The following is a 144,179-nucleotide window of genomic DNA, read 5'->3' on the forward strand; positions in this document are numbered from 1 at the left end:
GCGCTGTCGTGTGTCGTGAAGGCCGCCTTGGAGAACGCTTACCTGAAGATCCAAGGCTGAATGCCCGTGACTGCTGAAGTGCTCCCCCGGGGGAGCTGAATGCAGTATCTTACACTGTGTTATATTTCCCCTTCCCCTCTATAGTTTTGTACACACACAAACATGCACAATGGTTCGCATTGCTGCCTCACAGTGCCAGGGACTCGGGTTTGAATCTGGCCTCGGGTCACTGTCTGTGTGGAGTCTGCACATTCTCACCGTGTCTGCGTGGGTTTCCTCCGGGTGCTCCGGTTTCCTCCCACAGTCCAAAGATGTGTGGGTTAGGTTGATTGGCCATGATAAATTGCCCCTTGGTGTCAGGGGGATTAGGAGGATAAATATATGGGGTTACGGGGATAGGACCTGGGAGGGATTGTTGTCAGTGCAGGCTCAATGGGCCAAATTGCTCAATCTCATGTGGCTGTACGTCACTTGTCCCTCCAAGAAGTTGGACGTGGACCACTCAGAGGTCGTGTAACCAACTGCACTGTAGATTCTATGATTTCAATATCTTTCACTTACTCCCATTTCCAGCTCTGACAGTTCAGATAGCTTCTCTCAAACCTGCACATTCTGGCTGATTGCTGTTGATTTGTGTCAAATCCTGCAGCTCCACCTCCATTAATAACACTCGCTCAAAAACACATTTCAGATGGGGAAACAAACCCATCAATGATTCTCTCTTCCCCTGCTCCACAGCGAGTGAGATGGGGACAAGCAGCAGGATTTTACCCCATACTCTCCAATCACCCACTGCGAGTAGAAAGCAGTGACTGCAGCTTTAATCAGCGGGTTACTGCCCATCCCTAGGACAGAGGATACTCCAGCCCGGGTCAAACCTTCCAATACACCAAGCACAGGCTCAGGAAAATGCAGGTATTTCCCACTAAATAAACCTGCAAGCAGCATTTACACAATATCTGAGTGAGTGAAACTGTATTTGAGCTTTTTCCCTTGTGTTCGACTCCTGTGACTCATGGGACTGAGTAAACTCAGGGACAAGTTTTCTTGTCACTTAGCCTGAGACTTGGACTGAGATCTGGGAGATATTTGTCTCAGTGTAAACTGTAAAATCCGACCCATTACCACCCAGATTTTACCATGCGTCAACAGCTCTATCGTAAGCGTTTTGCAGCTTATTACCATCCCTCTCTTTCTGCCTCTGGATTTGGTCCTGACCTATTGCCCATGTGACATTTTCAACTCTAGCTGGAAACGACAAATCTCATTCCACTGATTCTGACAGAGCTGGTTTCGATCAGGAACGAATTTAGGTTTGTGAACTGGAACTGTGTGACAATGAATGCTGATGGGGAGAAAACAATGAAGGCAAACACCCCTGGTTGATCGTGAAACACCAACTCTCTGGTTAATAGTGGAATGCGCTAATAAATTGCACCACATAGACATGGAGTAAACAGCTCAGGAGATATCCCAGACCAGGGGGTCAGTGAGTTAAAGATTCAGATTGATTCTGGCAGCGGCAATGTTCCAGCGTCTTAAAGAAGGGAAAGGTGCCTTGACTGCTTCTGCTTAGTTGGACAGTTGTCCCTTCATTCTCATCTGATTCTGGTTCCCAAAGATTCACAAAGCTAGAGACTGGGTTTCCTGGTTTGGTTCCTTCTCCATTTTCCCCACCTGCCAATTGACAGTTTCCAAAACCTCCTCTCAATCCTCCGCCTTGCACCATGTGCAGGGATCAGAGAATTCAGTTTTGTGGAGAGATTATTGAGACTGGGATTGTTCTCTTTTGAGCAAAGAAGGTTAACCAGATATTTCATGGAGCTGTTCAATATTATGGGGATATATTGTCAGTGACCTGAAACATTCACTCTGTTCCCTTCTCCATAGGAGCTGTTTGATGTGCTGGGTGTTTTCAACACTTTCTGTGCTGAGGTGGGATTTACAGCCATCTGCAGTGTCTGGTTTTTGGGTCACAGTGGATCACTTTTCTCTGACTTATCATACCCCTTTTTCTCATCTGATTTTCTTTGTTCTTTTAGGGGGTTTTAGTTAAGTTGGGCAGCATGGTCGGTGCAGGCTTGGAGGGCCGAAGGGCCTGTTCCTGTGCTGTAATTTTCTTTGTTCTTTTTAAAGGTGAAGAAGGGGCTTTTAAAGAACAGGACAATAATTGTTCCCTGTTGAACATGAAACTAAACTCTGAGACTAAAGAAATTTTGCAAGCCCACTACAACTCTCACCAACTTTTACAGATGCACCTTAGAAAGCATTTTCTCTGGATGTATCACTGCTTGGTATGGGTCCTGCTCTGTCCAAGACCGCAAAAATTGATAAAGGCCATGAACGAAGCCCAGTCCATCAGGCAAACCAGCCTCCCATCCATTCTCTCTGTCTACACTTTCCACTGCCTCGGAAAAATGGCCAGCATAATGAAGGGCCCCACGCACCCCGGACATTTTCTCTTCCACCTTCTTCCGTTGGGAAAAAGATACAATAGTTTGAGGTCACGTACCAACCGACTCAAGAACAGCTTCTTTCCTGCTGCTGTCAGACTTTTGAATGGACTTACCTTGCATTAATTTGATCTTTCTCTACACCCTAGCTATGACTGTAACACTATATTATGCACTGTCTCATTTCCTTCCCTATGGACGGTATGCTTTGTATGTATAGCTCGCAAGAAACAATACTTTTCACTATACACTAATACAAGTGACAATAATAAATTGAGTCAAATAAATTCTATTAATTCCTCCTCAGTAACAATTTGAAACACAAAGTTTGTAGTGGGGATTGAAGCAGGGACTTTCTCCTGTGAAGTTGCTGTGATGAGTGCCCTAGGGAAATGTGTGTGAATCCCACAGTCCCGGACACAGGGGAACTGACCATCCATCTCTAGCTCTAATTCCCAGACAGAAAATGCTGCCAATAATCAGCAAGTCAGTTTGAGGCTGTGGCCCCGTCCACCAACTGAAACATCACAATGCCCGGCTGATTGACAGCAGACCAATAGGAGGAGAGGAGGCGGGACTGGAGGACCGAGCAGGAGCAGCTGGTCCTCCAACCAATTGGAGTGAATGAGAGGCGGAGCTAGGAGTGGAGCATGCGCAGTCAGTAATTGCAACGGAGATAAAGGCCAGGCTGAGGGGGCAGTGGGGATCCGGTGGGTGGGTGGGCGCAGAGGCTTCTTTTTTTTTTGTTTTATTCCAATTCAATCAAATCAAGTCCAATTCAGAGTCTCAACAAGTTGAGACATTCCTGATCCAAGCTGACAAGACGGGGCTCTTACCTCCTATCTTGGGCTTGATCTACATGAGCCAAGCTGATTGGAGTAGGCATAGTTCCTCTTCCAAGGCTTGATCTCATTTGCATCATAGCCAAAAGGCCGAGATGCCGTTTTTAAAAATAGCTTCACATGAAGCTAAAATGTAACCTAATGACTTCAACCAAAATCAGCATGTTGATACCACACTTGATCTTAGCCAAAAGGCCGAGAAGCGATGTTCATAAACCGCAAACCCCGAAAAAGAATTTCCCGGTTGTCAGTTCTCCCCTTTTCCATCGAGCACGGCCTTACATTTCTCCCAGTTTTAGACCCGAGTTGAGCGCCGCCATCTTTATTGGGGGCAATATGTTGACGAGCGCATGCGTCCTAACCATCTTTGCAGGGGGCAATGTGGGAACAACTTGTCCATTAAACTGCTTCACACTGAGTTAGAATGTCTGATTGACGAGGCAGAACAACCCTCTATGTCCAAGGCAGTGACTATAATCTGTATTCACATTGTGACTTTAACATTGTAAAACTTTCCAAATCATTTAATATAAATGTGACAAAGTTTGATTTGACATTGAGCTACATCAGGAGATATCGGGACAGGTGACCGGAAGTTTGGTCAAAGAGGAGGAAGGAGGAAAGTAGGTGGAGATGTTTAACGAAAAAATCCAGAGGTTGTGGCCCAGGCAAATGAAAGAACGGTCACCAATGGTGGGATGATTAAAATCAGGAATGTTCAAGAGGCTGGAATTAGATGAGATCTCAGAGGGTCTTTAACTGGAGGAATTTACAAAGATAAGGATGGTCACAACCACCGAGGAAAACACGGATAAGAGTTTTAAAGTTTTGATTCTTCTTAACCAGGAATTTTTGTGAGTCAGCGAGCACAGGGGTGATGGGTAAATACGACTTGCTGTGAGTAGGGAGTAACTGACTTTCTTGGATGGATCTCACTGGAGAATCAACTCTGGGTAGTTACTTCTGTGGGCGTTTTGGCATGCTTTTGGCGACCACAGCGACAGTCGTGCCTCCCCGTTGGTAACCTTGGTAGATGGCTACCAAGAGACTAAACTACTTCAAAAAAGCATGTGACAGCCATTGATCTGCGGAGATCAGATACTTGTCGTGAGACAGTATCACCCTCAAAAAAAAAAGTAATGAATTATCCGCCTTTAATGGAGGAGTCCGAATGGGAAGCGTCGCGGAGAAACAACCACCCCGCAGATGAGCCTGTAACAGCGCACTGTGAAAAACGCAAGACTCAATGTTACAATGGTTCTAGTTCTATGGAGCGAGTTACAAGATCGACCTCCATGCAAACTGAAGAGATCTTGGGACCCAAGCTATGCTACCTGCCCTAGTGGGAGGTGAACTCAGGTACCAGGCCGCAAGAGTCTGCCTCCATTGTAGTGGAAGATGAAGAACTTACTGTAGAAGAGCCTGAATGGACGGCCCATCCATCGGAAGATGTACAAATAGCAACGCGTACCTTCTACAATATCGAACTCTGAAAAAGGGAACTATGGCAAACAACGCCGAAATTGAAGAAGATGGCAGTACAGATGCTGCGGTAGCCTTCATTGAAGGAGTGGTTATCGAGCCATCTCAAGACAGACGGATGTGAGGAAGTGACCATCCATTACCCCATTGATGCATTGTTCTACAAGGCCTGCGACACCCTCCTCCCGACGATTGGCTCATTTAATAAGCATCTGACTGCAGTGCATCAATACAATTTGGACCAAATGTTCGCGATGTGGTAAACCGGGAAAACTCCACACCATTGCCTGGCACTACCCAAAGTGTGATGGTGAGAAGCGGCCCTTACCAGTTGGGGAACATCAGTACAGCGCATGCAAATTAAGTTTTATATCGAAGATTGGTCTTGGGTAGCATGAAAGACATCGACATCTTCACCCTCATCCCTCCACTGTTGCTACATTATCAAACTGCTTCTCCCACACCCCAGTACTGGATGAACAGAGATTTTCTCCAATTTAACTAAAACCATTGTCTTCAGTCACCACTACAAATTCCATTCCCTAACTACCGAGTCCATCCCTCTCCTTGGGAACTGTCTGAGGCTGAACCACAATCGCTATAATCCCCAGTCACACAAGCCTCTGAGAAATCTGCAGTGCTCTCAGTCTGGTCTTTTGAACTTTCAGGATTTTAAATCTCCACCATTGGTAGCTCCACAGCTATGTTCCTCAGGGAAGGGACCCAGTCTGAACCTATGGCTTTGCCATCAATGAGAGCAAGAGAAAAAGACAGACATAGAGAGCTAGCAGTGGCAGGAGATGGAAACATATTTCATGTATCTAAAATGCAAGTAGGACTTTAACAATATCTGCAAACCTTCAATCTCCATCACCTTGAAGCACCAGGGCAGCAGATGTATGTGAACATCCTCACATTCAACTTTCTCTCAAAATCACAAACTGTCCTGCCTTGTCAGCCATCCAGTACTGCATCAGCAGAAATTCCATCCATTTAAATAGTGGGAAGACTGAAGCTATTATCATTAGTCCCCGATACAAACTCCACTCCCTGGACTCAACATCATCCCTCTCTCTGACAACTGTCTGAGGCTGAATCAGGCTGTTCAAAACTTTGGTATCACATTAGTCACAAGATGAGCTTCCAATGATATATTCACATCATTACCAAGACTGCCTATTTCCACCTGAGTAACATCACCCGGCCACCCCTATCTCAGTTCATCTGCTGCTGAAATCCTCATCCATTCCTTTTTTACCTCCAGATTTAACTACCCTAACGCACTCCCAGCCAGCATCCCACATTCAACCTCTCTGTAATCTTGAGGTCATCCAAAACCCTGCTGCTGGTGTGCTTATTCACAGCAAGTCTTGTTCCCTTGGGGATGGGGGTGAACACAACACAGGTTGGGCCTGCCTAAGATGTTCATTCGGAGAGTCAGTGCAGACTAGATGGGCTGAATGACCTCCTCCTGCTTGTGGAGATTCTATGGAACTTGTTCCCATTGTGTCAATGCCCCCATTAAAGATGGCGACCACACGTGTGCCGCTCTGCACATTGCCCTTCACAAACCTGGCTACCGCGCCTGCGCCCTACCGCTGGAATCCCAGTGGGTTAACTCGAGTCTGTGACTAGGAAAAAACTGCGGCTCCAGTCAATGTAAACAAGGCACCAGAAAGTTCTTTTTGCAGGAATACGATTTACGAAGCCTCCTCCTCTCCCTCCCCACCCCCCCCCCCCCCCCCCCCCCCCCAACGCCGGATCCATCCCTTCCTCCGAGCCTCCATTCCACGCACTTACCGATTGGACAGCAGGTCACTGTCTGCGTCCTGAGCGCAAGTTATGGATTCTATCTTGGTTTCCAGGATGTGGTGTTTGCACACTATCTGTAACCCCCACTGGGCTGGGCTTGCAAAATCTCACTAACTGTCCTGTCTGGAGACAATCCACATCTCTTTAACCTGTGCTTAACGCTCTCTCCACTCACATTGTCTGTACCTTTAAGACTTGATTACCTGTAAAGACCCGCATTCCAACCATTATTTTGTAAATTGAGTTTGTGTCTTTATATGCCCTGTTTGTGAACAGAACTCCCACTTACCTGATGAAGGAGTCATAGAGGTTTACAGCATGGAAACAGGCCCTTCGGCCCAACTTGTCCATGCCACCCCTTCTTTTTAAAACCCCTAAGCTAATCCCAATTGCCCACATTTGGCCCATATCCCTCTATACCCATCGTACCCATGTAACTATCTAAATGCTTTATAAAAGATAAAATTGTACCCACCTCTACTACTACCTCTGGCAGCTTGTCCCAGACACTCACCACCCTCTGTGTGAAAAAATTGTCCCTCTGGACACTTTTGCATCTCTCCCCTCTCACCTTAAACCTATGCCCTCTAGTTTTAGACTCCCCTACCTTTGGGAAAAGATATTGACTATCTACCTTGTTTGTGCCCCTCATTATTTTATAGACCTCTATAAGATCACCCCTCGGCCTACTACACTCCAGAGAAAAAAGTCCCAGTCTATTCAGCCTCTCCTTATAACTCAATCCTTCAGTTCCGGTAGCATCCTAGTAAATCTTTTCTGCACTCTTTCTAGTTTAATAATATCCTTTCTATAATAGGGTGACCAGAATTGCACTCAGTATTCCAAGTGTGGCCTTACCAATGTCTTGTACAACTTCAACAAGACATCCCAACTCCTGTATTCAATGTTCTGACTGATGAAACCAAGCATGTTGAATGCCTTCTTCACCAGTCTGTCCACCTGTGACGCCACTTTCAAGGGGCTATGAACATGTACCCCGAGATCTCTTTGTTCTGTAACTCTCCCCAACGCCCTACCATTAACAGAGTAAGTCCTGCCCTGGTTCAATCTACCAAAATGCATCACCTCGCATTTGTCTAAATTAAACTCCATCTGCCATTCGTCAGCCCACTGGCCCAATTGAGCAAGATCCCGTTGCAATCGGAGATAACTTTCTTCACTGTCCACTATGCCACCAATCTTGGTGTCATCTGCAAACTTACTAACCATGCCTCCTATATTCTCATCCAAATCATTAATATAAATGAGAAATAACAGTGGGCTCAGCACTGATCCCTGAGGCACACCGCTGGTCACAGGCCTCCAGTTTGAAAAACAACTCTCGACAACCACCCTCTGGCTTCTGTCAAGAAGCTAATTTTGTATCCATTTAGATACCTCACACTGGATCCCGTGAGATTTAACTTTATGCAACAACCTACCAGTGGTACCTTGTCAAAGGCCTTGCTAAAGTCCATGTAGATAACATGAACTGCACTGCCCTCATCTACCTTCTTGGTTACCCCTTCAAAAAACTCAATTAAATTTAAGGAGCAGCGCTCCGAAAGCTAGTGGCTTTTGCTACCAAATAAACCTGTTGGACTTTGACCTGGTGTTGTGAGACTTCTTCTTGCTGATTATTGGCAGCATTTTCTGTCTGGGAATTAGAGCTAGAGATGGATGGTCAGTTCCCCTGTGTCCGGGGCTGGGGGATTCACACTCATTTCCCTAGGGCACTCATCACAGCAACTTCACAGGAGAAAGTCCCTGCTTCAATCCCCACTACAAACTTTGTGTTTAAAAATGATCCAAACTAGAAGAATTTAGAGATTAAATTGCACAGGAATGTACCAGAAAAAATTAAACAGAAAAGCATGAGATGATGCAATTCATCAGCCAAAATAGTTTAAATATAGACAAAATGTTGACAGAGTTGCAGAGGAACAGAAGAGGAAAGAGATGAAAGATTCGAGTTAATATCTTGTCTTATTTATTAGCAGATTCAAGGCTCCAGTCTCAGAAACGTTAGAGCTTTATTAAGAACTATAAACAGAGCAGGGAGGATGGTTACTAGACTCTGCATTGCTGTCAGTATGATGTGGAGATGCCGGCGTTGGACTGGGGTAAACACAGTAAGAAGTTTAACAACACCAGGTTAAAGTCCAACAGGTTTATTTGGTAGCAAAAGTCACACAAGCTTTCGGAGCCTTAAGCCCCTTCCTCAGGTGAGTGGGAATTCTGTTCACAAACAGGGCATATAAAGACACAAACTCAATTTACAGAATAATGGTTGGACTGCGAATACTTACAGCTAATCAAGTCTTTAAGATACAAACAATGTGAGTGGAGAGAGCATCAAGACAGGCTAAAGAGATGTGTATTGTCTCCAGACAGGACAGTCGTGACGGTCACGGGCATTCGGCCTCTGATATTCGGTAAGCGTTCTCCAAGGCGGCCTTCGCGACACACGACGGCGCAGAGTCGCTGAGCAGAAACTGATAGCCAAGTTCCGCACACACGAGGATGGCCTCAACCGGGATATTGGGTTCATGTCACACTATCTGTAATCCCCACAGCTTGCCTGGACCTGCAGAGTCTCACTGGCTGTCCTGTCTGGAGACAATACACATCTCTTTAGCCTGTCTTGATGCTCTCTCCACTCACATTGTTTGTATCTTAAAGACTTGATTAGCTGTAAGTATTCGCATTCCAACCATTATTCTGTAAATTGAGTTTGTGTCTTTATATGCCCTGTTTGTGAACAGAATTCCCACTCACCTGAGGAAGGGGCTTAAGGCTCCGGAAGCTTGTGTGGCTTTTGCTACCAAATAAACCTGTTGGACTTTAACCTGGTGTTGTCAAACTTCTTGCTGTCAGTAAGCAGTGTCATTCAGCCCAACTCATCCTGTCCTTACCCCTTTAAAGGTGGGAAACTGGGACATCCTGTCTCAAAACACATCCCACCCTATTCACACTGAGAATCCCAAGGTGGGGAACTGGGATATCTTGTGTCCAAACACATCTCACCCTGTTCACACTTTAAATAAACTTTAAACTTAAAGGAAAGGAAGGGTCAGAGGGGGAGGGTTTGGACGTATTACTTTTACATTTTATGTGCAGTCTGACTCTTCTCTCATGATCTCTGCGCCTATGTCGAAGCCTCAAAAGAACTTCAGTGAGTTTAAAAAGCCAATCTAAAAGTGCGATGTACCAGCGATGATGGAACATGATTCCAGATTTTCAATCTGCACTGGATTCTGCAATGCCTCTCAGAGAGATAGTTCATATCAGCTGAAACTTATTACAGACATTGCAAATCCACTTTGTTACATATTTAAAGTTTTAAAGTTTATTTATTAGTTACAAGTAAGCTTACATTAACATTGCAATGAAGTTACTGTGAAAATTCCCTAGTCGCCACACTCTGGTGCCTGAGGGAGAATTTAGCATAGCCAGTGCACCTAACCAGCACTTTTTAATGCAATTAACAGAATGTCATGACAAAATTGTAAAAATATAAAATAAATCTCTTTTTCACTTTCTGTGCATTACACATATGTTAAACATCTTTCAAACGTATTTACAAAAAAAAACACCCAGAGAATGCCTGCTGCCTTTACTCACTGCAGCAAGAGCAGAGAAAAAGGATGCAAATGTACAAGTGTAAATATTCACCTATCATTGGGGCAAGTAAGCAAAGTTAGGGCTGTCTCATCACTTTTCTTTTAGGCACTTCAGCACAGCGCTTCAATCCCAACAGCTATACGAAAACCCAACGGGAGGTTTAAACTTGGCATGCTTTCAGAGCAATGTCCGTGCACCGGGACTTCCATATTGTCCCGACACACACACGTGACATGCAATCTCCATATACCTGGATTCTGTATGGAAGGTATGGGCCGTTAAAGTTGGACACGGGTTCCTAGTTATTTTCTTCGCCTTCGAAAGTATGATCAAATGGTTATATCACCACCTAGTGATAAAACAAAGAACATACACAACATCAGCAAGCGAGGGGATTGTTCAGGAAGGTATAGTTCTCCAGTCTGCTCACCCCTAGGGAAAGGTTTGTCGCAGTAATGGCTATCTCACCAGCAGAGCTATTGACCTTTTCCACTTCCAGGTGTCAGCCTTGGCTCAGTTTTCTCTAACTCAGAAGGTTGTTGGTTCAAGCCCCAACCCAGAGATTGAGCAGACAAAACCACACTTGTAGCCACTATCGGAGCTACTGTCTTTTGGACAGGATGTAAATTCTTACCTGAGTCTGACTTACAATGTCTTCTCTTCCCATTCCTGCATCGTTCCCGCTGGTGTTCCCCAAGGATCTATCCTTAGCCCCATCCTATTTCTGATCTACGTGCTGCTATTATCTTCAGGTAAGGCACCAGTTTTCACATGTACGCTGATGACACCCAACTCTACCATCGCCTCTCTCAACTCCTTTGCTTATCTAACATCCAGCACTGGGAGAGCAGAAACCTCCTCCAGTTAAACATGGGGAAGACTGAAGTTATTGTTTTCATCCCTACTCCAAACTCAACCACTGACTCCATCCCTCTCTCTTGCAACAGTCTGACATTCAGCCAGTCTGTTCACAACCTTGTTGTCACATCTGACCCCAAGATGAGCTACTGACCTCTATGTTTGCGCTGTTACAGACGGGAGGGTGTCAGTTCAGACCGCACTAATCTTTCCTCTCCTCACCCATCCGTAGTCAGAATGGTGTTTTGATTAGTTTCCTTTTTTAGTTTATTTCATTTATTTAAAGTTTTATTTATTAGTGTCACATGTAGGCTTACATTAACACTGCAGTGAAGTTACTGTAAAAATCCCCTAGTTGCCACACTCCAGCACCTGTTCGATACACTGAGGGAGAATTTAGCATGGCCAATGCACCTAACCAGCACGTCTTTCAGACTGTGAGAGGAAACCCATACAGACACAGGGGGAACGTGCAGAATCCACACAGACAGTGACCTGAGCCGGGAATCAAACCCGGGTCCCTGATGCTGTGAGGCAGCAGTGCTAACCACTGTGTCTTTAATAACCACTTTAATAAGCGATGGTGCATTTCCCAACCCCTTGGTTTGTGTGTGTTCCAATTCCTATTAATAACCACTAATGTTCATGTAATGTCAAGAAATGGCTGAAGGCACTGGATACTCCGAAGACTATGGGCCCTGTTAATATTCCAGCAATAGTACTAAAGACTTGTGCTCCAGAACTTGCCGTGCCCCTAGCCAAGCTGTTCCAGTAACACTGGCATCTACCCAGCAATGTGGAAAATTGGTCAGGTATATCCTGTACACAAAAAGCAGGAAGAAGTTTAACAACACTAGGTTAAACTCCAACAGGTTTATTTGGTAGCAAAAGCCCCACAAGCTTTCGGAGCCCCAAGCCCCTTCTTCAGGTGAGTGGGAATTCTGTTGTTAAACTTCTTACTGTGTTTACCCCAGTCCAACGCCGGCATCTCCACATCATGACAAAAAGCAGGCCAAATCCGACCTGGCCAATTAGTACCCCATCAGTTTACTTTCAATCATCATCTCTATACCTCACTTTCCTCCTTTGGGACACCCCTTAAAATTTACTTCTGTAAACTAGCTTTTGATCATCGGCCTTTAATATCTCTTTAAGTGACTTGGTGTTTTATTTTGTTTTATAATGCTTCTGTGAAATGCCTTGGAACGTTTATTCAGCGAAAGATGCTATATAAATAGAAATTGTTGTTGTCTGTTCTTTGAGTAGATGTAAAACATAGAAACATAGAAAATAGGAGCAGGAGTAGACCATTCGTCCCTTTGAGACTGCTCCGCCATTCACAATGATCATGGCTGATCATCCAACTCAATAGTCTGATTCCGCCCACCTTCCCTCCATATCCTTTGATTCCCTTTGCCCAAGAGCTCGATCTAACTCCTTCTTGAAAACATACAATGTTTTGGCCGCTGCCTTCTGTGGTAGTGAATTCCAGAGGCTCACCACTCGCTGGGTGAAGACATTTCTCATCTCAGTAAAAGATCTCATGGTATTGCTGGAAGAAGATGGGGCAGGGGGTGGTTCTGGCCCATATATATCAATCAAATCACAATAAGCAGAGTATCTGACCATGGTCACATTGCTGTTTATGCATCCTTGCTGTGTGTAAATGTTACACTGCAACAGTGACTACCCTTCTAAAGTGCTTCATTTGCTTGCAAGTGCTTTGGGATATCTTGTGGTCATGAAAGGCACTATACAAATGCAAACCTTTCTACTTTTTTTCTCTCGCCTTTAGTTTCCACTCTACGAATCTGGGCTGCCGCCATCTCTGATTCCCTCCTCCATCCCCCACCTTTGATTCCTCAGTCTTGGAACTTCTCAAACAAGCTTGCAAAAATATTCAACTACAAAGGTCTCAAAATCACAAGCAATAATATTCAAATACAAGGTTCTCAACTTTTTGTCCTGAGGTAAATGATTCGACAACCTGTCAGGTTGATCAGGTGATCACATGTGGAACAGCGTACCAGGAGAAGCACCAGACTTAACTAAAAATGTGGGGCCAACTTGGTGAAACTAGGACACAGGATTACATACATGCTAAAGGGTGGAAGCAGCATGGACATGAGATTAGGAGGAAATAGGCGCAGGAGTAGACCATATGGCCCATTGAGCCTGCTCTGCCATTCAATACGATCGTGACTGATCTTGGGCCTCAGCTCCATTTTCCCACTCACTCCCCATATCCCTTGATTCCCCAAAATCTGTCTATCTCAGACTTAAATATGGTCAACAATGGAGCATCCACAACCCTCTGTTGTGGAGAATTTCAAAGATTCACGACTCTTTGAGTGAAGTAATTTCACCTCATCTCAATCTGAAATGATTGGCCCCTTACCTGGGACTGTGCCCTCGTGTTTTAGAATCCCTGACCAAGGGCCTGTTCTGTGCTGTACTGTTCTATGTTCTAACAGAAACAATCTCTCAGTGTCTATCGCATCAAGTCCCTTCAGAATCTTATATGATTCAATGCGATTGCTCTCATTCTTCTAGCTCCAGAGAATATAGACCCAATTTACTCAGCCTTGCATCAAAGGACAACTCCTTCATCCTAAGGACTAATTCATTGAACATTTACTGTCCCACTGTCAACTGAAGAATGAAAAATATTGTTTTTTAAAAAAGGGACCAAAACTGCACACAGTTTTCAAGATAGAGTCTCACCAAAGCCCTGTTACAGGGTAAGGCTAAATGATCCCAGAATCAATGAACAAGATCATGGTTCTGACACATCCAGTCATGAATTTTAGATGTGCCTCACCTCAACCCAGTGAAGACAGTTATGTCGATATTCCACCTTAAAAACAATACAGCTGCGATTAGTAGAGGGGTCAATATCCAGGGGGCATTGATTTAAGGTAAGGGCTGGAGATTTACAGGGGATTTGAGGAAAAACCTTTTTTCACCCAGAGGGTGTTGGGTATCTGCCTGAAAGGGTGGTGGAAACAGGAACCCTCACAACATTTAGAATCGCAGAATCCTACAGTGCGGAAGAGGCCCTTTGGCCCATCGAGTCTGCACCGTTGCATGAAAGGTCCTGACCTGCCCACCTAATCCCACTTGCCAGCACTTGGCCCATAGCATTGAATTGGCCAGCACTTGGCCTATAGCATTGAATTGTTCCACAGGAGCAGGCTGAGGGTAAGGGAGCTTGGTTGTGCACTAATTTATTTAATTATTTTTCAGTTAAATTTGTGAAAAAAATCGGAGGTTTTTTTTCTAAACAGGAAATAGGCCCAGCAGCATCCTGGGAAGGTTTTGGAGGGTTTAAAAGTAGGCCGCACCTTTGAGCGGGCAGCGTCGTTAGCGGGCAGTGGAGTGAGCAGGGGACAGAGTGAGAGCTATAAGGGCTTTGGCTCACAGGGCTACGGCGAGGAAGGTTGTTTGTTTGTTTTTCTTCTGTTAGACCCCCTTTTTTGTTTTTGTTTTATCTCCCAAAAACTAAAAAGGACATGGCTGGTATGAGTGGGAGGGCAGTATACTGCATTCGGTGTGGGATGTGGGAGTTCCTGGAGACAACTTGCCTCCCGGAAGTCCATATCTGTGCCAGATGTGTGGAACTGCAACTCCTGAAGGATCGTGTTAGGGAGCTGGAGCTGAGGCTCGATGAACTCAGTTTAGTTAGGGAAAATGAGAGAGTAATAGATAAAAGTTATAGTCAGGTAGTGAAACCAGGGTCTCGGAAGGAGGTCACGGTTAGGAGGGGTAATAGTCAGAAGGGTGATGTGCCAGAAAGTACCCCAGTGGCAGTCTCCCATAAAAGAAAGGGATGGGCAACAGATGGGAGAAGGGAAGGGAGTGAGCAGTCTGTGGAGGGATGCCCTGTGGTTGTCCCCCTCCAAAATAGGTATATTGTATTGGATTCTGTGGAGGGGGATGACCCTCCAGGGGTAAGCCACGAGGACCAGATCGCCTCCACGGAGACAGGCTCAGGGGTCCGGAAGGAAAAGAAGGGGTTTAGGAGAGCGATAGTTGTGGGGGACGCAATGGTTAGAGGCACGGACAGGCGCTTCTGTGGGACTGAACGAGAATCCAGGATGGTAGTCTGCCTCCCTGGTGCCGGGGTACTGGATGTCTCCGAGAGGGTAGGAAGCATATTTAAAAAGGAAGGTAGTCAAACTGATGTGATTGTACACATTGGTGAAAATGATGTAGGTAGGAAGAGCAGGGGGGTCATACGAGAGAAATTCAGGGAGTTGGGTGCTAGGCTAAAAAGTAAGACCTCCAGGGTGGCAATCTCTGGACTGCTCCCGGTGTCTAGTGCAAGTGAGGCTCGGAACAGGGAGATTCTACAGTTGAACGCGTGGCTAAAGGACTGGTGCAAGAGGGAGGGTTTTAAATACACAGATAACTGGGAAATCTTCAAGTCAGGATGGCAACTGTACAGAAAGGATGGGTTACACCTTAACTGGAAGGGAGCAAATATCCTGGCTGGGAGTTTTGCTAGAGTGTTTCGGCAGGATTTAAACTAGTGTGGCAGGGGGGTGGGGAACAAAACAGGAGGTCAGTAAATACTGAGGCTGGGGTTGAGCTGGGGGCCAGGGCAAGGCTAGCTAAGAAGAGGAGCACTCTGGAGGAGGAGGACCTGACTGGGCCTGGAGGTCTGGAGTGCATCTGCTTCAATGCGAGGAGTGTAACGGGTAAAACAGACGAACTTAGGGCCTTAATGCTTATGCGGAATTTGGATGTGGTTGCAGTGACGGAAACTTGGTTAAAAGGACAGGACTGGCAGCTGAATATTCCGGGGTATAAGTGTTTTAGGCGAGACAGAGGAGGGGCTAAAAAAGGTGGGGGAGTAGCGGTATTAGTTAAGGAGCATATTACCGCGGTGCAGAGGGTAGACAACTTAGAGGGGTCATGTACTGAGTCGCTGTGGGTGGAACTCAGAAACAGGAAGGGTGCAGTCACTATGCTGGGGGTGTACTACAGACCACCCAACAGCCCATGGGAAGTGGAGGAAAGGATATGTCAGGAGATTCTGGATAGGTGCAGAAAAAATAGGGTTGTTGTAGTGGGGGACTTTAATTTCCCTGGCACAGACTGGAAAGTGCTGAGAGCTGGGGGTCCGGACGGGGAGGAATTTGTAAAATGCGTACTGGAAGGTTCTTTGGAACAGTATGTAGATAGCCCGACTAGAGAGGGGGCTATACTGGACCTAGTTCTGGGAAATGAGCCCGGTCAGGTCGTCAAAGTTTCGGTAGGGGAACATGTGGCAAATAGTGACCACAACTCTGTTAACTTTAGGATAGTAATGGACAAGGATGAGTGCTGTCCTACGGGCAGGGTGCTAAATTGGGGGAAGGCTGACTATAGCCGGATTAGGCAGGAATTGGTGGATGTTGATTAGGAGAGGATGTTCGAGGGTAAGTCCGCGTCTGGCATGTGGGAGTCTTTTAAGGAACTATTGATAAGGCTGCAGGATAGGCATGTGCCTGTAAAAAGGAAAGATAGGAAAGGTAGGATTCGAGAGCCGTGGATAACCAGGGAAATTGAGGATCTGATTAAAATGAAAAGGGAGGCGTACGTTAAGTCCAGGCAACTGAAAACAGATGGAGCTCTGGAGGAATGCAGAGAGAGAAGGAAAGAACTCAAACGGGGAGTTAGAAGGGCAAAAAGAGGTCATGAGATGTTCTTGGCAGGCAGGATTAAGGAGAATCCTAAGGCATTCTATTCATACGTTAGGAACAAAAGAGTTGTCAGGGAGAAAATCGGACCTCTCAGGGACAAAGGAGGGGAATTATGCTTAGAACCCAAGGGAATAGGGGAGATCCTAAATGAATACTTTGCATCGGTATTCACGAAGGAGAGGGGCGTGTTAACCGGGAGTGTCTCGGAGGGAGGTGTTGACCCGTTAGAGAAAATCTCCATTACAAGAGAGGAAGTGTTAGGTTTTTTAGGGAACATTAAAACTGACAAAGCCCCAGGGCCTGATGGCATCTATCCTCGACTGCTCAGGGAGACGAGAGATGAAATTGCTGGGCCTCTGACGGAAATCTTTGTCGCTTCTTTGGACACGGGCGAGGTCCCTGAGGATTGGAGGATAGCGAATGTGGTCCCGTTGTTTAAGAAGGGTAGCAGGGATAACCCAGGAAATTATAGGCCGGTGAGCTTGACATCCGTGGTAGGGAAGTTGTTGGAGAGGATTCTTAGAGACAGGATGTATGTGCATTTAGAACGGAACAATCTCATTAGTGACAGACAGCATGGTTTTGTAAGAGGGAGATCGTGCCTTACAAATTTGGTGGAGTTTTTTGAGGAAGTGACAAAAACGGTTGATGAAGGAAGGGCCGTGGATGTCGTCTATATGGATTTCAGTAAGGCATTTGACAAAGTCCCACATGGCAGGTTGGTTAAGAAGGTTAAGGCTCATGGGATACAAGGGGAAATGGCTAGATGGGTGGAGAACTGGCTTGGCCATAGGAGACAGAGGGTAGTGGTCGAAGGGTCTTTTTCCGGCTGGAGGTCTGTGACCAGTGGTGTTCCGCAGGGCTCTGTACTGGTATTTGTGATATATATAAATGATTTGGAAGAAGGTGTAATCAGCAAGTTTGCGGATGACACGAAGATGGCTGGAATTGCGGATAGCGAAGAGCATTGTCGGGCAAAACAGCAGGATATAGATAGGCTGGAAAATTGGGCGGAGAGGTGGCAGATGGAGTTTAATCCGGATAAATGCGAAGTGATGCATTTTGGAAGAAATAATGTAGGGAGGAGTTATACAATAAATGGCAGAGTCATCAGGAGTATAGAAACACAGAGGGACCTAGGTGTGCAAGTCCACAAATCCTTGAAGGTGGCAACACAGGTGGAGAAGGTGGTGAAGAAGGCATATGGTATGCTTGCCTTTATAGGACGGGGTATAGAGTATAAAAGCTGGAGTCTGATGATGCAGCTGTATAGAACGCTGGTTAGGCCACATTTGGAGTACTGCGTCCAGTTCTGGTCGCCGCACTACCAGAAGGACGTGGAGGCATTGGAGAGAGTGCAGAGAAGGTTTACCAGGATGTTGCCTGGTATGGAGGGTCTTAGCTATGAGGAGAGATTGGGTAGACTGGGGTTGTTCTCCTTGGAAAGACGGAGAATGAGGGGAGATCTAATAGAGGTATACAAGATTATGAAGGGTATAGATAGGGTGAACAGTGGGAAGCTTTTTCCCAGGTCGGAGGTGACGATCACGAGGGGTCATGGGCTCAAGCTGAGAGGGGCGAAGTATAACTCAGATATTAGAGGGACGTTTTTTACACAGAGGGTGGTGGGGGCCTGGAATGCGCTGCCAAGTAAGGTGGTGGAGGCAGGCACGCTGACATCGTTTAAGACTTGCCTGGATAGTCACATGAGCAGCCTGGGAATGGAGGGATACAAACGATTGGTCTAGTTGGACCAAGGAGCGGCTCAGGCTTGGAGGGCCGAAGGGCCTGTTTCCTGTGCTGTACTCTACTTTGTTCTTTGTTCTTTGTTATGATGTGCCAAATACTCATCAGGTACTTTTTAAAGGATGTGAGGCATCTCCCCTCCACCACCCTCCCAGGCAGTGCATTCCAGACCGTCACCACCCTCTGAATAAAAAAGTTTTTTCCTCAAAACCTCCCACCGCTCACTTTTAACTAGTGTCCCCTCATAACTGACCCTTCAACTAAGGGGAACAGCTGCTTCCTATCCACCCTGTCCATGCCCCTCATAATCTTGCGCACCCCAATCAGGTTTTCCCCCCCCTCAGTCTTCTCTGCTCCAGAGAAAACAACCCAAGCCTATCCAACCAATCTTTAGAAGTTAAACATTCCATCCCAGGCAACATCCTGGTGAATCTCCTCTGCGTTTAGGAGCAAGAAGCTTTTAGATGAGTATTTGAAATGCATTAGCATACAAGCTATGGACTAAGTCCTGGAAAATGTGATTAGAATAAGTGCTTGATGGCCGGTGTAGACATGATGGGGCAAAGGGCTACCTTTTGTGCTGTAAGACTCTAACTCAACTTTTCCTTGGCGGGTAACAGCTTGCACGTGACCCCAACCAAAATTCCTATACATCACCCTAGACAGGACTTTTACCTATTGCCCTCATTGCATTAACACTGGCTAAAAAGTGAAAAGCAGGGTGAATCGGGTCTGGGCTGTCATGAGGGAAGCACAGCCAGAATATATTTTGTACCCAACAGTCGCTCCAGTCCAACACAACAACAGAAAATGCTGGAAAATCTCAGCGGGTCTGACAGCATCTGTAGAGAGAGAACAGAGCTCATGTTTCGAGTCTGGATGATCTTTCATCAGTAGCCCTCGTCCACTCTTGCTACAGAATGCTGCTCTTGGTGGTCCTGCAATCACCACACTAACTCCAGGAGAATGAAGTTTCACATCTCTGTGAGAATCAAAGTTTATCTCCCTCTCCGCCCCATACCTTTTATATTTCATCTTAGACCCACACACCCTCTCATTTCTAGACCTCTTAATCGCTGGTAAAAGCATTGTTTGACCAGCAACAATAGATATTGTACTATTAATATATTTTATGTTTAAGGGGACTGATTTAAGATTCAGTATTTTGTTACAGGGAGCCAGTTTGTCTGGAAGGAATACAGCAGATGCTGGAAAGTAGGATTCATTTTAGCCATGTAAGTGTTTATTTGGCAGGAGGCTTAATAGGCTTTTGTATATCTGAGAAAGGACCCCTGGGTTATTTTTTTGATTAAAGTAATGAGATTTGAGTTAAGTATACAAGGTCATATAATCATGTGATACTAGAGATGGGAGGAGCTAATTTTGTAGCAGAGGAAAACAGCTTGCTGTTCAGTTGGAGCTATTAAAAAGAGGCTTGCTCTCTCTCGGAAAGTTCCAAGGCTATTACCCAAGTCAGAGCAAGTATATCTTTGTTTTGCTAAATGTATTTAAAGTGGAGCTTAAGTCAGTAAGATTATTTTGATTAATTGGAATTAAAATAGTGACAAATTATAAGTTGAGTTGTTTCTTTACATGTTTAAAGATTATTCAATCGTTAAGAGTTAAACTGTTTCATTTTGTTAGAAATTATGCTTTAACTGTGTTATGAATAAAACTTTTTTGATTTAAAAAAAATCCCTAGTTTGTCAGTGGAGTTACTTGTGAGGTGAAGGATCCTTTCCGCACATTTATATCAAAATAGAAAAATTGTTGGTGTCTAGTTTGGCTTCATAATATATCTTGGGATTCTGATCTGGCACCCTGATCTTTTACTGACCCATACAAGGAGGTATAAGTGACTGAAATATTTGCCAAAGAGGAGATAGGTGGGAAGTTTAGGGTAAGAATTCTAGAACATGATTTGCAACAGTGAAGGTATGTGGTTCAGTGAAGGAAAATGGGGAATCTAGAGGGGTAGGGTGGCACAGTGGTTAGCGCTGCTGCCTCACAGCACCAGGGATCCAGATTCAATTCCAGCCTCAGGACACTGTCTGTGCAGTCTGCACGTTCTCCTTGTGCCTGCGTGTATTTCCTCCAGGTGCTCCAGTTTCCTCCCCCACACCAATGATGTGTGGGTTAGGTTAATTGGCCATGTTAAATTGATCGTAATGTCAGGGGATTAGCAAGGTAAATATGTGGGGTTACGGGAATAGGGCCTGGGTGGGATTGTGGTTGATGCAGAACTAATGGGCCCAATGGCCTCCTTCAGCATTGTGGGGATTCTATGACTCAATGAAATAGAGTTCTCTGCCTGTATTGTTTATTTGCAAAATTAATCAGTCTTGACTTTCCAATTAGGTGCAAAGATTGAAAGCTGGGACCATTTAAACATAGAACAGTACAGCACAGAACAGGCCCTTCAGCCCACGATGTTGTGCCGTGCTTTATCTGAAACCAAGATCAAGCTATCCCACTCCCTATCATTCTGGTGTGCTCCATGTGCCTATCCAATAACTGCTTAAATGTTCCTAAAGTGTCTGACTCCACTGTCACTGCAGGCAGTCCATTCCACACCCCAACCACTCTCTGCGTAAAGAACCCACCCCTGATATCCTTCCTATATCTCCCACCATGAACCTTATAGTTATGCCCCCTTGTAATAGCTCCATCCACCCGAGGAAATAGTCTTTGCACGTTCACTCTATCTATCCCCTTCATCATTTTATAAACCTCTAAGTCTCCCCTCAACCTCCTCTACTCCAGAGAGAACAGCCCTAGCTCCCTCAACTTTTCCTCATAAGACCTACCCTCCAAACCAGGCAGCATCCGGGTAAATCTCCTCTGCACTCTTTCCAGCGCTTCCACATCCTTCTTATAGTGAGGTGACCAGAACTGCACACAATATTCCAAATGTGGTCCCACCAAGGTCCTGTACAGTTGCAGCATAACCCCACGGCTCTTAAACTCCAACCCCCTGTTAATAAAAGCTAACACACTATAGGCCTTCTTCACAGCTCTATCCACTTGAGTGGCAACCTTTAGAGATCTGTGGATACGGACCCCAAGATCTCTCTGTTCCTCCACAGTCTTCAGAACCCTACCTTTGACCCTGTAATCCATATTTAAATTTGTCCTACCAAAATGAATCACCTCACATTTATCAGGGTTAAACTCCATCTGCCAGTTTTCAGCCCAGCTTTACATCCTATCTATGTCTCTTTGCTGTCTACAACAGCCCTCCACCTCATCCACTACTCCACCAATCTTGGTGTCATCAGCAAATTTACTGATCCACCCTTCAGCCCCCTCCTCTAAGTCATTAATAAAAATCACAAATAGCAGAGGACCAAGCACTGATCCCTGTGGCACTCCGCGAGCAACCTGCCTCCAGTCCGAAAATTTTCCATCCACCACCACCCTCTGTCTTCGATCAGACAGCCAGTTACCTATCCAATCGGCCAATTTTCCCTCTATCCCACACCTCCTTACTTTCATCATAAGCCGACCATGGGGGACGTTATCAAACGCCTTACTAAAATCCATGTATATGACATCAACTGCCCTACCTTCATCAACACAATTAGTTACCTCCTCAAAAAATTCAATCAAATTTGTGAGGCACGACTTGCCCTTCACGAATCCATGCTGACTATCCCGGATTAATCCGCATCTTTCTAAATGGTCGTAAATCCCATCCCTAAGGACCTTTTCCATCAACTTACCAACCACCGAAGTAAGACTAACCGGCCTATAATTACCAGGGTCATTTCTATTCCCTTTCTTAAACAGAGGAACAACATTCGCCACTCTCCCCATGGACAGTGAGGACCCAAAGATCAAAGCCAAAGGCTCTGCAACCTCATCCCTTGCCTCCCAAAGAATCCTAGGATATATTTCATCAGGCCCAGGGGACTTATCGACCTTCAGTTTATTCAAAACTGCTAGTACATCCTCCCTCCGAACATCTATTTCCTCCAGCCTATTAGCCTGTAACACTTGCTCTTCCTCAAAAACATGGCCCCTCTCCTTGGTGAACACTGACGAAAAGTATTCATTCATCACCTCTCCTATCTCTACTGACTCCATACACAAGTTCCCACTCCTGTCCTTGACCGGCCCTAACCTCACCCTGGTCATTATTTTATTCCTCACATAAGAGTAAAAAGCCTTGGGGTTTTCCTTGATCCGACCCGCCAAGGTCGTGCCCCCTCCTAGTTCACCTAAGCCCCTTTTTCAGCTCATTCCTTGCTAACTTGTAAACCTCAATCGAGCCATCTGAACCTTGTTTCCTCATCCCTACATAAGCTTCCCTCTTCCTTTTTACAAGACATTCCACCTCTTTTGTGAACCATGGTTCCCTCACTTGGCCATTTCCTCCCTGCCTGACAGGGACATACCTATCAAGGACACACAGTATTTGTTCCTTGAAAAAGTTCCACTTTTCATTAGTGCCTTTCCCTGACAGTTTCTGTTCCCATCTTATGCCCCCTAATTCTTGCCTAATCGCATCATAATTACCTCTCCCCCAATTGTAAACCTTGCCCTGCCGTACGGCCCTATCCCTCTCCATTGCAATAACAAAAGACACCAAATTGTGGTCACTATCTCCCATAAGTGCTCTCCCACAACCAAATCTAACACTTGGCCCGGTTTATTTCCCAGAACCAAATCCAATGTGGCCCCACCTCTTGTCGGCCTATCCACATATTGTGTCAGGAAACCCTCCTGCACACACTGCACAAAAACTGTCCCATCCGAACTATTCGACCTACAAATATTTGGAAAGTTAAAGTCCCCCATGACAACTACCTTGTGACCCCCACACCTATCCATAATCTGCTTAGCAATTTCTTCCTCCACATCTGTATTACTATCTGGGGACCTATAGTAAACTCCTAACAACGTGATCGCTCCTTTCCTATTTCTAAGTTCAGCCCATATTACCTCAGTATGCAGGTCCCCTCCGAAGTGCCTTTCTGCAGCCGTTAAACTATCCTTGATTAACAATGCTACTCCTCCACCTCTTTTACCAGCTTCCCTACACGTACTGAAACATCGATACCCCGGAACGTCCAACAACCATTCCTGTCCTTGTTCTACCCATGTCTCCGTAATGGCCACAACATCGTAGTCCCAAGTACCAATCCACATCCCAAGTTCATCTAACTTGTTCCGGATGCTCCTTGCATTGTAGACACACTTCAACCCACCTTCCTGTCAACTGGTACCCACCCTTGACCTTGATACCTTCCCCAATACCTCACTACCCTCAACACTGACTTCCGGACTACAACTCCTTTTCCCACCCCCTGACAAATTAGTTTAAACCCCCCTGAAGAGCCGTAGCAAATTTCCCTCCCAGGATATTGGTGCCCCTCTGGTTCAGGTGCACCCTGTCCTGTTTGTACAGGTCCCACCTTCCCCAGAATGTGTTCCAATTATCCACGTAGCTGAAACCCTCCCTCCTACACCATCCCTGCAACCACATGTTTAACTGCACTCTCTCCCTGTTCCTCAACTCGCTATCACATGGCAACGTACCAGAGATGACCGTTTGATAAGCTCCCCCATGGTCGGCTTATGATGAAAGTGAGGAGGTGTGGGATAGAGGGAAAGTTGGCCGATTGGATAGGTAACTGGCTGTCTGATCGAAGACAGAGGGTGGTGGTCGATGGAAAATTTTCGGATTGGAGGCAGGTTGCTAGCGGAGTGCCGCAGGGATCAGTGCTTGGTCCTCTGCTCTTTGTGATTTTTATTAATGACTTAGAGGAGGGGGCTGAAGGGTGGATCAGTAAATTTGCTGATGACACCAAGATTGGTGGAGTAGTGGATGAGGTGGAAGGCTGTTGTAGGCTGCAAAGAGACATAGATAGGATGCAAAGCTGGGCTGAAAAATGGCAAATGGAGTTTAACCCTGATAAATGTGAGGTGATTCATTTTGGTAGGACTAATTTAAATGTGGATTACAGGGTCAAAGGTAGGGTTCTGAAGACTGTGGAGGAACAGAGAGATCTTGGGGTTCATATCCACAGATCTCTAAAGGTTGCCACTCAAGTGGATAGAGCTGTGAAGAAGGCCTATAGTGTGTTAGCTTTTATTAACAGGGGGTTGGAGTTTAAGAGCCGTGGGGTTATGCTGCAACTGTACAGGACCTTGGTGAGACCACATTTGGAGTATTGTGTGCAGTTCTGGTCACCTCACTATAGGAAGGATGTGGAAGCGCTGGAAAGAGTGCAGAGGAGATTTACCAGGATGCTGCCTGGTTTGGAGGGTAGGTCTTATGAGGAAAGGTTGCGGGAGCAAGGGCTGTTCCCTCTGGAGTGGAGGAGGCTGAGGGGAGACTTAATAGAGGTTTATAAAATGATGAAGGGGATGGATAGAGTGAACGTTCAAAGACTATTTCCTCGGGTGGATGGAGCTATTACAAGGGGGCATAACTATAGGGTTCATGGTGGGAGATACAGGAAGGATATCAGAGGTAGGTTCTTTACGCAGAGAGTGGTTGGGGTGTGGAATGGACTGCCTGCAGTGATAGTGGAGTCAGACACTTTAGGAACATTCAAGCGGTTATTGGATAGGCACATGGAGCACACCAGGATGATAGGGAGTGGGATAACTTGATCTTGGTTTCAGATAAAGCTCGGCACAACATCGTGGGCCAAAGGGCCTGTTCTGTGCTGTACTGTTCTATGTTCTATGTTTGACCACATGTTTTGTCTTGGCTCTCAGCTTCCAGCCCAGCTCCCTAAATTCCTGTTTTAAATCCCTGTCCCTTCTCTTACCTATGTCGTTGGTACCAATGTGTACCATGACTTGTGACTGTTCCCCCTCCCCCTTCAGAATCCGGAAAACACGGTCCGAGATGTCACGGACCCTGACATCCAGTTGGCAACATACCATCTGTGAGTCTCTTTCGCTGCCACAGAACCTCCTATCTATCCCTCTAACGAGTCCCCAATAACTATTGCCCTCCCACTCCCCCCCTTACCCTCCCGAGCCACAGAGACGGATTCAGTGTTGGAGATCTGCCCACTGCGGCTCACCACTGGTATGTCGTCCCCCTCAACTGCATCCAAAGCGGAATACTTGTTGCTAAGGGGAACGACCACAGGGGATCCCTACACTGACTGCTTCTTCCCAGCCCCTCTCACTGTCACCCATCTATTTTCCTTTCCTGAAGTAACTATATCCATGAAGCTTCTGTCTATGGCCACCTCTGCCTCCCTAATGATCCTAAGTTCATCCAACTCCAGCTCCAGTTCCCTAACACGGTTTTGGAGGAGATGCAGATGGGTGCACTTCCCACACGTGTAATCAGCAGGGACACTGACGGCGTCCCTCACCTCAAACATACTGCAAGAGGAACATTGCACTGCCTTCACACCCATCCCCTCTAGATACCTTGCCAATACCACTAGCAGATAGAGTTGCTCCAATGGAACAATGAGCTATTTTCCCCCCTTTTCCTCGGAATCCACACGGACTGAACCTAAGATTTGCAATTGAAGAGACAACAAAACGCATTAAACTTACCCCGCCTCACCCTTTCTGCCTAAGTCCTTAGAGCCAAAGCCCTTACAGCTCTCACTCTGCTCCCTGCTTACTCCGCTGACTGCTACAACGCTGCCCGCTCAAAAGTGCGGCCTGCTTTTAAACCCACCAAAAACCTTCCCAGGCCTCTCCTGGGCCTACTTCCGGTTTCAGAAAAACCTCTGATTTTAAACACTAAAATCACTGAAAATTAAATAAATAAATCAAGTGCAGAAAGAAACTCTCTCTCTTTCCTCATTGCAGAGGTTGCATTTTACTTGGTGCATTCTGTAAGGTGCTGACCCCTATTAGTGTTTGTATTTTCACAATTGTCATGGCACAGGAGGTAATTTGGCCCATTGGGTCTGCACTGGTTCTCCGAATGGCACCTAGTGCCATTCCCATGCCTTTTCTCCATAACGCTGCACATTCTTCCTTTTCAGATAACAGTCTAATTCCCTACTGAATGCTTCAGTTGAACCTGCCTCCACCAAACACTTGGGCAATTCATTCTAAACCCTAATCACTTGTGTTTTTAAAAAAAGTTTCTCCTCATTACTTTTTCTTCTTCCATTTATTATTTCAAATCTGTGCCCTCTCATTTTTAATTCTTTCGCTTGTGAATAGTTTCTCCTTATCTATTGTTCAGACCATTCATGATTTTAAATATCTTGATCAAATCTTATTTTTCTCTAAAGAAAATAGTCTCAATTTCTCCAATCTATCTTCAAAACAGGAATTCCTCACCCCTGGAATGATTCTTATGAATATTTTCTGTCCTCTCCCCAATGCTTTCACATCCTTTCTAAAGTGTGGTGTCCAGAACTGGACGCAATACTCCAGGTTGAACTATTGAATTTATACAAGTTGAATATAACATTTTTGCCTTTGTACTCTGTCCTTGTTAATAAAACCCAGGATACTTTATATACTTTAACTGCTCCCTCAACCTATCCCACCTTCAATTGATTTTGGCACAGGTACACCCAAGTCCCTCTGCTCTTGTATCTGTTCGAATTGTACCCTTTATTTTATTTGTATCTCCATGATCTTCCTACCAAAATCAACCACCTTGTCCTTCTCTGCAATAAACTTTATGTGCAACTTGTCTGACCATTGCACGACCCTGTCTAAGTTGTCCCTTTATGTCAGAGGGATTAGCAGGGTATGTACGTGAAGTTACGGGGCTAGGGCCCAAGTGTGATTGTTATTGGTGTAGGCTTAATGAGCCAAATGGCCTCCTTCTGCATTGTAGGGATTCTATGTCTATCCTCCTCACAGTTCTGAAAGTTTCCAAGTTTCATACTGAAGTGGGGTAATAAGATTAGTGAGATTTTAAAAATCGGTATACATTAAGGCACTGACAGAACTAGCAGCATTCAGTTAAATGACTTTAAAATAAGATAACAAGAAGCAATTTACACATGAGATGCAGTGATTGATTCAAATAAGTGATTATGATTGTAAAACATAAATGCTGATATTTTAAACATATTATTATTGATTTTAAGGAAGATTGTTCACTTTGGTCTAAAGCATTTTACCACAAATCATTGTGGTAAAAATCATTTGGTTCAATATTTGAACCTTGGAAAATATGCAAGTCTTAATAGCTTTTGGATGGGAGAACAGTTAACACTTCATCACATATGATGAATAGGGCTAACTCACAGTCCAGATGAGATGGATTGGTGCCCAGATGTGGTGTCACGAGTTTGCTTAGACAGTGAACTTTAAGGGAACCTGTGAGAACATGAATTTAAACTCTGGGCTGAGCATCTTGGGTTTCTAGGCAACCAGGGTTTGGGGTCAGCCAAGATAGGAGTTAGCTTCTGGATTACATACTGTTACGTTCATAAATACTGTTATGTTGAGGAGTAGAATGCAATTGGCCAGAGTATTTGACTGGTATTATTGTTGATTTATGTATCTTGAAGCTGATTGATTTAGAGTTATAGTAAGGTGGGAATGATTGATAAGAAAAATCTATAATTGATCAGTTTTGATTTGTATTGTTAAATTCATCGGAGAGGTTCTGTTGCTCTATGCCAGAGCTACTTAACCCTTTGAGCTCCTGGCAGCCATTGATTTAATAAAGTTATGTCTTTATACAGAGAAACACTGACTGAGAGTCTTGTCAGGGTTTTCCTGACAGTACTGGCCACCTCAGTTACCCCACATAAAATGTAATTCACAAACTTTGAAATTGTGCCCTGTACATCAGGCAGTATGGAGGTCCCAGCACTGACCTCTGGGGCAACTTGGGCATGTCCACTACAACCCTCCAATATTTACAGATGCACCATAGAAAGCAACCTTTCTGGTTGCATCACAACTTGGTATGGCTCCTGCTCTGTCCAAGACCGCAATAAACTACAAAGGGTTGTGAACGTAGCCCAGTCCATCGCGCAAACCATCCACCTATCCATTGACTCTGTGTAAACTTCCCGCTGCCTCGGAAAAGCAGCCAGCATAATCAAGGACCCCACGCACCTCTGACATTCTCTCCCACCTTCTTCCATCAGGAAAAAGATACAAAAGTCTGAAAACATGTATGAATAGATTCAAGAACAGCTTCTTCCCTGCTTCCACCAGACCTTTGAATGATCCTACCATATATTAAGCATCTTTCTCTTCACCCTATCTGTAACTGCAAAACTGTATTCTGCACCCTATCCTTCTCCTTATGTACTCTGATGTTATGCTTTATCTGCAAAGCATGCAAGAAACATACTTTTTACTGTATCCCAATACATGCGGCAATAATAAATCAATTTACAAACACCTGCCCAGCTGGATAAACATCCATTAACCACTAGTCTCTGTTTCCTGTCACTCAACCAACTTTTGCAAATTTTGAAATTGTTCCTTGTACTCTAAGGTCTAAGTCATTTGAGTGTCCGAGTCCCAACCATCTTCGGCTGCTTCATCAATGACCTTCCTTCCATCATAAGGTCATATGTGAGGATGTTCACTGATGACTGCACAATGTTCAGCATCATTCATGGCTCCACACATAGTAAAGCAGTCCATGTCTAAATGCAGCAAGACCTGTACAATATCCAGACTTAGGCTGACAAGTTGCAAGTAATATTTGTGCCACATGAGTGCCAGGCAATGACCATCTCCAACAAGAGGGAATCTAACAATCACATCTCTGAATCCCCCACTATCAACATCCTGGGGGTTACCATTGACCAGAAGCTGAACTGAACTAGCTATATAAATGCAGCATACAAGAGCACATCAGAAGCTAGGAATCCTGCGTGAGCAACTTACCTCCTGACTCCCCAAAGCCTGTCCACCATCTACAAGGCACAGATCAGGGGTGTACCTGGATGGGTGCAAAGTTTGTTTATTAATCACAAGTAGGCTTACATTCACACTGCAATTAAGTTACTGTGAAAATCCCCTAGTCGCCACACTCTGGCACTTGTTCGGGTACACTGAGGGAGAATTTAGCATAGCCAATGCACCTAACCAGCACATCTTTTAGATTGTGGGAGGAAAACCACGCAGACATGGGGAGAACATGCAAACTCCACACACACTGACCCAAGCCAGGAATTGAACCAGGGTCCCTGGCGCTGTGAGGCAGCAGTGCTTGCCACTGTGCCACCCCAGCTCCAACATCTGTCAAGAAGCTCGACACCATCCAGGACACAGAAGACTGATTGCTACCTTTCCACAAACATTCTCTCCCTCCACCACCAAAGAATAGTGGCAGCAATCTATAGACTGCAAAACGCTCTGCAGGAACACACCAAGGCTTCTTAGACAATACCTTTCACATGTACAACCTCCTAGAAGAAGGGCAGCTGGTACATGGGAAAACCATCATCTAGAGGTTCCCCTCCAAACCGCTAACCATCCTGACTTGGAAATATATCAGCACTCCTTCACTGTCACTGGATCAAAATCTTGGAACTCCATCCCTAACAGCACTGTGGATGTACCCACACCACGTGGACTGCAGCAGTTCAATAAGGCAGCTTAGCACTGGGGCGGCATGGTGGCTAACACTGCTGCCTCACAACCCCAGGTTCAATTCTGGCCTTGAGTCACTGTCAGTGTGGAGTTTGCACATTTGCCCTGTGTCTGTGTGGGTTTCCTCCCACAGTCCAAAGATGTGTGAGTTAGATTGATTGGCTATGCTAAATTGACCCTAGTGTCAGGGGGATTGGTAGGGTAAATGTGTGCATTTGCAGGAATAGGGCCTGGGTGGGATTGTGGTTGGTACAGACTCGATGTGCTGAATGGCCTCTTTCTGTTCTGTAGGGATTCTATGATAATTTCATTCAGCACCACCTTCTCAAGAGCAATTGGAGATGGGCAATAAATGCTTGCCGAGCCAAGGAAGCCCACAAATGAATAAAATAAACGGTCTGGAGGTAAATTTGAGTTTTTTTTATAAATCAGGAAAAACAAAACTCCATTACAAACTTGACTCCCATTGCTCAGCCAATTTTGTACCAATGTTGTTACTACTACTTTTATTCCATGGGCCTATAGATTTTCATGCGAATCTGTTGAGTATATTGAATACTCTGATGAAGCGTCATCCAGACTTGAAACATTGGCTCTATTCTCTCTCCACAGATGCTGCCAGACCTGCTGAGACTTTCCAGTATTTTCAGTTTTGGACCAATGTTGTTCCTACTGCCTTCATTCTATGAGCCTATAGGTTTTCTCACAAATTTGTTGCGGGCCAGTATATTGAGTGCCATTTTGGTAGTCCAGGTACACCACATCCACCGCGTTCCCCTCAGCGACCCTTTCTGCCACCGCTTCCGCAGGGGCGCGCGCTGACGCAATGACGTAACGGGGCCCCGCCCCTGGTCTGTCGCGCAGGCGTGCTGTTAGGCTGCCGTCCTGGATGAGGTGAGGCGGGGCTTCGCGGGATGGCGGTTGCCTGGTGAGCGCTGGGGGAGCCTCTCCGCTCTCCCGGGCAGCGCTTCATTTCATTGTTTCAGGGGCTCGGCGCCGCTCGGGCGGGTGGATTCTAGTGAGTCTTTTTCGGGTTGACGGCGACGCCCGGCTCCAGTCGCCATCGCGCTGTTGGAGCCGCCGCTCAGGATGAAGCTGTTCTCCGAGGCCCACAAGACGGTGTTTGTGGTGGATCACTGCCCCTACATGGCCGAGTCCTGCAGGCAGACGGTGGAGTTCGACATGTTCACCAAGAACCGGGCCCCGGGCATCATCCCGCTCGCCCCCATCTCCAAATCCCTGTGGACCTGCGCCGTGGAGTCGGCCATGGAGTATTGCCGCATCATGTACGACATCTTCCCGGCCAGGAAACTGGTGAGAGAGAGAGGGGGGTCTGCCCCTCAGGGAGAGGGGGGGGAGGGGTCTGCCCCTCAGGGAGAGGGGGGGGAGGGGTCTGCCCCTCAGGGAGAGGGGGGGGAGGGGTCTGCCCCTCAGGGAGAGGGGGGGGAGGGGTCTGCCCCTCAGGGAGAGGGGGGGGAGGGGTCTGCCCCTCAGGGAGAGGGGGGGGAGGGGTCTGCCCCCCGGGGGGGGGGGGGGGGGTGGTGGTCTGCCCCTCGGGGGGGGGGGGGGGGGGAGGGGTGGTCTGCCCCTCGGGGGGGGGTGGTCTGCCCCTCGGGGGGGGGTGGTCTGCCCCTCGCGGGGGGGGGGGGTGGTGGTCTGCCCCTCGCGGGGGGGGGGGTGGTGGTCTGCCCCTCGGGGGGGGGGTGGTCTGCCCCTCGGGGGGGGGGGGGGGGTGGTCTGCCCCTCGGGGGGGGGGGGGGGGTGGTCTGCCCCTCGCGGGGGGGGGGGGTGGTCTGCCCCTCGCGGGGGGGGGGGGTGGTCTGCCCCTCGGGGGGGGGGGGTGGTCTGCCCCTCGGGGGGGGGGGGGGGGGTGGTCTGCCCCTCGGGGGGGGGGGGGGTGGTCTGCCCCTCGGGGGGGGGGGTGGTCTGCCCCTCGGGGGGGGGGGGTGGTCTGCCCCTCGGGGGGGGTGGGTGGTCTGCCCCTCGGGGGGAGGGGGGAGGTGGTCTGCCCCTTGGGGGGAGGGGGGGAGGTAGGGGGGGTCTGCCCCTCTGGGAGAGAAGGGGGTGGTCTGGCTGGGGGTGGGGGGGGGGGGGGATCTGTCCTGGAGACTGGGGGGGGGGGGGTGGATCTGTCCTGGAGACTGGGGGGGGGGGGGGGTCTGTCCCTTCAATGAGTGTGAGGGGGTGGGCTCTGCACCAGAGTGCTGTGTTTGAGGGTCGGGGGATGACGGGAGAGTCATCCCCACAGAGAGAGAGAGAGGATGCTGGTGGAGGGAGGGATGCTTTTACCAGAAAGTGTGGCCAGTGGCTTATGCTGAATTCTCAGTGTCTGTGAAAACTATCTGGCATACCGGATTATCTTGAAATAATCACCCAACTTGTAAATACCTCTCTCAGTAACTTGCTACCAATACTTTATTAAATATTGAAGTTCCTCTTAACGTTAATCTTCCTTAGTTGTGAATGTGATTTTAAAAATGGAAACTGGAAGGTAGATTTAGAGTTCCACAACGATTAACACTGGGAGTGACGGAGCGCAGCACTCAGTACAGAGTAATATTGATTGTTGCATGATCTACAATATGATGTTTTATTTCCTTTTGCTTTTAGTTGCAGTTAGGCCTGTTATTTACCTGCTGAAAAGATGGGTTTTTTTAAGTTTTGTGAATTTTCCAAAAACAGGTTAATCGTTGATGACAATGCTCATGATAAATCGGGGATGTGTGTTATAAAGACAGGGTTATTATACAATGCGAGTCATCCTGGATTGTGCTGCCTGAGTGATGCTTTGTATAAGCTGCAAGGTGTCAGTTGTGTGCCAAACTTGAATTCTCGGCTTAAATTTGAGGGCTCAGAACATTGGCACTGATGGGAGGCTCATCGAAAAGAAGACGCAGGTATTTTGGCTCTGGTTTTTGCTGTCATGCGAAGAGACTGAAGTTAGATTAGATTTCCTTTGAACAGAGAGGGTTTGGGGGTGGCAGCATCTGTAAGGAGAGAAAAGAGCTGACGTTTCGAGTCCAGGTGACTTTGTCAAAGCTCATCTGGACTCGAAACATCAGCTCTTTTCTCTCCATACAGATGCTGCCAGACCTGCTGAGATTTTCCAGCATTTTCTCTTTTGGTTTCAGATTCCAGCATCCACAGTAATTTGCTTTTACTGAGCGTTTGGGGTATTTAATAGAGGTGTCCATTTTAGTTGGGCGCTGATGGAGTAAATGGCGGGGGGGGGAGGGGGGAGGAGGGGGGGGGGAGGAGGGAGGGGGGAGGAGGGAGGAGGGAGGAGAGTGTTCTTTGGGTAGCTGGGCTGGTAACCAGTGGGTGCAGTTTTAAGACAACAGGCAAAAAGGCAAGGTTGCTGTGATGATCTATATTTGCCCGAAAGGGTTTGGAAGCAGATTCAGTAGTAATCTTGAAAAGACAGTTTGATGAATAGGGGAAGGCAAACGTTGCAGAGTGGGGAAAGAGCAATGGAGCGAGACTAATTGGTTAGGTCTTTCCAAGTGCCAGCACCAGCCGAATAATAGTCTGCTCTGCGATTGTATGACACTGAAATATGCATTGTGGTTCCTGGAGAATTGACACTCCATTTTGAAAGTGTATTGTAAACAGTGTGTAAAACATGTTCTATTTAATTTCCCTGTGTACCTTAGCCAGCAACATTAAGCAGCATGACATCAACATCTGGTGACCAAAGGCTGCTAACAGTTGCTCCAAAGCAATTAATGGGTGCTACCAGGGTAAGTAGAATTAAATGTCCTTTCAGAAGCTTTTTGTTTGCTGTGTGCTAGAATTGAAATAGATTAACTAACAATGGAAAAACAGTGCTCCAGTACTAGGAGGCGAGTCTAATTTTTTTTTGTAATTTCAAATCGGGCATTCTCCGAAGGAAGAATTATTCAGGGTGCAGTTGGACATGGGTGAAATTGCGTTAGCTGCCTGTGATGCAATACGTTGAACATTCAGTTCTTGTGAAGTCTGTGGGACTGATTATCGGGGGGGTTGGGGGAGTATAGCTGGAGACTAATGCAATGTTGCCCATGTTGCATCCCCCGCCCATGTCCAATATCACCCCTGATATCTTTTGGCAAATGGCATGCAAATATAATTGCAGAGGAAATGCTGTATGAAGACGGTAGAATTTTCTCTGTGGAATTACATTTTGTTTCATTTGTTTTTTCAGTTTTGTTTTTAGAGGAAGTGACTTTTGAGCTGGAAGTACTGTAGTGCTTTCCAGTGAGCTTAGTGGCCACTGCTTGCATCGGCCTCTGGAATCATAGAATCCCTGCAGAAGGAGGCCTGTACTGACAACAATCCCACCCAGGCCCTATCCCTGTAACTCCGCATATTTACCCTGCTAATCTCTCTAAACTACGCATCCAGGGACGCTAAGTGTCAATTGAACATGGCCAATTAACCTAACCCGCACGTCTTTGGAGTGTGGGAGGAAACCGGAGCACCTGGAGGAAACCCACGTAGACGCGGGGAGAATGTGCAAACTCCACACAGACAGTGACCCAAGCTGGGAAGCGAACCTGGGTCCCTGGCATTGAGAGGCAGCAGTGCTAACCACTGTGTCACCGTGTCGCCCCTCAGGCTGTAGCAAAATGGTTATATTTGTAATCAACAAGTGTGGATGCAATGAAAGTTTCAACAGAGCAACCACTTTCTTCTAATTAATTGGAGAGAGGTGGTTGTCACCAGCAAGGTCGATGTTCATTATCCAATTCTAGTTTCAGCGGGGTGGTTGGCTCAGACACATTGGAGGATTACTGGTTCTGTAGCATAACTACCACACCATTTATAACATCTGTTACAGACACTAAATACAGTTTACAAATGTTTATTCAAAATTTGAACAATCGAGAACCATTAATTGTCCAACAAAGAACAGTACAGCACAGGAAACAGGCCCTTCGGCCCTCCAAGCCAGTTGCCCTCCTTGGTCCAACTAGACCAATCGTTTGTATCCCTCCATTCCCAGGCTGCTCATGTGACTATCCAGGTAAGTCTTAAACGATGTCAGCGTGCCTGCCTCCACCACCCTACTTGGCAGTGCATTCCAGGCCCCCACCACCCTCTGTGTAAAAAACATCCCTCTAATATCTGAGTTATACTTCGCCCCACTAAAACAGTAGCCTGTAGTGGACACACTGGTTATTAATGAGTTTCTGATTGTATGTAAACCGGGTTTGGAGAATGCAGCAGTTATCTTCCACTGTATGCTTTCCACACTTGGTTTCAAACACAGAGTGTTTCTTTTGTAAGTCCATGTTAGTATCAAAGGAAAGCTTTAGGATGCCTCTGATGGTGTATCGACTATTTATGGTTAAATCTTTATTCAGAAGGCATGCTAAACGAGAAATTGTTTTATATTGAGATCTGTAATAGGGTAAAGATATGCATTTGTTGCTTCCTAATCTAATTAACCTGAAAGAACCCAGAACTACCAAATGTTTTAGCTTTCCCTTTGTCATTTTAAAATAATCAGAATTCTGCTCATCCTCTTTCTTGCCCTTCAACTTGCTGACAGAAATCTATATCGTCCCTGTATATGGGTAGGGATATTTATATCTCTCTATATTACCCCCTTCTCTTCATCCTTATTCAGCTGTGAATTGTTTAATCTGTCCTGTTTTAAAACAGACAATCTTCCCTTTCTTTTAGGATTTTTCTTCTGCTCTCCTGCTCATCTTTAATTGCAGCAACATTAATATGATGGTCTGATGGTAGTAAATTGTGCCAAGACACTTCACAGGACCATTGTCAGACAAAATTCGACAGAGTCATGCAAAGTGATGTTTGGGCTGATTACTTTAGGCATGCTTTATGGGAGGAGTGAAAGGTGATATAGGGAGGGAATTCCAGAGCTTGGGGCTTAGGCAATTGAAGGCAAGACCTCTAATAGTTGCATGATTTTAAAATTGGGGGAGCACAAGAGGCCAGAATTGGAGGATTGCAGTTATCTTGGATGGTTGTAGAGCTGGAGGTGGTTCTGGGGGATAGGAGGGCAAGGTCATAGAGGGATTTAAAAACCAGAATTAGTGTTTTTAAATTGGGATGTTGTTCAACAGGGAGCCAGTGTCTGCAAGCACGGGCGAATAGGGTTTTGTGCAGATGAGGATATTGGCAGCAGAGGAGCTCACTCATGTTGATATAAAATGTGAGGCCAACTAGGAATGTGTTGGAATAGTCTCTAGAGGTAACACAAGCACAAATGAGGGTTTTGACAGTGGGTGAGCTGATGCAGGAGGGAAGTTAGTGATGTGGTGGAGGTAGAAGGCGGTGGTTTTGGTGATGGAACAGATAACTGGCTGGAAGCTCCTCGGGGGGGATCGAGGTTATGAACAGTCTGACTCTCCTCACACCCTTGCCGAGAGGAATGGAGTTGGCGACCAGTGAACAGAGTGTGTGCTGGGGAACAGAGACAATGTCTTTGGTCTTCAGAACATTTGAATTCCCTTTAATTGCTTCAATCAGTCTTTCTCTCTCGCTGATCTTCCCAGCCGCATTTACCATTTGGTTGGTTTTCTTTTCTGCTAAGCTAGCATGTATTATTGACACAAGCTGACTAATCTATTCATATTAGGTGTTACTTGCTCATTGTAATTTTAAGGATCATCATTCAAAGAACAACAACAAAGGAACAAAGAACAATACAGCACAGGAACAGGCCCTTCGGCCCTCCAAGCCCGCGCCGCTCCCTGGTCCAAACTAGACCATTCTTTTGTATCCTTCCATTCCCACTCCGTTCATGTGGCTATCTAGATAAGTCTTAAACGTTCCCAGTGTGCCCGCCTCCACCACCTTGCCTGGCAGCGCATTCCAGGCCCCCACCACTCTCTGTGTAAAATATGTCCTTCTGATATCCGTGTTTAAACCCCCCCCCCCCCCCCTCACCTTGAACCTGTGACCCCTCATGAACGTCACCACCGACCTGGGAAAAAGCTTCCCACCGTTCACCCTATCTATGCCTTTCATAATTTTATACACCTCTATTAGGTCTCCCCTCATCCTCCGTCTTTCCAGTGAGAACAACCCCAATTTACCCAATCTCCCCTCATAACTAAGCCCCTCCATACCAGGCAACACCCTGGTAAACCTCCTCTGCACTCTCTCTAAAGCCTCCACGTCTTCTGGTAGTGTGGCGACCAGAACTGTACGCAGTATTCCAAATGCGGCCGAACCAACGTTCTATACAACTGCAACATCAGACCCCAACTTTTATACTCTATGCCCCGTCCTATAAAGGCAAGCATGCCATATGCCTTCTTTACCACCACCTCCATCTGTGACGTCACCTTCAAGGATCTGTGGACTTGCACACCCAGGTCCCTCTGCGTATCTACACCCTTTATGGTTCTGCCATTTATCGTATAGCTCCCCCCTACATTAGTTCTACCAAAATGCATCACATCGCATTTATCTGGATTGAACTCCATCTGCCATTTCTTTGCCCAAATTTCCAGCCTATCTATATCCACCTGTAGCCTCTGACAATGTTCCTCACTATCTGCAAGTCCAGCCAATTTCGTGTCGTCCGCAAACTTACTGATCACCCCAGTTACACCTTCTTCCAGATCGTTTCTATAAATCACAAACAGTAGAGATCCCAATACAGAGCCCTGCGGAACACCACTAGTCACAGGCCTCCAGCCGGAAAAAGATCCTTCCACTACCACCCTCTGTCTTCTGTGACCAAGCCAGTTCTCCACCCATCTAGCCACCTCCCCCTTTATCCCATGAGATCCAACCTTTTGCACCAACCTACCATGAGGTACTTTGTCAAACGCTTTACTAAAGTCCATATAGACGACATCCACGGCCCTTCCCTTGTCATCCATTCTAGTCACTTCTTCAAAAAACTCCTCCAGGTTAGTGAGGCATGACCTCCCTCTCACAAAACCATGCTGACTATCGTTAATGAGTTTATTCCTTTCTAAATGCGCATACGTCCTATCTCTAAGAATCCTCTCCAACAACTTCCCTACCACGGACGTCAAGCTCACCGGCCTATAATTTCCCGGGTTATCCTTCCTACCCTTCTTAAATAATGGGACCAAATTAGCTATCCTCCAATCCTCTGGGACCTCACCTCTGTCCAGTGACGAGACAAAGATTTGTGTCAGAGGCCCAGCGATTTCATCTCTCGTCTCCCTGAGCAGCCTTGGGTAGATTCCATCAGGCCCTGGGGATTTGTCAGTCTTTATAATTCTCTAAAAAACCTAACACTTCCTCCCTTGTAATGGAGATTTTCTCCAACGGTTCAACACTCCCCTCTGAGACACTCCCAGTCAACACATCCCCCTCCTTTGTGAATACCGACCCAAAGTATTCATTTAGGATCTCCCCTACTTCTTTGGGCTCTAAGCATAATTCCCCACTTTTGTCCCTGAGAGGTCCGATTTTTTTTTCCCTGACAACCCTTTTGTTCCTAACGTATGAATAAAATGCCTTGGGATTCTCCTTAATCCTGTCTGCCAAGGACATTTTGTGACCCCTTTTTGCCCTTCTAATTCCTCGTTTGAGTTCTTTCCTACTTTCTTTGTACTCCTCCAGAGCTCCCTCCGTTTTTAGCTGCCTGGACCTACCATACACCTCTCTTTTCTTTTTGACCAGTCCCTCAATTTCCCTGGTTATCCACGGTTCTCGAATCCTACCCTTCCTATCCTCCTTTTTTACAGGCAAATTCTCTTTACACCAAAGTTTGCAACCCATGACCCTAATCCAAGTATTGATAACATTTGTGTTTTTGTAATTGAAACATTTCACTTAGTACAAGCTACCATAGGAATCCTCCATAAATAGACCCCCCGTTACTTAATTTTCTTTGCCTGTACTTTATAGAAGAGTAAGACTGTATCATCGAAGCAGGCCTTTTGCCCCAAAGAACAAAGAACAATACAGCACAGGAACAGGCCCTTCGGCCCCCCAAGCCCGCGCCGCTCCCCGGTCCAGGATTGAATCCTGAATCCAGGATCCCCGCCCAATTTTCCAGCCTATCTACATACCAATATCCTATCCACCGAGCTGTCCCTCACAGCTACGATGCTTTGTTCATTACAACCTATTAACTTACCCCCACCCCCCCATTCCAGACCATGTGATCTCCAGGGAGAGGCGAAAACCCAGAGTGAAAAACCCCAGGGCCAATATGGGGAAAAAAAAATCTGGGAAATTCCTCTCCGACCCCCTGAGGCGATCGAAACGAGTCCAGGAGATCACAATGGCCCCGATCGGAAAATGCTTCCCAACCCTAGCCATTTCCACTTCCACGAACACCATATGAATTCCCTGCCCCCGAGACAGGTTCCCAACTATCCGCAGTCTCACTCTGTACTGGCACCAGCAAGATGATCATAGAATGAAGCCTTGAAACGAGAAACCAGGAACAATTAGCCCGCGCCGCTCCCTGGTCCAAACTAGACCACTCTTTTGTATCCCTCCATTCCCACTCCGTTCATATAGCTGTCTAGATAAGTCTTAAACGTTCCCAGTGTGTCCGCCTCCACCACCTTGCCCGGCAACACATTCCAGGCCCCCACGACCCTCTGTGTGAAATATGTCCTTCTGATATCTGTGTTAAACCTCCCCCCCTTCACCTTGAACCTATGACCCCTCGTGAACGTCACCACCGACCCGGGGAAAAGCTTCCCACCGTTCACCCTATCTATGCCTTTCATAATTTTATACACCTCTATTAAGTCTCCCCTCATCCTCCGTCTTTCCAAGGAGAACAACCCCAGTTTCCCCAATCTCTCCTCATAACCAAGCCCCTCCATACCAGGCAACATCCTGGTAAACCTCCTCTGTACTCTCTCCAAAGCCTCCACGTCCTTCTGGTAGTGTGGTGACCAGAACTGGACGCAGTATTCCAAATGCGGCCGAACCAACGTTCTATACATCTGCAACATCAGACCCCAACTTTTATACTCTATGCCCCGTCCTATAAAGGCAAGCATGCCATATGCCTTCTTCACCACCTTCTCCACCTGTGACGTCACCTTCAAAGATCTGTGGACTTGCACACCCAGGTCCCTCTGCGTCTCTACACCCTTTATGGTTCTTCCATTTATCGTGTAGCTCCTCCCTACATTATTCCCACCAAAATGCATCACTTCGCATTTATCAGGATTGAACTCCATCTGCCATTTCCTTGCCCAAATTTCCAGCCTATCTATATCCTTCTGTAGCCTCTGACAATGTTCCTCACTATCTGCAAGTCCTGCCAGTTTTGTGTCGTCCGCAAACTTACTGATCACCCCAGTTACTCCTTCTTCCAGATCATTTATATAAATCACAAACAGCAGAGGTCCCAATACAGAGCCCTGCGGTACACCACTAGTCACAGGCCTCCAGCCGGAAAAAGACCCTTCCACTACCACCCTCTGTCTTCTATGACCAAGCCAGTTCTCCACCCATCTAGCCACCTCCCCCTTTATCCCATGGGATCCAACCTTTTTCAGTAGCCTACCATGAGGGACTTTGTCAAATGCTTTACTAAAGTCCATATAGACAACATCCACGGCCCTTCCTTCGTCAACCATTTTGGTCACTTCTTCAAAAAACACCACCAGGTTCGTGAGGCATGACCTTCCTCTCACAAAACCATGTTGACTATCGTTAATGAGTTTATTCCTTTCTAAATGCGCATACATCCTATCTTTAAGAATCTTCTCCAACAACTTCCCCACCACGGACGTCAAGCTCACCGGCCTATAATTACCCGGGTTATCCTTCCTACCCTTCTTAAATAACGGGGCCACATTGGCTATCCTCCAATCCTCTGGGACCTCACCTGTGTCCAGTGACGAGACAAAGATTTGCGTCAGAGGCCCAACGATTTCACCTCTCGTCTCCCTGAGCAGCCTTGGATAGATTCCATCAGGCCCTGGGGATTTGTCAGTCTTTATATTCTCTAACAAACCTAACACTTCCTCCTTTGTAATGGAGATTTTCTCCAACGGTTCAACACTCCCCTCTGAGACACTCCCAGTCAACACATCCCTCTCCTTTGTGAATACCGACGCAAAGTATTCATTTAGGATCTCCCCTACCTCTTTGGGCTCCAAGCATAAGTCCCCACTTTTGTCCCTGAGAGGTCCGATTTTTTCCCTAACAACCCTTTTGTTCCTAACGTATGAATAAAATGCCTTGGGATTCTCCTTAATCCTGTCTGCCAAGAACATTTCGTGACCCCTTTTTGCTCTTCTAATTCCCCGTTTGAGTATTTTCCTACTTTCATTATACTCCTCCAGAGCTCCCTCCGTTTTTAGCTGCTTGGACCTAACATACGCCTCTCTTTTCCTTTTGACCAGTCCCTCAATTTCCCTGGTTATCCACGGTTCTCTAATCCTACCCTTCCTATCCTTCTTTTTTACAGGCACATGCTTGTCCTGTAGCCCTAACAACCGTTCCTTAAAAGACTGCCACATACCAGATGTGGATTTACCCTCAAACAGCCTCTCCCAATCAAGAGCTGCCAATTTCTGCCTGATCCCAATAAAGTTAGCCTTCCCCCAATCCAACACCTTACCCTTCGGACACCACTCATCCTTTTCCATCACTATCCTAAAGCTAACAGAATTGTGGTCACTATTTGCCACATGTTCCCCAACCAAAACTTTGAAGACCTGACCGGGCTCATTCCCCAGCACCAGGTCCAGTATAGCCCCCTCTCTAGTTGGGCTGTCCACATATTGTTCCAACGAACCCTCCTGTACACATTTTACAAATGCCTCACCATCCAGAGTCCCTGCCCTCAGCGATTTCCAGTCTATACCAGGGAAATTGAAGTCTCCCACTACAACAACCCTATATTTCCTGCACCTATCCAGTATCTCCTGACATATCCATTCTTCCACTTCCCTTGGGCTGTTGGGGGGCCTGTAGTACACCCCCAACATAGTGACTGCGCCTTTCCTGTTTCTAAGCTCCACCCAGAGTGACTCGCTACACGACTCCTCCGAATTGTCCTCCCTCTGCACCGCTGTAATATGCTCTCCAACCAATACCGCTACTCCCCCACCTCTTTTGGCCCCTCCTCTGTCTCGCCTAAAACACTTGTACCCTGGAATATTCAGCTGCCAGTCCTGTCCCTCTTTCAACCAAGTCTCTGTCACCGCAACCACATCCAAATTCCTCGTGCGCATTAAGGCCCCAAGTTCGTCTGTTTTACCTGCTACGCTCCTTGCATTGAAGTATAAGCACTCCAGACCCCCAGGCTCAGTGAGGTCGTCCTCCCCCAGAGTGCTCTTCTTCTTTGCCAGCCTTGTCCCAGCCCCAAGCTCGTCCCCAGCCACCACACTTATAGACCTAATAGTTTGATCCCCACCCCCCTGCCATACTAGTTTAAACCCCCCCCATTGTGTCTGTGTTGACCCTTGCAACAACAAATCAGAACCTGTTCCCCTTGCATCATCCTGAGCTTCAAATGTTTATCCAGTTTTTTTTAAATTATAGCTGTCGCCAGTCGAGAATTTCTGGTATCCTTTACAAAACAAAAAGAAGCACTTTACCCACAAATGCTTTCAAATCCTGCAAGCTATAAGAGTCAACAGAAACAGTAAATAAAAAATCAGGACTACGTGGTTTGGGATGGGTTGCCATTTCTTTCTCTTGTTTTTCCTAAAAAAAGGGGAGGGGGTCCTGAGAAGAATATTCTGCCGAGGATGGATATGTGTTTAATGGAATATTTACCCTCAAAGAATGGTGAGATGGTCGACAGAATAGTTTATTAGAATGGTTTCTTCACAAAATGTGATTCCAGCTATTTCTTTAATGACGGAGCATGTGCTTCCCATTCATTCTTGGGATATTGTAATCTTCATTGCAATGTAGTGATCAACTCATTCTGCAAAATAATGCAGCTCTTTGTAAATCTGCCCACTTAGTTCAGGTGAAACTTACTGCAGACAGTTCTCACAATTATTTAGTGATTATTTTTTAATAGAATAGATTATAATAATCAGCCATGTTTGATGAAGAACTCCTGTCTGAGTACTGTTGGGGGGGACAGCCCATCTGGGGGAAGCAGCAGTGGCCGTGTCTTCGGGGTGGAGTCCGGCCCTGTAACTCAGAGGGCTAAGGAAAGGAGGAGGAAGGCGGTATTAATCGGGGACTCGACAGTCAGGGGGACGGACAGGCGATTTTGCGGAGGCAGGCGGGAGTCTCGCATGGTGGTCTGCCTCCCTGGGGCTGGGATCCAGGATGTCGCTGGGCGAGTCCCAGAAATCCTGAGGTGGGAGGGAGAGGAGCCGGAGGTAGCGGTACATATTGGTACCGTTGATGTGGGTAAGAAGGGGGAAGGGAACATGAAAAAAGAGTATAGGGAATTAGGGAGACAGCTGAGAAGGAGGAAAGCAAAGGTAGTAATCTCGGGATTGCTGCCTGTGCCACGGGAAGGTGAGGAAAGGAATGGAGTGAGGTGGAGGATGAATGTGTGGCTGAGGGAATGGAGCAGGGGGCAGGGATTCAGGTTCCTGGACCATTGGGACCTCTTTAGGGGCAGGTGTGACCTGTATACTAAAAGCAGGTGGCACTTGAATCCCAGGGGGACCAATATCCTGGCAGGAAGGTTGGCTAAGGCTACTGGGGAGAGTTTAAACTAGATAGGTTGGGGGGAGGGGATCAAAGCGACGTGACTGAGAGTGAGGAAGGTAGCTCGCAAACAGAAGGGTTATAGGCAGTGCAAGAGGGCAGGTGGACTGGGAACAGAGAAGGGGAGAGGTCAGACCATAGGATTGAGAGGTGTCTACTCTAATGCCAGGAGTATAGTGAATAAACAACTAGCTAAAGGAGGAGAGGGCTTGGGAGATGTTAGTAGTGCTTCAACAAACCGCGTCCAGATAAAGGCTGGCGTAAAGACACTTTGCCTGAATGCACGAAGCATTCGAAACAAAGTAAATGAGTTGATGGCACAAATCCATACAAATGAATATGATCTAGTGTCCATCACAGAAACGTGGTTGCAGGGTGACCGGGACTGGGAACTGAATATACAGGGTTATCAGGCATTTAGGAAGGATAGACAGGTAGAAAAAGGAGGTGGGGTAGCTTTGTTAATAAAGGATAATATCAGGACGGTAGTGAGAGACGACATAGGCTCTAAGGAGCAAAACGTGGAATCGTTGTGGGTGGAGATAAGGAATAGTAGGGGGAGAACGACACTGGTAGGCGTGGTCTATAGGCCCCCAAATAATAACTTAGAGGTGGGGAGGGCTATAAACAAGCAAATAATGGATGCGTGCAAAAGTGGAATGGCAATTATCATGGGGGATTTTAACCTACATATTGATTGGTCGACTCAAATTGGACGTGGAGGGCTTGAGGAAGAGTTCTTGGAATGCTGTCGGGATTGTTTCAATGAACAGTATGTTACAGAACCTACGAGAGAGTGAGCTATCTTGGATCTGGTTCTGTGCAATGAGACAGGTAGGATTAAGGATCTTCTTGTGAAGGATCCTCTTGGGATGAGTGATCATAATATGGTGGAATTTCTGATACAGATGGAGGGTGAGAAAGTAGGGTCCCAAACCAGTGTCCTCTGCTTGAACAGAGGGGAGTACGATAGGATGAGGGTGGAATTGGCTAATGTAGACTGGGCGAGCAGACTGGTAGGTAGGACAGCTGAGGAACAGTGGAGGATTTTTAAGGAGATTTTTTAAAGTACTCAGCAAAAATATATTCCGGTGATAAAGAAGGACTGTAAGAAAAAGGATAACTGGACGTGGATAACGAAGGAAATAAAGGAGAATATTAAAATAAAATCAGATGCGTATAGAGTGGCCAAAAATAGTGGAGAATTAGTGGATTGGGAAAGCTTTAAAGAAAAACAAAGAACAACTAAGAAAGCGATTAAGAAAGGAACGATAGATTATGAAACTAAACTAGCTCAAAATATAAAAAATGATAGTAAAAGTTTTTACAAGTGTATATAAAAAGGAATAGAGTGACTAGAGTGAATGTTGGACCCTTGGAAGATGAGAGGGGGGATTTAATAGTGGAAAACGAGGAAATGGCTGAGACTTTAAATAAGTTCTTTGTGTTGGTCTTCACGGTGGGAGACACAAATAGTTTGCCGAATATTAGAGATCGAGAGTTGGTGGGAGGGGAGGTCCTTAATACAATTACTGTTACTAAGGAGGTGGTGTTTGGTAGACTAATAGGACTGAAGGTAGACAAGTCCCCGGGCCCGGATGGAATGCATCCCAGGGTACTGAAAGAAATGGCTGAGGTAATAGCAGATGCGTTAGTAGTAATTTATCAAAATTCGCTGGACTCTGGGGTAGTGCCGGCTGACTGGAAAACAGCTACTGTTACGCCGCTGTTTAAAAAAGGAAGTAGACAAAAGGCGGGTAACTACAGGCCGGTTAGCTTAACGTCCGTAGTTGGGAAGATGCTAGAGTCCCTTATTAAAGAGGAAATAACAGAGCACCTGAATAAGAATGGTTCGATCAAGCAGACGCAGCATGGATTCATGAAGGGAAAGTCGTGTTTGACGAATCTACTGGACTTTTATGAAGATGTCACTAGTGCGGTTGACAGGGGAACCGGTGGATGTGGTGTTTTTAGATTTCCAGAAGGCGTTCGATAAGGTGCCTCACAAAAGGTTGCTGCAGAAGATTGGGGTACACGGAGTTAGGGGTAAGGTGTTGGCGTGGATTGGGGATTGGCTATCTAACAGGAAGCAGAGAGTTGGGATAAATGGGTGCTTTTCTGGTTGGCAGTTGGTGACCAGTGGCGTGCCGCAGGGATCGGTGCTGGGGCCTCAATTGTTTACCATTTACATAGATGATCTGGAGGAGGGGACTGAATCTAGGGTATTCAAGTTTGCTGATGACACGAAGGTGAGTGGGAAAGCGAATTGCGTGGAGGACGCGGAAAGTCTGCAGAGAGATTTGGATAGGCTGAGCGAGTGGGCGAGGATCTGGCAGATGGAATATAACGTTAGCAAATGTGAGGTTATCCACTTTGGAAGAAATAATAGTAAATTGGAATATTATTTAAATGGAGAAAAATTACATCGTGCGACTGTGCAGAGGGACCTGGGGGTCCTTGTGCACGAATCGCAAAAACTCAGTCTGCAGGTGCAGCAGGTGATCAAGAAGGCGAATGGAATGTTGGCCTTTATCGCGAGGGGGATAGAATATAAAAGCAGGGAGGTCTTGCTGCAACTGTACAAGGCACTGGTGAGGCCGCAACTGGAGTACTGTGTGCAGTTTTGGTCCCCTTATTTGCGAAAGGATATATTGGCCTTGGAGGGAGTGCAGAGAAGGTTCACCAGGTTGATACCGGAGATGAGGGGTGTAGCTTATGAGGAGAGATTAAACAGATTGGGTCTGTACTCGTTGGAGTTTAGAAGGATGAGGGGTGATCTTATAGAGACATATAAGATAATGAAGGGGCTGGATAGGGTAGAGGTGGAGAGATTCTTTCCACTTAGAAGGGAAACCAGAACTAGAGGGCACAGCCTCAAAATAAGGGGGGGCCGGTTCAGAACAGAGTTGAGGGGGAACTTCTTCTCTCAGAGGGTAGTGAATCTCTGGAATTCTCTGCCCATTGAAGTGGTGGAGGCTTCCTCGTTGAATATGTTTAAATCACGGGTAGATAGTTTTCTGATCGATAAGGGAATTAGAGGATATGGGGAGCAGGCGGGTAAGTGGAACTGATTCGCTTCAGATCAGCCATGATCTTGTTGAATGGCGGGGCAGGCCTACTCCTGCTCCTATTTCTTATGTTCTTACTGTATTTTGTTTACCCATTTTTATGCACTTTTAAAATTCACTTCTGATATGTCTTTAGCTCTTTCATTTCTAGTTTTGATTTTTTTTTTAGGTGAATTTCATCGTAAGTGATTCAAGAGCACACACCCTAAACTCCTGGGGACAAGAAGATCAGAACCTACAGGAGGTATAGCAAAACCTTTTTGCTTTTTGGAGTGGAGAATAAATTGTTGCGATTCATTGTGTTGGCCTTCATCTCCTGCATTTTTATGGTTGATTTTCCAGCAACCATTCTTTAAAGCACTCTGAAATTTCAAGTACAAATTATTTTTTACCTATTTACTTTGCAGGATCTTTAGTCAGTGGCTCTGCTATTCTGGCCAAAGGAGGTTCTGAAAGTAATAGTTCAATCTAGGACTGAAATAGGGTGAAAGGAAGTTAATAAATACACAAAAGGATAGTCCAAAAACAGGAAAGTGAAGCTGAGGAGATTTACAAGGGATCTTCAGTCTGAAATGGGCTCATTTGAAGCAATTATAGGGTCAAACAGAAAACTTAATTGGATACAAAAACCTGAAAGAATAATTGGATGTGACAAGAAAGCAGGACCAAATGGCAAGAATTCAGAGTTAGGAGCTGAAAGCTTATCACAGGGACAGCGGCACAGGCTGAGTAGCTGGTACATGATTTAAGTTGGTTGAGACCAGGGGAACAGAGTTATCTAAGAAACGGCCATAGTCTCTGTAATTCAGAAGAAGATCAAATTGTTTTGCTGGAAGGATAAGATCAAATAAATAAACTGAGTGATATTCTCCATCTTGTCTGGGAGGCAAAGCGGGACTTCAACTTTCTTTTAAGTTTTCAAACACAATCTAAATGTTGTTTAAATTGGTTTTGATTTACTGTATGTGTTGGTTTCATTAATTTTTTGAAAATGTATTTTTGTGTGTGTGGGTTGAGATGAATGGTATTGGTGCTTCAAATTGGTGCCTTTTCCCACTATGGGTCTCTTATATCTGGAGCCGATACTTTCAGCTTAGGTATAGTATATAGCCATATTGCAAGCACAGCAAACTCGCATTGCTTTGTCCCAAAACTTGGCATCAGCCTCCATTGCACCAGTGAATCTTTCCATGCCAAGGGGCGATAATTAGATCCTCTCTTGTTGGAGATGGTCATTGGCTTGCACTTGTGTGACATAAATGTTACTCATTACTTACCAGCCCAAGCCTGGATAGTGTCCAGGTTTTGCTGCATATGGACATGGACTGCTTCCCATCCATTGACTTTGTACACTTCCTGCTGCATTGGCAAAGCAGCCAGCATAATTAAGGACCCCACGCACCCCCGACATTCTCTCTTCCACCTTCCGTCGGGAAAAAGATACAAAAGTCTGAGGTCACGTACCAACTGACCCAAGAACAGCTGCTTCCCTGCTGCCATCAGACTTTTGAATGGACCTACCTTGTATTAAGTTGATCTTTCTCTGCACCCTAGCTATGACTGTTTCACTACATTCTGCACTATAGAATGCTTTTTGGAGTGGAGAATAAATTGTTGCGACTCATTGTGTTAGCCTTCATCTCCTGCATTTTTATGGTTGATTTTCTAGCAACCATTCTTTAAAGCACTCTGAAATTTCAAGTACAAATTATTTTTTACCTATTTACTTTGCAGGATCTTTAGTCAGTGGCTCTGCTATTCTGGCCAAAGGAGGTTCTGAAAGTAATAGTTCAATCTAGGACTGAAATAGGGTGAAAGGAAGTTAATAAATACACAAAAGGATAGTCCAAAAACAGGAAAGTGAAGCTGAGGAGATTTACAAGGGATCTTGTAAACATCCCTCTTACAAGAGAGAAATCAGGGCAAAAAGGGGACACGAAATTGTTTTGGCAGATAAGGCAAAGGAGAATCCAAAGAGCTTCTACAAATACATAAAGGGCAAAAGAGTAACAAGGGAGAGAATAGGGCCTCAAGGATCAACAAGGTCATCTACGTGTGGATCCACAAGAGATGGGTGAGATCCTAAATGAATATTTCTCATCAGTATTTACTATTGAGAAAAGCATGGATGTTAGGGAACTTGGGGAAATAAATAGTGATGTCTTGAGTGTGCATATTACTGAGAAGGACATGCTGGAAGTCTTAAAGCGCATCAAGGTAGATAAATCCCCGGGACCTGAAGAAGTATATCCCAGGATGTTGTGGGAGGCTAGGGAGGAAATTGCGGGTCCCCTAGCCGAGATATTGGAATAATCGATAGTCACGGGTGAGATGCCTGAAGATTGGAGAATGGCAAATGTTGTGCCTTTGTTTAAAAAGGGCTGCAGGGAAAAGCCTGGGAACTACAGGCCTCGCATATGTGGTGGGTAAATTATTGGAAGGTATTTTGAGAGACAGGATCTACAGGCATTTAGAGATGCAAGGACTGATTAGGGACAGTCAGCACGGCTTTGTGAGTGGAAAATCATATGTCTCAAATATAATTGAGTTTTTTGAAGCGGTAACCAAGAAGGTCGATGAGGGCAGTGCAGTTGATGTTATCTACATGGACTTTAGCAAAGCCTTTGACAAGGTATCACTGGTAGGTTGTTGCATAAAGTTAAATCTCATGGGATCCAGTGTGAGGTATCTAAATGGATACAAAATTGACTTCTTGACAGAAGCCAGAGGGTGGTTGTAGAGAGTTGTTTTTCAAACTGGATGCCTGTGACCAGCGGTGTGCCTCAGGGATCAGTGCTGGGCCCACTGTTATTTGTCATTTATATTAATGATTTGGATGAGAATATAGGGGGCATGGTTAGTAAGTTTGCAGATGACACCAAGATTGGTGGCATGGTGGACAGTGAAGAAAGTTATCTCCAATTGCAACGGGATCTTGCTCAATTGGGCCAGTGAGCTGACGAATGGCAGATGGAGTTTAATTTACACAAATGCGAGGTGATGCATTTTGGTAGATTGAACCTGGGCAGGACTTACTCAGTTAATGGTAGGGCATTGGGGAGAGTTACAGAACAAAAAGATCTAGGGGTACATGTTCATAGCTCCTTGAAAGTGGAGTCACAGGTGGACAGAGTGGTGAAGAAGGCATTCGGCATGCTTGGTTTCATCGGTCAGAACATTGAATACAAGAGTTGGGATGTCTTGTTGAAGTTGTACAAGACATTGGTAAGGCCACACTTGAAATACTGTGTGCAATTCTGGTCACCCTATTATAGAAAGGATATTATTAAACTAGAAAGAGTGCAGAAAAGATTTACTAGGATGCTACCGGAACTGAAGAATTGAGTTATAAGGAGAGGCTGGATAGACTGGGACTTTTTTCTCTGGAGTGTAGGAGGCTGAGGGGTGACCTTATAGAGTCTGTAAAATAATGAGGGGCACAGATCAGCTAGATAGTCAATATCTTTTCCCAAAGGTAGGGGAGTCTAAAACTAGAGGGCATAGGTTTAAAGGGAGGGATGCAAAAGTGTCCAGAGGGACAATTTTTTCACACAGAGGGTGGTGAGTGTCTGGGACAAGCTGCCAGAGGTAGTAGTAGAGGTGGGTACAATTTTATCTTTTTTAAAGCATTTGGATAGTTACATGGGTATAGAGGGATATGGGCCAAATGCGGGCAATTGGGATTAGCTTAGGGGTTTTTTAAAAAAAAAGGGTGGCATGGACAAGTTGGGCCGAAGGGCCTGTTTCCATGCTGTAAACCTCTATGACTCTATCTGTGACTCTATAGGGCACAAAAACAATACTTTTCACTACATGTGACAATAAATCAAAATCAAATCAGTATCTGAGGACTCACGAAAAACGCTGAACATTGTGCAGTCATCAACAAACATTCCCACTTCTGACCTTATGATGGAGAGAAGATAATTGATGAAGCATCTGAAGATGTTTGTGCTGAGGACGTGACTCTGAAGAAAACTGCAATGATGTCCTGGAACTGTGATGATTGAACTCCAGCAGCCACAACCATCTTCCTATGTGCTGGACTCCTCCATCATTGAGAGTGGGGATATTTGTGGAGCCGCCTTGTCCACCACCATTCACAGCTGGATGTGGCAAGTGCACAAAACTGATACAGGTCTGCAGTCGTCCCGTAAAATACTCACCTTCCTATTTGTGGCTAAATACCCACTTTACCCTGATCGGGATATTCTGTCTCTTCCCACAACCATATTTGAACCTGTGGGCCCTCCTGTAGCTTCTTAGTCCAAGCAGCTTTATACAGAAAGTTCTGTTGTCACATCTCCTTCACTGCAGGTTAGTGGATGCCGCCTTCCACTGATGCCTGTCGTGAGGTACCCGTGGTCCATCACGTAGAGTAACTGATCATTAGAAAAGAGTGGTGAGGACATGTTTTTGAAGATTATTGTTTGTTACAGGAAGGAAATTTGTGGAAAATGTTGCTGTTTAGCTTAGTACAGTTCCACTGCTGAAAGGTGTACAGTGCAAAATGTTACTCATTTGTAACTCATGATAAAGGGCGGCACAGTGGTTAGCACTGCTGCCTCTCTGCCAGGGACCCGGATTCAATTCCGGCCTTGGGTGGAGTTTTTAAATTCTCCCCATATCTGTATGGGTTTCCTCCGGGTGCTCCGGTTTCCTCCTGCAGTCCAAAGATGTGCAGGTTAGGTGGATTGGTCGTGGTAAATTGCCCATTAGTGTTACAGGGTTGGGCCTGGGTAAAGTGCTCTGTCAGAGTGTTGGGGCAGACTCAGTGGGCCAAATGGCGGCCTGCATTGTCTGGATTCTATGAAAATGATGGTAAGAAGGAAGACCTGAAATATCAGTCTGATAATTTAACGCTACAATGTTGACAGCAATGTGTTAAATTTAGTTTATTCAGCAATTCCTTTGATGTATTATTTGATATTTTAAGATTTTCCTTCAGTAAGTGTATGCAGGCACTAAGTCGTACTGCCACATCCAGTCGTGAATGGTGTTGGATAATTAAATGGCTAATTGGAAGAGGGGGCTCCATCCTCAGTGATTGGGTAGCCCAGAATTCTAGTGCAAAAGATAAGGTATTGGTAACCATTCTCAGCCAGACATGCAGAATGGATGATCAGGCTCGCCCTCACAGATGCCAGTCTTCAGCCAACTCGATTGACTCTAGATGGTAACAAGAAGCAGCTGGAGTACTGGATAGTGCTGATAATTGCACAGAGTTCAGTACCATTCACAATTCAGTTATCGAAGCAGTCCTTGTCTGCGTGCATCCAATCTGGGCAATATTCAAGCTTGGGCTGCGAAATGAACAATAATAATTGAATCATGCAAGTGCCAGACAATGACCATCTCCAACAAGAGATAATATAACCAACTCCCCTTAACATTCAATGGCATTAACATATGGGTTACCACTGACAAACCTTAACTGGACTAACCATATATATATATATATATATGGCTACAAGAGCAAACCAGAGGCTGGGAATTTTGCAGAGTAACTCACCACCTGACTCCCCAAAGCCTGTCCACCATCTGCAAGGCACAAGTCAAGAGTGTGATGGAATACTCCCCACTTGCCTGGATGAGTGCAGCTCCAACTACACTCGAGAAGCTCAACACCATTCAGGACAAAGCAGCTCGCTTGATTGGCACTCCACCCACTACTTTCAGCATTCATTACCCCCAACTTTGGCACTCTTTGTACCATCTACAAGATGCACTACAGCAACTTGCAAAGCCTCCTTTGGCAGCACCTTTCAAACCTGGGATCTATAGCAAGTAGAAGGACCAGGGCAGCAGACTCATGGAAATACCACCACCTGCAAGTTCCGCTCCAAGCCAGCCACCATCCTGATTTGGAAATATATCACCGATCCTTCACTGTACCTGGGTCAAAAATCTAGGTCTTCCAAACAGCACTTGTGTGTGTACCTGTGCAACGCAGATGCCGTAGTTCAAGAACAGGGAACTAATAATGCCCTTGCCTATGAAGGAATAAAAGAAAATGTTCCGAAGTAAAGCAACATACGTAAATGCTTACAGAAACAGTGGTCTGTGTATATTGAGTAGAACTGAAATAGATCACGGGCAGTTCACATTTAATTAAGTAAACCTTTAAGAAAAATATACAATTTCAACTAAGGTTCCCATCTTTGCAATTCTTTTCCTTACCACCCTCAACCATAAAATAGCTCTGTAGCCAATTACAAAGTTGATACTCGAAGCATATTAAACGTGCCAGATATTTTGGGCAAGAGCAGGTGTTTTTGAATAGTTTGTAATCCGTATGTAATTACCTAGTGCACTTAATCAGCTCTAGTGTTAGAGTATAATGTTAGGATACACTACTCATCATTGACTGTAAGAACAATGTAGAAAAAACCCTACGTCAAGTCCAAAGTACACATTAACTAGCAGATAAACTTTCACCTCTGCTCTGGCATGGTCAGCATTGTATTATAACGGTACTTTGTGTTTCAGCTTTCTTCTTTTAAAAATTGATTCTTGAATTGACCCAGTGATAGTGAAGGAATGGCATTATAATTCCAAGTCAGGATGGTTGCAAGTTTGAGGGGAACAAGAACAAAGAACAATACAGCACAGGAACAGGCCCTTCGGCCCTCCAAGCCCGCGCCGCACCCTGGTCCAAACTAGACCATTCTTTTGTATCCCTCCATTCCCACTCCGTTCATATGGCTGTCTAGATAAGTCTTAAACGTTCCCAGTGTGTCCGCCTCCACCACCTTGCCTGGCAGCGCATTCCAGGCCCTCACCACCCTCTGTAAAATATGTCCGTCTGATATCTGTGTTAAACCTCCCCCCCCCCCTTCACCTTGAACCTATGACCCCTCGTGAACGTCACCACCGACCTGGGGAAAAGCTTCCCACCGTTCACCCTATCTATGCCTTTCATAATTTTATACACCTCTATTAAGTCTCCCCTCATCCTCCGTCTTTCCAGGGAGAACAACCCCAGTTTACCCAATCTCTCCTCATAACTAAGCCCCTCCATACCAGGTAACATCCTGGTAAACCTCCTCTGTACTCTCTCCAAAGCCTCCACGTCCTTCTGGTAGTGTGGCGACCAGAACTGGACGCAGTATTCCAGATGCGGCCGAACCAACGTTCTATACATCTGCAACATCAGACCCCAACTTTTATACTCTATGCCCCGTCCTATAAAGGCAAGCATGCCATATGCCTTCTTCTCCACCTGTGACGTCACTTTCAAGGATCTGTGGACTTGCACACCCAGGTCCCTCTGCGTTACTACATCCTTTATGGTTCTGCCATTTATCATATAGCTCCTCCCGACATTATTTCTACCAAAATGCATCACTTCGCATTTATCAGGATTGAACTCCATCTGCCATTTCTTTGCCCAAATTTCTAGCCTATCTATATCCTTCTGTAGCTTCTGACAATGCTCCTCACTATCTGCAAGTCCTGCCAATTTTGTGTCGTCCGCAAACTTACTGATCACCCCAGTTACACCTTCTTCCAGATCGTTTATATAAATCACAAACAGCAGAGGTCCCAATACAGAGCCCTGCGGAACACCACTAGTCACAGGCCTCCAGCCGGAAAAAGACCCTTCCACTACCACCCTCTGTCTTCTGTGACCAAGCCAGTTCTCCACCCATCTAGCCACCTCCCTCTTTATCCCATGAGATCCAACCTTTTTCACCAGCCTACCATGAGGGACTTTGTCAAACGCTTTACTAAAGTCCATATAGACGACATCCACGGCCCTTCCCTCGTCAACCGTTCTGGTCACTTCTTCAAAAAACTCCACCAGGTTAGTGAGGCATGACCTCCCTCTCACAAAACCATGCTGACTATCGTTAATGAGTTTATTCCTTTCTAAATGCGCATACATCCTATCTCTAAGAATCTTCTCCAACAACTTCCCCACCACGGACGTCAAGCTCACCGGCCTATAATTACCCGGGTTATCCTTCCTACCCTTCTTAAATAACGAGACCACATTAGCTATCCTCCAATCCTCTGGGACCTCTCCTGCGTCCAGTGACGAGACAAAGATTTGTGTCAGAGGCCCAGCGATTTCATCTCTCGTCTCCCTGAGCAGCCTTGGATAGATTCCATCAGGCCCTGGGGATTTGTCAGTCTTTAAATTCTCTAACAAACCTAACACTTCCTCCTTTGTAATGGAGATTTTCTCCAACGGTTCAACACTCCCCTCCGAGACACTCCCAGTCAACACATCCCTCTCCTTTGTGAATACCGACGCAAAGTATTCATTTAGGATCTCCCCTACTTCTTTGGGCTCCAAGCATAATTCCCCACTTTTGTCCCTGAGAGGTCCGATTTTTTCCCTGACAGCCCTTTTGTTCTTAACGTATGAATAAAATGCCTTGGGATTCTCCTTAATCCTGTCTGCCAAGAACATTTCGTGACCCCTTTTTGCTCTTCTAATTCCCCGTTTGAGTTCATTCCTACTTTCTTTGTACTCCTCCAGAGCTCCCTCCGTTTTTAGCTGCCTGGACCTACCATACGCCTCTCTTTTCTTTTTGACCAGTCCCTCAATTTCCCTGGTTATCCACGGAACTCTGGCTATTCCTGTGCTTCTGCTGCCCGTGTCCTTTCCAGGTGGTAGAGCCTGGGCATTTGGTGCTTCTGTCAAAGGAGTTTTGGTGAGTTGCTGCAGTGCATCCAAAGATGGTGCATGCTGCCACCACTGCGTCAGTGGTGGAGGGATTGGATGTTTGAGGTGCTGGCTGGGTACCGGTTAAGCTAATCAAATTCGCAATTAAATTGGAGTTTAACACTGTGTATTTTAACATCATCCAATTACTGCAGCCAGTCAGAAGAAATCTTTTCCTCCTGGTAATTTTGCTTTGTACATCTAACATTCTATTGTGGAAAACTTTTGCACATCTTAGTATTTTCAAAGAACAGTTATTCAGGGACTTGAAAGGTCTTAAAGTGATTCTGTATCATGTGTCATCGTGACATAGTTAGTGCTCTTTCTACCTTGTTTAATAACAGGAGGAAGGTTAGCCATCAGTCAGCTTTGAAAGAGTCAAAAAATTAATTGCTATTTGCAACCAAAATGGTTAATTCGGGAAGGCATGGATTTCTTGAAGGCAAACAGTGTTTTACTAACTCGAGCGAGTTCTTTAATGAAGATGTTTGCTGAGGGTCATGTGGTTGCTGTATATATGAGCTTTAAGGTCTTTGATGAAGTACCACAAAAACGTGTTCGCAGAAATAGGGGGCCAGTGACTGTAGATGTGAAATTGGCTAAGGGGCAAAAAGAAGAGATGAGAACGGTTGTTTCTTCAGACTGGAGGGAAGTATACAGTGGTGATCCCCAGAGATTGCTAGTTGAACCACTGCCTTTTAATGTGGACATGCGTATTATGCCAGGCAAAATTTCAAAGTTTGTGCTGACAAACCCTCATGCAATAAACAATGACAAGGATAGCAACAGATTTCAAGAGGGCATAGGTGAGCTGGTGAAATTGTGAGGCATGCGGTGGGTAAAAAATTAGCACAGAAAAGTGAAGTGATAAGAGTTTGGTTGGAAAATTGGGAGGCGATATGAACCAAGTGAAAGAACAAATTTTAGTGTAGATGCAGGAAATCTGAAATGAAAGCAAAATGTTGGAAAAACGTAGCTCAGATGAAATTTCATTGATCTGAAACATGAAGTGAATGATGCAGTTTTAAGGGAGGTCCAGGAACAGACTCCTGGGGTGCGTGAACACAGTTCTAAGGTGGTGGCAGGAAACGCTAGCAGGCTATTTTTTTGAATAATAACATGCGAGATCCTTGGACTTGTGAAAACGACAAGGGTACAAACACAAGGAGTTGTGCTCAGCCATTAAACTCTGAGTTTGGTCCCATGTGGAGTCCATAATTCTAGGCACCACACTTTAGGAAGGATGTCGCAACCTTGGAAACACTGAAGGGATTGACCGGAGAAGTATCAGGGATGTGGGCCTTCAAATATAAGGAGAGACTGGAAAAAAGGCGATTGTTCTCCTTAAAGCACAGATGGTTAAGATTTGTTTGTGGTTTTCACAACTATAAATGGTTCTGATAGAGTAAGTGAGAAACCACCACCACTGACGGAAGGGCCAAAGGACATGAATTTGATGCGATTGGCAGAAGAACCAAAAATTACTGCAGTATTTTTTTAATGTAGTGTGTTTCAAAAGAGAATTCAATGAATACTGAAAGGGGGACAAATTGCAATGCTATAGGGAAAGGGCAGGGTAGTGAGCCTAATTGGATGACTCTCACAGGCATGATGGACTGAATAGCTTCCCTCTGTACCGTTTCATTCTATGATTTTAATAACTTGGCTTCCGAATGTACCTCACATTTTTATGAAATCAATTTAATGAGCTCAGTGCAATGTGTCAAAATCTTAATCAAAGCAGGCATTGATAGATCCTGTTTCTGTCACAGTTGATGGCGGCCTTAGCGGCTGTTGGGCCTCCCAACCTCCGCATGGATCCAGAGTGCTGCAGCGTGCTACATGGCTTAGTCGAAGCTGTAGAGGTCCTGTGTAAATGTACAGACTATCAGCATGAAGCCCGGACCACGTTAATGGAGAATGCAGACCGTGTCAGCAACAGGGGTCGTATCATCTGTATAACTAACGCCAAAAGGTGCGCTGCTTCATATTCTCAGCATCATTCACAATGATTCAATTGCTTGGGCAAATGCATTCTACTGATCCTATTAAATTGCTACTTTTGCCTGCATTAAAATGATTGCTTTTCACTTATGAGCTTATTGTACTCGAGTGCTTTAATTAAATTGGAGCAAAATGCATTATGAACATACAAAATATCGTGCATCTCTTGCAGATAAAATAGTTGCGTTCGAAGTCTTTGAGTTACATTTGAAAGTGGGGCATGAATCCTATTTTATGATTCTATTTGCTGTCTGTTATGCAGCCATTTTATATTTTTGTAATTTAGCTGTATTTGATGGTCATGGTTGTGCAGTTGTGGGCTAGTTTCATTGGTGGTGATGGCTTATTTTATGGGTTAGAATAATCTTTAGATCATAACTCAATGTTTTAAAAAACTGCTTGAATTATGTGCATGTCAATTTAGATAAAAATATGCCAATATTCAGATAGGTTGTGTTGTGTTCTGGGTGCAAAAGTCAGCATCTTTATCAAAACTGTGTTGAATCCAGATTTATTTTCTCCTGACTCTCCCTTTTTGCACTGGCAGTGTTTTCAATCTACTGCCATCACCACCACCTCAAAGCATCAACTCTTGGCCTCACTGATTTTTATTGTTCTTTCATGGGATGTGGGTGTCATTGGCAAGGCCAGCATTTGTTGCCCCTCCCTAATTCCTCTTGACCTGAGTGGCTTACCACACTATTTCAGAGGACAGTTAATAACCATTCACATTGCTGTGGGTCTGGAGTCACATGTAGGCCAGGCCAGGTAAGGATGGCTGATTTCCATCCCAAATGGGCATTAGTGAACCAAATAGACTCAATGATAGTTTTGTGGTCACCATTAAGAACAAAGAACAGTACAGCACAGGAAACAGGCCCTTCGGCCCTCCAAGCCTGTGCCGCTCCTTGGCCCAACTAGACCAATCGTTTGTATCCCTCCATTCCCAGGCTGCTCATTACTGAGACCAGCTTTCAATTGCAGATTTGTTATGGACTGAATTCAAAGTTCACTAACTGCTGTGGTGGGATTTGAACCCAAACCCTCACAGGAAGAGCCTGGGCTTTTGGATTACTATTTCGGTGATGTTACCATTATGTCTGCATCTCCCTGTCCAAATCTGAACGTGTTGTTGACTCCTTAATCCATGCTGATCTTTTCCAGAAATCCAAGTTTAAATCCTTCCAATCAGGTTTCAATTTATGTCACAAATACCATCCTGTGTGATTGTGACAAAGGTAATCGTTCCCTTTTCCTCTTCCTTAACTTGTCTGCAACCCATACTGTAGATGACTACACATCCTGCTCCAACACATCCCCACTACCAGCCAACTGGCTGTGACTACGCTCACCTGGTTCTATTTTTGTATACTTAATCATAGCCAGGTTATCACTTGCAATGACTTCTCTTTTTGTTCTCGCTTGTTAACCCGTGGTGTCTCTATCTTTGATTTATCCTTGTCCTTCAATTTCTTACCTACAAACCATATCTCAGGGACACCATCTGAAAGCACAGTGTTCGTTTTCACATTGACGCAAGCAACGCCCAGCTCTACATCGCCATCATCTCTCAGTTAATTTATCAGACTGCTTATCTGATGTCCAGAACTGGATGAGCAATAATTTCCTCCAATTAAATATTGGGAAGACTGAAGCCATTGTATTTTGGTCCTAGTTCCAAACTCATTTCCCTAGCTACTGTCTCCATCCCTCTCCCTGGCAATAGTCTTAAAACTAAAACAGTCTGTTTGCAACCTTAGTGTCGAATTTGACCCTAGGGTGAGTTTCTTGACTCGTATTTGTGGGATGTCTAAGATCACCTTCCACACCTCCCTGATATCATCTAACTTTGCACCTGTCGTAACTCGTCTGCTGCTGAAAGCCTCTTTATTCTCTTTAGACCTGACTGTTCCATTGCTCCCCTGGCAGCTTTCCCTCCCTTCATTAGTCTGAGGTCAGTCACAGCTCTGCCGTCATGTCTTAACCAGCAGCAAGCCCTGTTGACCCATTGTCTCTAATTTCCTCCAGCCCCACAACTTGCACGTCGGCCCAGTGGTTAGCACTGCTACCTCACAGCGCCAGGCACCCATGTTCAATTACCAGCTTCGATCACTGTCTATGTGGAGTTTGCACATTCTCCCCGTGTGTGCGTGGGTTTCCTTCGGGTGCTCCAGTTTACTCCCACAGATGTGCTGGTTAGATGCATTAGCCATGCTAAATTCTCCCTCCGTATACCCGAACAGATACTGGAGTGTGGCAACTAGGTGATTTTCACAGTAACTTCAATTAAAAAGCATCAAGGTAGATAAATCCCCAGGGCCAGATGGCATCTATCCCAGATTACTGAGGGAGACAAGAGATGAAATTGCTGGGCCTCTAACAGAAATCTTTGTTTCCTCGTTGGCCACTGGTGAGGTCCAGAGGATTGGAGGATAGCCAATATTGTCCCGTTATTTAAGAAGGGTAGCAAGGATAACCCGGGTAATTGTAGGCCAATGAGCTTGACATCAGTGATAGGGAAACTGTTGGAGCAGATTCTTAGAGATAGGATCTATACACATTTGGAACTGGACGGTCTTGTTAGCGACAGACAGCATGGTTTTGTACAAGGGAGGTCATGTCTCACTAATTTAATTGCGTTTTTTGAGGAGGTGATAAAAATGTTTGATGAAGGAAGGGCTGTGGATGTTGTCTACATGCACTTCAATGCCATTCATCTAGCTAGTATCTCCGTTTGATCTAGCAAAATGTAGCTAATGTGTTCCACAGCCAGCAGGCATCACACAAGCTGGAGTGCAAGCGAGAAAGATAGGGAAGTGTAGGGAAAACATTTCCTTTCAAACCTTACTAAAACTTAACCCTTTGACAAAGCTTGTGGGTGTGTGCTAGAGTGCATCATCAGCCTCCGAGACAACACTTTAATTTGAACAGATAAGTTTCCTTAAAATTTCATCTTTTGCCGCAGTGCCCCATCACTCACCTGATGAAGGAGCAGCACTCTGAAAGCTCGTGCTACCAGATAAACCTGTTGGACTTTAACCTGGTGTTGTGAGACTTCTTACCTAGTTTATTTTGGGCATTTTAAAAGAAAATGGAGTGAAAGTTGGATAATGGGCAGGTAGTTAGGAGATAGAGATCAGTAATGTGGCATCATGTGAATAAACCTACCATAAAATAAAAGATCTGTGTCTTGTTTCATACTTCACCACCTGGCTTGAATACATTTAACACTTAGCCAAGCTTTTAATATCTTTGAAACATAGAAACCCTACAGCGCAGAAAGAGGCCATCTGGCCCATCGAGTCTGCACCGACCACAATTCCACCCAGGCCCTACCCCCATATCCCTACATATTTACCCACTCATCCCTCTAACCTACGCATCTCAGGACACTAAGGGGCAATTTAGCATGGCCAATCAACCTAACCCGCACATCTTTGGACTGTGGGAGGAAACCGGAGCACCCGGAGGAAACCCACGCAGACACGGAGAATGTGCAAACTCCACACACACGGTGACCCAAGCCGGGAATCGAACACCGGTCCCTGGAGCTGTGAAGCAGCAGTGCTAACCACTGTGCTACCGTGCCGCTATGCAGCACCAATTTTTTCTGACTACAGCTCTGAAAAGCTTTAGGACATTTCTCTATGTCAAAGCTATTATACAATTAGTGAGCTGTTTTCATTGTCACTTTTGGAGATGCAGGTGTAGCTGATGCTATTAAGAACACAACTCTATGGATCTAAACCTGAAAACATTTGATCAGTATTACATAATAGAATAATTAAACCGCTTTTCTGTAGTTTTATTTATTGGATTTGGGATGTGTTGCTGATAATGGACCAAATTCTGTTGATTAATAAGATTGCTTTAAGGTTTTAGCTAATGATTTTTACACGAGCAGTCTCTCTCTTTCTATTCTAAACTCTGTGCTACTTTTGACTATTTTGTTCTGATTCCTTTCTATTTTGGTAAATTTGCCTTGCAGTGACAGCCATGTGCGAATGTTAGAAGACTGTGTCCAGGAGACAATCCATGAGCACAACAAGTTAGCAGCTAGTTCGGATAAGTAAGTTTGAGCCCGTTCTTCAATGCAGCGAACGTACTTTGTTTAGCTTTTAGACCTGTCTGTTGTATTTACAAAATGGTTCCTGAGTCTTTTCATTTTTGATGGGTATCATCTGCAAATTGGCCCACCTTCAGTGACATGAGAGTTGTTTCAAAGTGACCATTTTCCTCTTGAAGCTGGTCCAGAGGTCTGTTTGTGGCAGCTTTGAAAGATTTCACCTGCAACACAGAAAACAGAGAGCGATTCTTTTGTATTGCTATGTCTTCTTAAAGATCGACTTAACTGCTTAGCTTGGATTATTTTATTGAAATGAAAATAACTTGTTTTTAAAATATTTAATTCTTATTTATCAAGCAGAAGGATGAATAAGCCAAAAGGTTTCTTATTATTTCAGTGAGAAATGTGATAGACAACCTACCTACTAGTTTACAGTAACTAAATTTGAGAATAGATATGTGTGGTTATTTGCTTTGAACAGGTGGTTTGCTAAATAATTATTCTTTCCATTCCTTTCAGCCTGATGCAAATCCAGCATTGTGAACTGGTCTTAATTCACACCTACACAGCGGGTGAAGACAGCCTAGTTTCTGACCGTCCAAGGAAAGATGTAAGTAATTTTCTCTCAATATTTCGAATATGTGACACCATCACACTTTAGTGCCACTTAAATTCTGGACTATTGGGGTAAAAGTTGTCGCTTCTTTGAATGACTACATATTTTAATGATGTACCAAAGATAATTGGACACTAAAGTGCAGCAATGTGAGACCAGCTTTGGGAAGGTGTTTAAGGCCACTTGAGCTTGTCAATACATGGTCTGTTACACTCTCTGAAACAGGGTGGAGTCTTGCTTCAGTGTTTTGAGAAAGCAAGCATTCCTGTTCTTGAGACAGCACAACAGGGCACGGAGCTCTATTTGTGTGGATGGTAATGTTTGCACAGACCCCTTGGGTATTGTTCAGTCTGTGACAAACTCAGCTTTTCGTAGCTGTGAATGGCACCCGCCTCATGACTGATGGCTGCCTGTCTCAAATCCTGCGGTGTAACTGCAGCTTGAATCTTATAGAATTGAGGGGTGTGAGAGATTTATTAGTGTCACAGTAACGCGAAGCAGAATGCAGCATTCATAACGTGTTCTCGGGGGCTCTGCAGTTTCAGAAGACTTTCCCAGGAGAAAACTGGAAGCTACATTTCCCTCCAAGTTTGGTTTGTTTGAGGGAGTGCTTCAAAAATATTGGGAGCATTTTAAGTTTGGCTAATTGGTATAAGGTGGTTGATAGTGAATTGGCTGTCTATTATACTTGCTGATTTTTCCTTCTGTTGACCTCAATGAAAGGAAATCTTCAAATCCTAGCCCCTAAGCTCTGGAATTTCTTCCCTGAGCTTCTCCATCCTTTTCTCTGCTTTTTAAGGTGCTCCCCTTTGACCAAACTAGTAGCCATCTGTCCTCATATTTCCTCTTTAGTTCAACGTCTGTACAATAACTCTTGTACCATGCACTCTCGGGGCTTTTTATTACATTAAAGCTGATAAATAAATGCAAATGATTTTTAAAATTCTCCCATTGAATATACAGCTTAATTTTGTTAAGAACAAATTTGCTATGATGCATCTTAAATGGTGTATACACTGAATCTGTTTTTGTGACAGCGATATTAATACTGCGCTAGTGTCTAATAAAAAGTCATCGGTCGGTGACCAAATTGTTTCCTACAGGTCTCTTTCGCTCTAACAAGTGAAGTGCACAGTGTCCGGGCAGGAAGGCAGCTGCCTGCAAAACTCACCACCCTTGTCCAGCAACACTTTGACCTGGCCTCCACTACTATTACTAACATACCCATGAAGGTGCGTCTATTCCCTCAAATGAACTATTTTTTTTTAAGTAGAGTGCAGCATCTAATTGTTTTTTATTTCTTATTTTCAGTTTGTGATAATTAACATTTTTCAAAGTAATTTTCAAATTATTTTCTCTCCACATCATACTTCTGTTTGCTAGCCTACATTCAGTGTCAGTGAACAGGTTAGTAAATTTGTATTTAAAATAGAACATTAGATCATGAAAACTGATCGATAGGTTATATTGCATGTAACACGTGGCAGTGTGCAATATAATCATTTTTTTTGGTTGAATAGTTTTCCGTTTCAATTTTGCAGTCACTCTCAAACTGTTTGCTCTTGTAACATTACCTTATGATCCTCTGTATGATAATGTCACGAAAATTGCTCCCTTACATCCGTATTGTTCTTTCCATTATACGTGTTTCTATGTCTCTACCCTGTATTGTATTTGTGTAGCATGCAATGATAATGTACCTGCTGCAATTTGTTCATTGTTGAACGCTTTCTACACACTGGGATTATGGGGGAGGTGGGGGTTCATGTGGGGGAGGTAGTTCTTTATTAAAATGTTTTCAAAATAGACCCAGAGCACGATTTTACCGGCCATTCACGCCACGCTTCCGCTGCAGCAAGGTCGGAGAATTCGGCGCCCAGCCAAATCCCCGTTCACTGCAATGGGATGGGGAAAATCCTGCTGGCCTGAACGGCCGTAACATTCCGGCCCTAATGTTCCTAGATTTTTTTTTTGAAGTAGCATTTTAACAGCGCAGATAGTTATTTATAAAGTTCAAAGTTTCTAGATTGTACTATTCTGAATACAATGAGTGTGTCAGTGTGTTGTGGCAACTTTGCACTGTTAATATGTTGAGGGTTTTACTGGATCAAGTTGTGCCAGTAATCCCAAGTTTGGTTGGAGATGCTATCAAGGCAACTGGTGCAATGCTGCCACAAGGTGGCATGGTTGATCATGCTCTGTAGTTTTAAGTGGGAAAGGGAAATTGACTCACTTACATCACCATTCTGTTGTCCCAGAAGGAAGGGTGCAATCAATGAATAATGCAGATAAATGCATATAAAAAGGAATTTAAGAATCTTAGTAAATGTTTGTAATCTACATGAATTATTAGAATTTAATGATAAGCACAGTAAATGGTGGAAACACTCCAGTTCAGGCTTCACCTGTGGAGGAAGGAAGAGGGAAGGAAACATTTCAGATCAACGATTTTTCATCAGAACATATTATTTTGGATTTCCCGCATCTGCAGTGTTTTGCTTTTGTATTAGCTTTTGTATTAGCGTTTGTATTAGAGTTCCGGGACTTGATGCAGTTTTGTTGGGTTTGCAAATTATGTTTAGTGACCAGCTGAGGAGCTGCAGGAGAATCCACGCATAATTTGTATGTATGCAAAATTATAGCTGATGAATTTCAGTGCAGTTCAATACCGGGAATAACACATTGACACGTGATATGTTACCAAAGCCAAGCTTTGCTGCTAGCTCAGAGTCTTGCTGAGCATATGCAGTGAGCTGCTGGTGAGGACAATCATGAGTACCATGTTCGGCCTTCCCTCACTGATTATCCAAGCTAATAAGGATGGTGTGAGGATGACGTGTAGGCTATGAGGCAAATCATTGACATCAGGTGGAAGACATGGTATTGCTACTAAACTAATCATAGAGGACTCTTAATTCAAACCTCATCATGACAATTTGGGGATTAATTCTGTTCAAAACATCTGGTGTTAAAAGCTGGTGTCAGTAAAAGTGACCATCAAGCTGTCACGTGGTTGTAGAAATCCAAATCAATGTACTTTCGGGAAGGAAATCTGCCTTCATTTCCCAAGCACTCCTGTCTCATGATGTTGTTAACTCCCTCTGAAGGAGCCTGACAAGTCATTCAGTTGTGTCAACTGATAAAAGCACCAATTGTGATGGTTCAAGAAGATGCCTACTGCTATCTTTTTAGGGCAACTAGAAGTGGGCAGTTAATACTGGTCTTCCCAATAACACCCAGGAAAAAAAACTAAATAATAATAAGCAAAAGTTTAATGGGAGCAATATCAAAGTTAGGCCACAAGTGAAGGACAAAGACATGGGTGAATTTAGTGTAGGTGATGCAGGTTCAGTCCACCAGTTAGAGAACCAATGGGAAACCCGTGTCACCTCTTCAAGGGCGGCCTGAAGCTATTTAATTGCAATCAGGCAGTTAAGTGGGCAGCATCAGACCTCCCACAAGATTAAATCCCCAGTAAGGTGAAAGTCCCACCCCTGAGAGCTGGTGGCCGGTGGGAGAGGTGACTACTACTGGTAATTCAGTGAGGCCTTCACCAGGAATCTTTACTGGAGGCAGGTGAGTGTGGGTGTATTGGGGTCGTGGTGAGGGGCAGACACCCCACTTCCCAATGCCGCCTTCCTGAATCGAACACTTGGTGTCTTTGAAGGAGGGAACCCCCTGAAGGCTGCTGGCAAACACAACAGATCTGCGCGAGTTTGGGAGAATCCCTGAGCCACCACGAAATCCCAGTGGGATCATGGATAATGGCTTTTAAAGGGCTCAATAATGAGCCTAATTAGCCAGGAGGCAAGTTCTATCCGTCAGCCCATTCCCGCCTGGAATTAACTGGGGCTCAGTTTTTCTGTTGGTAGCAATGGCCCACTCAGTCAAAACTGATGTCAGGAAAAGTTTCAGGTGAGTGATTAATACCTGGAATAACCTTCTGGGTAAGGTAGAGGAGCAAGAAATTGTGGAGACATTCATAAGACAAATGCTACAATTGGTGATTCCTATGTTTCTGTAGAAGAATGAAAAAGGACCATTTGGTCACCTCTATCAATACTTGTACCAAACCTGCAGTGAAATAGAACCAAGTAATGGTGATTGATTGCTATATTTTAAGAATGAAAACTGGAAATTAGCTTGAAATCCGAATGGCTATGTTATCACTTGCACACAAATCCGGATCAGCTTATTATAAACTAAAATTGTTTTAGCTTCTGTATGTGCCTAAAGTCTTGGATGGGTATGTATTCTAAAATGTCTCCTCAAAATCTACAAATTCATTCAGCTAAGAGAGAGGACAGTTGATTCTAGCAATAATACCACTACGTGATTTCCAGAAACTCAGCTAATGTTCCGGGTACCCGCGGCAGGTGGTGGAATTTGATTCAAAAATACCTGGAATTAAGAATCTACTGATGGCCATGAAACCATTGTTGACTTTTGGAAAACCCATCTGGGTCACTAATGTCCAATAGGAAAGGAAGTCTGCTGTCCTTACCTGGTCTGGCCTACCTGTGACTCCAGAACCACAGCAATGTGGTTGACTCTCAACTGCCCTCGGGCAACTAGACATGGGCAATAAATGCTGGCCAGCCAGCGACGCACAAGTCCCATGAATGAATTAAACAGAATAACTTTTTTGAAAGTTGCAAAGTGCTTTAGCAAATTCAAAACTCTTGCATCCTATAGGCCGATATCATTAGCTATGCACAGTGATATTTACATCAGTACTATTCTTAGAAATCCTCTGAGTTTAATTTGCAGTTTTGCAAGATAGAGGAAAGATCTCATGGAGCGGTTTGAAAACAGGGATGTCAATTTTAAAGTGGAGGCATGCTTGGACTGTGAGCCAATATAGGCCAGAGAGTTCAGATGGTGGGTTAATGGGACTTGGTGTGATCTCAAACATGAGTAGCAGAATTTTGGGTAACCTCATGTTTATAGAGGTTGGAATATTGGAGGCTGGCAAGGAATGTATTAGAATAAACATATCTAGAAGTAACAAAGGCACAAAATGAGTGTTTCAGCATCAGATGAGCTGAAGTGGGCAGAGTTGAGTGATGTGACAGAGGTGGAAATATGTGGTCTTAGTGATGACCTAGATATGTGGCTGTTGGGCTCAAATATGGCATGAAAAGTTTCCCAACAGTCTAGCTCAACGTGTGGAGGGATGGAGGAGGTAGCTGGGGAGCTGAGTTGTTAGTTTGAACTGAAAATGCCTCCAGTCTTCCCAGTATTTAATTGGAGGATGTTGGGCAAGCAGTCTGACAATTTAGTGACTGAGTGTTGACTGGTGATGGTGTTGGTGAGGTAGAGCTGGGTATTGTCAGCGTACAAGTAGAAACACATGTAGCTCTGGGTATTGTCACAGAGGGGCAGAACATAGATAAGAAATAGGAGGGGAGGCGGGGGGGGGGTCAAGGATACATCCTGGGAAACATCTGAGATAACAATACTGGGAAAAGATGTCTAAATATAAAACGGAAATCTTAGTGAACTTTCAGCTAAAGATGAGGAACGTTCTTTTTGCATATTCACCTGCAGAAAAAAGCTAACGTGATGTTGGTGTTCAGGCCTATTTGTGCAATAGGGTTCAAGGGTTAAATAGTGCTAAATGTCATGTGCTCTGACATATTACTGCTGAACCATGAGGTGCCATGTTTTACAAGTAAACTAGACACTGAACATCAAATGGATTTTAAAAACTTTTTTCTGATGATTTTTAAAAAAAAATGCTTTTATTGAAGTCAAAATTGGCCCAAATTAATGGCCCCAAACGATAGGAGCAATTCAAAGAGGGATTTTGCAACTGTGGTTGCTTCACTGCTTAGTTATAATATCTGTTCATTGACTACAGACAAGGGCATATTGCGTTTACATTCTGACTGTCCTTTATTTAAAGGAAGAGCAACACGCAAACACTTCTGCAAACTATGATGTAGAGCTTCTCCATCAGAAAGATGCTCATACTGAATTACTGAGAAATGGTAAGTAGCAGTTTTGACTTAATCTCGTCAATACTTGGCATAAGTGTCATCAAGTTCTATAAAATTGTTAAGTGCTTGGAACAAAAACAAAGCAAATTAACCCTCTTCTTCAATTATTTCAAAAACACTTCTCAGCCAAACTCTTCTTGCGAATTAGGGACTAAATTCCAGTGCTCTCCTGACCGGCCCCAAACCTGTACTCTCCATAAACTTGAGCTTGTATAAAACTCTGCTGCCTGAATCCTAATTCCAGTTCACCTGTCACCCCTGTGCTTGCAAAACAACTATAACCGATGTTGACAGCTGTTCTGGCAGTGTCTCAGTTATTAAAATTTCACCATTCTTTTCAAATTCCTCTCCGGCCTAACCCCTCTATGTCTGCAGTCACCTCCAGCTTTATGTTGTCAAATGCTTCACAAGGCTTCAGAGGAAAACTTGATGTAAAGAAAGGTTTGCTAGTGTGATAGTCCACTCATGAATTGGGGAGGAATAGGGAGATGAAAAAATAAATGTTTTTTCCTTGCAACTCGTTTTGGCTTCTCTGGCTACATGATTTGTAACCTTGTGAGGAAAGGTTGAGCAGGTTAAGCCTATACTTGTTGGAATTTAGAAAATTGAGAGGTGATCTTATTGAAATATGAGGGGACTTGACAGGTAAATGCTAAGAGGATGTTTTCTTTGGGAATTTAGAGTTAAGGGACACAGTTTAAAAGTAAGAGGTCCCCTGCTGAACATTGCAATATAATCATAGAACTCCTACTGTGCAGAAGGAGGCCATTCGGCCCATTGAACCTGCATCGACTCTCCGAAAGAGCATTCCCACCCACCCCCACCCTATTCCCGTAACCCTGCTCATTTATCACGACTCATTGACCTAACCTGCATATCTTTGGAGTGTGGGAGGAAACTGGAGCACCAGGAGGAAACCCACGCAGACACGGGGAGAGCGTGCAAACTCCAGATAGGCAGTCACCCAAGGCTGGAATCGAACCTGGGTCCTAATCACGGTGCCACCGTACTGCCCTAAATGAGAAGGATTTTCTTCTCTGAGGGATATTAGTCTTTAGAATTCTCCACCACAGAGTGCAGCAGTGTCTGGGTTTATTATATTTAAGACCGAGTTCAATAGGTTTTGATTAACAAGGGAGTCATGGATATGGCGAGACAAGAAAATGGCGTCAAGGCCACAATCAGATCAGCCACGATCATATTGGTGGAGCAGGCTTGATGGCCCTTCTCCTGTTCCTATTTCTCATGACCTTGTGATCTGAGATTTCTGGCTAATTAGGAAGTTCTGCACTCCCTTTGTTTTCAAACTGTATAAGCATTTTACATTTATAACCCTGCTAACTAGTCAAGTGTATCATGGCTCTTCACACAAGTGTTATCAATGAAAAGTTGGCATTGAGCCATATAAGATATTAGGACAGGTGATCAAAAGCTTGGTCAAAGAGCTAACTTTTACTTGTGACACTAATAAATAAACTGAATAAAGATCTTAAAGGAGGAAAGACAGTAGAGGGGTTTAGGGAGGGGATTGCAAACCATAGGGTCTAGGCAGCTGACTGCGCATCCACTAAAGCTGGACGAAGGAAATGACGAGGATGCCAAAAGTAGTTTGGGTTGGAGGAACGCAAAGATGAAGGTTTGTCAGGCTGGAAGAGGCTAGAGGGATGGGAAAGGGTGAGGCCGTGAAAGGATTTGAATATAAGAATGCAAATTTAAAATTGAGGTGTTAGATAGGAACAGGAGTAGGCAATTCAGCCCCTCGAGCCTTCTCTGCCATTCAATAAGATCATGGCTTATCTGTGGTCTAACTCCTGCCCCAGGCCCATATCCCTTGATACCCCTGCTCAATATAAATGTCTCTATCTCAGACTTAAACTGAACAATTGAACCGGCATCCACCGCTGTTTGAGGAAGATGGTTCTAAATCTCCATCTCTGCGTGTTTCTAACATCTCTCCCGAACAGCTAGGCCCTAATTTTTAGATTATGGCCCCAGGTTCTAGAACTTTCAACTAGTGGAAACAGTTTATCCTTTTTCACCCTACCCTTCCCTGTAAATGTTTTGTAGACTTCTATCAGATCACTCCTCAACCTTCTGAATTCAAGAAAATAAAGGCCTAATTTGTCTAATCTCTCCTTGTAACTTAACCCCTGAAGTCCAGGTATCATTCTTGTAAACCTGTGTTGAACTTCCTCCAGGGCCAAAACATCTTTCCTAAGGTGTGGTGCCCATACCTGCTCGCAGTACTCTAAGTGGGGTCTAACTAACTAGGGTTTTGTACAACTGCAGCATAACATTTACATCACTATAGATATGAAGGCCAGCATTCTGTTGCCCTCCTGACTCTTTTCTGCACCTGTTTGTGGCATTTTAAGGAGCTGTGCACCTGAACCCCCAATCATGTTGGACATTTAGTGAATTTAACTTTGTGCCTTTTAAAATAAATACCCTGATCTATCCTTTTTTGATCTGAAATGGATAACCTAACACTTGTTTATATTAAATTTCATTTGCCACAGCTTGTCCCTTTCACCCAATCTATCAATATCTTGTTGTAATTTTATACTGACCTTGGCACTATCTGCAATGCTGCCCAATTTTGTCTTCTGCAAATTTGCATTTTTATGCCATTATCCAACTCGTTAATGAATATTGTAAATAATTGAGGCCCCAAGACAGATCCTTGCGGGACACCACTAGTCGCATCCTCCCAATTTGAGTACTCATTATTACAACCCTGTATCAGGAGCCACTATGTCAAGACCATAGACCATGATAGCAACTGAAGTGCAAGTTAGGTTACAGGCAGCAGTTTCTTGGATGGGTTCAAGTTTATGGAGATCGTTCTCCCTTTAATATATGCGGGACTGTGCAGCATGCATATTGGCGGCTGTGTTTCCTACATTACAGCAGTAACTCCTCTTCAGAAGTACTTTATTACTGTAAAGTTTCAAACACCTGAGATTGTGCTCGGTATTATGCCATTGCATGTCCTTGATTCACTTCTACAGACAGTAAAACTCAAACAGTAGCTTCATTGCATGAGTGTATGTATTATCATTTCTTAAACTTCTTCCTGAGAACCCAATTGGGAGAAAATAAGTAAATACCCAGTCCAAAAAAGGAGGTATTTGTGACTTACTGAAGTACAGATTGTATCATCTACAGCATTTATCTTTCTGAAGGCTGACGTTTTTAATTTTTTTCCACAGAAGGCAAGAACATGGCACCAATGACATGTATGTCTAATTTTATTATCATTGTATTAGTATGTGTTAGAATAACTATGTAGATCATTTTTGATATTGTGCCAGATTATCCACCACTGTTAGAGGGTACAATAACAATCAGACTGCTAAAAAGGGCATCTGACAAATTGAAAATCCTTAAACAGAAAATAATATTTCGAATTGAGCTGTGGATTGTCGTTAAAGGCAATCTCGATCAAGTCACTACGGGTGTGTGAGCTTTGTGCCCCAGTAATTGACCAGCCTGTTGAAATCATAGAAATCATAGAAACCCTACAGTGCAGAAGGAGGCCATTCGGCCCATCGAGTCTGCACCGACCACAATCCCACCCAGGCCCTACCCCCACATATTTACCCACTAATCCCACTACTCTAAGGGGCAATTTTTAACCTGGCCAATCAACCTAACCCGCACATCTTTGGACTGTGGGAGGAAACCGGAGCACCCGGAGGAAACCCACGCAGACACGAGGAGAATGTGCAAACTCCACACAGACAGTGACCCGAGCCGGGAATCGAACCCGGGACCCTGGAGCTGTGAAGCAGCAGTGCTAACCACTGTGCTACCGTGCCGCCCTACTGTGCTACCGTGCCGCCCTACTGTGCTACCGTGCCGCCCTAGGTGGGATCCTACTCTGCATTTTAGTTCGCCATCAGACCTCTAATTGAAACTTCCCCCATCACAGAAATCTAATTCAAAATCCCTCTGTTTAAACTCTGGTCTACGGCTGTAGAATACAAGATGCAGAGTTGGCACAGCATTTGTTCTAAATATGACACCTTTGTGATTTAAGTTTAGAGCATCTATCATTCAGATGTTCAAAAAACTTTTATTAAAAGCAGAATGTGATGCGGTTTGTTCTTTTTAACCTCACTGGGCCATAAACCTCTTACTACCAAGAGAACAGACCCTAGGTTTCCACCAATGTGGCCAGTTAGCTGAATGTATTGGGATAGTAATAAGGAACATTGGAGTGTGTGGGGGAGGAATGGGCAGAGAAGGCACTCCTTTTGGCATTTGTCTATTCTTAGGAAAGTTGAATTAAGCAGTGTTGCTGATCATTTTGAAGAAGTTGCGAGTTTTAAATCAATGCAATTTTGAGTTTTCAGTTTGCTGTCTAAAATTTTAAATTAGTCCCTGGTTGTATTTCTAAGTTCCCATTGTGACTACTGCCTAAATTATGGCACATGATTTTAAACACATTGAAGGTATTATTTCCACCTCAAATGTATTCATCTGCAGTTGCATCAGAATCTCATCATTCAGTGGTAACAGTCTCATATCAGCCTGTTTTGTTATGGGTGCTGTCTTTTAGATGAGATGTTTAAATTGATGTCCTGTTCAGCTGGAGAAAAAGATCCCATGGCATTCTTTGAAGAGTAACAGGGGGTTTTCCAAAGGCTAACATTTCGCCCTTAAATGATGCTATCAACACAAGTCACCAGGCCAGTTAGTTCATTTGTTTTTGATGTCTTTCTTCCCCTATAGATAGAACCATAGAATGGTTACAGATCAGGAGGTGGCCATTTGGCCTGTTGTGTTTTAGGCTACTCAGCTTGTCCCACTCTCCTGCCCGCTTCCTTTCTTTCCCTTTATTCCCGTAACAATGAAAGCAATGACCAATCACAGTAGCAAAACGTTCCCTGTGGGAGAACTACTGCACTTAATAACTTTTAGCAATCAAATTGAACAGAAGATTCAAGTGATGCAGGATTAATATATTGTACAAAATATATGTTTTTTCAAAGTCAGTCTCCATGGTTGTAGTAATATCAAAACACACGATCCAGACTTGCCTCTATTGGCATCTGCATAACAGAAAATGGCTCAGTCTCTCCAGATTGTGTGTGGATATTCTTGTTACATTTCTGAGTTGAGTTTAGATTTCCAATGCCTGCACTGAAACAGTTGCAGCAAAAGCTTGGATTTCTGTTGCTTGATTTTTCTCTCCCTATTAGAAAAAAATCTTAATATCACTTCTTCTGATATTTGTAGGTGACCACTTCAAGGGAAAGAAAGGTAATTGGTAGTGTAATTTAGTGTTTCATGTAACAGGTTTAGAATTTCTTCCAAATAATCGCTAGAGACTTCAGAATGGTATCCCTCAAGTAAAGTATTGACAACAGGAGTTGGAAGGTATTTATCCAGATTAGTGAGTCAGTGCTGTGTATGTCTGCAAATGTCTCTTGCAGCAGTGTGTAGAACAGCACGTGAATCAATATCTGCATATTTTTAGAATCAACCTTAAATAATCTATTTAACTTGTTTACTTTTTTTACTCTGGGCATCTTCATTTGGCAGAGGTGCCAAGGCTGGTTAGAGGGTGGAGCAGAGTTTTGTTAAGATAGCCAAAGACGAGACTCTTTAGTTAGAAGGAGAAATGAAAGAAAACCGAACACCTTTCAGTAGAAAAGAGATACTTGAGAAGAGGCTTAATGAGGCACTCGAACTGTCAGCATTCTACATAATAGTCTTTCCTCTGTTTGAAGTGTCAGGAACCAGGGGTCATAAATCCAGCAGTATCTTTAGAAGAACAGAAGTGAGAGTTTAGGAAAGAGTTCTTTACAGGACATTAAATGCTCTGCCAGTAACAGAGTTCATCATGGTATTAAAATGGAAGTGGATAAATATTTGAAAAAGAATAGCTCAAAAGAGGAGAGGGAAAAGGGCGGAGGGAATAGATTTAGGGGAAGGCTCTTTCAAAGAGACAGCACCCCAGGCGTGATGGACCAAATTGCTTCTCCCTGTGATATGCACTCAGTGCCAGCACCACAACCAGAATGGTGATTAATTTTTAAGTATTTTTTGTCTTTAGGTGGATTTTATTTGGAAGTTACGAGTTAAGGTTTATGTTAGCTTGTCAGAACTACAAAACATTTAATGCTCGCTCTCAATGGAAAGGAATGGGTTTGTATTCTTATTCCCAATGACTTGGCTGAGTTTCCTGGCTCACCAGATGGAGTAACAATGGACAGGCACGTCCAGGTCATGTTCACTTGAATCACACTTCCTGTTCACTAATTACAGAACAGAGTTGATGGGAGCCATTGAGAGAGCTGTGGAACACATGCATTGTTCTCCTGGCTGAAGCTATGACTGTTCTGTACCACAACACTTAATTTCAACTGCGACTGAAATTGGCTTTGGCTGCAGTAATTCTCCAAATTATCCTCATCAGTTTGGAATGAACTTCAGTGAAAATGACTATTGCAAGTATTGAACTAATTGTTTCACTTTAGAATCTGCTTTTCCATTTTTTCTTGACACTTTGTCTCTTCTAGAAGATTAAGTTTGTTCTAAAAGTTTTCAATTTTACTTGTTCAAGCCAAACACTATCTTCTGTTTGGTTTTATCTTGCAGTTGATCCACATCTATGCAGTAGCAATAGAGACAGTGCTGTCAAAGATACAGTGACATTGAAGTGGTGTACCCCACGAACCAATAACGTTGGTGAGTATGAAATAAGATTAAACTAGCTGGTGAAATTGTATTGCCTCACAACTGTTGCCATTTAAATCCATTTCCTTTGTACCCAAACCACGGGTTTCATTTTGGTCAATTTATTGAATTAGAATAAAAGTGTTCCCCAAGTGCTATACTTATTGCGGAACAAAGCCTGCAACATGCCTGACGTTAAACCTTCCCATGAAGTGCCCTTGAATCTCGCCTCCATTTTACTGACTAGCTCCCCGAACTCCAGGAAATCTGTGCAGGAGGAGTTCATTTCAAAGCACTGCCAAAACCTCATTTAAATATAATGAAGGACCACCCCTTGAGAGTGGGCTAATCTGATGCCCTGATTGTACCATTGTAAGGAACAGGAAACTGTGAAGGTGCAGGTTCATGCACCTCATCAAGTTCAGTTTCTTTGGATGACTCTTCATTGTGGTTTTTCTGAGAGGTTGTTTGCCCTTGTGGGAGAGTCTAGGACCAGTGGATATAATCAGAGTAAGGGGATCACCCATTTAAGACACAGATGAGGAAGAATTCTTTCTCTGAGGGTAGTGAATCTGTGGAATTCTTTACCGCAGAGGGCTGAAGAGGCTGGATGGTTAAGTATGTTCAAGCCTGAGGTAGACAGATTTTTAATCAGTAAAGGAATTGCGGGTTATGGGGATAAGACTGGAAAGTGGAGTTGAGGGTTACCATATCAGATCAGTCACAATCTCATTGAATGGTGGAGTAGACTTGATGGGCTGAATGCTCTCCTTCTGCTCCTATGGTATTATAATGGTGATCATTTAGAGTCAGAGGTTTACAGCATGGAAACAGGCCCTTCGGCCCAACTTGTCCATGCCGCCCATATCCCTCTATACCCATCGTACCCATGTAACTATCTAAATGCTTTTTAAAAGATAAAATTGTACCCGCCTCTACTACTACCTCTGGCAGCTTGTTCCAGACACTCACCACCCTCTGTGTGAAACAATTGCCCCTCTGGACACTTTTGTATCTCTCCCCTCTCACCTTAAACCTATGCCCTCTAGTTTTAGACTCCCCTACCTTTGGGAAAAGATATTGACTATCTACTTTGTCTATGCCCCTCATTATTTTATAGACCTCTATAAGGTCACCCCTCAGCCTCCTATGCTCGAGAGAGAGAAAAGTCCCAGTCTATTCAGCCTCTCCTTATAACTCAATCCATCAAGTCCCGGTAGCATCCTAGTAAATCTTTTCTGCACTCTTTCTAGTTTAATAATATCCTTTCTATAATAGGGTGACCAGAATTGCACTCAGTATTCCAAGTGTGGCCTTACCAATGTCTTGTACAACTTCAACAAGACGTCCCAACTCCTGTATTCAATTTATTTTCTTCTTGACTGTATTAAGCATGTTTTACCTGAAAAGGCTGAATGCAAAGGCTCAATGAGAGGGTGCATCATGTTACTTCTGAACAAGAGTTCAGAATGATTGCTTTCATTTATTAATCCTGTTTTATATGAGTTAACATTACTGTAATATAAAATATTTATTTTCAGAGTTGCACTATTGCACAGGAGCTTACAGAATATCACCGGTAGATGTAAACAGTAGACCTTCCTCTTGCCTAACAAACTTCTTACTGAATGGTGAGTAAGTTTGCTATATTTGGTAGCTGAAGTGTCTTTGTGGAAGTATCCTGGCAAAGCCACAGTATTATGCAGTATGTTGCATGATAAATAGGATGATTTGGATTTTGCTGTGGCAATGTCAACGTTTGCCATCAAAATTCCTGCAGAATTAAGTGAAAATCAGAAGTTGATGTCAGTGAGTCCATAAGAGCGTGCTGTAGAGGTTCCCACAGATTGCTGTCTCCTTTATAATCATGAATTGATAAGAGCTTTTACTCTAACACTGTTCACCTCACTATGAAAACCCTGGAAAAAGTTGAGTAGTGTTGAATGAGGTGCAAATGGGTTTTAATGGTATACTAACTTGATAACTATGAAGTGCTTCTCTGGCCCTGGAAGGCTGATTTTATCTTTGTGGGATGTCAAAGTTCTCCACAGTAGTTTAAAATTCCACCTAGAAATATGCTTATTTTTACTTTTACTATTTTAGCAGTTATACATTTAATTCTCTACCTGAAAGTGTAAATTAAAAGCACTGAATTTTAAGTAGTTTTAACTTTCCAGTTTGTTCTGTGTAAATATTTCAGTTTGGTTGCCCACCTGTTAGCTGTCATCATTGCTTTTGCCCTTCATTTGCTGTCAGATTTAAACTGCTGCAGGAAAAGGGGAAACTCCTGTCACAGGGTTTGCTCGATCTTTGTGGACAACTCTCTTCATCCTTGCTTTACCACTGACTGCAAAATCCAGGCCATTGTCACATTCTGCTGCTTCACAGTGCCAGGGACCTGGGTTCAATTCCCTGCTTGGGTCACTGTCTCTGTGGAGTTTGCATGTTCTCCCCGTGTCTGTGTGAGTTTCCTCCGGGTGCTCCTGCTTCCTCCTACACTCCAAAGATGTATGGGTTAGGTGGATTGGCCATGCTAAATTGACTCTTAATGTCCAAAGATGTGTAGGTTACAGGAATTAGCAGGGTAAATGCATGGGGTTACAGTGGGGTGCCCTGGGTAAGATGCTCCGCTGGAGAGTCAGTACAGGTTCGATGGGCCAAATGGCCTCTTTCTGCACTGTAGGGATTCTATGAAAGCCCCTTTCATCCTCAGAATTGCCTTGGTGATATTGTGATTTGCCAAGTATAATTTAAAATACTTCTGTGCAAAACGGTTCTTGTGACAAGACCTTAATTGGCTAAAGGGTTGAAGCTTACCATATTTAATGACTAATTAAGTGGGACATTAATGTATGCATTTGTATCTGTAGTTGGCTTAGTACAGCCATTGTTCCCAGAGCAGCGCCCTGCTACTTATATCCTTCTTGCATGTTTGTTGTTCATGAAGCCTACCTTTATTGAGATTTCCCAATTGGAATGCGGATGCAATCCATTTTAAATGAGTGGTTTGCTGTTGATACAATCAGAAAACTTGGTGTTTAAGTTCTAAATGTAATACGGATGCTGCAGGGGAGGTGATATCATGCCAGATTGTGAAACCCACTCCTGGCAATTGGTTCAGTAACTTCTAGACGCTCTCATGAGTGTGATGGTATCTTAACGTCACTGCATTTCTTTGGACAGGAGCCAAGCTATGCGTTCAGGTTAAAAGCAGAATCACTCTCATTTACTTCAGTGTCTGAAAAGAGAGAAAACATCCCCTTCATCAGAACCTGTATCCTGTCTCCCTATTATTTATTATCCAATGAACATTAGTCTTTTGAGCTTTTCTTTGTAAGTTAGAGGTGATCTTATTGGAAGATATAAGATTCTGAGGGGGTTTGACAGGGTTAGTCACTGAAAGGATGTTTTCCCTCATGGGGGAATCGCGAACAAAGGGGAGCAAGGTTTCAGAATAAGGGGTCTCCCATTTAACACCGAGCTGAGGAGGAATTTCTTCCCCGGGAGCTGTTAATCGTTGGAACTCTTTTTCACAGAGAGCATTACAGGCTGGGTCATTGAATAAATTCAAAGCTGAGTTAGACAGACTTTCGATCCACAAGGTAGGAAAGTGGAGTTGAGAACCCATCAGATCAGACATAATCTTTTTGAAAGTGAAAATCCCAACTCCTTTTCCCTCCAATCCTGTTCTTTGTGGTAGAATTCATTAGTTTGCTTGTGGAGATGGGATTTCATTCAAGAGTGAAAAGGAGATAGAACCAATTAATCAAACTTTGCACACACAGTAATGGATAGATTGTCTTTTCTTTCTCCTCCAGGCAAAGCTGCCCAACAGTATAGAGTATTGAGGGATGATCTGCTTCCAATGATAAAGGGGTTTGATGGGAGTGAAACTATTGCCTCTGGTGGGGCTCATAATGTTAAAATTAGACCTGCATCATTCCAGAACTAAATTAGTGAGCAAAGGGGAGCGGACACCCGTAACTCTTTGCCAAAAGGGGTATGGAGTTAGTTGGGCAAATGGGGTTTGAGGTACAGTTTAGCCATGATTTGATTGAATGGCGGAGCAGGTTTGAGTAGCCATACGGCTTAATCCTGGCCTTTACTTATGCTCTTAGTCTGCAGTTCTCTTGAGAAAGAATGACCCAAAGCTCCAAAGTTAGATATCTTTCTGGTTGCACTGCACTCCCTACATAGAGCCTTGACATTCTTCAAGTGTGCTGTCTGGAGCTAAATATTAATACTGCTGATTGTCAGCTTGACCAGGATGGATATATGGGACCTTTGTGTTGGCTGTGGTTCAGTGGGTAGCACTGTTGCTCTGAGTCAGAAGGTTGTGGGTTAACATTCTCTTCCACAGACATGAACATAAAATCCAAGCTGACACTCCACTACAGTACTGTGGTGTGCTACACTGACAGACTTTTCACTGAGAGGTCTGCCCTTTTAGATGACCATAAGAGGGCGGTACGGTGGCACAGTTGTTAGCACTGCTGCGCCTCAGCGTCAGGGACCCAGGTTCGATTCCGGCCTCGGGTCACTGTCTGTGTAGAGTTTGCACGTTCTCCCTGTGTCTGCGTGGGTTTCCTCCAGATGCTCCGGTTTCCTCCCACACTCCAAAAATGTGCAGTTTACGTGGATTGATCATGCTAAATTGCCGTTTAGTGTCCAAAGATGTGTAGGTTAGGGGGATTAGTGGAGTAAATATGTGGGATTATGGGGCTAGGGCAGTGGGCGGGCCTGGATAAGATGTTCTGTCAGAGTCGGTGCAGACTCGATGGGCTGAGTTGCCTCATTATGCTCAGTAGGGATTCTATGATATGATCCTGTGGTACTATTTTGACGATGATTAGGGGAGTTCTCCCCAGAAACACCACTTAAAGATAAATGAGCTGTTTGTGCTACTGTTGTGTGTCAGAGTTTGCTGTGTGCAAATTGGCTGCCATGTTTCCTACATTACAACTGGCGGCACTTCAAAAGTACTTCATTGACCATAAAGCACTTTGGGACATCTTGGGGTTGTAAATGATGCTATGAAAATGTAAGTCCGTCCGTTTTCAATTAGTTCTTGATGGTCTGGCCAGTACAGCATAAAATAATTTTGTCCTGATAGGCACCTTACACTTCTTTAATGAATGGTCACTGTTAACCTCAGGTCTCAGTCCATTAACAGGTACTCTGCATGGTATAATCATACCTCGCAGTTTGATTTGGTCTCTGTTAAAAGCTGTCATTTGGTATTCCTTCCGCTTCCTGCTTTGTTTGCTAACAGATCTAATCTAATCTTGCATGTGTCTGTACATACACAGGTGCATCCTGTGCCAACTTTGCCCTTTGTTGTAACACATGCATATTGGTGATATGCATAAAACATTTGCCTATATCTGACTGGAGTTCTTTAACACTTGAACCTTGGTTTAACAATTGCTCAACTAAAAAACCACCTAAAGTGAGAAGCCGGGATTCTCCCAAAAAAATTCTAAGTTTCCAATGTGCGGGAGAATGGGAGTAAATCCCACTTTTTAAAATGATTTCCAGAATAAATCTCCAACACTCTGTGCATCACAGAGTGCCCCAGTGGGATTCAATCTGGAAATCTGGAGGCAGGGCCTATTCCCACCCGAGAGGTTGGCAGCATAGTGCTGAGTGGGCCACTGCGCGTGTGCTGATCTGTCAGAGTGGAGATCGACGCATGCTCAGTGGCCCCGCATTGCTAGCCTTCCGATCGCTGGCCTCCCGGACCAGCCCTGATGTCTCCCTTCCTGCCACCCCGCCACCTGGATCGCCCTCTTCCCTCCCTCCTGCCAGCGATCCCAATGCAGAGCGACAGCCCCCCCCCCCCCCCCCCCCCCCCGATCACCCCTGTGGGCAGTGCCAATGTGCCCCTTGGACACTGTTACCTCTGACCTTCCTCCATGGCCTCTCTCCCCTCCGGCAGGGTATGGCCGCCTGTTCCCTGTTGGTGGGGAGTAGAAGTAAATCCCGCTGGAGTGAACCACTCCCGGCAGAGTGTGGGTGGTTGCGGGTGAGATGCTAATGGGCCCGGAGACTTCAGTCTCAGGCCCACTAATCAAATGCAATTGCCAATTTCCATATTGTAATCAGCTTCGCGCCGATTACACTGGAAATCTTCGTGCTGGAGACTTGCGGAGGCCTTGACGTTCAGCGGGAAGCCATGAAACAGCCTCCGCTGATGTGTCTCTCAGCCTGTTGTGCTGCTCGAGCAGCGCAGCACGTCTGGGAGAATCGCCCCCAGAATGTTCCAAAGCCCACTCTCCCTTTGAAAAGCAGAATAGTGCGGGCGCTGAAATAAAAACAGAAAATGCTACCAATACTCAGGTTGTGGCAGCATCTGTGGAGCGAAACGGAGTTAATGCTCCAGGCCTGTGACCTTTCACCAGAACCTGTCAAGAGAAATGATAATTGTGTTTCGTTTCACAGATACTGTCTAAACCACCCTCCCTCTTTCTTGGCTGTTAAATCACAATCTCATTTAATTTCACAAACTAAGGTCCTGTTGCTCATCCGTTCCAATGTCTGAATAATAAACATGACACATTGCAGTAATCCAACTTAGGAATACTTGTCACCTCAATGATGAATGAGCAAATCTTTACTATTTGACACAAACAAGGTTATTTTGCTCCTTTCATTTTATTTATTTGTCATAAGTAGGCTTACATTAACACTGCAATGAAGTTGCTGTGAAAATCTCCTAGTCGCCACACTTCAGCGCCTCGGGTACACTGAGGGAGAATTTAGCATGGCCAATGCACCTAACCAGCACGTCTTTTCTGACTTTTAAATAAAGTTGGCTTTCTTTCGGTCATTCCTGATCATACCCAAATATTGTAGCTCATGCGTCATCTCTAAACTTGTAACTTTGACAACCTTGGCCTACTGGTTTTGGCTATTCTTTGGACCCGGGTGTTTGTTCCAAGAATCTGAATCTGTGTGTGCCTCAGTCATTTTGAAATGTTCCAGAGTTGAACAGGGAGTTAGAAGCAACATTTGTGAGATCAATTTCACAACGTTGTGTGACTATTGCACGATTCTCAATTATTTTTAATTGAAAGGGACACTTAGTAGTGTTATCCAAGTTAAACTTGACTAAGCTTTCCAGGTGAATAAAACTAGCATTGCTTGGCTTATCCCGAATGAGTGATGGCCTCCCATGTCCAGAACGTTGAGAAGGAGCATTAATGCTGGCTCTGGAAAGTCTGGGAACAAAAGCTATTGCATTGCCTTGTCAGTGGTGTCAAGAAGGAGAAAATTTAAACAAAGGATCTTAGTGATTGCCTACGTTAATATACCACTTTTCAAACTCGGATCTTTACTTTTACCCTAAAGATAAGAAAAAATAGAGACATCTGTCAAAGCTTTTTGCCTTGCACTCATCAGGACAAATTCACAAGAATACCAATTCTAAAGGGAACAGCAATTTATACTGCATAAGGGAGTGGTGATTGGTTGGTAAGTGGACTCTGATTTGTCGAGGCTTTGCCATAGAGAATGCATCAGGGAACAGTTAGCTGCCAAGCTTTTGTTTAAATTCAAAGCAGGCAGTTGACTCTGGCCAAGGCATTGCTATGGGGAATGAACCAGGCAATGGCTGCTCCCCAACTTTTGTTTAGTTGAAGAAGGCACAAAGCTTCTAGCATGCTTAAGTAATCTTGGCAGCTAACATTTCCCTGGTGCATTCTCCATGGCAACACTGCTACGAATCAGCACTTGGAGAAAAAAGTCAGAAAATTTCACCTTTTATCTCCTCCATGTCCCAGTCCCGGTACAAGTATCCTGCGAAAAGGGTAAAAAAAGCCCCATCATACTAGTTTAGTTCTTCCCAAACATTTTCCAGTGTGATCCTATTTTAACACCCCAGGCATTGTGATTCGCGAGTGAATATTTGATGGGTGCAGTAGGGTATGAGTTGTTGAGCAGATGGTTGGGGCGGGGAATGTATGGGACTTCAGCTGTTGAATGAGTGACAAGGAGTTTAGTTCTCAAATGTAATTAATGTACTTGGATCCTGGTTATTAGAACTCTTGACTAATATAACAGGATCCATATTATTGATGCAACAGGTCATTGATTAATAAAAAGGTTGCAGATTATTAATGTGTTTGGACTTGGCCTCCTGATAATGCATTATGATCTTGATGCAAGGTGATCTGGTTAATTGAGGAAATAGGCTTTCTACTAAAATATTGAATGCCTACCCTTTTACAGGCCATTTTTCTTTGCAACAGCAACAATCGGGCCTCAATCGAAATGAGTCCCACCTCCATGGCAGCCGTTACTGCTTCAGAAATCTCAATCCCAAAATCTCATTCTGCGACCCCATAGTTTGGGGTCTTCTAGCTGCACAATTACTTTCTCGATCTCTCTGCCAATTAGCATATTTCCCAAGTAGTAATCTGGAGATTCCCGGCTTGGGTCACTGTCTGTGTGGCTTCTGCACGTTCCCCCGTGTCTGCGTGTATTTCCTCCGGGTGCTCTGGTTTCCTCCCACAGTCCGAAAGTTGTGCAGGTTAGGTGAATTAGCCATGCTAAATCGCCCCTGTGCCCAAACAGGCACCAGAGTGTGGCGACTAGAGGTTTTTCACAGTAACTTCATTGCAGTGTTAATGTAAGCCTACTTGTGACAATATCGCCGTTGCTTTGCAGTTGTTGGGTCAAAATCCTTGAATTCCCTCCCTAACGGCATTGTGGGTCAACCCATTAGCACATGGACTGCAGCGATTCAAGAAGGCAGCTCACCACCACCTTCTCAAGGGCAACTAGGGATGGGCAATAAATGCTGGCCAGCCAGCGATGCCCATGTCCCACGAATGAATAAAATAAAAAAAAACTAAATTCCATCCTAACCAGCCTCCTATGTGATATTTTGACCAATGCCTTTCATGAGCAGCAACATCTGCCGTTGCTTGATTAACCTTCTCTTTTATTTATTATTTAAAAGCCCATCTGATTCACTACTGCTCTTTAGGGCATGAAAACTGTCATTCCTACTTAGTCTGGCCTGACCTGCAAGTGACTTCAGAACCACAGCTGTTTTAAATAAATATTTAGGATGTACCATTGGAACTTCAGTTACTCTGTGATCTTGCCACACCATGTGGTTGATTCTTAATTGCCCCCCTGAAATGTCCTAGCAAACTGCTCTGTTAAAGGGCAACTAGGGATGTACAATAAATGCTGGCCTTGCCGTCAATGCCCACATCCCACGAAAGAAAAGAAAATTGGTGATTGCAAATCCCCAAAGCTAAGCGATAGCCTCCTTGAAGGTGACTAGTCTGCCACTTAGTCTGTAGAGGGGACACTGCTTGGTAATGTGCAGCATTGTTCGTCTTTCTACAAGTGCATAATGTGTTCCTTTTCTGATGCCTATTAAAGTTTCAGTCACTTTAACGAGTTGTGATTTGCCTTTAACAAATCCATGCTGGTTCTCCCTTACTTTTCAAAGGAAGTTTATTTTGTACCTGATAAATAGTTTCCAATTGCCATGCTTATGCTGACTGGCCAGCAGTTTCCTGGTTGATTCCATCCACTCTTTTGAATAATAGCAATTAGTAGCAATCCTCCAGTCCTCTGGCACTATTCCTGTATCCAATAACTGAAAGATTGTATCATAGAATTATAGTATCCTTACAGTGCGGAAGGAGGCCATTTGGCCCATCGAGTGTGCACCGACCACAATCCCACCCAGTCCCTATCCCTGTCACCCCACAGATTTACTCTACTAATCCCCCTGACACTAAGGGGCAATTGTAGCATAGCCTAACCTGCACATCTTTGGACCGAGGGAGGAAACCGGAGTATCCGGAGGAAACCCACGCAGACACGGGAGAATGTACAAACTCCACACACAAAGTGGGTGGTAGTGGAAGGGTCTTTTTCCGGCTGGAGGCCTGTGACTAGTGGTGTTCCGCAGGGCTCTGTATTGGGACCTCTGCTATTTGTGATTTATATAAATGATCTGGAAGAAGGTGTAACTGGGGTGATCAGTAAGTTTGCGGACGACACAAAATTGGCAGGACTTGCAGATAGTGAGGAGCATTGTCAGAAGGTACAGAAGGATATAGATAGGCTGGAAATTTGGGCAAAGAAATGGCAGATGGAGTTCAATCCCGATAAATGCGAAGTGATGCATTTTGGTAGAAATAATGTAGGGAAAAGCTATACGATAAATGGCAGAACCATAAAGGGTGTAGAGACACAGAGGGACCTGGGTGTGCAAATCCACAGATCCTTGAAGGTGACGTCACAGGTGGAGAAGGTGGTGAAGAAGGCATATGGCATGCTTGCCTTTATAGGACGGGGCATAGAGTATAAAAGTTGGGGTCTGATGTTGCAGATGTATAGAACGTTGGTTCGGCCGCATTTGGAATACTGCGTCCAGTTCTGGTCGCCACACTTACCAGAAGGACGTGGAGGCTTTGGAGAGAGTACAGAGGAGGTAGGATGTTGCCTGGTATGGAGGGTCTTAGTTATGAGGAGAGATTGGGTAAACTGGGGTTGTTCTCCCTGGAAAGACGGAGGATGAGGGGAGACTTAATAGAGGTGTATAAAATTATGAAAGGCATAGATAGGGTGAACGGTGGGAATCTTTTCCCCAGGTCGGTGGTGACGTTCACGAGGGGTCATAGGTTCAAGGTGAAGGGGGGGAGGTTTAACACAGATATCAGAAGGACATATTTTACACAGAGGGTGGTGGGGGCCTGGAATGCGCTGCCAGGCAAGGTGGTGGAGGCGGACACACTGGGAACGTTTAAGACTTATCTAGACAGCCACATGAACGGAGTGGGAATGGAGGGATACAAAAGAATGGTCTAGTTTGGACCAGGGAGCGGCACGGGCTTGGAGGGCCGAAGGGCCTGTTCCTGTGCTGTATTGTTCTTTGTTCTTTTTTCTTTGTAAAGTGACCCAGGCCGGGAATCAAACCCGGGTCCTTGGTGCTGTGGGGCAGCAGTGCTAACCATTGTGCCACCTAACTCTTTTGCTGCTTCTACTTTTGCTTCTTTCAGTGAGTTAGGTCCATTCTTTCAGGGCTAGATAACTTTCAGCAATGCTAACCTTTTTAGTCAGTCTTCTCTCTGCTTTATGGTCCTGTCCATACTTGTCTGTCCTCTGTCAGTATCAAATTCACATCATTTACTTCCTCTGGCAAGACAGATGCACAGTATCTTATTTAACACTGCACCATGTGCTCTGCCCCCACATGAAGGTTTCCCTTTTGGTCCCTAATAGGCCCAACCTTTTCCCTAGCTAACCACTTGTACTCTTTAAGCTTGTAAAATGTTTTGGCATTCAGTTTAATGTTGTCTGTTTATCTTCTGCATTTAGTTTTTCAATCTCTGATGTCAGCTGATGCTGTCTCTGATGCCATCGCAGGGAGATGATGGCCTAGTGGTATTATCGCTAGACTATTAATCCAGAGACTCAGCTAATGTCCTAGGGACCCGGGTTCGAATCCCGTCACTGCAGATGGTGGAATTTGAATTCAGTAAAAAAAAAAATCTGGAATTAAGAATCTACTGATGACCATGAAACCATTGTCAATTGTTGGAAAATCCCATCTGGGTCACTAATGTCCTTTAGGGAAGGAAATCTCCTGTCCTTACCTGGTCTGGCCTACATGCAACTCCAGAGATGGTTGTCTCTCAAATGCCCTCCAAGGGACCATGAGGGGGTGGGTAATAAATGCTGGCCACCCATCAATGCCCATGTCCCACGAATGAATAATAAAAAAAGAGAACCATCTATAATTCTAATTGAATTATGACTTCAATTGTTTGGTTATTGTATTTGGCTGCTCATAAATGTGTTTATTTAATATTGCCTCATTTATTTTTGAAGTTCCTTCGGTCCTTTATCTCCTGTTTAATTAAAATAATCAGATACTTTGCTTTTATTTCTAGTATCCAGTGTTGGTTGTGATTTTTCTTTCCAATTCCTCCCTCAATCTGCAGTGGACTTATTGTTTGCATCTGTGCATTGAAGAGGAGGAAATAATGAATTGCACATTCTTCAGAACAGATACATTAACGTTGCAATAAGACTGGCCTTAAAAGCCACAGGTGCAAGCGATTGTTTTTTTTCCATAATTTATTGGTAAACCCCTGTTTCTGCCGATAACAAAGCAGTGTGTTTCTTGTGTGTTCTTGTTTTGTTTCTGAGGTACCTCAGTTCAAGTTGAGGCCAGCTCCGGGATTCAAGTCAATTCTTATCTGTATGATTAACATTAATCACTAGATAAGTCAAGCTGATGTCAATTCTTATCTGAAACTGTAGGTTCTTCTGCATTGCACATATAGCACCACTTGTGCAACGTGTGACACAAGTTTATTGCAACATCAGCTGCCTGCGCAATCTCCTCAGCCTATAGTCTGCTTCTTTGTGAACCAACTTCAGCCTGGCCTACTTGCACTCTTGCGGAAAAGAAACAGCTGCATTTCTATTGCACCTTTTAAAAGCTCAGTGTGTTCCAAAGTGCAAGACAGCCAGTGAAGTACTTTTAAAATGGGGTCAGAGTTGTGATGTAGCAATGTAGGAAACTAACGTTCAATTTGCAACAAAAAAAAATGATGTTTATGTCCTTTTGTATACATCAGGTCGATCAGTTTTGTTGGAACAGCCTCGTAAGTCAGGTTCCAAAGTGATTAGTCACATGCTTTGCAGCCACGGTGGTGAGATTTTCCTGCATGTTTTAAGCAGTGTTCGCTCCATTCTGGAGGACCCCCCATCGATTAGTGAAGGGTGTGGAGGAAGGGTTACTGATTACAGGATTACGGTTAGTCACTTTGCAAAAATATATATATTTATAATTGATTTGCTTTCATGTCCTGATGTCAAATGTTAGTGACAGTGTGGACTGCCTGCTTAAAATCTAAATTAGCAATGTACAACTAGAAAGCCAATGTTTAAATAAATGCATACTAATTCACAAAAATAGCATTTAGTGCTACTAATAAAAAACCTCAACTTTCCAGCTTTGAAGCTGACTACCTGTATCTTGTAAACAAATTCTAGTCCAGCATTGATTGATTGATTTGATGGTTTTTGTCAGAGCTTTGAATCCTATAAGGAATTCTCTCATGGCACATTGAGAAATACTGCAATTGAAGACGATACTTTGTGCTGTAGTTACGTTAGCTGTTTGGAAAATTGATGCCGAATCATTTGATTCTGTATTTTTGAGTGTGACTGCACAGTGACAACCTGAGGTTCCATTCAAACCAGAGTCATGTTTTTAATTGGACAGCTTTACACAGGTGCCTGCAGACCTACCAAAATGATGCACGGTAAAATGTCCTACAGGTTCATCTAGGTGGCACAGTGGTTAATACTGCTGCCTCACAGCGCCAGGGACCCAGGTTCAATTCCGGCCTCGGATTATTGTCTGTGTGGAGTTTGCACATTCTTCCCGTGTCTGCGTGGATTTCCTCCGGTTTCCTCCCACACTCCAAAGATGTGCAGATTAGCTTGATTGGCTATGCTAAATTGACCCTTAGGGGTTTAGCAGGGTTACAGAGATACGGCCTGGGTGGAATTATTGTTGGTGCAGGCTCAATGGGCCAAAAGGCCTCTTTCTGCACAGTTGCGATGCTTTATGCATTAAACTGTGTAATTATGTAGGTGATGGACTAGAAAATGCATCTCTGATCCTCTTTGGAAATTAAAAGATCAGATTAGCCCTGATGTTTTTTATTTCTTATTTCATGGGATGTGGATGTCACTGGACAGCAATTGTTGTCCATCCCTAATTGCCCCTGAACAGAGTGGCTTGCTGGGCCACTTCAGAGAGCAGTTATACAAGTCAACCACATTACTGTGGATCTGGAGTCACATGTAGGCCATACCGGGTAAGGACAGCAGATTTCCTTCCCTAAAGGACTTTAGTGAATCAGATGGGTTTTTACAACAATCAAATGATAGTTTCATGGTCACCATTACTGAATTTAAATTCCACCAGCTGCCTTAGTGAAATTTGAACCTGTATCTTCTGATCTTAGCCTGGGGCTCTGGATTACTAGTCCAGTGACATTGCCACCTTCTTCCTCTAAAGCATATCCTATGTTGTATTAAAGTACTTTTGCTAACTTCTGAAAGGAGGAATGGTCATGTTTGCTCTTCCTGTACTGAAGCGCAGACTCTGGTGGGGGTATAGCTACGTGGGCACTTTTTGGTGCCTTGGCCAAAAGCCATTCTTATGTGAGCTCAGACATTATGCTTCAGTAGGATATTTGATTCCGTTCCCACTCATTCCTCTCTTTACCTAATCACTAGACCTTTTCAGTGAGAATTGTCAAGGAATTGGAACCCTGACTGATTTTTTTCTCCCTTTAGCTTGGGGACCGTGTGGCCAATTGTTAAGCCCCTTTGTTACTCAGCTGACTTGACACAAAACTAGAATTGGACTTGGAACTCCTGACTTGGCTCTGTTACACCTTAATGTTAACAATTGATCCATTCATTCGGCACTCATTCTTTGTCAGATTTTGGATTTTGAGCAAGATAATTCTGAAAAAAAAAAATATTGGCAAAGCTTTTCATCTTGCACTCATCAGGTCAATTGCAAGAATACTAATGATGGGGAAAGACCAGTTTATACTGCATGAGATGAGAGGGCTTGGCAGTTGATTGTCAGTCACTGGGGCATTCTCCATGACAATGCCTCTACCAGTCAGAGTCCACTTGGCAACCAGTCAGAGCTCTGTTCTCATACAGTATAAAGTTTTTGCTTCCACTGACATTGGTATTCTTGTGTTCGTGCTAATGTGTGCAAGTTAAAAATGTCTTTTTTCAGCAACACTCCAGTTCTGTACTACCAAACAACTACTTTGTCTAAGAAATGTGCAGTATAATATGCACAAGGAGAAAACGGATAGATCAGTTTATTATTGCTATTTCACATCCTCAATTGGCAAATTAAATGCTCTCACTAGGCTTTTAATATTACTGTTTCGAATTATTTAAGCAGAAGCAATTGTCAGTCTCGGTAAAATTTGATACCTGCCTATCCTCCCCTCTTGCGTTAAGAATCAGGTGCCATAATTACTTCACTTAAAATTAGAATTTATCAGTTCAAGGAGGTGTACCACAAAACGTAGTTTGGGCCTGTATCACAACCAGTGTTCAAGATTCATAGTTCTGTTCCTTTTTGTTTTGTTAGGACTTTGGTGAGTTTATGAGAGAGAACCGTTTGACGCCAGTAGCAGAAAGGGGATACATGATGGATGCAAGTATGGAACTACCATTGGAGAGAGCGAAGTCCCAGCTTGAGAGACATACACGTTACTGGCCAATGATTATATCTCAAACTACAATCTTCAACATGCAGGCCGTAAGAAAACTTAATTATTGATTCATATGTAACTTTCTCAAGTTGAGCCTGTAGATGGGAGTTCATCCTCGGGTGATGGGATTAATGTCCACCATGTTTACCGTACACCTTTCAAGGCATGGAGGGACAGTGCTATTTAACATTTTTGGTTGTGGTCTAATATTTACAATTTCAGCACGTGATCTTTAAGTAAATACAGCCCATAACTTCAGAAAGAAAATTAGTCTTTTGCCATCCTTCATTGTGAACAGTATGTCATAAAACTACCTTCCACCTATTAGAAGCTAAGGTAGTCAAACGTTCACCAGGCTAAGAGCATTTCCTTGCAATATAGAGTCATTTCTCCACTCTGATTTGAGCAGTATTTTGTGTTAAATGTCACAGAGACAATAAGGGCGTGAATGGCCCTTTAAAGTTCATTATAATGTTGTTTGCATGTGGGCATTGATGATCACCTGACTACACAAATGGCAGGAATGATATTTTGAGAGAGTCAGGGCAGGAATAGGAGAATGGGGGGGGGGGGACCTCCTTATTTCACAGAAGAGATTATCCTGCTCAAATATACCCAATGAAGAGAGTTTTGACATTTTAACTAAGGTAAGATTTGTTTCAACAGCAAGTTATTTAGGGAGAATTCCATTTTATTTCAAGAGGTACGATCCATTGTTGAGTCAGTAGTTTGAGTGTCTTGGCCTGGGGTAACTATACTTTCTTAAACAGGGAATGAGGAGAATGATGAGACATTTGAATCTCTGTTCATAGACCTGCATATCCCCTACCATTGCTTCACTTGGCAAATTAAATGTCTGTGAACAAAGAACAGTACAGCACAGGAAACAGGCCCTTCGGCCCTCCAAACCTGTGCCGCTCCTTGGTCCAACTAGACCAATCGTTTGTATCCCTCCATTCCCAGGCCGCTCATGTGACTATCCAGGTAAGTCTTAAACGATGTCAGCGTGTCTGCCTCCACCACCCTACTTGGCAGCGCATTCCAGGCCCCCACCACCCTCTGTGTAAAAAACATCCCTCTAATATCTGAGTTATACTTTGCCCCTCTCACCTTGAGCCCGTGACCCCTCGTGAACGTCACTTCTGATCTGGGAAAAAGCTTCCCACTGTTCACCCTATCTATACCCTTCATAATCTTGTACACCTCTATTAGATCTCCCCTCATTCTCCGTCTTTCCAGGGAGAACAACCCCAGTTTACCCAATCTCTCCTCATAGCTAAGACCCTCCATACCAGGCAACATCCTGGTAAACCTTCTCTGCACTCTCTCTCACGCCTCCACGTCCTTCTGGTAGTGCGGCGACCAGAACTGGACGCAGTACTCCAAATGTGGCCCAACCAGCGTTCTATACAGCTGCATCATCAGACTGCAGCTTTTATACTCTATACCCCATCCTATAAAGGCAAGCATACCATATGCCTTCTTCACCACTTTCTCCACCTGTGTTGCCACCTTCAAGGATTTGTGGACTTGCACACCTAGGTCCCTCTGTGTTTCTATACTCCTGATGACTCTGCCATTTATTGTATAACTCCTCCCTACATTATTTCTTCCAAAATGCATCACTTCGCATTTATCCGGATTAAACTCCATCTGCCACCTCTCCGCCCAATTTTCCAGCCTATCTATATCCTGCTGTATTGCCCGACAATGCTCTTCGCTATCGGCAAGTCCAGCCATCTTCGTGTCATCCGCAAACTTGCTGATTACACCAGTTACACCTTCTTCCAAATCATTTATATATATCACAAATAGCAGAGGTCCTAGTACAGAGCCCTGCGGAACACCACTGGTCACAGACCTCCAGCCGGAAAAAGACCCTTCGACCACTACCCTCTGTCGCCTATGGCCAAGCCAGTTCTCCACCCATCTAGCCACTTCTCCTTGTATCCCATGAGCCTTAACCTTCTTAACCAGTCTGTCATGTGGGACTTTGTCAAATGCCTTACTGAAATCCATATAGACGACATCCACAGCCCTTCCTTCATCAACCGTTTTTGTCACTTCCTCAAAAAACTCCACCAAATTTGTAAGGCACGACCTCCCTCTTACAAAACCATGCTGTCTGTCACGAATGAGATTGTTCCTTTCTAAATGCACATACATCCTGTCTCTAAGAATCCTCTCCAACAACTTCCCTACCACGGACGTCAAGCTCACCAGCCTATAATTTCCTGGGTTATCCCTGCTACCCTTCTTAAACAACGGGACCACATTCGCTATCCTCCAATCCTCAGGGACCTCACCCGTGTCCAAAGAAGCGACAAAGATTTCCGTCAGAGGCCCAGCAATTTCATCTCTCGTCTCCCTGAGCAGTCGAGGATAGAAGAAGAACAAATGTTCTCTGTGAAAGTCCCTACAGGTGTTAGTAAGATTATTTTGGGTGGCAGAAATATCATTTGGCCTTAATTTAAATTCATACTCTAAATTGTTCAATATAAAGAATGATTGTATTTTCTAGGTTATTTCAGCAGTGAATACACAGTACTGTGCATGTATGGTGCAGCATTTCAATGTTTATGTTGTTTTTTCCGGGTGAACCTTGTCCGAAAGACTTGACTCCAGCTTTAACTGATTCCTACGGGAACCTGTGATTCACTTAGTCATTTCACTTAAAGTTGTGATTTTAGAGAACATAATTAGGATGTTAATTGAGGAATTGCTGTATTCTGTGACTGATTTGAGCAGTTTTGTTAGTAAATATGTTGTGGGGTAATTTCTGTTGTGGCCATGGTTGTTGTTCATGACTGTAAATATCCCGTGATGTGGAGATGCCGGCGTTGGACTGGGGTAAACACAGTAAGAAGTTTAACAACACCAGGTTCAAGTCCAACAGGTTTATTTGGTAGCAAAAGCCACACAAGCTTTCGGAGCTGCAAGCCCCGGGGCTTGCAGCTCCGAAAGCTTGTGTGGCTTTTGCTACCAAATAAACCTGTTGGACTTGAACCTGGTGTTGTTAAACTTCTTACTGTAAATATCTCTACAGAACTGGTGCAGTTTTATATTTAAATGAAAGACATAGGAGCACATTAGACCTCCGGCAATTCTACTTTTCATAAGCTGAAAATGATGTGGCAGGTGTCTCTTAACCTCTCTGCAGTGGGGGTGTGGGGAAAAAGTAGTGTGTTTATTTATGTTTGAATACAAGATGTATTACTGTTCAAGAAGGTAGGTGGGCTTGTAGTTACATGGTGTTCTGTTAAATTTCTCAAAACGATAGTGATGAGATGCATGAGCAGTTGGTGTTTCTGAGGTGGTTGGAGGAATGCTGGGAGAATTCCCTCCTCTTTAAGTAATCCAATTGAATTCTAACATGAGTCCAATCCACCGGAAGAGGCTGAACAAGGCCTTGGTTAAGATCAGTACCATTGACAATGCAATGCACTCTTAGTCCTTCAATAGAAAGTCTGCTTAAATTTTGTACTAAGGCCCTGGAGAAAGGGCTGGAATTAGGAATGGTTAACTTGCGTGCCGTTGGCAGCATCCATTTCACTATTATTGCACAAGAAATCAGCTGTTGAAATGTATTAAAGACAGCCTGGACCAACATGGACTTGTTTCAATTTCTAACCCATTCAGTGCTTTTCTGTTTTGTTAAACGGTCCCACCTTTTGTACAGCAGCATGATCCACCGTGGATTCCAGGCTAAAGTAAGTTGAAAAGTTGTGGGGGGTAAAGGAAACTATGCTTGCAGCTTTTACCTCTCCGGTATGTCCAGAGCTGTCAGATGCCTAGTTGTTCAGTTTACTCACTCCCTCTCCCTGTTTTATTTGACACCCAGGTTGTTCCTTTAGCTAGTCTCATTGTGAAGGAGAGCCTAACTGATGACGACGTCCTAAGCTGTCAAAAAACGATCTACAACCTAGTAGATATGGAGAGAAAAAATGATCACTTGCCCATTTCAACAGTTGGCACCAGAGGCAAAGGATCCAAAAGGTAAAAAAGTTTTCTTTAAGAACCCTTTTAATTACTCAATACAGAATTCCTGCAATCTGTCGGAGTTTTGATGTACATGTGTCCAGCAGTGAATCTGGCACTTGTCCCATTGCTCGGAAGGAACTTGTGTTCAGCTGCCTGGGCAACTCTGGGGTTCCCTCCCTAAACCTTCACATCTCTCTGCTGACTTCCTTTAAGATGCTTCTTAAAACCCACCTCTTTGACAAAGCTTTTGATTGTTGCCTTAATTCTGCCTTTAGTAACTGTAATATTTTTTAAGATGCTCCTGTGAAGTGCCTTGGAATGTCATATTACATTATTGGCATTAAATCATTACAAGTTGTTAATATTTTCAATCACACAGCTGATACCTGTATCATCCATACTTTGTGCATGCCACCTGTCCTGAGAAAGCTCTGTTCCTCCTATACCAACATTTGTACATCTTGTCCCAGGCATTTGCAGTTATGTTCTCTTTATTTTACTTTGTTGCTACTGATGGGAGGCACAGTGGTTAGCACTGCTACCTCACAGTGCCAGGGACCCGGGTTCAATTCTCGGCTTGGGGTCACTGCCTGTATGGAGTCTGTACATTCTCTCCGTATCTGCGAGGGTTTCCTCCGGGTGCTCCGGTTTCCTTCCACAGTCCGAATGACGTGTTGATTTGGTGCATTGGGTATGGTAAATTCTCCCTCAGTGTACCCGAACAGGTGCCGGAGTGTGGCGACTAGAGAGGATTTTCACAGTATCTTCATTGCAGTGTGTAATGTAAGCCTACTTGTGACACTGATCAGTAAAAACATAAACTTATTCTGTTGTGGAATTTTCTTTTGGCTTTTGTCTGCTATCTTTTTTTAAGAATGTGAATAATCTACAATTCACTCCAGCTTGGTTGATTCTGATTTTATCGGCTCAGTTATCTTTGGGAATTTTGAGCATGTCCATCTCGATGGACCTCCATACCAGAGCTCAGTGCTCCAATGACTTTAAGCTTTCATGCTACTACTATTTGAATCTCTAAAATTCTCTTATTTATTGATTGTTGTGTTTTAAAACAAATACAGATATATACTTTAATTATCTTTGAGGTATCAGTTAGTACAGTATTGGCAGTAGTTGAGGCCAGTGAGTTGGAGGTGGGGCAGGACTTGCCGCAAACAGTGTCTATTTTACAGCAGAGTTTCTGCGCTCTAAAGCAATCTCCCGATTAAAAGCAGAATTATTTCTCTAGCAAAATTCAGTGAATGGCAGTTAGTTACATAATACAAACTAATCAACAACCCAGTTTCTGGGTGCAATTGGTGGGGCAGTTAGCCCATCAACCCCAGTCGTTCTGATTGTGATTTGCACTGTCATTATACGATCCCTGAAGTGTTATACAAGTATGTAGTGCTTGGATAAGTTATAAATGTGCTATACCTTTGGACATGGATTACACATTCAGCAGCATCTCTCAACATCAGAGCTGGTAAAAGGCGGTGTATGTACGGTCTGCGCAGGGTTACATATGTTCAACCAGAAGGTAAAAATGCACTGATAATGGGTCACACCACTCTGCCAAGATTAAATGGCAGCAGTTGTTTTTTTTAAAACTTTTGGCCAGTAACAATGGTGTGTGCTTCTAATTCTTTCCTTTGTAGAGATGAACAGTACCGAATAATGTGGAATGAGCTGGAAACCTTGGTCAGGGCCCACCTAAACAATTCCGAGAAGCACCAACGTGTGCTGGAATGTCTGCTGGCTTGCCGGAGCAAACCGCCTGAAGAAGAGGAGCGCAAAAAGAGCCGGAGGAAGAGAGAAGATAAAGAAGATAAATCTGAAAAAGTAGTGAAAGATTACGAGCCAGAGAAATCCTGGCAAGATTCTGAGCGGTGAGTACACTATTGTTAAAATGGAGAGGTCATTGATAATTAACTGTTCCCTTGCCAAGCGGAGGAGGAAAGGATGGGAGGGGCACTGAAGGAAATTAATCTTTAACAGACGCCCTTTTGGTTTTGTTTAAAAAAAGCTTCCATTTTATGCCTGCCAAATCAGTCTCCAGGTAGGATGTCCTTCCTTGCTTCAACCAACTGCATCAATTAAAGGGAGCAAATTGGCAATTGAGCACCTCCCTGGAGCCAGTAAGCAGTGTTACAGGCTGGGAATGGAGACTTCACATGCACAGGACAAAGTGGGGACATAGTAGGGCTGCCCATAGTTCAGCACTGACTGACAAAGCCACTCCCATGAGGGCTCAAGCTGGCTGCTCCTTGGAGAAGAATGGGTTATGATACTTTAGGGACACTACAAGCTGGAACTAAGATGTCCTGCTGACAGTGTCAAAATATCTCATCTGTTAGCTGATGGAGAGATCTCTTGTGGAGTGATGCTGATTGGAAGAGCTTAATCCTGTTTTTGAGTGCTGAAGACAAAGACTGTTTCCTCTGCCTTGCCTCGATTTTAAAATTCACATCTATTGGTGCCCATGCCCTCAGCTGCCAAGGCCTCAGGCTCTGGAAATCCCTCCTAAACCTCACTGTCTCAACCTCATTTTCCTCCTTTAAAACCTAAATCATAGAAACCCTACAGTACAGAAAGAGGCCATTCGGCCCATCAAATCTGCACCGACCACAATCCCACCCAGGCCCTACCCCTATATTCCTACATATTTTACTCACTAATCCCTCTAACCTACGCATCTCAGGACACTAAGGGGCAAATTTAGCATGGCCAATCAACCTAACCCGCACATCTTTGGACTGTGGGAGGAAACCGGAGCACCCGGAGGAAACCCACGCAGACACGAGGAGAATGTGCAAACTCCACACAGACAGTGACCCAAGCCGGGAATCGAACCCAGGTCCCTGGAGGTGTGAAGCAGCAGTGCTAACCACTGTGCTACCGTACCGCCCAACCACTGTGCCATCTGACCTAATATCTCCTTATTTGGCCCTGTGTCAAATTTTATTTTGTCATTGTTATTGTCAGCTGTCCCTCGATTCACAGATAACTTCAGTACCTGCCATGGGTCTTCATGTGACAGTACAGGCTGATTCTCAACCCACAGATGTTCAGAGAGAGTGCAGAGAAGGTTTACCAGGATGTTGCCTGGTATGGAGGGTCTTAGCTATGAGGAGAGATTGGGTAAACTTGGGTAAATTGGCAGGACATCCCATGGCAGGAGTGCAGGATTTGCTTCCTTTCCTTTCTCCTCTGTCACTTCACTGCCTTATCATTAAATCGCTGTGACTCAAATCCAGATGCAGCTTGACGGACAGGTTGTCACCATCTTGAACCATCTGCAGCAAGCTGCTCCCAGTCATTGATGTCAATGCTCCTGTGCTTCAGAGAGAGCTTCAGTGTATTTGAAGCGTTTTCTTTGCCCTCCCCCAGAATGCTGGCCACTGGAGGGTTGAGAAAGCAGGATGTGGCAGGCGGCCAGTTTTCAGCCATACAGCCACGGTGCCCAGTCCATCAAAGCAGATCCTGCAGGAGTTTTACCGGAATGCTTGTAGAGCTGGCTTCAAGAAGGACAATGGAATCTGTATGTTGGTCTTGCCATCCTCAGGATGACTTGGGAGCATTGCTGATGGAATTTCTTTCACACTCTGTAACTGATACACAGCCCAGGTCTCACTACAGTACTGGAGTGTGGTGAAGACACTGTTCTGCACACTTGGATCTTTGGAAGCATTTATTTGTCAAACATTTTCTGTTGTAGTTTACAGATGGCTGAGCTAGTGCAGATATTGGGTTTCTTCGCTTTTTGAGAGGGATAGCTGCTGGGGTTTGGGAAGTGCCCAACATATTCCAAGCATCATCTTCAGCATCTGGGCAGGGTGGAATATTTGACTAACCAGGTTTGGGTTGATATGAACTTTGTTTTAGTAACGTTCGCGGGCAGGCTGAGTTTCTTGTATAGAGAATTGAAGAGATTGAGGGAGGCTTGCAAATCTGATGCAGCGTGGGTGTTGACACTACAGTCACTCCCATAGGATCATATAATCCCTACAGTGCAGAAGGAAGCCATTGAGCCCGCACCAAATCTCTGACAGAGCATCCTGCATAATCATAGAATCATAGAACCCTACAGTGCAGAAAGAGGCCCTTCGGCCCATCGAGTCTGCACCGACCACAATCCCACCCAGGCCCTACCCCCATATCCGTACATATTTTACCCGCTAATCCCTCTAACCTATGCATCTCAGGACACTAAGGGGCAATTTTAGCATGGCCAATCAACCTAACCCGCACATCTTTCGGACTGTGGGAGGAAACTGGAGCACCCGGAGGAAACCCATGCAGACACGAGGAGAATGTGCAAACTCCACACAGACAGTGACCCGAGCCGGGAATCGAACCCAGGTCCTTGGAGCTGTGAAGCAGCAGTGCTAACCACTGTGCTACCGTGCCGCCCCATCTAAATCATCATCTAAATCATTTATATCTTTGGAGACCAGTTTAGTTTTGGCACAGAGGTGACCGAGGTTAAAGAGTATTTCACCTTGGCATAATTTAAGTCTGACAATGTCGGGTAGTTTATCTTTGTGGTGCATGATCACTGGCGGGTAGGTTGTAAATACTATAGGGAGCTATCTCACAGCCTTGCTAGACCCCAATCCGGAGTTTGGTGGAGACTGTTTCAGATCTCCCACTCAGGACGGTTACAGCCATATCATCGTGAAGCAATTACAGGATTGCGATGCAGTTTCTCGGATATCCACAGTGCCTTACAATTCACTGAGCCAAATGCTTTGGTTGGGTTGATGACTCCATTCCCACCGATGTTCTCGACATTTTTCTTGTTTTATAAGTCCCCTGAGATGTGCCTTGGAAGGTTTTACTGCATTAAGTAAATGCAAGTTGCTGTCAACAACATCTGCTTACAGATAGAAACACAGCAGGAGATGTACCTGGACAGTTACTTACATTTGTGCTGTGCAGTATCAGCTTTTTCCTTTCCACTGCTTTTAGTCAGTCAGGGAGGACCTGTAGGATGTGTTTGTCAATGCAAACCCTGCTATGTAAATGACCCAGGTTTAAATCAGGCGCTGTATAAAATTCACAATGTAAATTTATTTACTACACAGTTGCTGCCAATTACAGAGCTGTTGCTTAGAATGTGTTAGCGTGCTGAGTATTTTAGGTAGGATCGGGCGTTGAGCATGTGGCTTGTTCTTGCAGTTACCCATTAGACTTCTTGCTATAGAGCCACACAGGAAATTCAGGGGAAAGCTGACTGATCTCTGTGGATAGCCTTGGTATGGAAACACAACATCCTGAATTTGACCATTCTGCAAAATACAACTACTATGTAAAATACTCCTCAAAAAAAGTTTGAGTAATATAGATTGCTGAGTTCCAGCAACACGTCCCTCATACCTGATTAGTACAGAATAGTTGATATGTGGTCAGTGATGTGGAGATCAGCAGCGTACCTCTAAGTACACACTGTTCAACGTGTGTAATGGACAAAAGTGCTAACACTCCCACAGTAGGCTGTGGTGTTTTGGGAAAATAAATGTTATGTTGCAAAATCGAAAAGTCCTAAAACAAAGTGATCATGCTGCATTGGTTTACTTTTCCCCATGACTTCTCACTCCCACTGGTCTCCACAACTTATCAACAGCAGGGGATAACCTCCATCAGGATATCCTCCCATACGTTTGTGAGCTCCTTGACAAGAGACATGCCGAGGGTGTCATAGCCCAGTGGTTATGCTACTGGTCTGAAAATCCAAAAGCTGTTGGTATAAATCTTGGCATAGGAAATGCAAAATTGAATTCAATTAGTCTGGTCATTTGTGGGCAAGCATCAGTGGGGAAAATAGCCAAAAGCGTTGCTGCTTAGTTGTTAAAAACCTCGCTGGTTCACTGATCTCCTTCCCAGAAGAGAATCTGCCACTCCCATCGAGTCAGAACAGCACACCATTCCTGCCCCATGCAATGTGAGTGACTCTTAGTAACTTCACGATACCTGAGAATTGGGAATAAGTGCTGGCGCGTTGGTGCCACCCATGTCCTAAAAACAAATACATCAACTTGGAATGGCGCGCTCTCGAGGGAAGGTGGTCACAGCGTTCTGACAAACACTGGGGTTTGATGTAGCACCAATTCTTATGGTGTAGCTTGATGTTTCTCCAAATGCTGCATCCCTTTGTTTGAAGCTTGATGCCATGCCAGCATGAGTTATCTTGTGAAATGTTAACATGATTTGAAGCTACCTATGCAGTCACAAATGGATATTTGGAACCTTTTTTGTATAGGTTAAAAGGAACTCTGGAACGGGAAAAGGAGGAATTGATTGAAACTGAGATCATCAAGGACTCTCCGGACTCCCCTGAGCCCCTGAACAAAAAACCTAGGGTCAGCATCGGAGAAATACAACCTCTCGAAAAGGCTAAAGGTGAGATTTCTTGTTACTAGGAGATATCTGTACATATGACTGTGTTCTATTCAGTGCGCACACAAACAAATCAACATGTTTTGAAATGCCATCTGAACTTGTGACATCCTACATTCTGTTGGAATGTTGCACACACTGGGGAAGGGATTTGGAGTGCATTGTGTCTTAAGTGGTGTAAGGAAATTTACGGATTTCCATAGAATCTCTACAATGCAGAAGGAGGCCATTGAGCCCATTGAATCTGCACTGACTCTCAGAGCGTCTTACTCATGCCCAACCCCCACCCTATCCACGTACCCCACACATTTTCCATGGCTAATCCCCCTAACCTACACACATGGGACACTTAGGGGCAACTTATCATTGTCGATCCACCTAACCTGCATATCTTTGGACTGTGGGAGGAAACCGGAGCACCCGGAGGAAACCCTCGCATACATGGGGAGAACGTTCAAACTCCACACAGACAGTGACCCGAGGTTGGAATCGAACCCAGGACCCTGGCACTGAGGCAGCAGTGCTAACCACAGTGCCATCCCTGAAGGGCGCGAGACCAGGGTGTGTGGGCATAGCTCACTCCCTGCATGGAGGTCGTACAGTTTCTCATACTTGAGTTCAGGGTAGGGAAGTCCAAAACTTGAGGGCATAGGTTTAAGATGAGAGGGAAAAAGAAGGGACCTGAGGGGTAACTTTTTCACACAGAGGGTGGTGCGTATATGGAATAAGTTGCCAGAGGAGGTGATAAGGGCAGGAAAATTACAACATTTAAAATGCATTTGGACAGGTACATGGATGGGAAAGGTTTAGAGGGAAATCGGGACAAACACAGGCAAATGGGACTAGTTCAGTTTAGGCAATCTGATCAGCATGGAGGAGTTGCGCCGAAGGGCCTGTTTCCATGCTGCATATCTCCATGACTCAATAATATGAAATAGCAAAACCTGCAGCAATTTGGAAAATCCACTGTTTGGATTATAGGAGCTTCGCGACACCGCAGGTATGGGAGCTGGGAGATACACAGTTGCCAGGATGTAGCGCCACTACTGGTGGGAGGATATAAATGTCATGACGAGTTCAGATTTCCGTTAATGTGGAGAGTAATAAATAATAGGAGTCAGTTGACACAAGTGTGACAAGAACATGATAACAGGAAGTAGGCTGGAAACACAGAGATCTGTGGATCATAGAACAGTACAGCTCCAAAGGCCCATCAAGTCTATACTCAGTCTTCTGAAGAGCAATGTTGCCAGTCTCAGCTTCTTCCCCTGATACCCTGATACTCGATTCTCTTTCAGGTATTTACCCAATTCCCTTTCTGAAAGATATTGAATCCACAACCACCCCAACTAGGAAGTGCATTCCAAATCCTAACAATCATTGCTTCTTAAAAAGAGAATCCTCGTGTTATCTCTGGTCCTTTAGTCTTTAATGTGTTATAATGAACAGAAGTTGTACTCAGCTGACGGTGTCCAAATGACATGAGGAAAATGTCCGTCTCTATCTGTCCCGCTCACTCTGTCCCACCCCATCTATCGTGGGAAAATTCTACAGCTGCTGAGATTAAAATTCATTTGAACAATTTTCAGAATACAAGGGGCTTGTCTATTAGATGTTTATAGATGTGGGTAGAGAGTTGTAATATATTTGTATTGTTTAATAATGGCCCTGACTTTCACCCCTGTCTTGATTATCTCCAGGCCCTGTTTCCTTGCTCGCAATGTGGACTAATAGAATCAATACAGCAAATTCAAGAAAGCATCAAGAATTTGCTGGTCGCTTGAGTTCTGTTAACAATAAAGCTGAATTGTACCAGCATCTTAAGGAAGAAAATGGGTCAGTAGTCTGTTTTTGTACATGGGTAAATTTCCTTAAGTCTTGAATTTTCATTGTACTTTATTGGAATAGAAAAACGTTGATAAATTCCAATTATTTTCTTTGCAGACAGTTTTGAAAAATTACTCCTTTTTTGATTCGTGTAACTATAGTTCTATGTAATATCTGTATGACGTTTGTATTTGTATCGTGGGTATCATCATCAGTGCCTCTGCATTGACAGATTGTCTTTTTATGTGTTGTAGAATGGATACACATGAAAACGGTAAAGGCAGCAGGCAATGAAGAAAAGCTTTTCGACGCAAGATTTTACAGAAGCATCATGTCAGCAGTTTTGCTGCTTGTAAATTAATAATTTCCGCAAACGAAAATCTGACATTTCAAGGAATTCGACCTCGGTTCTGCTGTTGAAATGACTTGCGACAAATTGTACAAAGTTTACACATTTTGCTGTGCAATGATTCAGAAGAATTTTACTCTTTGTTAAAGTTGGCATTTTCTACTGCAGACAGCAACAATTTTAGACAGTATTTACACAAAACTTGCATTGTTGTCCAAAAATAAAAGTTATGACTTTACACAAATTTCAGTGCTCTACTCATTAAAAATATTATTCCTGATTGCTCTGCACACATCTTGGTATGGAACATTGTTTCCTGTTCTAACGTACCACTTGCTGTATGAAGTTAGTCAGTTCGGCCTGTGTTTGTTCTTGGGATGTTTAGTGTGTTTATTGCCCATCTTTGTTGCACTGAGAAAGTAGCTTGCAGCCTGCTGTAGCTTGCTAGGCCTCTGCAATCGGCATTAAGAAGTAGCCACCTTGGTTTAGGGCTGATGTCATGTGAGGAACATTCATTTGGACAGTCTGGCCACTGTCATAGAATGACCACATTCTGTCTCAGTGGAGATTTGAGCTTGCAATCTCCAGATGGCTGGTTCAGTCCAATAACCGCACTGTCATACCTTGCGCTTGGCTGTTACGCACCGATGAGATGTTTCTGTGCCCCTCTGCAGTCTTTAAAGAAAACCAGCACTTTAGCTGTGTGCCAGACGTTACTACAGTCATTTTGGACTGATTAAAAATGGCAAACAAATTTGTTCTTGAGTAATTTAATACAAGAATTCTTTGTCTCCGCTAAAGGGAAATGGTTCAGCCAATCGAGTTTTTTTGGTTTGTGGAACTAGTTTGTTTTATGTGGAAACCCGAGCATTGTTCTAGCAAGCGCACATTTAAGTTTAATTTTTAAACTTTTCTGGCCTTGCTGGTAACAGGTTATGCAGTTTCAAAAGAAGTTAAAGCTTCCATAAGACAAATTAGATTTTATTGTCTTTTGGACTGTAACTCATAAGGAGGAGGCAGTTGATACTTTGGTGGTTCAGATTGTAAATTGGGAACCCTGAAGTGAGATGGTGCATTGTGTTGTGTGTTACTAGATATTAACTGCACTTGGTGCAGTTGATATTGTGGAGGTGGAGGAAGTTTTGCCCACAGTTGTGATGGCGGGGTCGCCTTGGGAATGAATGTAGCTGGCTTTCGCGGTCTTAACGTTTCCATCTCAAAGTGGTGTGCGCGTGCAGTTGATGGGTTTTCCTGGAAGCGTAGTTCCTCGGACGGGAGAATCTTTTCTGAGCATCTACAGAAGCAATAGATTGTAACAAATAAGGCAGTCAGGAGAATGAGAAGCAGCACTGTAAGAACGATAGGCCAGATAGTTGTCAGCAAATAAGAGCTGCGAGGTTGTGTAATTATAGCATTGAGATGCGCTGTGGGCATCATAGACAGGCAGGCTCCACCATAAGTGACATTCTCAACTGTTTGAATTCTGTATTCTGGTAACATTGTCTCAACAAAAGATGGATGTGCATGGCCATCGGACAAGCGGATTACTTGGATCAACCTTTGAATGGTATTTATTGAGCATGCCTCTATATTGCCTTTGCGAGCTGAACACAAGGAATTGTTGTACCATGATACTATTGTGGAACCTGGTCTTACAGAGAAGAGGACAATGTCCTCACTGCTGGAATCATTTAGATACTTGGCAAGTTTTTCCAGGAAGTGAACCACTCTTGCTCTATCTCGAAGAAAAGAGTTGTAACTGTTTTTCGTTCTGACTGTGTACAAGTGGCAGGGTGTGTAATGTGGCAGCCTCAGTTCAATTACAAAACCGTCTTGAACAGTAAGCCCACCCGAGTCAGTGGCAGTTAAGACAAACTCTTGTGGTGAAAACTGATAGTCCATCTCCAGTGGATACCCAACCAGAGTATTCTGCGATTGATTGAATCGTACCCAAGACTGTCTTCCTGAAGGGGATCCATCGACTGAAGCTACTGTCAGAGTTAAGTTTCTGGCATTTCCATCTTCTTGATCAAAAATGGTGTCTGCAGCTATTGAATAATGAAATCTTTGTCCTACTGTTGCCAAGATGAATTTAATTGGGTTGATGATAGTTGGAGACTTGTTGTCGTGACCTAAAGACATTGCAAAAAAAAACTATTGTACACGCTGTTCTGTAATATAGTGTTCTTGCTGATTGTACAAAGTATTATGTGACTAGCAAGTGCCAGAAATTCATTGTTACCACTCCAGATTTTTTGGAAGAGATTAAGGTGAAGTTCCATGCCCTTCAAAACTAACAGGAACATAAAATCAGAGATTTGGAACTCCTATTTCTACACTGGTATCAATGCCAAGTAGTGTCCGATTTATGTTGACTCAAAAGTGGAAGTAAATCTGGTAAAACAATCTGATTCCTGTGTGTGTCCAAGCCCAAAGGTGCAAGGCCATATTTAGCAGATAATCTGCTCCCAGCTGGGCTTTACACCAGGTATAGTATCGCTCCAGCTGCATACAAACATTAAAGTTCAGAAGTGCCCAAATACCTTTGAAGGGCTGCTGCTCTCATGAGCTTTCTGAATGAGGACAGCATTGGCAGTACACAATGTCAATGGACAAGGAATGGTAAAGCAAGCTTAGTCACCAGTTCGGAATCTTCTCAAAAGCATTAAGGCAAAGCTTGGGAGTATGCTGCTCTCTGCTGATTGGCTGAAGGGGGGGGGGGGGGGGGGGGAGAGAGAGTGGTGTGTATGGTAATTGCTGGGGGGGGGGGGGGTATGGTGTGGGGTGGGGGGGGAAGCAGTATGGTGTGAGCTCAGGAAAAGGCAAGTCAGAGTGGACAATGGCAATGGAAAGCAGCAGAGCAGAATATGGTTTAGTTCTATCCAGTGACTGCATGTTGTGGTGCCTCAGTGTAAACGATCACCAATACTGACACTTTCTCCCCACATTCCAATGGCAGAATTTTCCATGGAGATAGCTACTTGCCTTAGGGAAGAAACCATTGGCATTCCTTTAGTGCCTTTAATACACCTCAAGGAAATTCCCAGGAAGTTTGACACACAGCCACATGAGACATTGGGACAGACAGCACAAGCTTGGTTAAAGAGGCAGGTTTTGAGGGGAGTGAAAGGAGAGGTGCAGAGGCTCAGGGAGGGAATTTGAGCTTGATGCCTAAGCAGCCAAAAGCCGAGGATTGGATGAATGAATAAAGGGGTGGCGAGGTGTCTGGTTCTACACATTGGTTAAAGATATTATACAACAGGATTGTCCAACATACAAACTGAGGGCCACAAGCGGCCCGCCCTCCCCCTCTCCCCGGCCCGCCCTGCCCCTCTATCCAGCTCATGGATTCTATTCAAGGATCAAATGGAAGCGACAGATCTACAAGTAGCAGGTCCTCCAATCACAGGCCATTTCTCTTCCACATTTGCTGTTGATAGGGTCACCGGTGGCCAATATTATTCGTGACTTTTCTAAACAATCCATTTATTGTTTTGCCATTATTTTTTATGTTTACTCTTGTGCCAAACCCTAATTTTCTGAAATTTGCTCGATAACCCCTTGAGGGAGAAAAAAACTGAAATGTGGACCCTTGTGTGAAATGGTTGGACAACCCTACTTTACAACAACATGGCACCAACTCGCATAGACACGCAAGACATCTAATGATAGAGATAGAGTTCATTATTTAATACCTGAGACAGCCAGTTCAATTTAGATATATGATAAGCCTTCCAAAATGCAAAAGGGCTTAGAATTCAAGGCTTGTTATCCCAGAATTAATTATTTGATGTAGAGTTAGTACAGAACAGAATAATGGTGCACAAAAGATTGAGAGGCAAGAGCCAGCTGTAAAAGATCAGATGGAGTAAAAAATGAATCAGACTCATTGTGATGTCATGAATTGCAAGTAGAACGAACTAAAACGCATGCATGAAAAGACAGTTTTACCTTACCGTTGTACTCTGAGGCAGATATTTCGGGGGTGGTTGAAATCTTCTTGGACGTGTCTTTGGGATTCAGACTTTCAATTGGAGTTGTTTGAGAAGAAATCGGAATCTCTGTAAACATATCCCAAGGAGTCCAACTTTTGGTGACATGTGATTCATGTATTAACACAGAGTCGACAGGCTCTGCAAATGTTTGACTTGGCCAGCACGTGAATACTGGACTCTTGTCAAAACTAGAAGTAGGGATGTTGAGGCTTGACTGGCTGGGCATTAAGTTGCTTGACATACCAGATATATGAAGCTGTTGTGTGTTGTAAATGTCTTGCCAAACGTGAGAGGTGTTGACAGACATTACGTTCAGTGAATGCTGACTGATTTGATATGCATCAGTAGAGGATGTTGTGGAATAGAATAAGTCAGAGGGAAATGAGTGAAATAAAATGGGGGGTAATGGTTTGGACTGTAACAGAGATGAACTGAAGTACGGTGACTCTGTAGATGCAGTATCATGGCTTGAAAATAACTGTAAGGTGGGATATATTAAGTCTACCTCAGATGAGAATGATGGCAGGAGAGATGGTGGATTGCCATCCATCATTGAGGTAGTAATGAGCATTATTAGATTGTTACTATATGCCTTAAATACACCAAAAGATGATGTCAGCTTCTTAAAGAAAACTGCATGAGTCTCTCTTAAATCAATTGATGGTATACGATCTATAAATGAAGGGGTAAAACTGATGAAACCATCCTTGCTGAAATGTTCTATAATCTGTCTCAATGTCTCTAAACCTGCAAGAGAATCTTGAACTATGGATTGGAGAAAGAGTTCAGTTATTGGTGAAGTAGGAGACAAGGTGAAGGTGGATAGCACAAGGTCCTTTCCGACTGATGTAACAGACACTGGCGAAGAGAGGATGAGGTTGGTGACTGAGGGAGAATATGGTTTGCCATCTACTAATGAGAGAGGAGTGTGCTGGAATGGTCTAAAGCCATTGCTGGATGGGTTTAAAGGAGCAATAGGCTCCCAGCTGGATTGACCTCCCTGGGGTGAGAGTGAATATGTGGGAATAATTGAATGGGTGGGCACCATTGGAATTTCATGAAAAGAAACAGAAGTAACATCCAATTGTTTGTTCGTCGATCGCTTTGCTACTTCTCCAGCTGACAGAGAAGATATAGTTTCAAAAGGGTAGAAAAACATGGAGGTGAGGGTGAGCTGATTAGTATTAGCTTTTTGTGTGTGGAGGGAGGACAAAAGAACTTCATTACAATGAGAAAAAGATTGCAACGCAGGAGAATTAGTGTCTGATTTGACAGAAGGCAAGGTGGAGGCTGAAAGCTTTGTGTCTGAACTTAGTGAAATATTTGTAGCTATGAATTCAGGTTTGTTTGTATGTGTTGCTGTAGATTCTGATCCCAGTAAGTGTGCTGGTGTACTTGGGGTGCTAGGTGAGGTGGTAAAAATGTTGGATGTCAACAGATAGCTTGCAATTTCTTCATCGCTGCCATTAGAAAACAAAGTTGTTTGAAAATCAGTTACATTGGTGAATGCAACAGGTAGGCTTGGTGACATATCGACTTTCTGTGCTGTATAAAGTGAGCTTTCCACATCTGGTGAAGCTAGCTCCCTTGACCAAGGCGTACTGTCTATTGGGTCGAAAGACAGGTCTTCACTGGTTATCTTGATGCTTGATGAGGTGCCAGTGAGGGGTATTTCTGCAGCCAGAGATTCCCCCATGTTGATATAGGTTGGCTGCTGGGGAATAGACATAAGGCTACTTGGTAAAAGAGAAATATTGGAATGTGGTCGGGTCTGTTCTGAAAAAGATTGCAAAGTACTGGTCAGATTGAGACTTGTTCCAATCTCGGTATTTGATTCTGATATGTATCTATTGCCATCCATAGTGGAGTTGATGAAACCCAAGCTGTCTTCAGTTGCTGTATACATGTCTGCTTTAAAGTGAAAAAGGAATAAAAAGAACAAGTCTTTACTTACTAAATTTCATCTTGATCCTTTTGAATATAAATTTCAAATTATTTTCAATAATGAAAAATGTGAGCTGGTGCATTTTAAAGTTTATTTATTAGTCACAAGTAGGCTTACATTAACACTGCGATGAAGTCATGGAAAGTCCCGTAGTCACCACATTCTGGCACCTGTTCAGGTACACTGAGGAAGAATTTAGCATAGCCGATCCACTTAACCAGCACATCTTTTGGACTGTGGGAGGAAACCGGAGCACCCGGAGAAAACCCATGCAGACACAGGGAAAACGTGCAAACTCCACACAGACAGTGACCCAAGCTGGGAATCAAATGCAGGTCCCTGGTGCTGTGAGGCAGTAGTGCCACCGTGCCACTTTTGTAGAAGGATTGAGGAGGACACCGATTTCTTGGATAAGACTCTCAAATAGAGAAGAGCAAAGAGACTCGAGTGTTCAGATTCACAATTTATTAGCAGCATCATGGCTCAAAAGAAATCATTAAAAAAAAATGTCCTGGGATGCATTTCCAAAGGAATACAATTTAGGTCATGTTAAGCCTGCGTAGAATCTTGCAGTGCTGTGCACAGCTCTGGTCTCCATGTTACATGGAGTGTGGAAATGATGGAGACAGTGCAACAGGAATTGCGGCAGGATTGGGAGAGTACAAACGGAGCTGAAAAGACAAGGGGCTGTTTCCTCTGGGGAAGGGAAGAGACAGGCAAAACCAAAGTACAAATGCTGGAGTTGCTGAAAATCTAAACAGAAAATGCTGGAAATACTCAACAGGTCAGGCAGCATCTGCACAGAGAGAAAAATATTAATGTTTCAGGTTGACGACCTTTCCTCAGACTCCTGAAAGGTGATGAATATCCTTTAGAGGTTTGATGGGTAGTGGTAGATGAAAGGTTTCCATGTTGCACGCTGCAAAACTGGAGCTTATAAATTTAAAACAGTCACTAATAATTGGGGAATTCAGGAGGAACTTCTTTACTCAGGGAAGTGGTTGAGGTGAATGACATTACAGAATCCTACAGTGCAGAAGAGGCCCATCGAGTCTGCATCGATGCATGAAATGCCCTGACCTGCCTACCTAATCCCACTTGCCAGCACTTGGCCCATAACCTTGAATGTTATGGCGTGCCGAGTACTCATCCAGGTACTTTTCAAAGGATGAGACATAGATGCGATCATCTAGCTTTCCCTTAAGTGCTCGAGGAAGAAAGAATTGGAAGGAGATAATGGGAGGGGAATAATGTGGGACATAACCAACACAATAGACCTGTTAGACTGTCTGGTCTATTTCTGTCGTATTAAATTCTGTGCTTTGTGTAAATGGCTTCAGTGTTTGGTCTTGATCCTCTGCAACAAGAATAAGGGAGCGGTCCAGATCAGATAGAACATTCATTTGCAATCAGCTGCTTGCTCTTGCACAATGCCACATGCCACTGTGCTGCATGTGAGGCTTGAGCTGATGATAATTATAAATGATGTGGAGATGCTGGCCTTGGACTCCACACACCTGAGAAAGGAGCAGTGTTCTGAAAGCTCGTGATTCCAAATAAACCTGTTAGAATTTAACCTGGTGTTGTGAGGATAAATGTAAAGGAGACCATTTGTACTTAAAGACTCCTGCAGAAAGGTCCATGAATCAAACGGTGCTTTTTGTGACCATTGGCAGCAGCTGAGGAACTGGATGCTTGTTTGAGTTTCTTATCCAATGTTTTGCCTTAACAGACTCTGAAGGCTTGTGTGTGGATTCAACCAAACACTGTCATAGTAATGCAGAAATGTGATCTCTTCATCAGCAAACTGCTGGATTCTCCACATATGCTTGGTCTTTTCTCCCTCAGGGTGGCATAGTGGTTAGCACTGCTGCCTCACAGCGCCAGGGACCCAGGTTCGATTCCCGGCTTGGGTCACAGTCTGTGTAGAGTTTGCATGTTCTCCCCCGTGTCTGCGTGGGTTTCCTCCGGGTGCTCTGGTTTCCTCCCACAGTCCAAAAGACGTGCTGGTTAGGTGCATTGGCCATGCTAAATTCTCCCTCAGTGTACCCGGAGCGTGACGACTGGGGGATTTTCACAGTAACTTCATTACAGTGTTAATGTAGGTCTACTTGTGACAAAAATAACCAAACTCAAAAGATAACAATTCCAGGACAAAACTGGAAAATCACATAACTCGTACGCAAGAAGGGACAATGGTTCTGGTTACGGGGCAGGAATTGACACCCCAGTTCCAGTTCCAGTCTATCACTGATGTTCCCTCAGAGGAAAGCCGTCTGTCATTTGGAGGTGGGTAAACCATTTAACTCTCTGTCAGCAAGGAATGTTAAAGGGGAGTGAGAGGAAGAGGCTGTCCAAATGGGGACTGCCCTCACTGGAGGCTGAATGAGGAACACCATCTATTGTACTTGTGGACACGGATCTGACTGAATTGGCAGATGTGGCAGTCACTAGTGTGGCCAATGAGTGACCATTTGTAAAAAGCAAAAAATAGTCTATTGAAAAAAAAATCCAGTATTACAAAAGTGATTTTTCAATCACTGGCTAAAAGATTAAATTGAATGGCTTACCCGATGTGTTCAGGTGGATTGTTGAATGAGAGGTCAAGGCGTTGGTAATATCATCCTGGAATTTGGTGAATTTTGGAATTGATCCATTGGAACTTGGTAGAAACAGCAAGGATTGGGGTGCAAGATATTCAGGCATCACTGGATTTACAGTTGTGATTTCTACAGATCTTGAGGAATGAATGGGAGGAATGTGTAACAGAGAAATTAGTTTCTGACTTGTGATTAGTGACTGACTGTAGAGAGCCAGAGAAGGAAGCAAGTACTTAGTGCTCCCCATCTTATAACCATGGCGAGTTCTAACCAATGAAGTCTCTGCCTTGTGGTCTTGGTTAGTGGTCCAGGATGTTGGTGCTATTTCACCCAGAGCGGGTGTACTGAACATGCTCAGTGCACTCAGTAGGGTTGCTTTGTGGACTAGTGATGAAACTGATGAAGGTAGTGTGCTGGGGCTGGAAGTAACAGTAAATAGTTTGCTCTGCTCGGGTAGGATGTCTGTAGAGGAGGTCAGGGTTGTGGGAAGGAGGGCAGTTGGAATAACGTGTTGAATCCCCTTTGTTACAAACATTGTAAGCACTGTTGGAGTGGGTGAATGTTGTGCAATTCGGAGAGATAAAGCACGAAGAAGAACACTTGAAGGTTCAAGCACCGGAAAACTTGGGGACATTGGTTTAGTTAAGAGGGTGTGTGGAGTTTGTGTATCTAATGATGGAAGAGGTTTTAATGGCAGTGTTGATATGTGGAAGTGTTCAGTTGTCAGTGAAGCATATTTTGTTGGCGGGGAGACTGAGAACACAAAAGCAGAGAGGCGACTCCAGTAAATGTGTGAGAAATGAGTGGATGTTTGGAGTTGGATACAAGTGAAGGGGCTACTTTGCTGCCTTTCTGGCGCCCTGATGCTCGTTGAACAATCTGGCACCCTGTTTTGTACATCCCCACTGTCCCGTTCAGTTTCAGAACCAAGATCTGTATGGTCCACATTAGATACAAAAGTCTTAGTAAAGATCTGGGTGAGGAAAGCAGATTGGGTTAAGGATGCTGGTTTTGGCGGTATCATTGCAGGTGTGGGTGTAAACATTACATCTTTCACCTGAAGATGTGTAACTGTCTCTTTTCCAAATATCCTCCAGCCAGACACATTCTGCCCTAAATATTGTGACAAGTGACCAGAGAAAACATTGTGATTCAAAACCTGGATGAGTTCCTGCAACATGTCAAACCTCCCACAGCTGATGGGCCAATAGATTTCTGCAGCTTCACGACCTGTCAAGCTCCCGTGGCCAATTTCAGAAGCCAGAATGTAGAGCCCCTTCGGTTTAAAATTGGCTGTACCCCTGAGTGGGCAGAGCGTTAGCAAAAAGGGTTGTGTGCGTAGGTACTTTGCCATGGATGTGATCAAAGATATGCGACTGCTCGCTCCTAAGGAATGAACTTCAGCCTGAAGGAGAACACTTGTGTAAACTGTGGGACCATCTTCTGTACATCCTTGTAAATGAAAGCTAAAGATAGGGGGGAAAAAAATTCCTTTAGAAACTTAATGCATTTTAGTTGTGTTTCATAAAACATAACTATGGTGAGTAGATAAATATCCTAGTTTACTTTCTAGTTCGGCACAGATTAGTATAAAGAAATTGTTCATTAATGGTGCAGTGAATTTCACTAAAGATAAACACTGATTTTTTAAGATCTTAGTTTAGTTTAAAGTTTATTTATTAGTGCCACAAGTAGGTTTACATTCACAGTAACTTCATTGCAGTGTTAAATTCCCCGAGTCGCCACATTCCGGCACCTGTTTGGGTACACCGAGGGAGAATTTAGCATGGCCAATGCACCTAACCAACATGTCTTTTGGACTGTGGTATGAAACCGGAGCACCCGGAGGAATCCCACGCAGACACTGGGAGAACGTGCAGACCCCACACAGACAGTGACCCAAGCCGGGAATCGAACCCGGGTCCCTGGCACTGTGAGGCAGCAGTGCTAACCACTGTGCCAGGAACTAGAAACAGATTACAAGGAAAATAGCAAGAGAAAAAAAAATCAGACTGAGGTGTTAAAGATCGGGGTGCGATACTCCCAGCAGTGCAGCGGGCTGGGACTCTCAAGCAGAGGCTGTTTTGTGGGATCCCTGCTGGGCACCACAGAGAGTCCCTGGCAGCCAGATTTCCCACGCCATCAGCTCCGTGCCAGAAATCGATGCAGAGCTGAATAAGTTATTTAAATGTGAATTTAAATCTCATTAGTGGGTCTGAGACTGAAGTCTCCAGGCCCGCTAGATCCATTCCCCGCCGCCCCCCCCCCCCCCCCCCCCCACTCCCACCACCCCATCCACCCACCAGGAGTGTTTCAGTCCAGCGGGGTTTACCATAGCTCTCCACCTGTGGAGCCTGCTGGAGTCAGATGCCTCCCAGGAGGTCAGGGATGAGGGGAGTGCCCCCCTTGGTCATTGCCAGCTTGGACCCCTGGCACTGCCCAAGGGGCAAAGTGGCAATGCCGGGGCCACTCTACAGTTGGCGGTGTCAGAGGGAGGGAGGCCAACAATCGGGGCTGGACATCGGGATGTGGTTGGCGGGGCGGGAGGAGGGGTGATTGGGATTGCCAGGGGGATGGGCTTGAACATGCCCTGAACATGTCCGGGGTCTCACAACACCAGGTTAAAGTCCAACAGGTTTATTTGGTAGCACAAGCCACTAGCTTTCGGAGCGCTGCCCCTTCATCAGGTGAGGAGCAGCGCTCCGAAAGCTAGTGGCTTGTGCTACCAAATAAACCTGTTGGACTTTAACCTGGTGTTGTGAGACTTCTTACTGTGTTTACCCCAGTCCAACGCCGGCACCTCCACATCATGTCCAGGGTGGCCAGCGATCAGGGTGTGGGGACTTTGCACGGCCTGCCATGTGGGCTTGTGGGGCTGGCCAATGATCGGGAGGCCAGCAGTGCGGGGTAACCGCGCACGTGCTGATCTCAGTGCTGACAGATTGCGCATGCGCAGTAGCTCGCTAAGCGCTATGCTGCCGGCCTCTCCAGCAGGAATAGGCCCCGCCCCTGATTTTTTGCCTGATTCACGCTGAGGCGCTCTGCAGTGGCACAGAGTGTGGGAGATTCATTTTGTAAATCCCGCTGAAAAAACCAGCAGGATTTACTTCAGTTTTCATGAAAATTCAACATTTAGAATTTTTTGGGAAAATCCCAATCCAGTTATTTATACATAGTTAGCTGGATTGCTTCAAGAACAGTTTGTACATTCTGATTTGATATATTTTCTCACTTATGTAGAAAGTAATTATCCAAATCGTACTTGTCTGATGTTGGAAAGAGTTGGTCCTTTTTGCTGATCCATTTGTTGAAGTTTTGATCTTCATTTAAAACCCACAGTTTAAATGTTGTAGACCCCTGGCTTGAGTTGTGATGAACGTCCCTCAGGGCTTTCACTTCTATCTCATACCCTCCAGCATCAGTGCTCATTGGAAGGCCTTGAATAGTCCTTGTTTTTGGGTCGTATTCCAGCCATGCGGGCAGAATGGCCACACCAACTAACGAGACCTGGTTTGAAATAAAGCAAGTGATAGGAGTAGTTCTCAATATAAATTATCTAGCTCTCCAAGAACAACTTGGAGTTAAAGAGCGCCTTTACTGTGGTAAAATGTCCCAAAGTGCTTTGCAGGAGCGTAATTAGACACGTTTATAAAAAAAAAGAGATCAGAACAGACATCAAAAAGTTTGTTTAATGAGTTCGGTCTAAAAGAGGAAAATTCACTTTGATCAAGAGTACTGAAACTTCAACAGAAAATGCTGGAAAATCCCAGCAGGTCTGACAGCATCTGTGGGGAGAGAATAGAGCCAACGTTTCAAGTCTGGATCATCCAGACTTGAAACCTTTGCTCTGTTCACTCTCCCCAGACGCTGTCAGACCTGCTGAGATTTTCCAGCATTTTCTGTTTTTGTTTCAGATTCCAGCATCCGCAGTATTTTGGTTTTTAACTTACTGAAACTTCAGACTGAGGCTTGTACAGACTTGATGAGGATTTAACCCTTGAAGTTTATGCGGAGTTGAGGATTATCACATCAGATCAGTCATGATCCCATTGAATGGGCGGTGCAGACTTGACGGGCCGAATGGCCTACATCTGCTCCTATGTCATATTTGCCATGTTGCCTCATTGATAGGCAAATTGGTAAATCAGAACACACATGTTTGTACCCATCAGTAACTTAGGGCATCTGCAACTTATGGGCTGCATAGATTTAAAGTTTTTAGATGGCTCTGTAACCTTTATGACCTTCTGAGCAAAAAAAGCTCGAGCATCCGTGACTGAGATCGATCAAGTTGAAGCGTTCATTTGTCCTGGTCTATGTTACTCCAGTCTTATTTAGTTTGGTCAAGGCATTGCAACAAATCGATCCAATCATTATCTAAACTGTCAACTCTATGGGAAGAATATTCCGTTTTTCTCTCTCCAGTCTGTTTTGATTGGTCAGGGAATGCTTCTTTCTATTGGTGGGTACATTACAGGCAGTGCTTGATACAAGCAGAGGACTGGAGTGTGACCTGCATGGTTGGCCATGCCTCACAGCTGTGGCAAGGATTTGGCAGAGAACGCAAACAGCAGAAGGGGGAGCCCAACAACAGTTACCCCGGCCGAAAGAGTATTTCCATGAAGGATGTAAAGAGAGAAATGGGGATGGGATGGGAATGGTAAGGGAAGAATAGAATGGCATGAAGATGCTTACAAGTTGCAAAATAGTAGGGCTAATTATTTGATACAAAGTTATTATTTGAAAGCTATTCTTCAAGCTAAGAAATGGAGATTCACTAAATTTGAATGAAAATGTTTTAGAAAAACTGTTAGATGAAAGGATACATCAGTCTCGCAGTAGACACAGAGGAATTCATCAGGCGAATGAGGCTGCGGGAGTTCTTCCACAAACCCCAAGAGGCCAACAGCGGACACGATGAGACAGCCAATGAACCGGAACAGCCGACAGAGAGATCCGCGGTGCAGCAACTGAAGAGGAAAGAGTCGAATTGGACCCCTCCGGAAGGCCGCTGCCCTCGACTCAACATGTATGCCCAAACCATCAGGAAGTGCGTCAATACCAGATTCATCAGCCGCACTCACAAGACAGCACCGAACGTCACCCAAGCACAACGCAAGCCATCCGCGCTCTCAAGACCGCAACATTGTCATCAAACCAGCAGACAAAGGAGGGGTCATCATCGTACTGAACAGAATGGATTACTGCAAAGAAGTGTACCGACAACTGAACGAGGAATACTACAGACAATTACCCACAGATCCGACCAAAGAACACGCCAACTCAGCCGTTTGGTCAAGACCTTTGATCCGGACCTTCAGAGCACACTCTGTGCTCTCATCCCATGTATTCCCTGCGTTGGAGATCTCTACTGCCTCCCGAAGATACGCAAGGCCAACACACCTGGCCGTCCTATCGTATCAGGCAATGGGACCCTGTGCGAGAACTTCTCTGGCTATGTCAAGGCTATGAAACCCATCGTACAAGGAACCCCAGTTTCTGTCGCAACACTATGGATATCTTATAGAAACTCAGCACTCATTGAGCAGTTGAACCAGGAACACTCCTCATCACAGTGGCCATCTCAGCACTCTACACCAGCATCCCCCATGACGCCGGCACTGCTGCAACTGCCTCAGTACTCAACACTGACAACTACCAATCTACAGAGTCATCCACTTCATCTTGGACCACAAAGTCTTCACCTTCAACAACCAGCTCTTCATCCAGACACATGGAATAGCCATGGGAACCAAATTTGCATTTCAATATGCCAACATCTTCATGCACAAGTTCAAACAAGACTCTTCACCGCACAGGACCTTCAACCCATGCTGTACACTAGATACATCGATGACATTTTCTTCCTTTGGACTCACGGCGAAAAGCTTGATGAAGGAGCAGCACTCCGAAAGCTTGTGATACCAGATAAACCTGTTGGATTTTACCTGGTGTTGTGAGACTCCTTACTGTAAAGAATACATCAGCATTGATTCTATCAACACAGTACAGTGTATACCCACCAGAGCATAAACTCAAGGAGGGAGTATGTTGCTATGAAACTTGAATCCCAACCAAAGACTTTCTCAGGAGGCTATTTTCTTCAAATGATACATGCTGCAATTATTTCAAGGGAAGATTTCAAGGGAATAATGTTTATTCCTCAAATAATATTGAACCAATCAGATGTAAAACTGCTTTTTCCTCAGGTAAACAATCCCCAATTAGACTTTTATATATTCGACAACGACAAACAAGTCACAAGGTCCGTCTCTTGACCAAATCAGTGTTTTTATTTCTCGGACTGTTTTTACACATGGGAGAGTTTTATGTGGCATGTTCTAGAGTGAGAACTTTGGTTGTGTTCAGCTTTGGTGAAAGAATAATTAGAAATTCTGTATTTAAAGAGGTACTGTCAAAGCAAAGATACTGATCTGACTGCAAATGTTTAGAGGATCTCTGCAAGTAGAGATTTAATTAGTCTGGATGAAGCAGTGGTTTTGCTGTCAGAGGTTAATGATCAGGGATAAGATTAGGGGGCCCTAACTGTGGTTGCACATCTTTGAGTCATTGCTGCCAGCTGTAAAGGAAATGGGTTCACTTCAATAATTCACAGTAAATAGCTCGCTGAGGAATTTTGTCCTGCACACTTCCGCTGTGGATGTAAAATGATCCTGTCAATGATCATTTCCCTGGGTTTATTGCAGTGTGTGTTACAGAACCCCTACAGTCATTGCCAATATCCAGCAGGCCATTGAATAGTGCCTTGTCCAATGTGAGAGGGAGATCGCTGCTTTATATAGGAAGCGTGTTGGCCACATGCTTCTGTGTCTCGGCCTTGGCTCAGTGGTAGAACTCTCGACTCGGAGGTAAAATGTTGTGAGGTATATTGTCTGAGCTGTACTCAACAGATAGTGCACTGTCAGAGGTGCAATCCTTTGGCTAAGGTGTCAGACTGAAGCTGCCTCTGAGGTGGCTATGAAAGAACCAATGCCAGTATTTTGCAGAACATTTATGAGATGTGGGCGTCGCTGGCTCAGCCAGCATTTATTACCCATGCCTAATTAGCCTCGAGAAGCTGGTGGTGAGCTGCCTTCTTGAACCGTAGGTAAACCCACATTGCTGTTAGTGAGGGAGTTCCAGGATTTTGGTGTCACAGTTTCTATTTCTTTCTCAACCAACACCTAAAGCACATTACCTGCTCACATTCCATTGCTGTTTGAGAGAGATTGACAATGTCGCCAACATTACAAGAGTGACTTCAGTTAATGACAGAATTTTTAAATGGAACAAATTTTGGGATATCCTAAAGTGGTGGACGGCATTATACTTTAGCACGGCCAGGAAAAATGAAAAATTATCATCTTGTCACATCTGGAGTAGGAAAATTCAATCAAAACAAACATTGTTTCTCTTACCTCTACCAAATGCTGCCACTTGCTGCACTTAACAACCCCATGACCCCTGTTTTTGGGAAACAACCCCATGACCTGAATCAGAGCATCTCCGATTAATGTGTTTAGTCAAATAACCTTGAGTTTGTCTCAGTTATCTACATATCTCCAAAGGTTGGTGCTTGCCCCCTCGATCATCAGTAACTGCTATAGGGTAACCCAACTCTATATGGGCTGGGAACTTCATTCTCTCCATCATTTTGGTTGAGCAAGCAAGGCCTTGTTCATGGGGCATGGGCATCAATGGCAAAGTCAGCATTTATTGCCCATCTCTAGTTGCCCTTGAACTGAGTGGCTTGCTAAGCCATTTAAGAGTCAGCCGAGATGGGTTTTTACGACAATCGACAATGGTTTCATAGTCACCATCGGACTTCCAATTCCAGATTTTTATTGAACTCAAATTTCACCATCTGCCGCAGTGGTGGGATTTGAACCCGGGTCCCCAGAGCATTGTCTTGGGTCTCTGGATCATTCATCCAGCAACAATATCACTAAGCCATTGCCTGCTCTCGTTGGGGTGGCTTCTATAATGAGGCAGTTGGGGGGGAAAGGGTGGGAGGGTGATGGGTTCCGCTCTGCTAGATTAGAGCCCATGTGACGAGGATGAGAGGCTGAGCCAAGATCTTTCATCAGCTCCAAGTTTGGCATGTGCTTTCCATGTGTGACGACTAAGGTCTGACTAACTTCTTCAATGCAAATCCTTTCATTTCCATAAATATCAAATTGCTGCCTTCCTTCTGTAAACTGCAAGGCATGTTATCCTCCCAAACCTCTATGGCTGTATTTCACGAATCTATCGCATTTCCCAAGATACTCTCCATCAATACCTTGCTCTGTCTGTTATTTCGTCTGCATGTTATTGTTGTCTTCAGGAGTGTACAGTCAATCCACTTTCAAAGATCGTCCAAAAATGTGTAGATTAGGTTGACTGCCATGCTAAATTGCCCCTTAGTGTCAGGGGGATTAGTAGGGTAAATACATGGGGTTATGGGGATAGGACCTGGGTGGGATTGTTGTCAGTGCAGGCTCGATGGGCCCAATGGCCTCCTTCTTCACTATAGGGGTTCTATGATTCTATCCCTCTTTCTTCCAGAGCAAGAAATCGATTTTTGATATTAGAAGCCATTTGCAACCACTGCCACTCTCAATTATCCAGTGGTATTTTCAGTGGATTATGAATTTATTTTGTAGTTTGGGAATGTTTAGCATTGCCCCAGCGACATCTAATATAAAAACAAAATGCTGGAAAAACTCAGCAGGCCTGGCAGCATCTGTGGACAGAGAAACAGTTAACATTTCGAGTCCAATATTACTTGTTTGGAGCTGAAGTTGCACATCAGCATCATCCCCAAGATCATATGTTTCCATTCATCCCTTTTGCACCTCATTGTGACAGTCTGTATAATGGTTCAGCCATAATGGCCACCAGACATTATCCTGGATGAAGTGCTTATCTCTTGGGTACTTTGAGAGAATGGTTTGTGATAGAAAGGCACGGTGCTATGTCCAGATTTGATTTTGTGATGAGAAATTGGATTGTCTCCAATTTTGCTTTTTGTCCTGATGTCATTTTATCCATCCATCATCTCACCAACTTCTACAGATGCGCCATAGAAAGCATTCTTTCTGGTTGTATCACAGCTTGGTATGGCTCCTGCTCTGCCCAAGACCGCAAGAAATTACAAAGAGAAAAAATGCTGGAAAATCTCAGCAGGTCTGGCAGCATCTGTAAGGAGAGAAAAAAACTGAAGTTTCAAGTCCAGATGACCCTTTGTCAAAGCTAAAAGGCATAGAAAATGGGAGATATTTATACTGCAGGGTGAGGGAATGAAAGATGAGTCATAGCCACAGAAACCAGGGGAAAAGGCTGATAATGGCAGTCCGTAGAGAGAATAAAGGGTGTGAATGGCCAAATGGCAGAGAAGCTGAAATCAGAGGGTAAACTGTGACAGATGAAGATGTGGGGGGAGCGGGGTCATGGAATGGGTGGGAGAAAGGTCAAATTAGAAAAAGGGGGAAAAGGTAAGGAAAGGGGGGATAGAGTGGGGGTAGAAAAATGAAGAAAGACAATAAAGAAAGTGGGGCGGCAGGATGGCTAGCACTGCTGCCTCACAGCGCCAGGGACTGGGTTCGATTCTCAGCTTGGGTCACTGTCTGTGTGGAGTTTGCACGTTCTCCCCGTGTCTGCGTGGATTTCCTTCAGGTGCTCCGATTTCCTCCCGCAGTTCAAAGTTAAGTAGATTGGCCATGCTAAATTGCCCCTTAGTGTCAGGGGGACTAGCTATGGTAAATGCATGGGGTTATGGGGATAGGGACTGGGTGGGATTGTGGTTGGTGCAGACTTGATGGGCGAAATGGCCTACTTCTGCACTGTAGGATTCTATGATTCTATAAATTAAAGTTAGAGAACAGTAAAAAATAAAATAAAATGAAAACAAAGGGGTGGAGGTGGGGTAGAGCTAATCATCTGAAGTTGTTGAATTCGATGTTGAGACCGGAAGGCTGTAAAGTGCCGAGCCGGAAGATGAGATGCTGTTCCTCCAGTTTGCGTTGAGCTTCACTGGAACATTGCAGCAGGCCAAGGACAGACATGTGGGCATGGGAGCAGGATCGTGTGTTAAAATGGCAGCAACCGGAAGGTCAGGGTCCTGATTGCGCACAGACCGAAGGTGCTCAGCAAAGCGATCACCCAGTCTACACTTGGTCTCTCCGATATAGAGGAGACCACATTGGTCTATTACACTTGCTGCTCCCAAACTGAAAGAGGGAGCAGCGAATGTAATCCACCAATGTGGTCTCCTCTATATCTATATCCACATCATTCAGTATGTGGATGGCCCGACTAGAGAGGGGCAAAACTTGACCTCTTTTTGGGAAATAAGGAAGGGCAGGTGACAGAAGTGTTAGTGAGGGATCACTTTGGGACCAGTGACCATAATTCTATTAGTTTTAAGATAGTTATGGAGAATGATAGGTCTGGCCCAAAAGTTAAAATTCTAAATTGGGGCAAGGCCAATTTTGATGGCATCAGGTAGGAACTTTCAAAAGTTAATTGGGGGAGTCTGTGAAAAGGCAAAGGTACGTCTGGTAAGTGGGAGACTTTCAAAAGTGTGTTAACCAGGGTTCAGGTTAAACACATTCCTCTTAGAGTGAAGGGCAAGGCTGGCAGAAGTCGGGAACCCTGGATGACACAGGATATTGAGGCCCTTATTAAGAAAGAGGCACATGACATGCATAGGCAGCTGGGATCAAGTGAATCCCTTGAAGAGTATAGGGGGTGTAGGAGGGGGTGTAGGAGTAGAGTTGAGAAATCAGGAGGGTGAAACGGGGACCCGAGATTGTTTTGGCAGATAAGGCAAAGGAGAATCCAAAGAGCGTCTACAAATACATAAAGGGCAAAAGAGTAACAAGGGAGAGAGTAGGGCCTCTTAAGGATCAACAAGGTCATCTATGTGCGGATCCACAAGAGATGGGTGAGATCCTAAATGAATATTTCTCATCAGTATTTACTATTGAGAAAAACCTGGATGTTAGGGAACTTGGGGAAATAAATAGTGACGTCTTGAGGAGTGTACATATTACAGAGAAGGAGGTGCTGGAAGTCTTAAAGCGCATCAAGGTAGATAAATCCCCGGGAACCGATGAAGTGTATCCCAGGACATTGTGGGAGGCTAAGGAGGAAATTGCAGGTCCCCTAGCAGAGATATTTGAATCATCGATGGTCACGGGTGAGGTGCCTGAAGATTGGAGAGTGGCAAATGTTGTGCCTTGGTTTAAAAAGGGCTGCAGGGAAAAGCCTGGGAAATACAGGCCAGTGAGCCTCATGTCTGTGGGGGGAAGTTGTTGGAAAATATTTTGAGAGATAGGATCTACAGGCATTTAGAGATGCAAGGACTGATTAGGGACAGTCAGCATGGCTTTGAGAGTGGAAAATCATGTCTCACAAATTTAATTGAGTTTTTTGAAGGGGTAACCAAGAAGGTAGATGAGGGTAGTGCAGCTGATGTTGTCTACATGGACTTTAGCAAGGCCTTTGACAAGGTCCCACATGCTAGGTTGTTGCATAAGGTTAAATCTCACAGGATCCAGAGTGAGGTATCTAAATGGATACAAAATTGGCTTCTTGACAGAAGCCAGAGAATGGTTGTCGAGGGTTGTTTTTCAAACTGGAGGCCTGTGGCCAGCGGTGTGCCTCAGGGATCTGTGCTGGGTCCACTGTTATTTGTCATTTATATTAATGATTTGGATGAGAATATAGGAGACATGGTTAGTAAGTTTGCAGATGACACTAAGATTGGTGGCATGGTGGACAGTGAAGAAAGTTATCTCCAATTGCAAAAGGATCTTGATCAATTGGGCCAGTGGGCTGACGAATGGCAGATGGTGTTTAATTTAGACAAATGCGAGATGATGCATTTTGGTAGATTGAACCAGGGCAGGACTTACTCAGTTAATGGTAGGACATTGGGGAGAGTTACAGAACAAAGAGATCTAGGGGTACATGTTCATAGCTCCTTGAAAGTGGAGTCACAGGTGGACAGAGTGGTGAAGAAGGCATTCGGCATGCTTAGTTTCATCAGTCAGAACATTGAATACAGGAGTTGGGACGTCTTGTTGAAGTTGTACAAGACATTGGTAAGGCCACACTTGGAATACTGTGTGCAATTCTGGTCACCCTATTATAGAAAGGATATTATTAAACTAGAAAGAATGCAGAAAAGATTTACTAGGATGCTACCGGGACTTGATGGTTTGAGTTATAAGGAGAGGCTGGATAGACTGGGACTTTTTTCTTTGGAGCGTAGGAGGCTGAGGGGTGATCTTATAGAGGTCTATAAAATAATGAGGGGCATGGATCAGCTAGATAGTCAATATCTTTTCCCAAAGGTAGGGGAGTCTAAAACTAGAGGGCATAGGTTTAAGGTGAGAGGGGAGAGATACAAAAGTGTCCAGAGGGGCAATTTCTTCACACAGAGGGTGGTGAGTGTCTGGAACAAGCTGCCAGAGATAGTAGTAGAGGTGGGTACAATTTTGTCTTTTAAAAAGCATTTAGATAGTTACATGGGTACGATGGGTATAGAGGGATATGGGCCAAATGCGGGCAATTGGGATTAGCTTAGGGGTTTTAAAAAAAAGGGCGGCATGGACCAGTTGGGCCGAAGGGCCTGTTTCCATGCTGTAAACCTCTATGACTCCATAACTTTAGGTGCAAGTGAAATGCTACCCAATCCTGGACAGCCCGCTTCTACCTATTTCCCAAAATCCACAAAACGACTGTCCTAGTAGGCCCATTGTGTCAGCTCCTGCCCCACTGAACTTATTTCCTCTTATCTTCACTCCATCCTCACTCCTCTGGTCCATTCCCTCCCCACCTACATCCGGGATTCCTCTGATGCCCTGTGTCATATTGACAGCTCCAGATCGCAGGCCCTAACCGCCTCCTATTCACCATGGATGTGCAATCTCTCTACACCTCCATCCCACACCAGGATGGCCTGGGAGCTCTTCGCTTCTTTCTTGAAAAGAGGCCTGAACAATTCCCATCCACCACCACTCTCCTCCGCCTGGTTGAACTCATTCTATCTCTCAACAACTTCTCCTTTAACTCATCCCACTTCTACAAATCAAAGGAGTAGCAATGGGCACCCGCATGGGTCCTAGCTACGCTTGTCTTTTTATGGGGTATGTAGAACATTCCTTGTTCCAGGATTACCCGGGTCCCCTCCCACAACTCCTTTACCGGTATATCGATGACTATTTTGGTGCCGCTTCATGCTCTTGTCCAGACCTCAAAAAATTCATCAACTTTGCTTCCAGTTTCCACTCCTCCATTGCCTTCACCTGCTCTATCTCAGATACTTCCCTTCCTTGACCTAAATGTCTCCATTTCCGGCAATAGGGTATCTACCAATATCCATTATAAGCCCACTGATTCCCACAGCTATCTGGGCTCCAGCTCTTCACACACTACATCCTGTAAAGATTCCATCCCTTTCTCTCAGCTTCTTCGCCTCCATCGCATTTGTTCCGATGATGCCACTTTCCAAATGGTGCTTCTAATAGGTGCTCCTTTTTCCTCAAACGTGGATTCCTATCTACAGTTGTCGACAGGACCCTCAACAGTGTGCGGTCCATCTCCCGCACCACGACCCTCACACCCCCCACTCCCTCCCAGAACAAGGATAGAGTCCCCCTTGTTCTCACATTTCACCCCACCAGCTTCCGCATGCAAAGCATAATCCTCCGCCATTTTCGCCAACTCCAGCGTGATGCCACCACCAAACACATTTTCTCTTCACTCCCTCTGTCAGCATTCCGCAGAGACCGTTCCCTCTGGGATAACCTAGTCCACTGCTCCACTATACCCAACACCTCTCCCGTCACTCATGGCACCTTCCCATGCAATTGCAGAAGGTGTAACACCTGCCCCTTTACCTCTTCCATGCTCACCATCCAAGGCCCAAAACACTCATTTCAATTTGGTCTATTGCATTCGCTGCTCCCAATGTGGTCTCCTCTATATCGGAGAGACCAAGCGTAGACTGGGTGATCGCTTTGCTGAGCACCTTCGGTCTGTGCTCAATCAGGACCCTGACCTTCCGGTTGCTGCCATTTTAACACACGATCCTGCTCCCATGGCCACATGTCTGTCCTTGTCCTGCTGCAATGTTCCAGTGAAGCTCAATGCAAACTGGAGGAACAGCATCTCATCTTTCGCCTCGGCACTTTACAGCCTTCCGGTCTCAACATCGAGTTCAACTAATTCAGGTGAGTAGCTCTACCCCACCTCGACCGCTTTTGTTTTCATTTTATTTATTTTATTACTGTTCTCTACCTTTTAATTCTTTATTGTCTTTTTTCATTTTTCTTCCCCCCCACTCTTGCCCCCTTGCCTTAGCTCGCTCCCCCCCTCCCCCCCAACACACACACACATCTCCATCTGTCACAGTTTACCCTCTGATTTCAGCTTCTCTGCTGTTTGGCCATTCACACTCTTCATTCTCTCTATGGACAGCCATTAGCAGCCTTTTCCCCTGGTTTTTGTGGCTATGACTCATCTTTCATTCCCTCACCCTGCAGTATAAATATCTCCCATTTTCTCTGCCTTTCAGCTTTGACAAAGGATCATCTGGACCCGAAACGTCAGTTTTTTTCTCTCCTTACAGATGCTGCCAGACCCGCTGAGATTTTCCAGCATTTTTTCTCTTTTGATTTCAGATTCCAGCATCCGCAGTAATTTGCTTTTATCCAAGAAACTATAAAGGATTATGAACGAAGCCCAGTCCATCACTCATACCAGCCTCCCATCCACTTGCCGCTGCCTCAGAAAAGCAGCCAGTATAATTAACGCACCCCGGACATTCTCTCTTCCACCTTCTTCCGTCAGGGAAAAAGATAGAAAAGTCTGAGGTCACGTACCAACCAACTCAAGAACATCTTCTTCCCTGCTGCCATCAGACTTTGGAATGGACCTACCTCGCATTAAGTTGATCTTTCTCTGCATCCTAGCTATGACTGTAACATTACATTCTACAAATAGCGGCGACACAGTGACACAGTGGTTAGCACTGCTGCTTCACAGTGCCAGGGACCCGGGTTTGATTCCCGGCTTGGGTCACTGTTTGTGCGGAGTTTGCACGTTTTCCGTGTGTCTGCGTGGGTTTCCTCTGGATGCTCCGGTTTCCTCCCACAGTCTAAAGATGCGCGGGTTAGAAACATAGAAACATAGAAAACTACAGCACAAAACAGGCCCTTTGGTCCCACAAGTTGTGCCGAACATATCCCTACCTTCTAGACCTACCTATAACCCTCCATCCTATTAAGTCCCATATACTCATCCAGGAGTCTCTTAAAAGACCCTATTGAGTTTGCCTCCACCACCACTGACGGCAGCCGATTCCACTCGCCCATCACCCTCTGTGTGAAAAACTTCCCCCTAACATCTCCCCTGTACCTACCCCCCAGCACCTTAAACCTGTGTCCTCTCGGGTTGGGTGGATTGGCCATGCTAAATTGCCACTTCGTGTCAGGGGGACTAGCTAGGGTAAATGCATGGGGTTACGGGGATAGGGCCTGGGTGGGATTGTGGTCGGTGCAGACTCGATGGGCCAAATAATATGTGCTTTTCATGTGTGATGATTAAGGTCTATCTTGTTCAGTCCTTCTCCACTGTAGAATTTTATGATTCTATGATTCTGCACCCTCTCCTTTCCTTCTCTGTGAACGGTATGCTTTGTCTGCATAGCGCGCAAGAAACAATACTTTTCTCTGTATACTAATACATGTGACAATGATAAAGCAAATCAATCTATCGATTTTGACCCACTAATTATTTCCATGCCCAAGCCCAGCCTCAGTTACAGTATCCATTGTGAATGGTGGCAAATCCAAACACTTCCATCATTGCTTAAGGGATGGAAATCCTCATCTACTCTCCCCAAGTCTTTCTATAAATGTCGCACTTACTCCAAGTCCAAGCTTCCTCTGATCTCAAATGTGTGTTCTCAATCAGACTGTAGTTTAAGAGTTGCCTCAGTCACGTGTGATCCCTGCGATCACCGTGATCATGGAGTAGAAAGATCACCACCTTGTAGATTGGGACAAACAGCAGCCAGTTTCTGCACAGCAAGACCCCACAAACAGCATTGAGGTAAATTACCAGATAATCTTCTTGTAGTGATGTTGGGCGGTGGCAGAATAGTAATGCCACCGGACTCAGAAACCAGGCTAGTGTTCTGGGGACACGGGTTCAAATCCCACAACGTCAGCTGGTGGAGTTTAAATTCAATTAATGGAATAAATCAAATTAGAAGCTTGATGCAGTTGAAACTATTGGATTGCCATTTGGGTCACTAATGTTCTTTCGGGAAGGAAATCTGCGATCCTGACCCGGTCTGGCCTACATGTGACTCCAGAGCCACAGCAATTTGCTTGACTCTGAAATGGCAGGTTGTACAGGTCACCCTGAACAGCACTCTGGGTATTCCTGCACTGCCACCTTCTTGTGGGCAACTGGGGAAGAACAACAAATGCCATCTTTGCCAATGATTCTCACATTCCTTGAAAGAATTTTTAAAAAGCTGGAATGCCAGGGTAACGGGGGCAGCACAGTGGCACAACAGTTAGCACTGTAAGGTCCAGGGACCCGGGTTCGATTCCCACTTGGGTCACTGTCTGTGCGGAGTCTGCACGTTCTCCCCGTGTCTGCGTGGGTTTCCTCCGGGTGCTCCGGTTTTCTCCCACAGTCCAAAGATGTGTGGGTTAGGTTGATTGGCCATTCTAAATTGCCTCTTAGTGTCAGGAGAATAGCAGGATAAATATGTGGGGTTATGGGGATAGGGCCTGGGTGGGATTGTGGTTGGTGCAGACTCAATGGGCCGAATGGCCTCCTTCTGCACTGTAGCGATTCTATGAACTCTCCTGTTCCTCACCCCATGGGATCTTTTGCCACGAGGGGGCAGGCGGGCACTCAATTTAACATCTTAATGACAGGGCTTCTGAATCCTAACTATCTCTGGAGTGAAACTTGAACTTATAACTATCGCTGAGCTTAGGCTGACAACTGGTATCTGATGCTATACTACGTTGTAATGAATATGCAATATATTATCAGAGACACTCATTTCTGACAACTGAATAAGTCATCTTGTATTTTCATTTCAAGACTCTTGTGGCAATGGTAGTGATACTTGGCTTAAGTTCAGTGATTTGATGTATGTTTGTGTGGAAGATTTATCAGTGGCCTTGTTAAATGACATCTTAACTGCGTAGTTACTATTATCTTGTTGTTAATATCCCTGCAGAAGGTTGCAAAGAGGCGACTCTAGGGGCTGCGAGCAGTGATAGTGAATGGGGGCGGGGGGGTTGAGCATGTGAATGGATAGCATTGGATGGGGGGGGGGATAGCGTGGATGGGTGGGGGGGGCGGTGGGGGGGGGGAGGCTTTTTGGGACTTGGCATCATTAAATTATATTCAACACTCCTAACTCTCCTCAGAACAACGAAGGATTTTTTCCCCCCCATTTTGTAATAAGTAGTATTCAGAAAAACATATGCTTGTACAGAGCAATTCAGCTCTCTATTACAAAAAGCATATGCTGGCACACTATGCAAGGTCACTCTAATACAGTAATCTCAGGAAACCATTGTAGAGTTGGCGTATGTGTGGGGTTCACTGATGCATTGCAGTATCTGCAGTAGGAGTAGTTTAGCCTTGTTTTTAGTATCTCTGCAGAAGGTTGCAAAGAAGCGACTCTAGGGTCTGCAAGCAGTGGTAGTGAATGGGAGGGATGGTTTGAGCATGTGAATGGATAGCGTTGGGTGGCACGGTGGGCACAGTGCTTAGCACTGCGGCCTACAGCAGCAGGAACCCAGGTTCAATTCCGGCCTCAGGTCACTGTCTGTGCAGAGTTTGCACATTCTCACTGTGTCTGCGTGGGTTTCCTCCGAGTGCTCCAGTTTCCTCCCACACTCCAAAGGTGTGCAGGTTAGGTGGATTGGCCATGCTAAATTGCCCCTTAGTGTCAGGGGATTAGCAGGGTAAGTGTGCAGGGTTGCGGGGATAGGGCCTGGGTGGAATTGTGGTCAGTGCAGACTCGATGGGCCGAGTGGCTTCCTTCTGCACTGTAGGGATTCTATTATTCTAAGTCATGAGGTTGAGGCAACTTGAAGCCAAGGAATTCCTAATAATATTCTGATTAGCCTCTTAGCAACTGAGTTAAATTAAATATTTGAACCTTTAAAATAAACCCCCTGATCAGACCTTGTTACTGTCTCTGTTTCTGTTGCTGACTCAGATTGTCATTGATGGTCTAGTTTACCTCCCAGTTTCTCTCTTTGCGGAGTATCCTCAGCTGTCTAAGGGTTACTAGTGATATCACAATGCAGAGAGGTGAAGAAGCAGCTCCTAGTAACCCACCTCCTGACTCCCCAAAGCCTGTCCACCGTTTACAAGGCACAGGTCAGGAGTGTGATAGAATACCCCGCGCTTGCCTGGATGAGTGCAGCTCCGACAACACTCAAGAAGCTCAACACCACCCAAGACAAAGCAGCCCGCTTTACTGGCACCCCATCTACCGCCTTAAACATTTATTCCCACCAGCACTGATGCATAGTAGCAGCAGTGTGTACCAACTACACGACGGACTGCAGCAACTCACCGAGGCTCAGTAGCCACATGGGAACACCATCACCTGCAGGTTTCCCTCCAAGCCACCACACCATCCTGACTTGGGAATACATCAGCTGTTCCTTCACTGTCACTGGGTCAAAATCCTGGAACTCCCTCCCTAACAGCACTGTGGGTGTACCTACGCCACATGCACTGCAGCGGTTCAAGAAGGATATATTGGCCTTAGAGGGAGTGCAGCGTAGATTTACAAGAATGATACCTGGACTTCAGGGGTTTAATTATGAGGAGAGAATATACAAATTAGGCCTGTTTTCTGTAGAATTTAAAAGGTTACAGGGCGATCTGATCGAAGTTTTTATTAACAGGAAAATACAGGGTATATAAAGATAAACTACTTCCACTGGTTGGAGATTCTAGAACTAGGGGGCATAGTCTAAAAAGTAGGGCCAGACTGTTCAGGAGAGATGCTAGGTAGCATTTCTACACACAAAGGGTGATAGAGGGTTTGGAACATCTTCCGCAAACAGTAGTTGATGTTAGATCAGTTGTTAATGTTAAATCCGAGATAGATGCGTTTTTGTTAAGCAAAGGTATTAAGGGGCATGGGACAAAGGCAGGTATATGGGGTTAGGGCACAGATCAGCCATGATCTCATTGAATGATGGAATGGACCTGATGGGCTGAATGACCTACTCCTGTTCCTAAGGCACCACCTTCTCAAGAGCAATTAGTAATGGGCAATAAATATTGGTCTAGCCAGCAATGCTTACATCCCAAAGAAAAAGAAACTACCCATTGTTGTCGGTGTTATTAAGCATCACACTCGTACTCACTTAAGCTAACCAGCTTGTCATCTCCCGGTAGAAGGTATTGGGGTTCTTGAGAAACATTAAGGTGGACAAGTCCCCAGGGCCTGATGGGATATACCCCAGAATACTGAGAGAGGCAAGGGAGGAAATTTCTGGGTTCTTGAGAGAAATCTTTGTATCCTCACTGGCTACAGGAGAGGTCATGATGTGGAGATGCCGGCGTTGGACTGGGGTGAACACAGTAAGAAGTCCCACAACACCAGGTTAAAGTCCAACAGGTTTATTTGGTAGCAAATACCATCAGCTTTCGGAGTGCTGCTCCTTCTGACGAAGGAGCAGCGCTCCGAAAGCTTAACCGTGGCGGCACGGTAGCACAGTGGTTAGCACTGCTGCTTCACAGCTCCAGGGACCTGGGTTCGATTCCCGGCTTGGGTCACTGTCTGTGTGGAGTTTGCACATTCTCCTTGTGTCTGCGTGGGTTTCCTCCGGGTGCTCCGGTTTCCTCCCACAGTCCAAAGATGTGCGGGTCAGGTTGATTGGCTATGCTAAAACTTGCCCTTAGTGTCCTGAGATGTGTAGGTTAGAGGGATTAGTGGGAAATATGTAGGGATATGGGGGTAGGGCCTGGGTGGGATTGTGGTCGGTGCAGACTCGATGGGCCGAATGGCCTCTTTCTGTACTGTAGGGTTTCTATGATTTCTAAGTTACTGTGTACAGGAGAGGTCCCAGAGGATTGGAGAATAGCCAATGTTGTTCCTTTGTTTAAGAAGGGTAGCAAGAACAATCCAGGTAATTACAGGCCGGTGAGCCTTACATCAGTAGTAGGGAAATTATTGGAGCGGATTCTTCGAGACAGGATTTACTCCCACTTGGAAATAAGTGGACGTATTAGAGAGAGGCAACTTGGTTTTGTGAAGGGGAGGTCGTGTCTCACGAATTTGATCGAGTTTTTTGAGGAAGTGACAAAGATGATTGATGAGGATAAGGCAGTGGATGCTGTCTACATGGACTTCAGTAAGGCCTTTGACAAAGTCCCTCATGGCAGACTGGTGCAGAAGGTGAAGTCGCATGGGATCAGAGGTGAGCTGGCAAGGTGGATACAAAACTGGCTCGGTCAAAGAAGACAGAGGGTAGCAGTAGAAGGGTGCGTTTCTGAATGGAGGGTTGTGACAAGTGGCGTTCCCCAGGGATCAGTGCTGGGACCTTTGCTATTTATAATTTTTATAAATGATTTGGAGGAAAATATAACAGGATTGATTAGTAAGTTTGCGGACGAAACAAAGGTTGGTGGATTTGCGGATAGCGATGAGGACCATCAGAGGATACAGCAGGATATAGATCGGTTGGAGACTTGGGCGGAGAGATGGCAGATGGCGTTTAATCCGGACAAATGTGAGGTAATGCATTTTGGAAGGTCTAATACAGATAGGTAATATACAGTAAATGGCAGAACCCTGAAGAGTATTGATAGGCAAAGGGATCTGGGTGTACACTAAAGTGGCAATGCAGGTGGAGAAGGTAGTCAAGGAGGCAAACAGCATGCTTGCCTTCACCGGCCGGGGTATTGAGTTTAAAAATTGGCAAGTCATAGAACATAGAAAAACTACAGCACAAACAGGCCCTTCGGCCCACAAGTTGTGCCGAACACATCCCTACCTTCTAGACCTACCTATAACCCTCCATCCTATTAAGCTCCATGTACTCATCCAGGAGTCTCTTAAAAGACCCTATTGAGTTCGTCTCCACCACCACTGACGGCAGCCGATTCCACTCGCCCACCACCTTCTGTGTGAAAAACTTCCCCCTAACATTTCCCCTGTACCTACCCCCCAGCACCCTAAACCTGTGTCCTCTCGTAGCAGCCATTTCCACCCTGGGAAAAAGCCTCTCAGAGTCCACCCGATCTATGCCTCTCAACATCTTACACACCTCTATTAGGTCTCCTCTCATCCTACGTCTCTCCAAGGAGAAAAGACAGAGCTCCCTCAGCCTATCCTCAGGGAAGTTATTTCCATGATTTCAGTTTTATCAACATTAACTTTGTAAGCTGAGTAATAGCCAAACTTTATAATCTTCTCTTGTTGAGAAGGAAAGTAATTAGTAATGGGCAATAAATATTGGTCTAGCCAGCAATGCTTACATCCCAAAGAAAAAGAAACTACCAAACCAGTAGAGGGACTGAATCTTGCGCTCCGAAAGCTGATGGTATTTGCTACCAAATAAACCTGTTGGACTTTAACCTGGTGTTGTGAAACTTCTTACTGTCTTCACCCCAGTCCAACGCCGGCACCTCCACATCATGACCTCTCCTGTAGCCAGTGAGGATACAAAGATTTCTCTCAAGTACCCAGAAATTTCCTCCCTTGCCTCTCTCAGTATTCTGGGGTATATCCCATCAGGCCCTGGGGACTTGTCCACCTTAATGCTTCTCAAGAACCCCAATACCTTCTACCGGGAGATGACAATGTTGCAGTTTTATAGAACCTTAGTTAGGCCGCATTTGGAATATAGTGTTCAATTCTGGTCGCCCTACCAGAAGGATGTGGAGACTTTGGAGAGAAAAGATTTACCAGGATGCTGCCTGGTATGGAGGGCATTAGCTATGAGGAGAGGTTGGAGAAACTTGGTATGTTCTCACTGGAATGACGGAGGTTGAGGGGTGACCTGATAGAAGCCCAAGATTATGAGAGGCATGGACAGAGTGGATAGTCAGAAGCTTTTTCCCCAGGGTGGAAGAGTCAATTACTCAGGGGCACAGGTTTAAGGTGCGAGAGGCAAGGTTTAAAAGGGATATACGAGGCAGATTTTTTACACAGAGTAGTGGGTGCCTGGAACGCGTTGCCGGAGGAGGTAGTGGAAGCGGATACGGTAGTGACTTTTAAGGGGCGTCTTGACAAATACGTGAATAGGATGGGAATAGAGGGATATGGTCCCGGAAGGGTAGGGGGTTTTAGTTAAGTCGGGCAGCATGGTCATGCAGGCTTGGAGGGCCGAAGGGCCTGTTCCTGTGCTGTAATTTTCTTTGTTCTTTGTTTGTTCTAGAATATGTTAATGCACCATGTATAAGAATACACCATCTATAACAATTGTGATAATTCTGCGATTCTTACCTTGTATTGGTCTACTGGGCCCAAAAAAGCAAGTGTTGGTACAGGATAATGAAATATCTTTCCCACTCTAGCGATAGCGTCTGGAATTCCCTGATGGATCTTCAATTCTCCGGAGCGGGATGTGGTTCTGGCAGAGTACGGTTGGCTGGCAGCACCAGTGTGACCCAAGGGTGTGAGCAAGAAACCTGCCAACACCCACAACACAAACTGGTAGCTGCAGCCATCATTCTGCAGCCTACCCTGGGCTGTGATGGGAGTCCTCATTGTTGTGATGGGTTCCTCATCATCCTGCACGGAATGATCCAACCATTAGTTTCGCAACAAGACTGTTTCTCCTAGCTGTAATATTGGGATCTTAGAGTTCCCATCGCTCTTTTTGTTTATATATTAGTGTCACAAGTAGTCTTACATTAACACTGCAATGAAGTTACTGTGAAAATCCCCTAGTCGCCACACTCCGGCGCCTGTTCGGGTACACCGAGGGAGAATTTAGCATGGCCAGTGCACCCTAACCAGCACGTCTTTTGGACTGTGGGAGGAAACCGGAGCATCCGGAGGAAACCTGCGAAGACATAGGGAGAACGTGCAGACTCCGCACAAACAGTGACCCAAACCGGGAATCGAACCTGGATCCCTGACGATAATCACTGTGTCGCCATGCCGCTCGCTGGAACACTTAACACCGATACAGGATAAAGACCGTGTTTAACAGTGGAAATTTTGAACATGAAGTCCAGATAAAAGGCGCACCAGAAGATATAGGCTTCACAATAAAGTCATTGTCATCATGGCTGTAACATAATCCAAACACTTTCTGCTAATGTTCCCCTACCATCCCTGTATGTGCTGGTAATATCAGCAGGAGATTAAACACTAAATCTTTAGGTAAACAACCGTACCTGTCCTCAGATCCCTCTGCTTCCGGCTGAGGGTTTCAGTGAAGCTTTGGTCCCTGTCTCCTGGATACCAAGAGATCTGAGGATGCTCAAGTGGGGTGACTGTGACATACGACTCCCGAGACAGATTGAGTTAATGGCAGCGCAGTTTGCAGAGACAGAACTCCAGAACATTTGCTGTTAATTGCAACTAGCAAGAATGAAAGCTGAAGGGGGGCGGGGAGAATGATACTCTCCCCCCCCCCCACCCAACACTCGTCAGACTCATTCTGCATGAAGCCTTCCCAGTTCCCCATCAGGAGGCCCTCATTAAATATACATGACGTTTATCCCCTACTTCAGTGAGGATGCTTAGTTCTGCAATTTGGTGCTTTAAGATCCTATCCTCATATCAATCTGTAGATCACTACACCACCTTTAACTGTAACATGAATCATGACATTGTTTGCCTTCTTAATTGTACTTTATGGAAAAATAAATCAAAATATCTTATTTTTCTGAATGTGTTGTGAGCTGGTGTGTAAGGGCTTGTGGCATTACCATCGAATCCCTCACCTTCAACATCCTGGCGGTTACCACTAGCCAGAAACTGAACCGGACTAACCATATAAAATATTGTGGCAACAAGAGCAGGTCAGAGGCTGGCAATCCTGCCGAGATTAACTCACTTCCTGACTCCCAAAAGCCTGTCCACAAGGTACAAGTTAGGAGTGTAATGCAATACTCTCCACTTGTCTAGGTGGGTGCAGCTCCACCAGCACTCAAGAAGCTCGACACCATCCAGGACAAAGCAGCCCCGCTTTACCTTAAAATCTCAAACATTCACTCCCTTCATCACCGACGCACAGTGGCAGCCACGTGTACCATGTACAAGATGCACTGCAGGAACATACCAAGGCTCCTTCAACAGCACCTTCCAACCTGTAACCCCTACCACCTAGAAAGACAATGGCAGCAGCTACCTGGGAACAGCACCAATTGGCGGTTCCCCTCAAAGTCACCCAACTTGGAAATGTATCACTGTTCCTGGGTCAAAATCCTGGAACTCACTCGCTAACACACTGTGGGTGTACCTACACCATATGAACTGCAACGGTTCAAAAAGCCAGCTCACCACCACCTTTTCAAGGGGCAATTATGGATGGGCAATAAATGCTGGGCTAGCCAGCTGACCACATGTGGTTAATTGAGGATCCAGGCGTGGTTAATTGTCCAGGACACAGCCCTGCTCTTCACATAGAACCACAGAACTGATATGGCAAAGGAGGAGGCCATTTGACTCATCGTGTCTGCACCAGTTCTCCAAATGAGCCTCATGGCTTAGTGCCATTCTCTTGCCTTTTCCCCCGTACCCCTGTTCATAGATTACTTCAACTGAAACAAATGCCCCCTTGAATGCCTTGATTGAATCTGCCTCCACCACAGTTCCAGGCAGCACATTCCAGATCATTCTTGTGAACCGCTTCTGCAGTCTCTCCAATGTGTTCATATCCTTCTTATAGTGTGGCACCCAGAACTATACATAACATTCAAGCTGAGATCTAGCTAGTGTCTTATACGAGTTCAGCATAACTTCCTTACTCTTGTACTCTATGCCCCTATTAATAAAGCAGAATACTATATGTTTCATTAACTGTGTCATGTGAGTGTACCTTTAAGAATGATGTTTTAAAAAAAATCATGCAGCATATTAACCTGACTTGTAACAACTGGGGGATATTTCAAGGTGTTCTACGAAGCTCGCCTGGCCTGTAACGTTTTGTGTTGAATTTGGCGAGGATGAGCATGAGCAGTTTCACTTCAGGTGTGTTTCAACTGACCTACAAGGAGCTTTCATCAAAAACAAACTTTAATTAAGAATATTGTTGACATGTGTGGTAAAACACTTAGCAAGAACTGTAACAATTACAGACAAGAAACACAACAACCACAATAATGTATAACTCTTAAGGAAATATCTCAAATGTGTTCCAACCAAAGCCAACATCCAATACAAAAAACCCTCCAAATAAGCACAATACAGCATAGGGTAATGCCCACTTGTTACAGGAATCCCACCTCCTGGGTCGAGTGCTGAAAATCCCTTGTGAAGAAACTCAGAAGAGGTTGTAGCAAAATCTGTTTCCCAAAACAGAGCTTCTTAAAAGCAAAGACAGGGAAAGAGAGAAACTGCTTCTAACACTCTGCCCAAAATGAAACGGAAAGCCCAAAGGACATAAACCCTATCACCTGACTGCCACAGCTTAGCTCCACCCCCAATGACATCACTGAAGCTGTCAGCTGCATGATTTAAAAAAAACCTTTCTTAAAGGTACACTCACATGACAACTGCTCCCTCGAGCCACCTTCAATGATCTATGAACATATACACCCAGCTCCTTCTGCTCCTGCACCCCTTTATGTTCTTCCTATCAAAATGTATCACCTCACATTTCTCTGCATTGAACTTCCTCTGCCGCCTATCTGCCCATTCCACCAACTTGCCAATGTATTTTTGAAGTTCTACACTGTCCCCTTCACAGTTTACAATACTAAGTTTAGTGTCATCCAAAAACTTTGAAATCGCCCCCTGCACACCAAGATCTAGATCATTAATGTAATATTAGGAAAAGCAAAACCGACTCCTGGGAGAAACCACTACAAACCAGCCTGAAAAATATCCATTGACCATTACTCTCTGCTTCCTATTATTCAGCCAATTTCATGTCCATGTTGCTACTGTCCCTTTTATTCTGTGAGCTATAACTTTTCTCACAGGTCTGTGGTGCGGTACTGTAACTAATGCCTACTGAAAGTCCATGTAAAGTCTGGACTTTAACCTGGTGTTGTGAGACTTCTTACTTTGCCCTTTTAGTCAGAGTGCTATGCCCTCAGGTAAAGAATCCATTGTGCACAGAAAGGTTTGGTTAGTGAAGTGAAATAGAATGTTCACGTGCATACAGAACAAGCTGTAACTAATGGCGTACAATCCATATTGATGACTTGGATGCAGGGATAGAATGGACCATCGCCAAATTTGCAGATGAGACTGAAATAGGTGGAAAAGCAAGTTGCAATGAGGAAATAAGAAATTTACAAATGGATTTGAATAGGTGTGATGATTGTCCTTTTAAGGGCAACACAGCAGAGTAAGGGTCACATGGTCTGTGTGACCAATGGGGACTCAGAGTGTTGAATCACCCCATGGTGAGAGAGGTTCCTAGACAGAGACATTTTGGGGAGCTGGCTATAGCCATGAGGTTGCTGTACAATTCTTATTAATACTTTTAATGATGAAATTTGTGAAAGTGCATCTTTACAATAGGTGAGTGTGTCAAACTGTGGCAAATGGAATTTTGTGTGGGTTCTTGTTTCTATCGAGTGGAATCGGCTGCTGTCAGTGGTGGTGGAGGCAAACTCAATAGGGTCTTTTAAGAGACTCCTGGATGAGTACATGGGACTTAATAGGATGGAGGGTTATAGGTAGGCCTAAAAGGTAGGGATATGTTTGGCACAACTTGTGGGGCCGAAGGGCCTGTTTTGTGCTGTAGTTTTTCTATGTTTCTAAGTGTGAGGTTATCCATTTTGGTTGGAGGAATAAAAATGCAACTTATATAAATGGAGAGAAACTTTAAGATGCCTCGGTGCAGAGGGATCTGGGTGTCCTCGTGCATGCATCGCAGGGAGTTAGTATGCAGGTGCAGCAGGTAATAAGAAGGTAAATATAGCATAAAAGTGCTGTTGAAACTGCATAGGGCATTGGTGAGGCTGCATCTGGAGGACGGCGCACAGATTTGGTCCCCTTACTTGAGGAAGGATGTAAATGCACCAGAGAAGGTTCATTAGATTGATTCCAGGGATGAAGGGCTTGTCTTATGAAGAGAGATTGAGCAGTTTATGGTTTGTACTCACTGGAGTTTAGAAGAATGAGAGGTGATCTAATTGAGGTAAATAAGATGCTAAAGGGGATTGACAGGGTAGACATAGAGCAGATGTTTCTCCTTGGACATTCTAGAACAAGAGGCCATAGTTTTAGGCTAAGGGGTGGCAGATTTAAAACAGAAATGAGGAGGAATTACTTCACTCGGAGGGTTGTGAATCTGTGGAATTCTCTAACCCAGAGTGCAGTGGATGCCGGAAGACTAAACAAATTTGAGGAGGAGATAGCAGCGGAATGAAGGGTTATGGGGAGCAGGCAGGAAGCTGGAGATGAGGCTGAGATGAGATCAGCCATGATTGTATTGAATGGCAGAGCAGGCCCGAGGGGCTGAATGGCCTACTCCTGCTTCTTGTTCTTATGTTTTTATGTTATGTAACATCAAGCATCCTGTAACTCATCTTGATAAAACATCCAAATGATCGTACATGAAGAATGGACCTTAACACCTCAGCATATAGACATGAATAGAATGATCCCACACACAAGGGGAGTCCAGATCATTGAAGAAGCAATCCAATTAGCCCCACTACCTTGTTCTTAGTCCCCATAGGCCTTCAGTTTTCTCCCCTTCAGGTATTTATTCAATTCCCTTTTTTGAAAGTTATTGTTAAACCTGGTTCCACCAACCTGTCAGGCAGTGTATCGGGCGGGGGGGGGGGAGGGTGACGTATTGGTATTGTCACTAGGCTAATAATTGAGAGGAATGCTCTGAGGACATGGATTTGCATCCCAGCATGGCAGGTGTTGGAATTTGAATTCCGTAAAATAAAAACCTGGAATTAAAAATTAATTGTTCATAAAAACCCATCTGGTTCACTAGTGGAAAAAATCTGCCGTCCTTACCTGGTCCCACCTACACGTGACTCCAGACCCACAGCAATGTGGTTGACTCTTAAATGCCCTCTGAAATTGCTTAGCAAACCACTCATTTCAAGGGCAATCCATGGGGGAAGCAGGTTCTTAGACTTTTAAAATACTTTCAAATGCATGGGATGCTTTTTTTTTTCAAATCAAAGCTGTCTGTATACTTACATCCCAGTACCAAACATGACACGGATGGTTTACCAACATGTTTCCGAATGCCATATGGCACCTTTGCCAATGGAAAAAATACTGCAATGCGTGTCAACACCTACACTAAGCTGAACAATAATGGTCAACTTATCTTTGCAGGACAGATCCCTATGACGAATCATTGTATTAAAAGTATATCTGTGTTACAATACAGCATCTAATAGCGGCATTGGAAGATGTGCAAACATTTTATTGTACTTGCCTTTCAGAATTTTCCAGACTTCTCAGCAGGAGTGATGAACTCTCCAAGGAGGTGCAATTCTACAGCAGCGTGCAATTATATGTAATTTCTCTGTGGTCCTCACTATGGTACCCCTGCCCTCAGAGAGTTTTGTTATACATTTGGCAACCAAGGCCTTCCTGACCCGCCAAAGGGCCACACAAAGATGGCACAGCATTGGAATGGCACAGGAACACTGTTTATGCAGCAAGAAAATACTAAGTTCTGCATTTTGTGAGATGATTCTCGCTCCCACAGAGAAACAAAAATCTGCCCCTCCCCCTCCAATGTCTTGGCTCACCTTTAAACCATGACACTTCTATTTGTATTAGCAAAAGACATTCAGTAGACACGCAACACAACTCTCCAGCTCCATCTCGCACTGGTGCTAGCATATTTACTTCTGAATTTAAACGTTATAAGTTCCAACCATGTGCTTTTACAGCTCAGTACTTTACTCGATGGGCCGAATGGCCTACTTCTGTTTTTAGGCCTTGCGTCTTATAGTAGTACAGTGTTATTGAAGGCTCTGTCTTCCTATTCAGGTACAGAAACACCATTTGCAGAGAGTTGTGGCTGATGACGAACATCTACGTTTTTGCCAACACCACAAAAGCAGGGATGATCTGGTCTTTTATCTTGCTGGGCTCTGTGGAATCTTGCTGTGCACAAACAGGCTGCTGTGCCTGCCTCCAGCAATAGTGACAGCACCCCAGAAATAATTCATCAGCTGGGACGCAATTTGGGATGTCCGGAGAGGTAAAAGGGTGTCATAGAAATGCTAATTCTTTCTGACGGCTGAAAAATTGAATGCTCCAGCACTCCGCATGACTAAGGTGTTACCTGATGCAAATGTGTCCTGTAATCCAAAGACAATTTATTAAAATACATGCTAACTGTAACTGCCACATCTCTAATTCTCCACATTTAATTGGCCCTATGAATATTGCACACAATGTTCCACGTGAGACCTCACCAAGGTCTTGTACAAGGATCAAAGTTCGACTCATCTTGTAACCAATTCTCCTCTAAAGGCCTCTCTACAACCTATTCGCTCTATTTGTCGCTTCATGCCATTGCTCATTAACCTTCAGTGACCATAGAACCCCGACAGTGCATAAGGAGGCCATTCAGCCTCGAGCCTGCACTGACCACAATCCCACCCAGGCCCTATTCCCATAACCCCATGTATTTACCCTGCTAACCTCCCTGACACTAAGGGACAATTTAGCATGGCCAATCCACCTAACCTGTATATCTTTGGATTGTGGGAGGAAACTGGAATACCTGGACGAAACCCACTCTGACACGGGGAGAATGTCTAAACTCCACACAGACAGTAACCCAAGCTGGGAATTGAACCTGGGTCCCTGGCGCTGTGAAGCAGCAGTGCTAACCACTGTGCCACCCCAATGTATCAATGTATTAGAAAGACCATGACTGGGATTCTCTGGTCTCGCACACTCCACTGCCAGCAAGAATGGAGAATTTGGCGCTCAGCCAAATCTCCATTCACAGCAGCGAGACTGGAGAATCCCAGCTGACATCGGAGATTTTCAGCCCCAAATCTCTTTTGGTGAAATCGCGCTGCCCGATGAGATCTTGCAGTTGCGCCCGCAGTGCACCCTTGCTGCGGGTTTCCCGGCAGCAAGGTGTGTGTGCAATGGAAAACCCCGATGACAATGGCGGGACCATAAGATCCCACTGCCAACGAGCAGTGTGCCGTCTCCCCTCACCGCAGAGGGAGAAGAGAGTGCCACCCTTTCTTTCTGCGCATGTTTTAGTGGCCTTTCTCAAAGGGTGTGTTTATCCTCAGTGTTCATCCTGCCCACATGTGTAACAGCGCACTTCCCCATCGTTTGACAGTCACAGAGAAACCTGACTATTTCCTCCTTAACCTAAGACATTGAGAACACTAGCTATCTGAGCACAGGTCCACCTTGACTCTGTTCAAACCAGGAGTCCAAAGCATGACCTCTTCCTGCTTCAACGTCCTTTTCACAGTGAGTTAGTTCTTCCATGTTTGTTAACTTATCCCATTTTCACAATTTCAGCTCACTCAGAAGTTTGTTTTTAGAATTATTTTGACTTGACTCATCATATTCGTTGAATTCACCTCAGCGCCACCACTTTTATCTTTAGATCCATTTGCGATCGATAAGAGAGTTACCACAGCGTTAAAGATGATACTTGCAGCCAGTCAAAATATGCCTGCCATAATCACCCTCTATTGTGCATCCTATAACTAATGAGTCACCGAATGGCCCGAACAGTTGGAACATTTGTGAATGCCTATGTGACTATCGTGAGATAAGACAGAATTACCGATGAAAATCTCCAGATTTATGAGTTTTTTCTGACTTGTTCACAAATAACGTTATGAACATGTTCATGGGCTGTGGGTGTCGCTGGCCGGGCCAGCATTTATTGCTCATCCCTGAGGGCATTTAAGAGTCAACCACATTGTTGTTGCTCTGGAGTCCCATTTAGACCAGACCGGCTAAAGATGGCAGATTTCCTTCCCTAAAGGACATTAGTGACCCAGATGGGCTTTTCCAAGAATCGATAACGGTCATCAGTAGATTCTTAATTCTGGATGTTTTATTGGATTCAGATTTCACCATCTGCCATAGTGGGTTTTGAACCTGGGTCTCCAGAACATTAGCCTGGGTCTCTGGATTGCTAGTCCAGTGACAATACCTCTACTTCACCGCCTCCCCTTCTTTTGAGGTAGCTGTGAATACCTGCAGACATTACAAGATTTCCCGAAAAGAAAAAAAATGAAGTTGCACAGAGACGGTAAGTCAGAATATTAGGAAGCAAACAGGATGTGTGGAAATTATAAATTACACAATTTTTAAAATTCAGTTTGGGGCTTTGTGTGTCACTGGTTAGACCAACATTCTATTCCCTATCCCTATTTCAGCTTGGGAAGGTGATGGTAGACCTTTGAAGCATTGCAGATTGTGTGGTGTAGGTACATCCACAGTGCTGTTAGGGAGGGAATTCCAGGATTTCCAGCGACAGTGAAGCAACGGTGATATATTTCCAAGTCAGGATGGTGAGTGGCTTGGAGGGGAACATCCAGGTGGTGGTGTTCCCAGGTATCTGCTGCCCTTGTCCTTCTAGGTGTTAGTGGCCGTGGGTTTGGAAGGTGCTGCCTAAGGAGCCTTGGTGAGTTCCTGCATTGCATCTTGTAGATGGGACACACGCTGCCACTGTGTGTCAGCGGTGGAGGGAGTGAATGTTTAAAAAGTATATTATACATACCATGAATGGCGGGGGCGGGGGGGGGGGGGCGTGGTGGTGGGGGGTGGCGTGGTGGTGGTGGGGGGGGCGTGGTGGGGGAGCGTGGTGGGGGGGACGTGGTGGTGGGGGGGACGTGGTGGTGGGGGGGGCGTGGTGGGGGAGCGTGGTGGGGGGGACGTGGTGGTGGGGGGGACGTGGTGGTGGGGGGGGAGCGTGGTCTTGGGGGGGCGTGGTGGTGGGGGGGGCGTGGTGGTGGTGGTGGGGGGGCGTGGTGGTGGGAGGGCGTGGTGGTGGGGGGGCGTGGTGGTGGGGGGGCGTGGTGGTGGGGGGGCGTGGTGGTGGGGGGGGCGCGTGGGGGGGCGTGGTGGTGGGGGTACGTGGTGGTGGGGGGGCGGGTGGTGGTGGGGGCGTGGTGGTGGGGGGGCGTGGTGGTGGGTGGTGGTGGGGGCGTGGTGGTGGTGGGGGCGTGGTGGTGGGGGGGCGTGGTGGTGGGGGGGCGTGGTGGTGGAGGGGCGTGGTGGTGGGGGGGGCGTGGTGGTGGGGGGGGTGGTGGTGGGGGGGTGTGGTGGGGGGGCGTGGTGGGGGGGGCGGGGTGGTGGGGGTGGGCGGGGTGGTGGGGGGTGGGCGGGGTGGTGGGGGGTGGGCGGGGTGGTGGTGGGGGGGCGGGGTGGTGGGGGGACGGAGTGCGGGGGGAACGGGGTGGTGGTGGGGGGCGGGGCGGGGTGGTGGGGGTGGGCGGGGTGGGGGGGCGGGTGGGCGGGTTGGGGAGGGCGGGGTGGTGGGGGTGGGCGGGTTGGGGGGGCGGGGTGGGGGGGGGCGGGGTGGTGGTGGGGGGGCGGGGTGGGGGGGCGGGGTGGTGGGTGGGGGGCGGGGTGGTGGGGTGGGGCGGGGTGGTGGTGGGGGGCGGGGTGGTGGTGGGGGCGGGGTGGTGGTGGGGGCGGGGTGGTGGTGGGGGCGGGGTGGTGGTGGGGGGCGGGGTGGTGGTGGGGGGCGGGGTGGTGGTGGGGGGCGGGGTGGTGGTAGGGGGCGGGGTGGTGGTAGGGGGCGGGGTGGTGGGGGGGCGGGGTGGTGGGGGGGCGGGGTGGTGGTGGGGCGGGGTGGTGGGGAGTGGGCGGGGTGGTGGGGAGTGGGCGGGGTGGTGGGGGGTGGGCGGGGTGGTGGGGGGTGGGCGGGTGGTGGGGGGTGGGC

At 44.9% G+C, this 144,179-nt stretch overlaps 1 protein-coding gene and 1 pseudogene across 1 annotated transcript; one reads left to right on the forward strand and one right to left on the reverse strand.

Annotated features, from left to right (window-relative positions):
• Positions 1–3,336: 3,336 nt before the first annotated feature.
• LOC144508144 (U2 spliceosomal RNA) lies at positions 3,337–3,502 on the reverse strand (annotated as a pseudogene).
• A 27,374-nt stretch (positions 3,503–30,876) lies between these two features.
• Positions 30,877–102,880, forward strand: ints13 (integrator complex subunit 13). The gene is made up of 18 exons (XM_078235254.1): positions 30,877–31,335; positions 33,675–33,761; positions 46,858–46,932; positions 57,135–57,337; positions 61,355–61,435; positions 61,952–62,042; positions 63,152–63,280; positions 67,957–68,041; positions 71,263–71,289; positions 74,660–74,749; positions 76,279–76,368; positions 87,352–87,530; positions 89,913–90,083; positions 93,878–94,032; positions 95,673–95,903; positions 100,277–100,416; positions 102,114–102,249; positions 102,495–102,880. Exons 1-18 carry the CDS (start codon positions 31,111–31,113, stop codon positions 102,532–102,534), a joined length of 2,235 nt encoding a protein of 744 aa, XP_078091380.1. The 5' UTR covers positions 30,877–31,110; the 3' UTR covers positions 102,535–102,880.
• Positions 102,881–144,179: the final 41,299 nt, after the last annotated feature.

This window comes from Mustelus asterias, chromosome 19, assembly GCF_964213995.1.
Source record: "Mustelus asterias chromosome 19, sMusAst1.hap1.1, whole genome shotgun sequence".
Lineage (NCBI taxonomy): Eukaryota > Metazoa > Chordata > Chondrichthyes > Carcharhiniformes > Triakidae > Mustelus > Mustelus asterias.

Bases quoted from the DNA above. Each gene is read 5' to 3' on its own strand.
- ints13 (XM_078235254.1), top strand. From the start codon at position 31,111: ATGAAGCTGTTCTCCGAGGCCCACAAGACGGTGTTTGTGGTGGATCAC. The intron at 31,336-33,674 runs GTGAGAGAGAGA...TGTGTACCTTAG, and splicing joins TCTTCCCGGCCAGGAAACTG to CCAGCAACATTAAGCAGCAT. The intron at 33,762-46,857 runs GTAAGTAGAATT...TTTTTTTTTTAG, and splicing joins AATTAATGGGTGCTACCAGG to GTGAATTTCATCGTAAGTGA.